This window comes from Xiphophorus maculatus, chromosome 11, assembly GCF_002775205.1.
Source record: "Xiphophorus maculatus strain JP 163 A chromosome 11, X_maculatus-5.0-male, whole genome shotgun sequence".
Taxonomy (NCBI): Eukaryota; Metazoa; Chordata; class Actinopteri; order Cyprinodontiformes; family Poeciliidae; genus Xiphophorus; species Xiphophorus maculatus.
The window spans coordinates 9,028,312-9,172,490 of NC_036453.1; the positions used below are offsets into that span (position 1 = coordinate 9,028,312).

The following is a 144,179-nucleotide window of genomic DNA, read 5'->3' on the forward strand; positions in this document are numbered from 1 at the left end:
GAATGTAAACGTTAGATTGGGATGCATTGTCAGCAGCAGCTTATTTGAATTTAAAGTGACAAGAGGCCCTGAAACAACTCATTCTGAAAGGACTGACCAGATTGAAATATAATCTAAGAATGATTTTATGCAAAAAGTGTAATGAACATATTTTGTATAGCCCATAGGCCTATCCTAATCTTTCAAGGAAGCATAACGGGTCACCTTAAAAATATCTATTGTCAGATCAGAAATTCTGCATGAATGTATCACATGAAAACAGCTCCACTTTGCTGTAGTTTTACCATATATAAGGGTTTACACAACTTTTAAACAGATGTCAATTAATAAATAAAAACACAGAGAATATGCTGTAGTTTGATATGACTTTAATTCCCAAGTGTAACATTGCTCATTATGACTTATTCGTTTTAAGTGGGCAGCTGTCAAAAAGTGACAACAATGTCGCAGCTAAAAATACAACAAAGCTTTGCCAAAGAAAACATATTTTCAGGTGTGTTTGTGTTTACCATAATGCATCTCTCAACCATTTATGAGCCTGCGCAGTAAACAACTTTTCCGCTACTCCTTAATGTTTGATAGGTGGGGAGTGGCAGCAGCTGCCTCATGTATTTTTAAAGGAAAAGTTACCCAGGCGTGTTCTCCGTCCTTTGTTCTGCCTTTAAGCTGCCCTACTTTAAACTTTCCTACAACAGCAGCAGCACAAAATCACGTCTACTCGACCGGCTGTCAGCAACAATATTTTCACACCTCTGAAGCATCCCTGTTCATCAGGAAAAAAAATATATAAGTACAACTGCCACACTAATTAAATATTCTACTAACTTTAATTGGACTGCCATTTTTGAAAAGCAATTTTTGTCTGTTATTTTTCTAATGTCAGTCACTCTAGCTGCAGTTTACCTTAAATAGATAATGTTTGATTTGTTTCCAAGACTCAATGTGAGTATCAAGGGGTTTGATGTTTGCATAGTCATTTAAAACAAATAGTGTCTTGTGTCTCTTTACTGCATTTTAACAAGACATTTTCATGACAAGTGTTTTTCCTTTTGCTTCAGTAAAACTGTTGGATTTCCAGTCTCTTTTAGATCTGAACAAGCAATAATTTATAGTTTATAGTAATACTGGGCTACTTGTGACAGTCAGGTATTTAGCATTAAATAAATAGAGAGAACATAACAGAAACAAGACAGCTAAACATTTGGAATGGAACATTTCAGAACAGAACTACAGGGGATTATGCAAATCACAAATGTGAGACAGGGATCTCTTTCTTGAGCAGAGTTCCCCGTGTTTAATGTGGACACTACAACTAGACAGCAGTTTACTGTTTAAATGATAGACTAACTTCGGAACACCATAGCTGCACTGTGTCAAACAACAGGGTTTTCAATAGATTATTTTTATTATTATAAGCTCTTAATCGTTATTTATTTAATTAATTGGTAAAATGTCTGTATCCCATTTTTGTGGTTCTTTCTTGTTGAAAGTGATCCTAACCCAGTGGTCCTGCTCACTCTGCTTCTAGGCCTTTCAACTGCCACTTCTATGAGCTGAATAGCTCCTCTCGATCCTGGTTTTTGTTTTGGCTTAAGTAAATAACTTTTCGCCAACTGACATTTTATAATCTGTTTACTTTGACTATATGCTGAACTGTATGTGGTTGAAACTGTTTCTGACTATATTGAATGGACTGTATTTTAATAAACTGGACTTGCATTTATAAAATTGGATGTGAATTGTATTCTGTGTCAAATTAATTTTAATACAGTCTGAGGTGGTGCAATTATTGGTATCCCTGTTATGCACAGTTCAACCACATAAACTACTTTTATTTTTCTATAATATTTAAAATCTCAGGTGATCCAGAGTACTCAGTCATCTTATCTCCCCTCCTTCAGCTCACTCCACAGGCTTTCTAGGATTTAAATCTAGTGGCTATGATGGCAAACAAACTGAAAGAGAAGGTGGTGACCCATTTCCAGTTAAGTTGTGAGGTAAAATTAATTTCAAGAAGTAACTGGTGCCACATCAGGTATTGGGGTTTCTATTGCCTTTCAAAGAAAAACAAGCACTTGGTAAAACAGATAATTCACCATACATAACAGAGCATGTGAGGTGTTTTTGCATATATTCATTTGTTGTGTGTTAGCAAACAAAACTTAATATCAAGTATGAAAGCATACAATTCAAATTAAATACCCAAAGGTTGACAAACTTAACTAGTTTCATAAGTTAAGTTTGAATAGCACATACCATCACATTTGAGATGGTAGTGTTCTTCTCTGGTGTGCTTTTCAAACAATGAGTTGGTCTGTAACATCTTATGGTTGCCATTGAGACTTAGAGACTTTAAGATGCCACTTACAGCAGCATTTCTACTTTCCTCTCCTTTCTCCTGCTCAGAAGGTACAATTAATTGATTCCATGTCTATGGCAGGCTTATAATCAATATTAGGCAGGTGACTATTTTTTTATTGGCATCTACTGGTCTATGTGCACCATTGCACATCAGAAAGTCCTTTTGTGACCCACCAATTTGAAGAGTACCTAAAAATATCACAGGGAAATAGGAATCCATAGATTACTGAGTAAAAATTCATAGATTCTCAAATCAATCTAGAAATAAATTCGTAGGTCTGCCAGTATGTCTGCCAGGGGAATTTGTTACACACAAACAAACACCCATAGTATGAAAGTACCTAAATTATATATCTTGTTTTTAAATTACATTTTGGTGTGATCTTCTACTGTGATAAATTATCCAGACGTGATACATAACCAGTCCAAGAACACATTGATTCAAACTCATGACCTGTCATGTGAACCTTTAATCCCTATAGCATATTTTGTTCCTCTAATCCACAATTTCAGAAGCTCCCTCTCCGTAACGCAGAAGCCCCACTGAGATATGAGCCTGGAGTTGTGATCATGTTTCTCTTGACTCAGGGTGATCAGGAGAACAATAAACCATGCCTGAATGAAGCTGCATGCCAGCCTGTGGGGTGATGGAGGAGGAAATGTAAGAATCAGCAGGATTGCAAGCGCAGAGGTTCAGATATAAAAACAAGTGCTGTCAGTCGTCTATAATGTAGGAAAAATTCGCAAAGCAAACTATGCCGACATAGAGATTGTAGCAAGTGTGTTCATCAATGTGTGAGTCTGTTTCTGAAAACAGTAACACACGTGTAATAATATTAATTTATTTATGTGTTCCCACTTTTTGTGATTAATGTGGATATAAATCATTCAGCTACACAAATGTAAATGCATTAACTTGTATCTTTTGTGTATAGTCAGCAAGTTTGTAACTTTACTGTTAATAACTTTGAGCCAGTTTTTGTTCCCAAGCATAAATTATTTAAACATAAAAACACACCTTTACAGCTTTGGGATTTTGAGTAATTCTCTGTATTTATTAATATTCCCACAGGTTAGCTGTGAATAGAGACTGTTTGATCTATACAGAACAATTATTCTTTATAGATCAGGTTATAAATAAAACATATTGCATCCCGGGGTGCCCCATTATGATAACTATTAAACCACAATATGTTTTTTGTTGTTGTTTTGTAAGCATTTTTAAAGTTCTTTTTTAAATGCAGATATTTCTGCATTAAAAATGATGCACAAATTATTGCATTAATAATTTGCAATAATTATATTTCCCTCATTTATGTTTCACTTGAATTAAGTAATTGTAATTTTTTTCAGCTTTTTGAACCTTTTACTTTTTTCCATAATGTCAAAGCCCAATGCTACTTGAAGTGAGAAAACTCTGTTTAGTCACTTAAGTGTTAATTGTGAGAGACAAAATAAAAACAAAAAATAGGAAAGTTTAGATTTTAAAAAACTTTAATGCTCCCTCTCTTTGTTAGTTAGACTCTGCCTCGTGAAAAAGTTTGAGCACAATGGAGCATACAATGAAGAGACAGAACAGAAATTTATGTGCAGCAATGAAGATGTCATTCTTGCCTGCCATTTTAAAGAGGATCTAAGCTGAATAGCAGATTTAACATCTGCATAACATCCCCTTAATCTATGCCTGAAAGAAATAGATCACATAGATAGATATTCTGTTTACAGGAACTTTGTTCTGAAGGTATTTAGATTAAGGTTTCCAGGGAGATACTGTAGCTCACCAAGGAAAACCACAAAGTAGAGTCCCTGTTCCTTAAATCTAAAGTAAACTAAATTGGTACCGGCGTTTGACTAGGATGTGCCATGTTTTTCACGCTCCAAAAGACTGAGATCTAAATTTGAGCTGAGAACTCAGAGGAATAACTTTTACTTGTAAATACTTTTACTTGTAAAAGTATTATCTGTTGGAGATTTTCACTTCTGTACAAATGTCAGTGTATTTTATGGATTTTGGTTATCAGACCATACATACTAGCACAAATATATCATATGGGATAAAAAGATATGTGTTAGTTTTTTTTTTCTTTTTAGAATTGAAATTTGAATATGTGACCCTCTCGCCCCCAAGGTCAATGATTAGCAAAAAGTATCTGTCACTACCACTATACTGCTACTCTTTTGTTGTTTGTTTCTTCAAGCCTTCAACATCTAAGGAATGCAATTTTTATCAACTTCTCTCAACAAAATAATTTAAGCCATGAACACACATTTTCAGGTCTTTCTATGCATTCTCAATTCTCAGCATTATGGTGCCACTACAATGGAGTTCAGAATAATGTGTATTATTAGTTTTCCACCACCCAAACTACTGTTATATTATTGCTTTGCACCTCTTCTCTATGTCAGTTCCAAAAAGACTGCAAACACTTCATTTTAAATTAAACTAAGATAAATTTTTTATTCAGTCAATACAGCTGAATTGTAAGCAAGTAAGCTTTGCAGTTGTTTGACAAACAGGTTTTGGTAATATAAAAAGCCACTGATGGGTGTGTTAATAAAAGCCTACACAATAGGAGCTCCTGTGAGTCCAATAGTAATGTTCAATTTAAAAACGACCACTAGAGAGGACAGTTTCTTAATTATAATTTTAAAAAACATTTCTAAACATAAACTGCTTACTAGAGATAATTGTCCCATCTCATTGATTTACAGGTTTAATTATGCTCCTATTAAAACTGTCTGAAAGCAGTTGCAATTAGCCATAAAAGCCATCATCACCTCCCCAAAACTGGTTTGGGAGTACAGTTATCATAGTAGATGGAAAGTAATGAGAAAGAAATGACCAGAATATAATGTACTTTCTTTAAAGAAATTGTGTAAAGTGCCTCAAGATAACTGTTATGCTTTGAAAGCGATAATATAGAGACACAAATGGAGGATGGAAATGAATATTTAAATACACAAGTGATGATGAATTTCAGATTACTTTTATCCCGCAGCAGAAAAAAATAATTTTCCAGAATAAAATGTCCAACCTGAGGCATGTTTTTTCTGGGAAATGTAATTCTTTATCAGATATCTCCACAGCTTGAGGGAAAAAAGTTAATATCTTTAAAAGTTGTAAGAGGGGCTGAAAGCAATTAGTCTGGCCTCAACCCCAAACTGTGATCCTTAGCAATTCCTACACCAGAAACCAAAAACACTGACTCATGGGTGCTTTAGCAGAAATTATAACAGAAGACTCAAAGAACAAGATATTTGTTGCTCTAACCTATTTCAAATCCATGCTCAAAATTTAAAAAACAAAAACTCTGAACCTGGCAATTTATACAGCATTTATGATGCTGAGTTTGACTGTTATCAGTCACTGTTAATGTGACTGATAACATCACATTATGTTATCAGTCACATAACATAATGTGTTATGTGACTGATATAACACATTATGTGTTATATGTGTGTGAATTCCAAATACAATGCACTGCTTATCTCTGCTCAGTTCAGTTTGTTTGCATAAGTCTGAGTCTGTGTGAGGGCATGTGTGTTGGGCACTTTCTTTAAAGAAAAAAAAATGGATGAAAAGACAGACAGACAGACAGACAGACAGACAGACAGACAGACAGACAGACAGACAGACAGACAGACAGACAGACAGACAGACAGACAGACAGACAGACAGACAGACAGACAGACAGACAGACAGATAGATAGATAGATAGATAGATAGATAGATAGATAGATAGATAGATAGATAGATAGATAGATAGATAGATAGATAGATAGATAGATAGATAGATTATGTTGTCTTCTGTTGAGTGAACAAAATCCTGCCTAAGATCAGTAGCTCACTGCTGGCGGATGCTTAATGTAACATGGAGCAAAAAGCTAAAGTTGTTTTTTCTCCCTACATCCAGTGGGTGGCGCAGGTTGCTACAATCGAGAGTAGCCACACACGCACACCTTCTAGAATCTAGAAGGAAACAAACGCACCCAGTACAACGTTTTCATTCCATTGGCTGAGAGGTTGCTTGGCGACTGTGCCAACCTCAAAAGGCAGTTCCATGTTTAGTAAGCAAGCAGAGTCCAAGCAGAAAAACAATAAAAAAGTGTCAGTGCGAGGAGAAGTTTTGAGTACAAGCGTTACAAGTTTTGAGAAGAAAAATATGAAGTCCTGCTTTCAAAATGTAAATGTAAGTAAAAGTATTAAAAGTTTTGAGAGCAAAAGACATGAAATCCTGTTTCAGACTGAAAATGTGTGCTCTTTGATTATGGCAGGAAAATTCAATCAAGTGAGCAGAGTGTTTTGCAAGCGAAGATTTGCTCCGAGCAGAGAATAAGTGTGAGAACGAGGAGAAGTTTTGAGTACAAACATTCCAAGTTTTGAGAAGTCCTGCTTTTAGACTCAACATGTGTGCTCTTGGATTATGGCAGAAAAATTCCTCCATACAGTCCTAGTAATCGTGCTAGGACCCATGGTGCTGAGTCCTAGTATGATTTTTCAATAATTGTCAGTTAAAAAAATCCTAAGATAAAATGCTTAGCTTAGAGTTAAAAGTAAAAAAAAAGGTTTCTCCCTACAGGGAAACATTTTTCTTTGTAGGGAGAAATAGAGCAAAGATAACTTTGACCTATTTGTTGAAAGAGAGCAAAAATAAAACTTTTGAAATAAGTGGAATGAAAGTCATCCAAATTAGAAATCTGAGTAGAATTTAAATTCTGCGTGACTAGACCAACAGATTAATTCTTTAGTGTATTGCTTAAAACTCATAATGGATGTTGTGTACCACAGAAACACCTCCCTTAATCTGGTCAGAGTCAAAGTGCTGTGAATGTACTTAACAAGAAGTGAGACTGAATATTTCATCACCTATGCCCTCCAGTGTATTATTCCAACTCCAAGTGTTTGACTCTGCTGCTCAACGAGTCAGCTGACTGTTTAAGCAAGCTCCTCCCATAATCTTGACACTTTTGTTTACCTGTCACCAGAGTATTTGTGGGTCTCAGCAGGTGAGAGGAACCAATTAAAGCAGTCAGGCATCCCTCTTAGCTGTTAAAGTAGGAATGTGCAGTGAAAGCAGCCCTAAATGGGAGCAAAACTCTTCTGAGGCAGTTTTTTTTTCTTCTTTTTGCTGATTGCAGCATATTTGCTGTAAGCACAACAAATTGTGTATTCCCTCTCCTCCAAGTGATTTCCCTGACACACACACTTTCTGAGGGCTTCACTGCTGAAAGTGTGTGTTTGTGAAGTGAAGCTATATATTAAGAGGGACTCTGTATTGTGGTTTGGACAAAAGAAGTAAAAAGTGTCAGTGAAATAACTCCCTCTTTGCACTTGAAGCCATAACTAATGTAGAGGAATTGAGCAACCATCTGGTATCCTGGTATTCAATGTACGGAACCTGTACATTGAATACCATTGAATATGTAAAATGCTCAATATTTCTACACAGCTATGAATTTAAACAGCATGTTGTTGTTTGATGTGGGTCTTTAATGTAGGAAAAGAACAAGGCATACATATTTCATGCTGCCATTTCTTGACTGGGAATAGTCAACGATTACTCATCTTTAAGTGGGAAAAGTATGTGGACCTTTGGTTTTGATGCAGGAATAAGAGATTCTACACATTTCAAGAGAATACTGATAATATTTTAGCCTTTTCTTCCACACAGAACAGGTAAACTCCACATTTTCTTACCTGAAATGTATTACAACTTTTTAAAACTACACATGCAACTGAATATTATGTTTACTACCCTGATGCATCAAACCCATGAGACACCCAAAGAGCTGCGAAAAAGCCTTAAAGACATGTATGAAAAGTGGACGATTCCAGAGAAGACAAAAGAGCAAATAGGAGATGTCGTAGTGCTATAGCAGTTTCTTAGAGTTCCCACTGTACTGAAGAGACGCATATGCTTTCTAAGGCAGCTGTGTAGGGGCATGTGACCGCTTCTTACCACTGTGCCACGACCTTCGAACGACCTCAGTTGGTAGAGCGGAGGACTGTAGAGCAGTGGTCCCCAAACCCCGGGCTGTGGATCGGTACCGGTCCGTGGACCAATTGGTACCGGGAGTGCAAGAAATAATTAGAAATAATTAAATATTTCCGTTTTATGTAATATTTGATTCTGGAGGATCTTTTATTTTGAAAATCCTTTGAAAGGATTCTCTCGGTTACATCTTGCACATCAACATTGAGCCCACAAACAGCAAAATGAGTAAGAAACAGATCAGATTCTTTGGAAAGTTTCTTTGCAAAGGGGAAAAGGCCCAGAGAAGAGACAGGAGAATGGATTTATCCTGGTAGGTGATTCCCACATTCCAAGCTCTGCATGATATAGTGACCGGCTCGTTAATGAGGCAATGAAGCCTTCAAACTGCTTCGCCACGTAGAGACCCAGCACCCTGTGCATAAGCAACACTTCGGGTGTCATTGTCTCTCATCACTCCCGGATGCGACCGTCTTGTTGCAGAGAAACAAGCTTAGGGCTCCCGTTAGTCGTTATCGTGAGTTAAAATTTTCACAAAAGTAAAATGTTCGTTTTTGTGGCACATCTGTATCTTATTTTGAAGGTATATGTAAACGTTACCATAGCGACCAGAGTCAGAGAGCGTTAGGGCAGTGGTCGAGACGAGACAGTGGCACTTATGATTTTTAGGTCAGGTTCACACGGCATGATTTAAGGATTGTCAGACAATTTTCCAAACTTCTGTGACCACACACGACACGAGCTGATAAAAGTACAACAGGTTCGATCGGTTCCTGTGTCCAGCCACACGGCAGGAGCAACACACCACACACCAACTGATTCCACTCACGAACATCCCGAATCCAGAAGCAAATCCAGTAAAACTCCCATCATACCATATGTGAATTTAGAATAATCAAGCACAGATGACCATGTGGAAGCAGTAGTGATAGTCTGTGGACTCATTTTAAGCGATGAAAAACGTAACAAAAAGAAAAGGAGTTTGATAAAAGACGGCGGGAGCAGCTGCTCTATATGCTGCACTATGATTTGGAGGTGAGTTATGTTTTTTCGTAATTAACATTTTAAGCTGAATACTGTAAACATAACCACATATAATAAACATATATAAAATGACCTTTACATATAGCAATAAACATTCCCACATATCACCTCTGATGTCCACTGGACACTCAGTTGCGCCATGTCAACTGTTTGGGATTCCCCTCCGTGCTTACGTCACCGCTCTTTCTGATTGGCTACCTGTCACATTCAACAGGTTGCTTTCTCGCTCCCAGTCAGGAAAAACCCAACAGGCTGCGATAAAAGGGCCAAGACAATGTTGAATATGCCACATTTTAGATTGGGCATATTCAACACACCACTGCGTAACAGACCACACAATGCAGGACATTGTAAGATTGTCGTAAAGGGAAAATTGGGGCAAAAAAGGGCTTTAGCTGGAATGTTAACATGCAGAAGCATTATGTGGCTGCATTATCTGAAAGGTTTGTTAGAAGTAGCTGACGAAAGATATTCTAGTAGGAAGCCGTGATCGTATAGAGGTTAGTACTCTGCGTTGTGGCCGCAGCAACCCCAGTTCGAATCCGGGTCATGGCATTCGGGGTAAAAGCAGAGTGGCACAGCGGAAGGTTGATGGTCCCATAACCCAGAGGTTGATGGATAGAAACTATCCTCTGCTATGCTAATCTTTTTTACAATACATTCAATGTGTCTAATTGACCTGCCCATCTCATTCCTCCTCCTCGTCTCTTGCTCTTCTGTCAAAAAGTTCTGAGCTGCGTCAGAAAATTTATTACAAATTAATCCATCTAACATCTTTCTGAGCTGTTCCAAAGATCTGAGTCACATAAATGATGACTATTACTGAAACCTCTGCTCCTCCATTGTCTACTGTCTAGGAATAAAGAGGTCCCTCAAGCTGCCCTCCTCTCAAGGGTTTTGACGGATGTTACGCCCCCCAAGGTCTAGGGGTTCAGGGGCGGCAACATAAAAATGTGTCTAGAGAGAAAGTGGAATGAAAAAATTATTTATTACAAAAAGAAGGTTTTCACAGAACCAAAAGACAATACAACTTAACCCAATTAAACACAAGTAAAGGACCAACAAATGCAGAAATCACTGAGTGCAAATTAAATAAGATGTTCAAACACGTCAGTCTAAAGCAGGGGTCTCAAACTCCAGGCCTCGAGGGCCGCAGTCCTGCAGTTTTTAGATGTGCCACAGGTACAAAACACTGGAATGAAATGACTTAATTACCTCCTCTTTGTGTAGATCAGTTTTCCAGAGCCTTGCTAATGACCTAATTATTCTGTTCAGGTGTGGTGCAGCAGAGGCACATCTAAAAGTTGCAGGACTGCGGCCCTCGAGGACTGGAGTTTGAGACCCCTGGTCTAAAGTAACTCAAAACAACCAAAAAGAAAAGACAAAAGGGAGCACCAAAACCTCCCAAACACAAGCCTTGTTCAAGATTTATCTAAAGCTGATTCACCACTTAGCAAAAGAAGCAAGAACAAAATTGTTCAAACTGTCCGAAAACAGTCACCAAACACAGAAGGTGGGGTTCAGCTTTACACAACCTCTTCCTGCTAGCTGCCCCCTGGAGGAATGAATTCAGATGTCTTTTATATGGTGCAGGTGGGCCTCATCAACATCTGATTGGCATTGCTGATCCAATGGGGTGGCTGCTCTCCTGCAGCCTCTAGGCAGCCAATCAGAAAGGTGTGCCCGCACAGTTGATCCTGCATAATAGAAAAAAACAAAGAGCCTGCACAGCCTCAAGAGGCCAGGGGCCGTAACAACGGAGATGAACCCGAGGACTCTGCACGGGCAAGCGACGGGTGTGGACGACAGAATAAAAGTTACTCGACCAAGCAAAACTTAAACTCTTCTGATCCGTAGTCAGACGCGTTATCCGTTTGCCACTAACCCATCTCGCGGCAAGGATCTCCTTTTCATTGTGTCGGACCACAACTGACTGGTGGGAGCATGTGGAAATATAATTGGATTAATCAAAACACATGCCCCGTGTGAGAGTTGAACTCACAACCTTCAGATTATGAGACTGACGCGCTGCCTACTGCACCAACAAGACACTGTAAACACTCAACTGAAGAAATGCATGTGCTTGCGCACTTAGCTTTGTAACGTCATGTGACCGCTTCTACCACTGTGCCACGTGATCTTCGATAGCCCAGTCGGTAGAGCAGTGGATTGTTGACTACAAAGTTGGAAATCCTTAGGTTGCTGATTCAACTCTGGCTCGAAGGACTCCTTTTCTCTTTTCTCCAAATATTCAGAGGAAAGGTTTGTTAGGAGTGGCTGACGAAAGAGACATTCAGTAAGAAGCCGTGATCGTATAGTGGTTAGTACTCTGTGTTGTGACAGCAGCAACCCACGTTTGAATCCGGGTCACAGTATACAGGAGAAAAGCAGAGTGGCGCAGAGGCAGCATGCTGGGCCCACAACCCAGAGGTCGATGGATCGAAAGCATCCTCTGCTACGCTCCCATTTTTACAATGTGTTTGATTTAGCTGTCCCTTTCATTGTTCCTCTTCTTGTGTAAGGGCTTGTGGCTGCTGATTACAGTTTTGGAGTATGAACTTCGATAGCTCAGTTGGTAGAGCGGAGGACTGTAGAGATAAAATTTAGGCATCTTTAGGTTGCTTGTTCAACTCTGTCTCAAAGAACTACTTTTCTTTTCTCTCAAAATCTTCAGCAGAAAGCTTTGTGAGGAGTGGCTGATGAGAGAGCTGCACGAGTAAGAAGCCCTGTTTGTATGAAGGGTAGTACTCTGTATTGTGGTTGAATCAACCCTCGGTTTTTGAAAAGCGTCTTTCGGCAAATGCATTTTCAAGGTCTGCATAACATGTGTGTGACAACTACGTGTTGAAAACGTTCAGGCCCAGTGGCCTAATGGATAAGGCATTGGCCTCCTAAGCCAGGGATTGTGGGTTCGAGTCCCATCTGGGGTGCAAGCAGAGTGCCATAGAGGAAGCGTGCTGGGCCCATAACCCGGAGCTCGATGGATCAAAACTCTGCTATGCTGACATTTTGACAATGTGTTTGACTTAGCTTCAGATTACGAGACACATAAATGATGACTATTACTCCAACTTCTGCTCCTCCATTGTTTACTTGACCCTTGGGGAATAAAGAGGTCGCCTCAAACGGCCCTCCTCTCAAGGGTTTTGACGGAGATGAACCTGAGGACTGCGTGACAAGCTGCGTGTGTGGACAACAGAATAAAAGTTACTCGAGCTAGCCAGGAGTCGAGCTACCACTGTGCCACGTGACCTTCGATAGCTCAGTCGGTAGAGCAGTGGATTGTTAACTACAAAGTTGGAAATCCTTAGGTTGCTGGTTCAACTCTGGCTCGAAGGACTCCTTTTCTCTTTTCTCATAATCTTCAGAGGAAAGATTTGTTAGGAGTGGCTGACGAAAGAGACATTCAAGAAGGAAGCCGTGATCGTATAGTGGTTAGTACTCTGCGTTGTGGCCGCAGCAACCCCAGTTTGAATCCAGGTCACGGCATTGGGAATAAATGCAGAGTGGCGCAGCATAAGTGTGCAGGGCCGTTACCCAGATGTTGATGGGTTGAAACCATCCACTGTTATGCTAACCTTTCGACAATACACTCAGTGGCTCTGACTGACCTGCCCATCTCATTCCTCCTCTTCTTGTCTTTGTGCTACTTTGTCAAGAAGCAAATGAGTCTTTTCCAAAATATTTGTTCTGAGCTGCTTCAGAACATGTTTTACAAATGAATCCATCTAACAACTTTCTGAGCTGTTCCAAACATCTGAGTCACATAAATGATGACTATTACTGAAACCTCTGCTCCTCCATTGTTTATTTGACCCTTGGGGAATAAAGAAGTCCCCTCAAGCGGCCCTCCTCTCAAGGGTTGGGATGGTCCCGAGGACACTGGATGGGCAAGCGGCGGGTGTGAACAACAGAATAAAAGTTACTCGAGCTAGCCAGGAGTCGAACCTAGACTCTTCTGATCCGTAATCAGACGCGTCATCCATTGCGCCACTAGCCCATCTAACGGCAAAAATCTCCTTTTCATCGTGTCGGACCACGACTGAGTGGTGGGAGCATGTGGAAATGTAATTGGATTGATCAAAACACATGCCCCGTGTGGGGGTTGAATTCAACCTTCAGATTATGAGACTGAAGCGCTGCCTACTGCGCCAACAAGGCTCAGCAAACACTAGAACGTAGAGACGCATGTGCTTGCTAAGTTAGCTTTGTAGCGGCATGTGACCGTTTAGTACCACTGTTTTACATGACCTTCGATACCTCAGTTGGTAGAGCGGAGGACTGTAGAGTACAAAGGTGGACATCCTTAGGTCGCTGGTTCCTCTCTGGCTCGAAGGACTCTTTTTCTCTTTTTTCCAAATCTTCAGAGGAAAGGTTTGTTAGGAGTGACTGATGAAAGAGACATCCAAGTAAGAATCTGTGATTGTATAGAGGTTAGTACTTTTCGCTGTGGCCGCAGCAACCACGGTTCTAATCCGGGTCACGGCTTTGGCAATAAAAGCAGAGTGGCTCAGCGGAAGCGTGCTGGGCCCATAACCCAGAGCTTGATGGATCGAAACCATCCTCTGCTATGTTAACCTTTTGACAATACACTCAATGGCTCTGACTGACCTGCCCATCTCATTCCTCCTCCTCTTGTCTCTGTGCTATTTTGTCAAGAAGCAAATATTTTCCAAAATATTTGTTCTGAGCTGCTTCAGAACATGTTTTACAAATGAATCCTTCTAACACCTTTCTGAGCTGTTCCAAAGATCTGAGTCACATAAATGATGACTATTACTGAAACCTCTGCTCCTCCATTGTTTACTTGACCCTTAGGGAATAAAGAGGTCGCCTCAAGCGGCCCTCCTGTCAAGGGTTTGGGATGAACCCGAGGACTCTGCACGGGCCCGCGGCGGGTGTGGAAACAGAAAAAACGTTACTTGAGCAAGCCAGACCTAGACTCTTCTGATCTGTCATCAGACGCGTTATCCATTGGCCACTAACCCATCTCACGGCAAGAATCTCCTTTTCATCGTGTCGGACCACGACTGACTGGGCGGAGAGTGTGGAAAAGTAATTGGATTAATCAAAACCCATACCCCGTGTGAGGGTTGAATTCACGACCTTCAGATTATGAGACTGACAAGCTGCCTACTGCGCCAACGAGGCTCAGCAAACCCTAGACTGAAAAGACGCACGCATTCGTATGTGTCTTTCCTCATGCAGACCTTTTTGTATAAAACAGTGCAAATTAATAAATGCTCACATCCTACATAAAAATCTTATGAAAATATGTATTTACTATTTAAAAGTAAAGCACTTTTACTTTTCCTTGTAAAAGGATACTGCATGATTTTTTTTCTACTATGGATTTACATGTTCAAAAATTGCTAGGAAGTGAATAGTTATAAATCATTGGAAGGAATGCCTATGGCAACAATACCCATAAAACAGTACCAATAGCTAAATTATAAAAATTTAGAAAATAACATAGTTTATAATCTGCTACTTCTAGTCATCTACCATATAATTTTAAACAGTCTATATCTCACTTTAAGCCACTACTTACAGATAACAGAGAGCAGAACATTACAAGAGTGACTAGCCAAGATTAGACTGCAGTTAACCTGGGAAAACAGACTCCAACTGCTTTCTGAGTCTGCAGCAGCCAGCGAAAACTCTATTCTTAATGAACTGACTGCTAGACAAAGTTTTAAGGTATACTTTCTCACATCCAAACATCTTAAAACTACTTTTTGTGACAAATTAATCATTATGAAGGACCAATACATTTCTCTACTCACCTTCTCTATTTACTGATATGGTGGGGCAATGCATTGTGGGATAGCTTGCTGTCTCAAGTTTGCAGAAGGATGCAATGGTGCATCTTTGAGAAATCTGACAGAGCAAGAACACATCTGAAAACTTTGTACTTGCCTTGAATGGAATTACTTGCAATTGATAAGATCCCCATCAGCTGATGCAGCGGTGGCCTGAGGCGTCATCAGCTCTGACACAGAAAAACTCCAGACTAAACACCCGGACGTTGTTATTGTGTCTTGTCTCTTGTCTTGTCTTGTCTCTATGCTGTAACTGCGAAGTAATTTCCCTGCTGGGATGAATAAAGTACTTCTATTCTATTCTATTCTATTCTTGAGAATCAATGGCATTTGCTAGGCCTGTCACGATAACAAATTTTGCTGAATGATTAATTGTCTCCAAAATTATTGCAATAAACCATAATATTGTTTGAATACCTTTTTACACTGATTTAATGGAAATGACGTAATAATGCATGCAATTTCTTGCCAAAGATAGATACACTTTATTTTCAAAAGAACACTTAACACTGGAACTGATAAACAAAATAAACAAAACAACCAAATACAAAAATAAAATGGATTCTCAGTCTCCACTAACAAAAAATGCACTTGAAAAAAAAACTAAACAACATAAAGCCGAAGTGGAAATAAATACCGCATTCAACCAAGAGTGCAGATTATGAAGTCTGTATACTATATTGCCCTTCAGTAATAATTAGATTTAAATAGAGAAGATGGGCACATCGACTACCTGATGCAATAGTTCACACTACATGATTTTTTTTGCCCCTACTTTTACCTTACGATTTCGTAACCGATCATCCTGTAGTGTTTGGTGTGTTACGGAAGATCAGGGTGCTCAATAGGGTGCGGGAAGGTTTTGAGTTGATCTCGGCAGTAGGTGACAAACTGAACGCCACCAGGACGATGAGACCAGCACTTCCTCTTCTGACGCGCTTCTCAAAATATTTACTAAGATCCTAAACGTTTGTAGCTTCATTAAAGAATAATATATATTTTTTAAATCAACAAAACCTGTTAAAATTTATATTCTCAGTAATTATTGTTTCAACAAGGTGTTGCGCAATTCAGAGCGTTTCAGTTCCATTAACAAAAAAAGGCGACTCAAAGACCGACTGACTAGCAGAGCAGGAGTTTACATTAGTTACTCAACCAATAATCGAGAAATAAATATCAAGCCTGGAAACTTGACGTCGTAACGGACTGAATACGTAATCACTGCTCCGCTTGCGGGGCTCAGGCTGTTGCCACAGCAACGGGTGTGCTTAACAATAAAGAGAGAAAGAGTAAAACGGTAGGAGAATCTGAGGAAGAAATATACTGCATTAGGTTTTCTATCACTTTATTATTTCTGCTATAACTGATGTATATTTGCATATAAAATAAGTCAATAGAGTTTAATTTACAATTTTTATGACTTTGTGTCATGAGGTAGATCTCAGCCGGCTGGTGAGAGAAAAAGTATCTTGGTCTCAAAAAGTTTGAGCACCCCTCCGGTAGATCATCGTGGCCGCTCTGATCTAAATCAGGCTTTCCCACTGGGAGCGTTAACGCAGCCTGTTGAATGTGACAGGTAGCCAATCAGAAAGCGCGGATTCTCTTCTGTGCTTTCTGAGGGGAAATTACAGAGGGGAATCCCAAACAGCTGATACAGCGCAACCCAAAGTCCAGCAGACATTGGAGATGATATGTGGAAACAACATTAATGTTTATTCAACATTTTGTGCAAAGAATACAGAAATGACAAGGGGAGGAGTTGGAGCAAAATTGCTACCGCAGTTGATAAACCCAGTAACTTTTCAGCTGTTCTTCATTAAAGCGACATTAGGTTCTAATGATTTTCATTCAGGACTTTACACTGCACTGTTAGACCTTTTATTGTAATTTTACAGTAACTTACTGGCAACAGTGTTGCAACACTGTTGCCAGTAAGGGTACCTTAGAATGGTAATTACAGTAACTTGCTGGCAACAGTGTTGCCAGTAAGTTACTGTAAAATTACAATAAAAGGTCTAACAGTGTAGCCACATGCAAAGCAGGTTGTAGTAAAGCACTGAATAATGCCTGGTTTTAAAATTAGTTCACTGGACTTGTAGCCATTATTTTGTTCCCATGTTGGACACCACATGGCAGGACCGAACCGATCGAACCGTTATACCTAGGATTTCTGCCGGCTAATGTGTGATCTGTCAGGTTTTGAAAATGGGCCGACAATCGGCTGACAGCTCTAAGATCGTGTCGTGTGCGCTGGGCTTTACACTAAGGAAACAAGGAAGGGAGGGTCAGTGGAGAGCACCGGAGTTGAGCCTTTTTTCATTCAGTGTCATTAACAGAAAGAGAAAAAGGCCGGAAGAGACGATAATGCCGATAATTAAAATTAGGTCAATAGTTTTAATTTATCATAAGATTAATTGATTTATCGTTTATCGCGACAGGCCTAGTGTTTGCATAAATATGAGCACTAGGGGTTGCATCAACTAGTCAACTTTTAGATTTGTCAATCCTTTCCTCTGCAAAAACCTTTTACAATCAATATCGACTAAACTGACTTTTGGAAGAACATGGAAGATGAGGAAGTAAGTCTGTTTGTCATAGTTTGATCTGTTTTAAAATATTAAGCAATTTACCAAAGGTGTATGAACTCTTGCAAAAGCTACTGGAATAATGTGTGGCAGGTTACATGTTGTTGGTTGGACTCCTTTTATCATCCATCCAACTGATCAGTGTCACTATGTATGTTCTATTTTCTGAACTGGCAGCCTTATGCTTTTATAGAATGTTTTCTGACATCAGTTTTTTTTGTGCTGGAAAAAAAGCAGGCGTATAAAATTAAATTTAAAAAAAAATTAATTTATGGTTTCAAATTTGAAACAAATTCAGTTCAATTGAAAAATACATTAGTCATTAGTTTTTAGAATAGAATAAAATAGAATTTTTGTTTTGAACAGATGATAGATATAATTTCACAGAATGCTATCTTCAACAAATCAGTCAGACCCACTTTGCACCCCTCCACCCCACAGAGCCAGATAAACAGTCAGCCGACAGTCAGCTTGGATTTACTGATTAGCCTTCAGCTAACCTCTGGAAGACAGGATGCACTGGCTCATGTCTGTGTGGATTAAGGTTGCCTTTTAATTCAGCCTGTTGCTCCTGGCAAAATACCAACTGTAGAAGACGGTCAGAAAAAATGAGACAGCAAATGGTGCATCTGTATGTAAAATGAATTCCAGTAATGCTCATATCTATTTATAGAAAAGTGTTATTTTTGTGTCTCTTTTATTCAACATCATCTTCTCTTTAGGTGTGTTTCAGGGAGGTTAACTCACATGCATACTCAGTCTGTCACAGAGTATTCACATAAAAATTAGTTATTGGTTGGATATTTTTAGTAAAACTTCCACTGCAGCATGAGGTCTAGAGATAGGGGAAGTCTTTTGAATCAACACATAGCTACATACAATGTTATATAAAAAATTTTACGTGCCCCTAGGCCTGTCGCTATAAACGATAAATTAATTAATCTTACGATAAATTAAAACTACCTACGACATTTTTTGCATTATCGTCTCTTCTGGCCTTTTTCTCTTTCTGTTAATGACACTGAATGAAAAAAAGGCTCAACTCCGGTGCTCTCCACTGACCCCCCCCTTCCTCATTTCCCTAGTGTAAAGCCCAGCGCACACGACACGATCCGTTTTCAAAACCTGACTGATCACACATTAGCCGACAGAAATCCTAGGTATAACGGTTCGATCGGGTTCGGTCCTGTCGTGTGGTGTCCAACAATGGGCACAAAATAATGGCTACAAGTTCAGTTAACTAATTTTAAAACCAGACATTAATCAATGCTTTACTACAATCTACCTGCAATGCATGTGGCTAGTGTCAGCGTAATGTCCTGACTGAATGAAAATCATTATAACCTATTTATGTCACGTTAACGAAGAACAGCTGAAAAGTTACCGGGTTTATCAACTGCGGTAGCAATTTCGCTCCAACTCCTCCTCTTGTCATTTCTATATTCTTTTCATGTTGAATAAACATTAATGTTGTTTCCACATATCATCTCCAATGTCCGCTGGACTTCGGATTGCGCCGTGTCAGCTAATTTCCCTCAGAAAGCGAGGAAGAGAATCCACGCTTTCTGATTGGCTACCTGTCACATTCAACAGGTGTCGTTAAAGCTCCCAGTCGGGAAAACCTCTGGTTTAGATCGAAGCGGCAACGATGATCTGCCGTAACACACCACACAATCTTAGAAAGACCAACGTTCTAAGATTATCGTAAGGGGGAAAAAAGGAGCAAAAAATCATGTAGTGTGAACTATTGCATCAGGTAGTCGATGTGCCCATTTTCTCTATTTAAATCTAATTATTACTGAAGGGCAACATAATATACAGACTTCATAATCTGCAGTCTTTTGGTTGAATGCAGTATTTATTTCCACTTTGGCTTTATGTTGTTTAGTTTTTTTTTCAAGTGCGTTTTTTGTTAATGGAGACTGAGAATCCATTTTATTTTTGTTTATTTTGTTTATCAGTTCCAGTGTTAAGTTTTCTTTTGAAAATAAAGTGTATCTATCTTTGGCAAGAAATCGCATGCATTATTACGTCATTTCCAATAAATCATTGTAAAAAGGTCTTCAAACAATATTATCGTTTATCGCAATAATTTTTGAGACAATTAATCGTTATTAAAAAAGAGGATAATTTAACGTTAACTTTGGACAAATCGTTTGGCTCTTTCCTCTTTAATCTTCCCGGGATCCTCGGCGAGTGACGTTCTCCGCTCGTGACGCTCCCAGTGGGCGACGTGACAAAACTGCAGAGGAACAGAGATATGCATTTTTCTCATAAAAATAAAGACAGACAAGGGGAGACAAACAAACACAAAACAAAGACAAACAAAAAGCAAAGACGTCTTTGGAGAGAGAGCCGATGCAAAAAAGGCAAAATGGTGGCCGCTCTCTGCATTTTCTCTCCCGATGCGAAATCTTATACTAAAGAGGTGTTTCTCTATTTAATTTATGCACTCAAGGCGTTCCTCTTGTTGACCAACTGGAAACTCCCTTAAGCACTCAGAGAAACTTGGAAACTCCCCCTGATCTACGCAAAGATCAAAGGAACATCTGCCTTCTACCGAGACAAAGAAGCGGATAGCTGGCCCTGACCCCCGCCCCGTCTCCCACGGTCATTCTGAGTACAGAACGATCCTGAGATAAGACCTCACAGATACCTGAGAAATCTAAAGTCTCTGTCTCCCAAGGAAAATGCTAATTTTATGGCCTCCTATAGCCCGGCCTCACAGTGGGGAGGCTCCATTGAGTGATCTGCATGTTGGCCCCTGTTTGTCTGAATGCCTGCTCATCTGCTCAACAGAAAACTGTTCCAAATAAGAGTGCTGAATATACCTTTAACACATGTCGTAAGATTAACTGTATTAAGCACTAAAAATAATCATTTTTCCTTAACATCGTTCAGCAAAATTTGTTATGGTGACAGGCCTACATGCCCCTTTTCGGCAGTGTAGCACTCATCATTATTGTCTGAATGCCAAGGACAATCCCAACAGATTTACTTTCACAAGTGGAGCATTATGGCTTTCACTATAATGTGTCACTTGATATAAAGATAAAAATAAATCTTTGTTATAAATTGCTTTAAACCTGATTTGAACTTTAACACTGTGAAAGATGTAACAAGTGAATGCTGAAAATTTGATGTCAAACATGCAACTAAGGGGGTAAGAGTTTCCAGTACGTTTAACTAAATAGGACCATTTCATAATACAATCAAGTAACGATATTACCTTCAGTTATGAAAATGCTGTATATATAAAAAGTAACTTTAAAGACATCTGATTTAGCATCATAACTGTATCCGACCCTTACAAATTGACCTCTGTCTCCTAAAGAAGCTACTACCCTTTCTGACACTTTGCCTTCAGTGCCTCATCACAACAATGCTGCTTACAGTCATTCAAGCATCGGACTGAGAAGCTCAGAGCAGAGTCTGATGATAGGCTCAGCAGACTTAGTTCCAATTCTACCAGATGTTTGCTAACTGCTGCTACTGCTAGTCTGAAGAAGCCGTACAGCAGAGGCGGTGGGCAAAGGGAGCTCAGCTGGGCTGAAGATCCAAGGTGGAGCTTTGACTTCCCCAAATAGCTGCCATGGGATTCATTCAAAGATGCATGAATGAGTCAAAGCAACACTCTGGGTTTGCTTTGGATGAACACTATAGCATAATATAAAGCTAAAAAAAAATATTTTGACATATTATTCTTCCTTTATTCATGGTACTTGTGAAACAGTGAAGATCTAAGAAAATGGCTATATTTGAAACCATCTTTCAACTACTTTCTATCTATTTACAAGGAAAGTTTTAATATTTTATGACTATTTTTTAATCATTAATATCTGCACAGCAGGCAGCTCCATATATTACCCTTAGAAACACAAGTAGCTCTGTTCCAAGTGCTTTCATAATGCAAGAAGAACATGTAGGCATGGAAGATTTGAGCCACAAAGTACAGTTAAAACCGAATACTGAAAATAATTTAGTTTTATATTCCAGCTGCATATGAATGATAAACAACAAAAGTATAACTATTGCAGAAATCAGGTAAAAATAGTTAATAATTTCTCAGCAAATTCTAGTCTATTTAAGTTTGATTTGCTTTGAGTTAAATTGCTGAAAGTTAACCTGTAAAATGGTTGTAACTTGGAACAAAAGGATTGGTTTTTCCTTTATATTTATAACATCTAAGCTATTTTGCTCTTTCACTACTACAAACATCTGTAGTTTCAAAACAATAGGGGAAGTTTATAAACTCCAATTATTCCTGTGTAAAATCTCGGTGTATTTGTCACACGTTTTTTCTATGCTCACAGAATTGCATGATACAGGTCCAGATCTTAACTTTACAGTACAGTCTCTAGTCTCAATGTAGCTTTGAAAAGGATGAAAAATCCTTCAACAATTTACCTGACAGTCTGTAAATTACAACCGATAAATTCAGGTAATTGTCATTACTTTATATTGAGCTTGTCACCTTCAACAATGTGGTGGTTAGCACACCGGAAGTGAAACAATTTCAGCAGATGTTCACACTTTAATGATTTTTTTTCTGGAACATAAAAGGAGAATTAACAGAACAAACCTAACTGAATGTAAGATTACCCTTCCATGTAACTACACTAAGACCTTTTTTTCTGTGCATGTTCATGACAAACAAATGCGTGTGTGTTGGCATGTGGCAGCCAGTTATCAGGTCTGTCCAGCTGCTTCATGCACACTAAGCTCTTTACCAGCCAACACAACAGACTTGGAATATCTCGTAAACACACACATCTGTTAGCCTAAAATCCACATAATAGCAGCTTTCTGTTTCAGCTTTTTTCCTCAGTTCAACAGTTGTTTTTTTAACATGAGTTCAATGTGTTAACAAGTACAATCTTATGCTTTAAAAAATAAAAGTCATTAAAATTGTATCTTAGTAAGAGTTTGAATTAAAAAACAAGTGGAAAAAAAATAACCAGCTGGATTTTGATCTTAGATTCAAGGAGTCTTGTTTCTCTGTTTGAATTAGGAAGTGGCCAGTAAAAAAAGAGGTTAGGAGAAGATGCCATTTGTTGTCCTCTCCTAACCTCTGGTCATTGATGTCATTGGAAATGTTCCACAGTTACGTGTTTGTACTTCGGGAGGAAACCAGAGGATGTACATTTACACTTACATCCTTGACTGACCTCAGTTGTGAACTAATATCTGTCATCTATATTCACTTATACTTGCAGTGTTACAATTTAAAGAAACCAATTAACCCAATAGTCATGTTTTTGGACTGTGAGAAGAACTCTAAAGAACCCAAGCATGCACAGGCAGAAGAAAGACTGTTGGTTTTGTAATTTGAACCAAGTAAATGTGTAAGAAAACATTTATGAAATATTTTCTTAAATGTTGAAAATATTTAAGATACCAGGGTGGGCACTGGTAGTGGATCTTTTAAAATGAGGGGAAATAGAATGAGTAGAAAAAACCTAAAGAGAATTAATGCAAAGCATTGTGGGATTAATAGTTCTTATACCAGCCTTATGTAGTTCAGTCCCTCATGGCTGGGGGCCGAACATGTGTTATTTGATCATATTTAAATGAAAAAATAACACTTTTGGCCACTTTCTCTTTGGTTTTGTAGTTTATACTTCCTCATTACAAGCAATAATACAACTGTTGGGCAGCAGAAGCACCCATTGAAAAGGCAATCTATAACTGAATCTGATATGGACAACATAATCTCTATGATATGGCTATAAAACATCATCAATATTATTGGTCTTTTTTTCTTTACAAACATGTTTCTACTATTTGCATTGTGTTGAATATAAACAACTTCAGTAGGAGCTGGCAAGAGATGGTTTTGCAACCAAAATATAAAATACATCAAGAAAGGTTTTTTAAAAAAGAAGTAAATTGCAAAGTCCTAAAGTGTTAGAGAAGTTTCTTCAGCCTCCATGTTGAAACACATCTCATCATTTCACAACTGCTTTATGTAATGCCTTTTTCCTCAGGCAAAAAAATAAAAAATAAAAATGTATGTTTAGAAAATTCAATCAAGAAAATAAATAATAAAATATTTAAATTGATTTTATATTTGAATCAACTATTTAGTTTTTTTTTTTACAGTAATACAGTTTATGTGTGTGAGAGGGTTTGGTTGTGTTTTTGTAAGAGTATATGTAGGCATGTAAACTCTATTATAAATTTTGGCTTATGTTGCTTCTCATAGTAAACTGTAGAATAGACAAGGCATGAATCCATTAGAAGAAAGAAATTATGAAAAAGGCAAAATTGTGAAAGTTCAGAAACAAAAAAGCAAGTTACCACCTATCTACGGCATGTTTAACTTGTTCTATTTTATTCATCTTCAGTCAAAAAAAGATGTTTGACAAAAATAATGACTTTTGGGTTCCAATGTTGATGGGTGGGGGATCTAAAAGTTGAAGCTGTGGTGGCAGGAAAATAAGTCAAGGGATAGAAAAGTGTAGAAGGAGAGCAATGTGATAAATCCTCCTCAGATTTGAGTGACCATGAGGTGTGACATAATCCCAAGGGCTAATGGTTGAAATATTCCCATATGAAATAGGACTCTTGTGGACTCTTTCCCATAAAATAGAAACTTTATCAGTCATTCTTAACTCCTTATACTTAAGTTTTATGTTTTTGTTACAGAGAAAAAGAATAAATTACATTTACTGTTATATAGATATGACATCTTTTTCAGTGTAGGGTTAGGGTTAGAGTTGCAAACTTTTAAACAAAATGTTTCATTGGAGTTTAATGCCATAGAGTCAAAACAAACAGCTGATATGATGAGGAGAAAATGAGCTCTTTCCTTTTTTTTAACTCAGGGTCATCTTCTGAACTCAAAGTCCATCTCATCTGGGTGTAAGACACAAAATCTCACTGGTTTGAGCATCCCACATCAAAGATCTTGTTTCTTTAGTTTTGTTTTGCCTGCAGTTCAGCTTCAATGATCGCAAAAAGGCCAATGAGCTAAGATCACAGCATGAAAAACATCATCCATCTACCCATAACCACAGTAACTAGTAGCCCAGGGACAGAGAAGAACATTTAATGAGCTGTACCTTCAGATGGAAAACATGTTTTTTTTGCATGTATTTTTTCCTCTGTGAAATCTTCTGATTGTCTGCTGATACTGACCTCCTGACAAGCCACTCACCACACTGTTGATCAAGAAACTCCTGTCATATTATTGTAGATATCAGAGCTGCGGCCTCTGAGGCAATCTCATTTCAAAGTGCTTTACGTCATAGAAACACAGAAATACAAAGCCGGGGCCATGCTGTGGTGGCGTAGGGGATAGCTCAACCCATGTTTGGAGGCCTTGAGTCCTCGACGTGGCCGTCTCGGGTTCGATTCCCAGACCCGGCGATATTTGCCGCATGTCTTCCCCCCTCTCCTTTCCTGTTAGCCTACTTTCATATAAGGGACACTAGAGCCCACAAAAGACCCCCTGGAGGGGAAGAAAAAAATATAAAGCCATACAACACACAGTCAACAATGTTACATTTTTAAATCATTACATATCAAATTAATGTTTAATGTTTCATTGATTAAGTTTCAAAAGCAACTCTAAACAGCTGGGTTTTAGTATAGATTTAAAGAAACTCAGTGTTTTGACTATTTTGCAATTTTCTTGAAGTTTATTCCAGATTTGTGGTGCATAGAAGCAGAATGCTTCTTCATACATTACATAGAGCTGTTGTTCTGCTAAACAGAGCATATTAATTGCTTTTTATAATGTTTTCAAATACTGCACTGCAAAAACATCTTACTAAACATTTTGTCTAGTTCATCCATCCATTGATTTTCAAACACCCTTGTCCCTAGTGGTGCCTATCTCCAGCTAACGTTTCGGGCGAGAGGCGGGGTCACCCTGGACAGGTCGCCAGTCTGTCTCACATTTTGTCTAGTTTCTAGTGCAAATATCTTAGTACTCTTCAAATAAGACAAAAATAACTTACAAGTAGCTTTTAAATGAGATATATTGTGAGAAACACCAAATTTATTAGTTTATTTGTTTATTTTACTGTTCATGTATATTATAGTTCACAGGTACCCCACCCAATTTGTTTTGCTTATTATAATAAGTTAATTCATTCTTAACTGTAGCTTGTTCATTCCTTCAGAACTTGGTTTTGTGTCCGTCTTGTGCCTTGATCTTTGGTACTGATTTTTCCTATATGTCATTGAATGCGACTGTTTTACGTGTGTTATTTGAACGTGCCGTTTACTAGGCAGTGCACAGTTTCTGTTCTGCTGAGGACCATTAGGCACCTGGTGTGACAAGCTGAGTTTTTGTATTAAAGTAAATAAAACCTTTTTTTATTCGGAAAGACAGCTCCGGATGTCATCTGTGCCTGAGCCCAACAACATATACCAGCATGTTTAAAGTAAATAATTCTTTAATATTGATGGAAAAAGTTCTACAATTTAAATGATAACATGGGAAAATGTCTTGCTATAAGTGAAATTATCTGCTAGTGGAACTATTACTTTATTAATTTTAAGAAATTATTTATTTAAAACAAGCTTCTAGGAAATTTGTGAAAAAGGTTTTAAGATCACCAACAGGTTGGAATGAATTTGACTGAAAATTAAGAATAAGATTCTTCAAAACACATTTCAGTATTTCAAAATATGACAGAAATGCTATAAATTTGTGCTGGAGGAATTGTAATCAGATTGAGGATCACGTTCACATTTTCTGGGACTGCCCGGTACTGATTCCATTCTGGCAGGGGGTTCAGGCAGAAATTTAAAAAAATATTTAAGTTCATGTTACCACTCTACCCACTGCATTATATATTGGGTTTGACCTCAGGAGAAAATATTGGGAAAGGGAAGTCCAGTTACTACAGATTCTGCTACTGGTTGCAAGGAAAATGATAACTCTGTCCTGGCTCAAGCTTTTGTCTCCCACCCTTCAACAATGACGAGAAAGATTGAAGAATGTGTATATAATGGAAAAGATAACAGCAAAACTTCATGTAAAAATTGACGTTTTTCTGAGTGTATGAACCCCAGCTATTTCCCACTTTGGATGGCCACACAGATAAAGATGCTATGGGTTATAAAAAGCTGTGTTAGTCCCCTTTGTATGTCTCTCTCTTTTAATGGAAGACACCATGGACCCGGTGTCTGAACAACAAGGAGGCAGAGAAACTGAGAGACATTATTACACTTAGGGCAGCAAGACTAGTTTATTTTGGTAAATTATTATATTTAGCTAAATATTATTGCTGAGGGGCACAAGCAGGCCTCCTGATCCACAGATTAAAAAAATAAAAATAAAATATTGAAAAAACATTTTAAAAAACTCAAAAAGGGCACTAGAGACATCAAGGATAAAAGGGGCAGGGGCTCAAGCCCCTCTTGTTCCCCCCACCTGCATGTGCCTGGATGTAAAAGTTTGCTAAGCCCTTTTTTTCCCTCTCTTTTCTGTTGTACTATGTAAGTGCATGTATAAATATACATATGCATATACTGTATGTTGGATTCATAATATTCTTAAATAAAGAATGTTAAAAAAAACCAAGCTTCTATATCTTGCTGAAATGTTACTTGTAAGTTAGTTTTGTCTTATTTCAGGTGTACTAAGATATTTGACCTAGAAACTAGACAAACATACTTGGTAAGATTTTTTTATGTTATTGCAGTGTAGCAGGTGTTGATGCTCTCATGACGTGAAAAAAATAGTACAAGTAATACTGTAATCCCCATCAAGCGCTTAATTTTTGCGGCTTGCAAACAGAGCATCAAAATTTGTAATTGATAGGATAAATAAACAAATTTATTATGGTTTACCAAATAATGATTAGCATTATAACTGCTCACCCTTACTGACAAAATGTCCTGTACCACAATGTACTTATAGTACAAATTGGAAAACTGTGCAGTGAGCTTAGCCAGAGGTAATAATGGGAGATTACATTCGTTTCACTAGAGAAAAACTGTTGTTAAAGCAAAAAAACTAAGGCTGACCAGAATAGCATTTCTTGTGCTTTTCTACAGCAGTCATCAAGTGAGAAGCACCCTGACCAGATCAAATCACAGGACAACTCAGAGAAACACAGGACAAAACCACTATGCATATCCTCAAATTAACACAGAAAAACGATTCAGAAAGACCAGTTAAAGTGACAGGCATATTTTTGGACTGTGAGAGAAAGCTGGAGTACTCCTGTCGTAACCATGGAATCAGTCTTTCAATCTCAGGATGGTAGCTCAAAGCACTACAAAATCAAAATAGGCTGAAATTCTTCTGGTTAATGTGTCTAAAACTGAAATCTTCCTTTAATTCAATAAGTTGAGAATTTCATTGAATACTTTCTACTATTTTTCTAACTTTTTTTTGTTTTTATCTTTCTAAATGCAGGGTTTTCTCATTTTTCCAAACAGTTTTTGTCGTGTTCTGTGTTTTCTGTGTGTTAATTTCGAGTTTTCTGTGTCGTTGAGTCTCTTTGTTGTCCTGTCCTCCCCTTGATTGTTCCCAGGTGTGTCTCGTTCTGTGATTACCCGCTGTGTATTTAAATCCACCTGTGTTCCTTGTTCGGTCCTCGTCATTGTCTAGTCCGTTCGTTATCAGTGTGTCCATGTCCCTGCTGCTCGTTGTTTTAGACTGTGAGTTTCTTCATTAAATCATTATTCATCTTACCTGGGTCCGCTGCGTCTGCCTCACCACCCCTCACCACCGCATTTCATGACAGTTTTATCATTGAGCTGATCTACATTTGAGAGTTGAACACCAGAACAGCCAAATAATTTTCAAGGAAAACACAAAAAAGCCTTAGAAAATCAACAGATCATTCAGTGTTTATGTGAAATTTAGTGCACATTTATCTAATTCTCTATCTAAAAAATATTTTGTTTTGTTTTGAAAAGTGGTTAAAATGTTTCATGTGAGATTTAAAAAATGGATTAAAACATAGGTGCTTAATAATTAAATCAGTCATTAGTTATTCAAATATGCTGAAATCGCATGCTGTACTCTCACCTTGCCTTAATGTCAGCAGATGGTATTTTGACACAATGAGAGTTCCTGCCAGAAAAACTTACCTGGATTTCAGAAACCAGGCCTGAAGCATTAATGACTAAAACAAACAACTTTATTGAAGAGCTACATTTCATCTACATTCTTCATTGGAGCTGCACAATATGAAGAAAACATTTAATTGCCAAAGTAATACTGAATAACCCTATGACAATACAGTGAACCCTCGTTTTTCGTGGGGGTTGCGTTCCAAAAAGAACCTGCGATAGGCGAAATCTGTGAAGTAGTTACCTTTTTTTTTTTTTACAATTATTATACAGCATAATTAAATACTCTACATTAAAACCAAAGAACAAAACCTGTTTTCAGGCCCAAGCATTTTTTTACAAATATAACGCTTGATAGGTTTATTTTTGTCCTAACCTGCAAAGAATCAGCCAGAGACAGAGGTTACTTTTCTGCAGAACAGGAGAATTGAAAACAGACGCGAAGAATCGCTGTCAAACACTGTCTGGAATCAATTCTGCCAGATCTTTCTTTGCATTACTCTTTATTGTATAGAAAAAGGAGGTTGGGCTTCTTCACACAGTCACACAGAGAATTGACCAACGATCTTTACGTTCTGGAACCTTCTGTGGACATGCCCTTACAAGGGCATGTGGCTGACCACAACTAATCAGTTACACATGGAGCTAACATGAATTAAAACATGAATTAAAACATGAATGTTTTAACGTTTTTAGCTTCCAGGCAAACTTCCTAAACAAAGTTAATAATGTACTACAGAAGATTAATAAAGTACTACAAAAGAGAGAAGTTAAGTAAACATAAAACAGAATAATAATATGAGAATAATAATATAAAAAGAATAATATGAAAACATAACTTGTAAAATAAACTCATAAGTAAATGAACAGGAGGATAATTTTTCTAACGCTTTCTTACAAATAACTACAGTAAAATAATCATTTTAATCAATATGAAGTACAGTAGGACAAATTGTGACTCGCGTATTTCACTATTCCTCTGACTGTGACACTGCGACCTCACTCTGCTCTCAAGTGTCTTTCTTCTGAAGTCTGTGGTGCAGGTATTTTTTCGAGAGAAGAACATAGTTATTGGTAGTTGTCACTCTTTTTTTCTTCTGGGCAAAAACATTTACCAAAATTTGCTGTATTACGTATATTTAAGTACCGTAACGTTATTGGCACACAGGTAGAGAAGAAGCGCGGAGACTGTTTAGCCAATCAGGACGCAGAATACAATGCACTGTGAAAAAAAACTGCACAAAAAAATCCGCGAAGCAGCGAGGCCGTGAAAGGTGAGCCGCGTTATAGAGAGGGTTCACTGTATTGATAATCTTTAACTTCACAGAGGTAGACAGCTTTTTTTGTTCTTATGCAAACAGATTTGCTGAATTTACTCCTATCTAAAGTAAGTAATTGGATTAGTTACTTCTTCTCCTATTGACAGAACATTTTAATAGAAATTGCAGGAGCAGGTATTGTTTGGCTTTACTGTTATGTGTTGTCAAAATTTAATCTAATAAACCACCCCTAGCAGAACATAACTGCATTTTACTCCACATAAATTAGTAAAATAAAAAGCTACTGTTGTGTTGTACCTTCCAAGTCTCACATGTTTTTGTGTTTTTTCCAAAGGGACAAACAGGATTCAATGCCACACTGCTGCAATATGATTGTTTGAGCCATTGCAGTGATAAGCAGGTGAGTGTGTTCTCTAGTGGAAAAAACAGAGGTGTGATTGACCCAGATTTAACCTGCAGACATGACATGGCCTCACCTTCATGACAACACACTGCTACATGTGTGTGAGTTACAGTACAAATTGCCACAGCCAAGAATCAGCTCCCTCGGCGGAGGCACACTTCAACCCCCCCCCGCCCAAGTGTCTCATCTGCACTGACATATGGACACACACACTCATCACCTCTCCAGCTGCTCTCCCACACACACACAAGCATACATATATACATAATTCCCACTGATTTTCCCCCTGAATCATAATCTGTTCAGAGACTCACAGCGGTGCTGTGACATAATCCGGTGGACCAATGTCTGTCACTGCAGCCCATTCATGTTGTTAAAAAGCCTGCAGGCTCCAAAGCATTGTTCTGCTCTATCTTTACCTGCATTTGAAACTCATGGGAATTCAGATTTCAGCCCTGAGATGTCAAATGAATTTGCAGACAAAATCTTGATGATTACTTCAATACATGAACTACAACCTCTGATCCCACTACTGTTTTAACTTTTTCCTTTACCTTTCCTGTAAAGATGGATGTTAGTGTAGCCGCTCTCATCCGACTCATCTGTTGTACATGTACTCTGCGTTGTGTGTATAGGCAAAGGGAACCAGCAGACGAGGACACCAGGGTGTATTGCAGCAGTAGGGCAGGTTTATTCTGTTTAAAACAAAAATGTATCAGCACTCCAGTTCTTGGGCTCTGGCTTTCCCACACACACCTCTCCCCAGCGCAGCTTGGCACGAACTGAAGGACTGTGGTAAAACCAACCAAAATTCTCTGACATTCACAAATAATAAAGTAAAATGTCAAGACAATTAAAATAAGACCCAAACAAAAATAATCTGCCCACTAGTTACAATATTTTATAATTCAAACTGAAAATACACAAAATACATTAATCTAACATTCAGATAACATTTTGAAGCAACTCACATACCTGTTTAAAACAAAAATGTATCAGCACTCCAGTTCTTGGGCTCTGGCTTTCCCACACACACCTTAACAAATCAAAAGAACAAAAATGACCACATTGGCACGTTAAACTCAATAAATGTCCTTAACGTGGGAATCAAGTACCCAGTACAGTGCTGCGCTAAACATAAAACAGTTGGGGAACAACATATAGCAACTTGCGAGTTTGGCAAAAATACTTTTAGGACATTTTGAATACTTTAACAGACAAACAGAAGACAGCTTTGTACGCTTACCTCTCCCCAGCGCAGCTTGGCGCGAACTGAGGAGGAGGGCAGCGCGAACATACAGGATATGAGGAGAGACAGGAAACAAGAAAATAAAAGCTTCTCCGCCAAAATAAAATACAATTCAAAAACTAAGAAAAACAAATATACACAGGTAATGAGGATGGATTTGAGGTGGAATATAAACAGTTTTACACACTTGCTACATTAGTAATTCTTTAAGTAGTTCAATGTCTCATATCTATGCTTTTATTTTGAAGTGCTTTATTTTATCTTGAAGGAGGTTTGTTCCGTTTACTTTCTTCTTCTTGACATTCGTCAGCTGATTTGTTTCCGTTTACTGTTGAGACCACAGTCATTGATTATGTGAGTAGTAGTATTAGTCATGTGACTTGAATAGGTAGATGCTAATTATCACTACTGAGAAGAGTTGTTTAGCTGCTGGTATAGTTATATATTTTGTTAATGTCTGTTTTATTCTTAATGTATTTGATTTTTATTAAAACTATCTAGCATTTAACCGTTAGTTTTGAGCTTTGACCAGTTAGAGCTAGATTGATTCTGAGTTTTGCATCATTTAAATTTCAACAGCCCTTATCACAGAGGGAATTAATGCTGATGTTTTTTTACTTGACCAGCGTGCTTTCTGACCGAAGCCCTGTAGTGGTCAGTTAAAATCCTCAACAATGGAGCTGTTTGTTTTCTCTTCATATTGAGCATCAGTCATCAAACAGGTGTTCCCTATTAAATATTTGACCAGCTTATCAAGCTCGAATGAAAAACAAAGAGGAGTACTAAGTTAAAAAGTAGCAGTTTCTATGGTACTTTGCTGGTAATGGCTTTGTACTTGTATAGCGCCTTATCAAGTCCAGAGAACCCCACAGGGCTTCACACTACAGTCATTCACCCATTCACTCACACACTCAAGCTACTAGATACGCTGATGGTGGCAAGCTACTAGATAGTAGCCACAGCTGCCCTGGGGCAGTCTGACAGAAGCTATGAATGTTTTCCTTCTGAGTACTTTCTAAGAATACACATTATTGCTGTTAATCGATTAAAAACTCATCATATCAATCACACTCTAGTGTTGTGATTAATCACGATTAATTGCTATTGTAACACAGTAGAGAAGGGTAGTATATATATATATTAGATAAATGGGCAAATAGGTTCGGCTATCGGAGCACAGTGGAGTGTTTAAATGACACACAAAGGCAGTTGGATGTATCTAAAGAACTGACTTTAGTGACATAAAACATACAATTGACAGTTGCACAAAACACACAATTATGAAAATAAAATTACACACAATAAAATACATAAAATAATGACAATATAACTTGGCCAAGTGCTATCTCTTAGATTCAAATATTTTGGGTGCACCCTAGTAATCTGCACTCTAAATTATATTAGTCAACAGATTAATTAAATTCATTTTCAAATTGAGTTAACTCGACATCGTTCACAGAGGAGAATTTCCACCACAGCAGTTTATTATAATGTATGAAATAAAATTGGTCCAAAATGTATTGTCCAAAATAAAAAAACAATAAGAATGGAGAATGTCAGTCGGTGGTCTCACACATAACCAACTGTGTGTGAAGATGTGTGTTACACGCCTACCACACCGCAGGGTGCAGCAGGACTCCAAATGGGACAGATGAAATCTGGTTCTTTCTTTAGGTCCAGGTGGGAAGGCTCGCCATCAAGGTCAAAGGAGGATCCACTTCAGGAACAATCCAGCATAAATAAAAAAACCTGACCTGTCAACAGACAGGACCAGCAGAAATATAGGATTTTTACTAAGCTGTTCTAGCTTTAATCCTTTTTTCCAATACAATAATAAAACATTTCTTAATTACTCAAATAAAGGATATTTTTAACAACAATGTGACAAACAACAAAAACCCAAATGAAAGGCTCAGAATATGCTCACCGATCTCAATGCGACACGCCTCAGACAACTGTATAGCGTCTCTCAGTCCGGCTGCGTGGGGCACTAGACGGTGTAACAAGGCATATTTGACCTAAATAATATAAACTTAATAAAGTAAAAATAGGTTATAGCCTAAATTTTACCTTTAACTGAACGGAGAACAAGATGAACCAACTGCCAGAAAGAGCTAACGGTTCCTAACGGCTCTAACAGCAGAAAACTGAAGTTTAGTCTTTATACTTAATAAATCATTTCCAGCCCAGAAGCTGGACGATCAACAGAAAATCTATTTACAAAAGAGTTAGTTTATAATACAGTTTGTAAATAATACAGTTCGTACGAAATACTTTAACTGTCACAATACATACGCTGGCGCTGCACAGCTCAGCTGTCTCATTACGTCGGAACTCTAGGGCAAACCAACAGTACTGCAGACCCGGGGGAGAAGAGTGGGACCCACAACGGCAGTCTGCATTCTGATTGGTTCAGACGCTCTGGAAACTAAACTTCCTATTGGCCAGGTAGACCACCCAGCCTCCTTAACCTCTGTCTCTTAAAGAGGCATACCCACTTTATGTGGGTTACACTATGCTTAACTTGTAAGTTTGGAATGTAAAAATCCATGCTTTCAAAAAATGTTTCAGAAAATGTTTTATTGTCTCAAACCAGACACCTCAGTTTTTCAGGTTTTCATATACAGGAATGTTGAAAAGGAGTCATTTTGTTTTAGATTTAATTTAGAAATGTTAAGCTGAGTCTGCGTTGATGGATTTGGAATAAGTCTAGCTTGGTTTTTATCCAAATGTAATGGAACCAAGGTTTGCAACAATAGTTGCATGTTATTTAGATGGAGTTGCATTCTAAATCATCAAATCAATATAAAGTTACTGACTTGACTTACAATATCAACAAGTTATTGTCTTTCCATTGGGGAGTATCCCATACAACAATGGAAAAACAGATTTTCCTGCCTCCAAAGAAGAGGGATTTTGTTGTTCCTTTAAGCAATAAATGGATGGACTTGGACAACTGCTAAATGATAGAGTTAAAAAAATAGAACAATCCTGTATTATCCTACTGTGAGAAAATTCTGGTGTAACTTCAACAAAGTGACATGTGCAGGTGTAAGTAGCATACAACAATCCAAAGGAATGTGCAATTGAGTGGCATCATTTTAAAAAATATAGTATGTTCTTTTTTACTGGCTTTTTTGCGGCTGAAAACCTTTTGTTATCACGAAAATTTCTCAAATTCTAGTTTTACCAACTCTGCAAATCAAAATTTTTTTTAGGATAAATCTTACAAAGAGAACACAAGATTAACCATAGAAAATCTTGCCATATCTAGCAAAATGTTAAGACATTTGGATCGTTGCTTAACACTGTCTTGTCAATGGTGTAAAAGATGGGAATTTGGCGCCATCTAGTGGACACTCTGCATCTATTGATATTGACTAAAACAAATGTAATGAGGCTGCAACAGAGAACTGCTTTTAAATCATCCTAAAACTAATCCTTCAATCACTTAAACTTCAACCTGGATCATACAGGCTAATTTTGGTATATATAAATCTTAAATTTTGCCACTTATTGTCATTTTGGCAAATATTACAATGACAAGTGTAAATATGACAGTTAACCCTACGGGAACTGTCACTATAACATAAGGAGTTGTCACGAGAAAAGAAACATATCTGGTTGTCTATTTTCTGAAGGAAAAAGTACATATATATACATATATATATATATGCTGTTCCATAGTTACGTATATATAATACTCTACAAATCTCGGATAAGCCATTACAGTTAAATAAAACTAGTATGTTTGAAGGCTTGACTGTAATCAATCAAACCAATTTGCTGAGGAATAAATTAAATACTTTAGTAAACTAAACATTTTACAACTAGATATTACCTGTCTGAATAATATAGGTGTTTAACTTCTACTCATTGGGGAAAGCTAGCAGGAGTTTTTAAAACAATGTGCCAGGAGTCAGGCGTTCTCCTCCGGTATATCGAACCTGAAGCGCCTTTGCAGCTGGCGGGGCCCCTGGCTGTTAACGCAGCAGGAGCAGACATGTCTGAAAATGTCAGAGCAGGTTATGTTTTGGTGAACCGAGCAGATATTTGAGACTTACACACTTACATTCTCGCTTAAAAAACATTGTACAAAATTACATTGTGTCATTTAAAGTATAATATAACAAAATAATTTGCTGCTCTTCACCGCTATTGTGGCTCTGTCTGAACACCCAGTTTGGACCCGCAATGAATTATGGGATATGGAGGGCCATGAAGGATAAACCGGATCCATCCTTCAAATCTGGGTAAAAGGAGAACGTATTTCGAGGCCGCATCTGAAGGAGTCTTCGAATTCAGACAGGCCTTGTCGCCACACTATGATATAATCAGCCTACAAATCCGTCCTTTAAAGGATGCAGACCCTGAATTCAGGCACAGCTTATGTCTGAGCGCAAGAAGTCTTGAGTACAAGTTTTGAGAAGAAAAACATGAAGTCCTGCTTTAAAAATAAAAATGTATGCAAAGGCATTGAGAACATTGTTGGCAACCTCTCAGCCAATAGAATAAAAGTGTTGTACTGCATCTCTTTATTTCCTTCCAATGGGGGTGCCTGTGTATGGGTGTCAAGCACACAAATTTCCTTTCAAAATGTCAACCAAATGCCATTGCACTCTAGCATTCAAAGTTTTTCAAAATGTAAATAAAAATGTGGGGAAAAACTTACAGCCAAGAATACTCTGGACACCAGAGTATTTGACTGACTGACTTCATCTTCACCAGTTAGTGGCAACCTAGACTCCACCAATAAGTGTAGGTTAATGACAAGTTGTCATGAAGAAGACATTTTGAATAATATCAACTTTGCATTAAAAGTGTCATTATTTACCGGATGACAGTTTATGACAACATTCATTGTTCTGGCAAACTGCCAGTAGCCACTCCCCTCTGCTTCACCTTTCTGCGGCTTCTCTGCTGGAGTGATGAGAACCAGGTGGACTCAATCGCCTAGCAATCAGAGTGCAGGTACGTTTGGTGTGGCTGACCTGTCACTCCTTTTTGAAGAAGTGCCACAGCATGAGAAGCAAACAGTGCTGGTAGCACTTGTAAATTCAGTAGTGTGCAAAAGTTTTCTACAAACTGTAACGGACAGCCGGTTTTTCACCTATGTGGTTGGAAGGCTAAAAACTATGATGACCATCATATAAAAATAAAGATGGATCAGCTAAAGTGAAGGCTCTTTGAGTGAAATCCAGTTAAGATTCATAGTAGAGACTATCCCTTTCATGTGGGGAATCGCACAGTAAACCAAACTTGACAAAACATGGCAGTCATACAGTAAATATTCATGAAGACTTATTCATGTTCATGACAGGTGTTATGTTTATGACAGTGTTATGTCAGTTTCATGCACATCCCATGAAATAAAGTGTTTCCAAGAAAGGTCGATAACTTACATTTGAGTCGTCACCTTTCAGAAATGAAAATAAGGAATGCCCACCTCTATGGTGTGCCCGCAGATGTGGTACATTTTATTTAAAAACAAAATAAAGTCAACAGTGCAATCATTCATACACAGAGGTGGGTTAGAGCAGTGGTCCCCAACCACTGGGCCGCGGATCGGTTATGTCTTGCGGGTCAAAATTGAGCCAACTTGCAGCAGAATGAGTAACAAAACAACATCGGAGTACTGCCCCCCCCCCCCCCCCCCCCTCGAACAACAGCATCAGACTCGATACTTACGACGCACCCCCACCCCCTCTCTCCGGTCCGCAGCAAAATTGCGAAGGGCTGACCGGTCCACGCGACTAAAAAGGTTGGGGGCCACTGGGTTAGAGGACCCAAAAATTGTATTCCAGTGTAACTTCAACATGTCAAGTAAAAGTACATTAAGTTTTAATTTAGCAAGTGTAAGAAGTATTTGTTAAAAGGTCTACTTAAGTACTGAGTAGCTTATCATAACATATGATTTAATATTTTAAATGTATGTCATCAGACAGCCAAAAGTAAGTTCTGTGAAAATTGTGTTGTTTTTTTTAAAGATTAATACCATAATACTTATACAAATAGTAGGTTCAGAGACTGGTTCTAGACCAAATTTACCATGGGAGCCAGTGGTGTAGTCAGTATTTTTTTCATGGGGGTAACTTAAAAAGAATGAAACAAAAACAGGCCAATATTTCATCATTTAATGTCTGAGTGAGCCAAAGAGCCACTTGAGTCAGCTCCTGTCTTAGGACAGCCCATGGACTGCAAGTCTGTGTCTGGTGCTTAATACATTTTTTTTTAAAGTCCAATGTTTTCCAATGTGTAAGAGAAAATATCAATGACACAATGTAATGGCCTCGTGACTGTCACAGTTATGACTAATAACAAAATAACCATAGGGTAATGTAATAAAACACAAAGATTCATAACTAAGTTTGATAATTAAAGCTTGTAATAACCTATTTACGACAGATGATGATCCTTGGTTAATGACAAGCTATCATAACAAAGATATTTTAAACAATGTCAATTTTACATGAAAAGTGTCATTATTTACCGAATGATGACAACAGTCTTCTTCATGTTCATGACAGGTCCTATGTCATGTTTATGAGAGTTCCATGTAAGTCTTATGCACACCTCTTCAAATAAAGTATTACCAAACTTGTGGCTGTAACAAGAAAAAAGAATTAATGGATCTGTATAAATTTTAGGAAATCCAGTCCAGATTTTAATGTTTGCAGTCTACTGCATATTGTTCCTAAAAGTGCAAATTTGTTGTGCAAATACAACAAATAAGGAGCTTAATATGAGGTTATTCATACATTGGTAGATTAACATGATCCCAACTGGTTTTAATATATAAAATTCACTTTTTTTACTTGTGATGTTGTTGAACATTTGACCTCGCAGCTGAGAAGTAAGAAATGTTAGTCAGAATAGAGTAGCAAAAATACCCCAAACTGTATTTCTAGCATTGTGGGACAAGAAAGAGATTGTTTCTAAAGATTGTCAGCTGACAATTTCCCCAAAACTGGAGTTTGCAGTATTGTAGTACTCATATTTGTGTTGTGTGAAAGAGACAATGAAACATGGACACAAAACATGTTCATTTGAACTAGAGTTTAAGAAAAAAGCTAATAAGGCCAAAATAACTTCATACAAATGATTCATATTTTCCCATTTTCAGTCAGTCTTTGATCAGATCATCAATGTTTGGTTTTCCTGATGTCTTGAGTCATATTTCTACTGTTTACCATCAAATATTTCTCCTGATGGTAATGTGATTACAGATGTGTCACAAACCTTGGAGGGAAACTGCAAGTGACGCTATCTATTTTTGATCTAGTAACGCAACTTAATTTTACAGTACCGGGCCTTTTTCACATACAGCTATCTAGAGTGCAATTCAGGGTGTAGCATTTATTTTTTATACATACAGTATATATATATATATATATATATATATATATATATATATATATATATATATATATATATATATATATATATATATATATATATATATATATATATATATATACACTGCTCAAAAAGATAAAGGGAACATTTAAACAGGTGGGTGTGTATATGATATATAATCTTACATGTGTATTATGGTGCAGAAAAACAAAATTGAAAGCAAGATTGAACGTGTGGGTTTGTTTTTGGTATGTTTTGTTCCTGTTTCTGTTGCAAAAATTGTGGAAAACACAAATGTAGTTCAAAGCCCACACAAGTGGCACACACAACCAGATGATGCTGTGAAAAATGTGTTAAAGGGCTCCTGACAAATGACAACTTTTGTTGGAAAATCACCCACTTGCAGCATTCTTTGCATTATTGCTAAAAATAATAAAACCAGAAAGAAAAGCTACTCCAACACCAAATGGGTGTCCTTAATGTTTATTGAGGAAAAACATTTATGTTGTGAGGCATTTCTGATTGTTTTTGAGCTTTTTCTTTTTGTTTGAAGATCTTTAATCTGAAAGGAGTGGTGAGAAGTACCAGTTAGTGAAAATTTTACTTAATTTTGAAAAGATTACATTTGGTTCAGGAGTGGATTAATGTTACAAATGTGACAGCTGTAGCCCATTTTCTGTAAAGATCTGTGTTTGCTGAACCTTGTAACATTACTTCAAACGCCAGTCGATGCCTTGAAAACCTCCCTTTAATTTTTGATAGGCTGTGGCTGTGGCCTTATTCTGACATATTTAGGTGATTCCTTAAGCACATAAATGGTCACTGATTGGGAAAACGAAGAAAAAAGACACGAAGTCTAGACAGCAATGATTAGCCAGGATCATAATCATCCAGGCCCGTAGGAGTTAACTTACTGAATAGACTTAATGTTAGTCATCATGCTAGGTTAAGTCATCATGATAAAGTTAGCATTTTCATCAGCCTTTTTTTTTTTTACTTGAGAAAGCAAAATGAACTTAGTTGGTAACATTGTTGCCTTACAAGAAAAAGGTCCTACCTTTAAATCTCAGCCTGGAGTCTTTGTATTGGGTTTGGGTCTTCTGTCTGTGATCTGTATAGATTTTTTAGTTTTATTTTTTGGTACATTCTCTGGCTGCCTTTTACAGTCCAAAACAACTATTAGTTTGAGATGTTATGCTTAATTTCCCCTAGGAATGTGTCTTGGCCATTTATGCTAAGGTTTTGTAGTTTATAATTTCCACCAATTTTGTTTTGTTCTTTGGGTAGTTGGAATATATTTAAGTTAATTTAGAATCAAAATTTGTAATTAATTTTTATATTTGGAATTGTTTAATTTACGTTGTTAATTGTTAGACCCTCCTACCAATTTGAGTAATTAAGAACACACCGGGTGCTGGGTGGATTGTTTGGTAAATGTCTGGTGTGGACGGGAGGTTTTGGTAGAATGATTTTTTGACTTAAATGTCGCAGCCTTTCGTTCCAAAAAAGCGAAAAATAAAACTCCAGGAAACGCTGTGGGTGGTAACAGGTGGCTTGGGATTTGTACGCACTTTGACTTGATTCATTTATTGCAAAAGTAGAAATAAAGGTCTTGTAACTTAGTTGAAATGAAAAATAATCTCAATTTAATGTTTGAAGGTGTAAACAAAACAAGTGTAAATAAGTGTAAATAAGTGTTCAAGTGTTCAAAAACTCATTCTACCAAAACTGGCTCTCCAAGTCTCTCTTGGTTTGGCAGAGTTTGTTTTGGAGTTCCTCCTTCTCCGTCTCTTGGTTCTTTTTCTCCAAAGCAGCAGCACCGACTTCAGACGACAACTCGGCTTTCTCATTTGTCAGGTTTCTACCAGAGTCTGGAGCTGCACATTCTTCATCTTAAATTCAATGACTTCACTTTTTCCTGCAGCTCAGAATTTTTAGCGTCAAGAGACTTCCGAGCATTTTTGGCAGAATCACGTTCTAATATCAGATCGTCTCTTTCACTGGTGAATTTTGACTCAGTTTCCTTGAGGTCCTCCTCCATCCGGCTCGCTTTTTTGGAACGAAAGGCTGCGACAGAATGAATGTGTGCATGCATGGTTGCTCTTTAACTAACCAGTAGATGGATTTTTTTTTTTCTGAGGGATATTAAGTTATGCCACGCCCAAACACAGACAAAGAGGAAATGATTTCTTGTGGTGTGTTGACGACACAGATTATTTAAGCAAAGTTCCTGCAACTCTTTTGACTTCAGTTTTCAGCCCTTCAGCATGGAGGAGATCTACGTCAGGCATGTGGAGCTACTCGGCTTCGAGAAACGCTTCTTTCCAAGTCAGCACTACGTGAGTCAATCTAAAACACAAAATGTGCCAAAAAAGACTTTTTTAAATCTTGAAGTCAGGGTTTAAGGAAAAAATGTTTATTGGTCTTTAGCAAACATTTTTCTAAGGGATTCCTTGTTCATGTGATTAAAATGTCATGCAGGTATACAGACTGATGGTGAAATGGAGCGATGAGTCAGAGAAGCTGATCTACAGGACGTATCCTGAGATCCACACTTTTCATGTTAGTTCCCCTGACGTTTGTTGCTAAAGCTCTGCCAAATTTAAAACATGCACAGCTTCTGAAATGTTCCCTTTGGTTTTCCCTTGCAGAAATCTCTGAAGGAAATGTTTCCCATTGAAGCTGGACAAATAGACAAGAGGGACAGAGTAATTCCATCACTGCCAGGTAAAAAACAAACAAAACATAGTTTAAGCATTTAAAGTTGTTAATTATACCCTTATTATAAATTATATATGTCCTGGTGTAGCCACCATTAGAGAATATCAAAATAAGTTCACTGTATGTAAAACCCCCTTGTATTCTGCAATCCTCCTCCAGGAAGCACCTGTGATTAACAAACATGTGGCTGAATTCACTTCCCTTTTTCTTTCATGTACAACTGAGATGAACCAGATGAGCTGCAACTAATGTTTAAATTCACCCAGAGTTGAGAGAAAATAATGCAGAATTTAGCTCAAGGGAGTTTTAGTTCCTACATAAGTTGTTCATGTATAAAGCTTAACTTTTCTGAGATCAGGGTGTTACGATACATTGAATTCTTCATATATCTTCAATATGTTCTGGACAGTTTGGTTTCAGTCTTGATTTTGTTTTAGGGGCCAGTAGATGTGGACTTTTTCTTCTGAAGGAATGTGAAATATTTTAGTTTCACCATCTGCAGCTGGCTATATCTAACAACTGAGCAAAGTCACCATACAAATAAAAAATAATATTTAGTATCATTTAAAGAGCCTGTTTATCTTAGAAATAAACAGCAGGTAATTTTTATTTGTTTTATTCAGAGAATTGAAATTTTAGAGTTTTTCTTCCCTTTTTTTTTTGCTACAATAACCGTGTTTGTTAACCTCCTACAGATCAGTCCTTCATGAGTACCTCTGTCTCTCTAATCAACAGTCGTTCTATTTAAGATGACTTATAGAGACTCAGATAATCTTCTCAGAACAAGGCCATTGTATTAAAAAATGTCTACTTTGATTAATGACTAATTTAGAATAGAATAGAATAGAATAGAATAGAATAGAATAGAATAGAATAGAATAGAATAAACCTTTATATCCTCTGAGGGAAAATTCTTACATACCAGCAACAAAGTAATGTAAGTGAGCTGAAGCATGTAAATTTACACAAAACTTACAATATAAAAATGAAAGCAGAACATAATCCATAAAGATGGCAAAAGGACAGCATATGAAAAAACTCTGTCAATATTTAAAAAATATCCGACAATATTGTTCATTTTGGGGTTCAAACGTGAATTGGAATTTACCATTGCTTGAGATACGACATTTTTCCCGATAATGATAAATGCCTATCCCTCTGTTTTGCTGTAGTTATTCTAATTAATAATCCTCACCTTTGATGAAAATGCTGAACTAAAAGAGTTTCAAATGTGTTGTTCAAAATGTATTCGGCATTAGAACTAAACTAGAATAGTGTCGTGATGCGTTATGAGGTGGTGAGACAGACTCAGAGGACCCAGGTTAGTGTGAGGAAAATGATGATTTAATGATGTCTGAAATATTCATCCATCCATTTTCTTACACCCTTGTAACTAGAGAGGTCAGGAAGGGTACAGGTGCCTATCTCCAGCTAACGTTCCAGGTGAGAGGAGGGGTACATTTTGGACAGGTCGCCAGTCTGTCGCAGGGCAATGTCCGAAATACAAAAATCCAAAATCCAGGCAGCATAGATTGAGCAAGAAGACTAAGGCTCAAAAACTGGTAGCAACTGGTCACACTAGACCAGGGGTGTCAAACTCCAGTCCTCAAGGGCCAGTGTCCTGCAACTTTTAGATGTGCCTCTGCTGCACCACACCTGAATAGAATAATTAGGTCATTAGCCAGGCTCTGGAGAACTGATCTACACAAGGAGGAGGTAATTAAGCCATTTCACTCCAGTGTTTTGTACCTCTGGCACATCTAAAAACTGCAGGACAGCGGCCCTCGAGGACTGGAGTTTGACACCTGTGCACTAGACATCTGACTGCAGGCAAGACAACAGACTTGACTTAACAACTAGACAGCGAGACAGATTAGACAAGAGCCTGACAGAGAACAAGAAAGAGATAAGAGATAAATCTTTATTGTCATTGTCACAAGGACAACGAAATTTAAAAGGTGCCATCAGTCAGTGCATATGCTTAAAAACAAAAAATAACTGTCTCACAATTCACACACAATGTAAGAATTAACAAATAACTGGTAAAAAAAACAAAAAAAAACAACTAATAAATAAGAACAGCCACATTCTTACATACATCACTTATAATGATTAATGGTTGTTTTTGATTGCATTTAGTTTTGTTATTGCTGTCGGGTAAAAACTGTCTCTGAGACAGTTGGTTCTTGTTCTGATTGCTCTGTATCTTCTGCCTGAAGGCAGCAGTGTGAACAGAGAATGTCCAGGGTGAGAAGTGTCCTTTGTGATGTGTTGTGCTTTTCTTAGACAGCGGTCGCTGTGCAGGTCCTCCAGTGAGGGGAGAGGGCAGCCAATGATTTTTTGGGCTGTATTCACAACCCTTTGGAGAGCTTTCCTTTGAGCCGTAGTGCTGCTGTTATACCAGACGCAGATACAGTAGGTCAGTATGCTCTCTATGGAGCACTTGTAGAAGGACACCAGCAGCTTCTCCTTGATGCTGTTCCTCCTGAGAACCCTCAGGAAGTACAGTCTTTGCTGGGCCTTTTTTATCAGCTCCAAGGTGTTCATGTTCCATGTGAGGCCCTGCTCAATGTGGACCCCCAGGAAACGGAAATCAGCTACCCTCTCCACACATTTTCCCCCAATGGTTAGTGGGGTAATGTCCGTTTTATTCCTCCTGTAATCTATTATGAGTTCTTTTGTCTTTGAGTTGTTGAGGAGCAGATTGTTCTCCCTGCACCACTGCAACAGCTGTTCCACCTCACCCCTGTAGGCGGACTCGTCGCCTCCTGAGATGAGCCCCAACGCTGTGGTGTCATCAGCAAACTTGATGATGGTGTTGCTGTGGTGGGCAGAGGTGCAGTCGTATGTGTACAGACAATCTTGTGAAACCAGACCTCTTTCTTATGATTTCCAAAAAGGATACAAGTTAAATGAACATCTAGGTGTATTTTTAGTAATATTTATTATATTTGATTCAGACTGAACATTGATGCCTCTGATGTTTGGTGAATTGATCTATATCATACAGGAAGCTCTTTATGGCTGCAGGCAACTATAATGGCATAGCTCAGTACTTCTGCTTTCCATTTGCATCTGAACTGTCCTTAAAAATCATTTGGGACATAGTGAAAACAGATTTATGTAATTATTTACTCAGAAATGCATATCTTTGGTTCCTTTCTTCCTCCATCTTGTTGTGTTTCTTTCCAATAAAGACAGCAAAGCTGTCATTTTCCTCAAAATATCAAATTTGCTGTTTATGTATTCCATATTTATCAAGAGCTCTGACCATATTTGCAGTTATGAGCAAAAATGCATGATTGCTGCATCTAATCTTCTTAAATGACAAGAAAAGCGAATAGGTTACTCAGTTATATAAGCTATTAAGATTTAGAGTAGGTCAAAATGTCTCGTCAACATGTTTTAATGCATTTTACTGAAGCAGTTTAACGTCATTCTGAGTCTATTGCAAAGGCTCAGAACCAAAGAGTCAGAATTAGATTGATAATCAATATTAAAGGCAACATTTGTATATATTAGAAAGAAAATTAGAATTGAAATGTTACATGTACAAAATATATTGCACTGTTAAAATAGGGTAAAAGTAAAGTATAGTGAGTCTTGACAAACATATGGAGAAAACTGCTCCTGTATTGCTGCTCTCGTTTGAAAACATATTTCTTCTTTGGATACATTTTAATTTAAAGACATAAAAGAAATGAGAAAGAATTAAATGCAGGGATGATGCTGGATTTGATAGAAAAGAGATATCATGCTGTCACAGTTAAATTGTAACCTTCCCCCCATCTCCTATCGTTTTTACTGCAGACAGAACAAAAAATAAATATATAAGAGAAGTGAAATTAACTGCTGAGCATAACCGAAAATATGCAGACTGTGTTATTTCTATAGTATTTGTGGGCATTTCCCATGTTTCAGGTGTTGCAGTTTCAGTGTTTGGCCACTCTAGGAACGTGCAGGTTATCACTGTTGTCTTGGTTTTGAGTTCCTGTTTAAACATTCAGGACGTTTTCTGGTTTAAAAAACAGAACTAAAGCTTTACACATTCCCCTTGTGAAATGTTACCAAACTGGTGGTTGCAGAATGGAAAAGAAGAAGCAGAAAGAAAATTTAGTCCTGGTGCAAACTGCAGCTTGCTGCTAACCTTTCATCACTCAGAGCCTAAAACAGCTGGAGAGCAATGTTTCAAATAACTCTTTGTTTCTTTTGTTGCAACAGCCCATTTTTTTAGAATTAAATAGGATTTTTTTGCTAATAGAAAATGCTGTTCAGACTTTTGCAAGGTTCTGGTCATGAAAAGCATAGTTTCAGGTCTTATTTTATCTCATTTTTCCAGCAAATGTGTGTTCACTTATAGCAATTTCTGAAGTTTCCTCATTAAAGTGGCCATCACAGAAGTGGAAAGGTGCTATGTCACTGAAAAAGCTCCATACCCTCCTATCCCAACCCAAATCGCTTTGGGACTCTGCTTCAAATTTTTCAAGAAATATCTGCAACATTGATTCATCTGAACACATGCCACATTTTAACTGTGTAACGTTCTAACTCGGATGCCCCTGAACTTCTTGCAAAGCTTATAAGGAGGCAAATATGACAAATCTTAATGCAGGTCTGTCTTATGAATCTAGCTTGCCCGAAATTCCCCCAGATTCCTTGTTTGGCTTAAAGTGCAACTCCATTCCAGTATTTCTTTGAGGAATATTGTTAATATGTTCAACTACAACATGGACAACTCTGATCATCTTTAAACCTCACCAGAGAGTGGTCTGTCTCCTCAGCCCCACGGTGGGTGGAAAGCCAGAAGTCCAGAGAAATCAGGAAGATCACCTTAGCCGAGTACTGTGAGTCTCTCATCAACTTGCCGGCTCACATCTCCCGCTGCAAACATTTGTCCTCCTTCTTCAAGGTCCGACCTGAGGACGAAAACCCACCTGCACCAAACACGTTAGTATACATCACTCACAGACACAAATCAGCACCATAGAATGTTTTTTTGTTGTTGTTGTTTTTTAATTTTGGAAAAAAACACATAAAAACAGAGTACTCTTCCTACAGAATGAAAAGAAATGACACGTTTGTGGAGTCCAGGGAGCTCACCAGAGCCACTGCTTCAGGTAGGTTTTAATTCAACTGCTTTAACAGAAAATCTTTAGAAAGTTCCTGAACTACAACTTTTATTCACTTTTATTACTGACAGAGGAATCTCAGTTATTTTTAAAGGGTGAATTTGAGCATCTTTGCACGTATGAAGTCAAAACACATAAAAACAAACTGACTGATTTATGACCAATCTCTTGATGACAACAGTCTTTTGGTTTTATGATAATTTAATTTAGTTTGAAAGACAATAAAAAATACATGGGACTAGATGTTTTTTGGTCTCTCAAGTCAGTCAGATTTTGCAAGTGTTAGCTAATAGGAACCACAAACTTTCACCCTGCAGAAATTTCTGGACCCATCATCCTGGACACCTACAGAGTCATTGCAGACTTTGAGAAGACGTCGAAACATGAGCTCAACCTCTACACCGGAGACTTTGTGGAAATCGTGGAGAAAAATCAGAATGGTAAGAGAAGCATCAAAGTGTTGGAGTATGAACACGCCTAAAAGTTACAGAATATTAGCAATTGAGGACTGGAGTATGACATTCCTGACAGAAAATGTGAAAAGGGGAATGGTCAAATATCCTCCTCTTTGTTTGCTCTAGCTCTATTTTGTGGTCAATGTTATTTCACTATTATTTTATTAATGTGGGTTGTCAGTTTGGATAACCTGACTTCCCATCAAGCTATAAGAATGGAGGAAAACATGCTAACAAAATGCCTCAGACCTGCAGCCTATAGGTGGTTCTAGAGGTTGGTGAAAGTGGCTCTTTGGCTCACTTATATATTAAATGATAAAATATTGCCCTATTTTTTGTTTCATTCTTTTTTAATTGTTTTATAGGCTGCAATTTATTCACACATCAGGAAGGAATAATAACATTAGGGAGGCAACAAAAACCTAAATGCCATGATGATTTTAATTTAATTACTGTATTTTATAAGCGCATGTATGGACATATTAAACCTGGAGGGTCGGGGGGTGGTGGGGGGGGGGCGGGGCGCCGATGACATGTTCGCATAAACCTCAAAAAGTATGCAGTTGCGCCCCTGGTGCCGCGTAATTGTGGCACAGCTACTTATGTACATGTGATTATATACACACCTTGATCACCTTAAAATAATCAAACCTGTTTGGAGTTAATCTGCTTATCCAACCCTGTTTTCTTTATTTTTTATTGAGAATGAAATTACCCCACAGATACATTTCATGCGCTCCGATGAACAGACCAATGCGTTACATCTTTATGAGACAAAAACTGAAGAAAATAACTATTTATATTCGAGTGAAGTTTTCACGTCTTTTTACTTTTATTTTCTTTATTTTGTCTGCGTGTTATGTTATTGTCTGAGGATACATGCGGTTCAGGTTCATCGTTTATGTTTAAACAGTAAAACATTAAAATCATGAAAAAAACATCGGGTTTGATGCTTCTTGGTCTAATTAACTGAATGTCATCAGATTTCAGTATTTAGGTGAAGTGTATTTATGGGAATTTTGACGCTTTGTAGTTTGATATTGTCCACAGAAAACGTTTGCGTGGCTGTCGCACATTTTCACGCCAGCGAAAAAGTGTGCGTATATTTACACAAACTTTGACGCAAAGTTGATTTTTGTACATGCCGACTTGTGCAATATGGCGCCGCACATGTTTTGTGCGCACACATGCTTTATGCATGAGGCCCCTGGTCTTTTCTTGTGTATTATAACAATACAAATATGTATTGTTATAAATACAATACATATTTTGTATTTATAAAATACAAAATATATTTGTATTTTATAAATACAAAACACTGTATTTATAAAAGATATCAACATTTTTCCTACACAGAAAGCCCTAACAAATTAATGTAGAAAAAAATAAACAGTTTCTCTTCACAATATTTATTTATTTACCAATAAATCAGTATTATTTGTTCTTTAAATTGCCATTTATATTTTTCGGTCTCAGGAGATGATTGAGGGATGAAGAGACGCTGATGCCTGGTTCTTCTAGGTTCTCACGGTCCGCAGTGTTCCTCTCCTGACCCATTCTGTCTGATATCACACAGACAGAATGGGTCTGTCGGTGTGTCGTCACTGAATATCGCCGACACATTTTCTGTTTAAATCGCTCTTATTTAACTTCACTGAAATTGTTCAGCCTGGAATGTGTGTCTTCCTACTTACGTCTATATTTTTGACAGAGGTTTTGCTTCTAAGGACAGTGGAGAATCAGTGGACATTTTAAAAAGACGCGGGTTGATAGCAGCTCACCGCGGCAGCGTAGTGTCCGTTTCTAGGCAACCGTGACAACAGCGTCAGTTCGTGGAGGTTGGGGGGCGGGGGTCCTATTTAGCTCCCGCTACGACAATTTAGTTGACCTTAATATTTCCTGTGTTATGTTTTGGTAATTATTGTTGAGATCTGTGTGACAGGTGTGTCTATCAGACATGCATAGAAATACGGAACAAATTGCTCCCGGTATCGGTTCAATACGGGACACAACAATTAAGAGTCAAATACCAGACAAACCCGTAGTTTATGGGACGGGTGGCAACCCTAACAAAACAACAGCCACCTGTCATTTTATGCTAGCTTAAGCTAACCTGAATATTTACAGCCCTCCTGTTGATACACTAACATTACTTACCTATTGTCTTTCAACCACTTTGAAAAGCTTTTCTTCATCCCTCCACCATCTTTATCCCCCCCCCCCCTTCTTCCTTATTCTGTTTTCTGCCCCGGAGTTTTGTTTTGTTTTTTTCTGCCGTCCCATCTTTAGCTCTATGTTATCGAGTGCACTAGTACCACTCAAATTTAAAAGACAAAAAAAAAAAAGCGCCTCGGCGCGTTCTCGAAGGGGCGCCTGTCCAAGCTACCTGTATGTGTGTATGGGGGCGACGAGAGGGGTAGTGAAAGAACAGGAGATAGGGGTTTCCTCTGATCATTTCATGCATGCTCAAACAGTTGTTAAATACAGAAAATGCCTACGAGAAAAATTTTCCCCACAGTTATGGCGCCCCCTCTAGTGCAGCGCCCCTATGAGTTGCGTGAATACCCACTTTTTGCGCCACTGCGAGGCACAACGTAATTGTGGCACAGCGCTTTGGCTCTGATGGAGAACATCGCCAATGCAGGATTCAGAGGGATCGATTGATCAGAGATCATATTGATCTGCTGGGAAATGTTGAAGATGGTTTATTAGCATTTAGATTTCCTGGACTAATCATCCTGGAGCTCCGAGCAGAACTTTTAGAAGGAGCAGTGTGGTACCGGTCCTGCAGTCATCCTTCAACTGAGCCGCCCGCTTAGTGAATGCGCCTTTATGGACAGAAATCATCTATATTCTGTAAATGTACAATTTCTGCACATTATTCTATTTAGAATACACGTCCACATTCCCACTCAAAGGGCTCTCTGACACGCTGTCATTCTTTAAATCCCTGCTGGAAGCGCTACTGTTCTAACGGGCATTTGCACGATCTCTTTATTTATTTATTTAATTTGGATTTTTTTTCTTTAAAATATATTATTTTTGTTTTCGTGAAGTGACCTTGTGACCTGAAAGCACGTTATACATAACATATAGGATTATTATTATTATTATTATTATTATTATTATTATTATTATTATTATTATTATTATTATTATTATTATTATTATTATTATAAATACTTCTACTTCTACAAACAAGGACGTTGTCAGGTGGCAGATTTCCGGGTATTCATACTAATTTACATATGTATTTAAGGGTGGCGACAGGGCGGACGAGCAGCTGCGCTCTATTTCCCGCTAATTATGATTTATAAAGGAAAGGTGGGCAGCCACGTGCGTACGCTCAGCTTTATGCATCCGGGTTTTTTTTGTGTGTGGCGCATTTTTCTAAATTTTTCCGTATGCCAAGTTTTAGTGTGAAAACTGCGCACTCTTTTAAGCATGAGGCCCCGGGTGAGGTAATATTGGCAAGAGACGGTTACACAAAGTATTAACAGCAAGTATACTGTATCAACTACTGCTTGCATTTTTGTGTTTACAGGATTTCATGGGGGACTTAAAAGTCGTGAAAAGTCTTAAATCTGAGGATTTTAATGTGGGGTTTTTTGTGATAAACCCGTGTATATTTATGAAGTTTTGCCATGAAAACAAAGTCAATTTGCCTTTTTCAGCCAAAACAAAAACACCAAGTTATTTTGTTAAATAAGTTATTTAACTTACTCAAATATTAAATAAGGTCATTATGGTAACTTAGTTTTTAATAGTTCCTGATCCGTAGATCTTAAATTTAAATTACAGTGGTCTTAAATATGACTTACCTAATCCCCTTTTAAAATACATATTTCTTATCAGTGGATTCTTCCCCTAATGAAAATGCTCAAAACATTGGCTTAAAACATACATTGGACATACCTAACATACATACATTGGCTTTAAAAAAAAAAATCAGTATGAGATTATTCTGCTGAATTAATAGATTACTGATTATTAAATAATGCTCTTTCTAAATGTAAAAGGACAAAATATTTTCTTATAGACTGAAAAAGATGAGATTGCACATAAACTTTAAGGGCAGTTTCAAAGAAACAGTTCAAGTTGCTTCTCAGAACTTTATTTCAGTTCCACTTTTCTTGAGTCAGTCATCTGAATGCTGTTCTCCTACCAACTTATTTTATTTCATTTTAAAAGAGTAGTACATTTTCTTTAGCTCTTCTGCCCTTATTTTCTTCTGTTACAATGTGCAAACATGACATTCACTGACACATTTTCATCCTCTTCAAAGAACAAAATGTTACAAAATATACTTTTTAACTCCTTAACCTTCACCATCATAATCTAATCCAAGGAATTTTTAATAATAATAACAGTAGTAAATGTGTTTAGTTTAACATGATGTTGTTGTTCTTTTACCACATTTACAGGTTGCAAAGAATATATTTGCAACTTTATTTCAATGGGGTGTTACTTGTAAGGTAGTTTCAATGTGTTTTTGGGTTGTTATGAAGTTGCTGCTGTTGGTTTCAGGTTGGTGGTTCTGTCAGTGTGAATCCAAACGAGGCTGGGTCCCTGCTTCCTACCTGGAACCACTCGATGGACCGGAGGAGGCAGAGGAACCTGAACCGGACTATGAAGGTAAGAGATGTGTTACTTACTGCCACGAACAGCATGGTGGACATTCAGAGTACCTGTTTTCTGACAGATGTTCGTCTCTGCAGGAGAACTGCATGTCATCATCCAAGCATACCAGGCAGAGCAGGAGGATGAGATTTCTCTGGAGGTGGGAGACACTGTGGAGGTCATTCACAAACTGCTGGATGGGTGGTGGGTCGTCAGGTAAAATCTGAGCAAACTGTTCTAGTTGTCTCTTTTAGTTTTTCCATTCAGCTTTTATCCAGACCTCACCATTTTCTATATTGGTGTGCTAAGAAACCTTTTGATATAGTTCTGAAGTTTTCCTTTCAACATTAGGCATGTTTTCTACAATAAACCAGTCAGGATGTCGCTGATTTGTATATCAAACATCTTTTAGCTTCATGTAATCAGCTGCAGATGCAGAAAAACTTTTTTACAACTGATTAAATACCATACGTCTACTCCTTAGGAACAGACAGTTAATGTATACCAGCATTTGTGTGGAGAGAGATTCTTGCATAAAATGTTTTTAGTTTGTTTAACCATTTTAAAATGATTTTTTTGTTATTTATTTGCCAGAAAAGGAGAAGAGACTGGTCATTACCCTTCCATGTTCCTGCAGAAGTCTGACAGTAAAAATGAAACTGACAGGACAAACCTGCGAGGACAGAGACCTCCACCTCGCAGGTATGCAGATGGTCATGTGTTTTTAAGCTGAACTTCATGGTGTAAGATTAGAATAATTTCTTTGAAATCCTTTCTGAGAAATAAATGAATGAAGCTGCAACTCATTAAAACAGAAAGAGGAAGGTTTGTTCATAATTCGTCTGTTGTCATCTGTGGCTTTTCTTGTGCCACTTCTGAATAAAGGGAAGTGGCGTTCCTTTTTCACTTCTCCACACACAACTTTTTCATCAATTGATCTTATAAAGACATTAGACTGGGCTCAGATTTGTACCTATTTGAGGGTATTGTGGTGACCTGTACTATTTGCATATTTTACACTGTAGTTTAACCGGTATTTTTGGTGTAGCAACCCAAGTACATCACTACCCCCCTTTTAGACCTCTTTAAAAACTTCCTGGATTCACCCCTGCTCAGTAGTTTAAACCTTACTTAAAGATTAAACACAGCAGGTTTGACAAACCATAATAAATATCGTTATTAATTTAATCTCTCATAGGAGTCCGTTGCTTTCTGATTTTTCTCACTTTTGTTCTGCAAAAATCACTAAATATCTCAAATCCAAGAATCTGCCACTCTGAGCATCACTGTGATGCACAGCATTGATTGTGTTCATGTGATCAGAATTTGCTTTTCCCCTCAACGGCACCAGAACCTGCTGCGCAAACTCGGATATGTTTGCTTCTATCTTATTACTTGTGCAACAGCAGCTTGCTTGCTTCACTCCCACCTTTGCGCCACAATTCTCTGAGCTTGGAAATGGCGCACCGACGTGAAATAATGTAGAAGACAGAAATACAGAGACCTGTTGAGGAAAGCTGTTATAATCAAAACAGATTTTATTCCTAAATGATTCAAATCCATCTATCACCTAAAGCACAGGTGTCAAATTCCAGTACCACTGTCCTGCAACTTTTAGATGTGCCTCTACTGCACCACACCTGAATAGAATAATTAGGTCATTGGCAAGGATCTGGAGAACTTATCTACACAAGGAGGAGGTAATTAAGCCATTTCATTCCTAGTGTTTTGTAGCTCTGGCACATCTAAAAACTGCAGGACAGTGACCTATCAGGACTGGAGTTTGCCTAAAGTCTCTCCGCCTCTTGCAGGGCTAGCTTAAAATTTGACATCCTGCACAGCACGTTACACTGCTTTTGTCAGCACTTACACTCACTGAAGGCAGCAACATCTCTTTTTCGAGGTTTGAAACGCTGGCCTGTTAGCATAGGCTTCTTTTGCCTTTGATTACTCATTAAAGACACTTGAAATTCCTTTTTGGATCAAAAACAGCCCGTCGAAAAAGTGGTACAACTGGACTGGGTCGAAGAGCTGCTTGTGGCTCGAGAGTCACAGGTTCACCACCCCTGATCTAGACTTACCTTCTATCTTCTGTATCTATCTTAGGTCCACCATCAGAAATGCCAAAAGCATCCACAGCAAATCCAGGCAGAAACTAAGTCAGGACGCCTATCGCAGGAACAGTAGGCGTTACTTGCAGCAGAAAGGTGTCACCCCTCCAAAACAGAACTCTGGGAAGGTGCCACTGAAGGAGAGGAAGAATGAGGGTAATAAAGAACAAGCTTTGATATTTGCAGCTGGTACAATCTGAATGGCGCCACATAATCTCTCTTCTGTATTCATTCAACAGACAACATTCCCGAAGTGTCTGAATCCAGTTCAGAAAGTGAACTGAAGAAAGAAGCTCCAGTCATCCCACCGCGGCCCAGCCCGGAGCTCATCCTGGAGCGCTGCACCGACGGCACTCGCAAGAAAATGAGCATTCATAAGTCGCGCTCCAGCTCTTCCAGTTAGCACCAGGATTATCAGGGAGACGTTTCTTTTCAGCGCTTAAAGTCAAGATGTGGTGATCTGTTTGCTTCTCATCACAGCATTTCTGATGTATTAGACTTTTAATTTTGTAGCTTCTAGCAAACACATTTTCAGAGGCAAACTTTTAGAGAAACTATAGCTTCACGCTGACTGCACTGTGCTGTTTTATTTTTTTTTCTCACCCAAAACTTGTATAGTATTTAGTTCTGCATCCCACAGACCTCATTCTAATTTTAAGTGGCCTAAATATATTTTTAGATTGCATGAGTTAATTCGGCCTACTCTCATTTTGACACAGAAACAAACTCAGCTTTTAACTCCATTTTTCTTTATTTGCCTTTATTCAAGACTAAACAAATATGCTAAGAAAATACATGGGCCATTAAATGTTACTTCATCTTGTGTTTTTGTAATCTCTGCTTTTATTTATTTGCTCAATAAATTTCTAAAACAATGAAACAAATTAACACTGTAGAGTGTAAAACAGGGGGGAAATTTTGTGTTCAGTTACTTCAGTTTTCTTTATTTTCCAAATGCCAAATGAATTTAGTCATTAAGAATGAGATAATTTATTGCAGAAACTTTATTATAAACAGAACAAAGGCATTTAAACTTTTGCTTAAAAACGTAAAAGAGCTTGTGGTTTTGGTTTCTTTTTTGTGGTTTATAACCTAAATTGGCAAAAGGATAGGGAAAATAATTCTAGAATTGCTGCTGCTCAAAAAAACACATGTCGGAGTAGCTCTGTTATGTTAGTTATTTTTTCCTGTGTCTAGACTTTTGTTCATTTGTCAATTTTTTGTCTATGGAATTTCATGCTTGGACCATTAGTCCCTCAGGTATTGAATGCTATCCAGCAGGAAGAATATTTGCTCTTACTGTTTTACTTTTGGATAGCTATGATAGTTAAACATGGCTGCAAGTGATTGTTTTTGGTACTAGGAGCAGCCGAGTTGCCATTCACATTCTCAAATAATACCTGAACTACGACCAGAAAACCCAGATGAAGTCAAAATAAGTCATCATGGATGTGAGGCATCTAAACATAGAGCCAGACAAAGATTTAAAGAGGACCAGCAAAAGCAAATGAAGTGGATTGGAAGTGCTTTCCAACAACTCGTGGTGTCAACCAGAACATGTTATTGAAGAATGTTGTCTCTGCAGTTTGGAAAGTGAGCTGTTAGCATGTCTTAAGACTCAAGACTGGACCCTCTGTTAGAGCAGAAACTCAAGATTCATTGCATTTACTAGAGCTCCAGAGCTCCTACCTGCTCAGAACATTATCATCAAATCTTTAACATACTTGAATGATATAAGTAACGGCAACATTTAATTTCCCTTGGAGATAAGGTATTTTTTAATTTAATGGAATTGCTAAGAAAGTTATAAGGTGTCTTATTCCTAATCTGTTGTGCTTGGTTTTCCAACATTTATCATAAAGTATACTAATGTAATATTTATCATTGTATTATAAATTTCTTAGTGTTTTTCAAAATATTAAAGGGACAAAAAAACAATGACCCCGACGTGATTTGAACACGCAACCTTCTGATCTGGAGTCAGACGCGCTACCGTTGCGCCACGAGGTCCTGTCCAAATGGTCTTCGTAAATCTATATATGAAGAAAGGGAGATCTTGTGATTCTCTGAGGTGTTAATATGATTGTAAACATTGCTCTGTGTCTATTTGAAATGCTGGAAGATAACATTCGACTTAACCGTGCGCTGGTTTTTGGCAGCTTAAAACTATCGGCATTGGCAAGTCAAAGAAACTAGTTATTTAAAAAAAAAAAAAGCTGAATTCTGTCTGACTATTATTGAATAAAGGTTTACAGACAAGTGACAACAAATGTCTACTAGCGTTACTTTTTCTTAAACGGAAAAAATACCAGGTACTTTCTGTCGTGAATACATGCACAGCCAATGAATGGTTAGCTTAACACGTAACCGTCCTACAGTGTACATTTTAGGACATCCTCGGATCTCAGAAAAACATCCTTACTCAGCAGAACAGACGGCCTCAGATAGCAGATCAATCGACAGAAACCCTTCAGATCTATACATCCAAAAGAACATATTCTCAGATAACAGGAAAAGCGACAGACACCCTTCACATCTATACATCCAGACGGTGAACGTCGTAAAGTCCCTGGTGGTCTAGTGGTTAGGATTCGGCGCTCTCACCGCCGCGGCCCGGGTTCGATTCCCGGTCAGGGAATTTCTTTTCACAACTCGATTGACCTGAAAAATGTTGACTAGAATGTAATCTACAGATATAACGTTTCGAACTCCATATCTGTATATTTGCATCAATTACTTTTTTGTATAACCGCATTATATGCTTAATTTCACTGACCGTCAAACAAAAGCTATGTAACTCCTGATGAATGGTCCACAGCTACATCAGAATCTGCTATGTAAATCTCGTTTTACGAATCCCAAAATATTAAAAGTTTTGAGGGAATTTATTCAAGCACCGATAACAGACATGCCAAATGTGAGAAGACCGATGTTTCTCGTGTGTATCTCCATCCTCACCCCTGTTCTGCAGATTGCTTGTCTTGATTTACAGCAATGGAAGACTGACAAGCCTAGGGATTTAGAATAAGCCGGACGTAAAGCTGGATGCCTTCAAAATAAAATAAAATAAAGTATATTGGTAAAAATGTATTTATGGTATAAATTTGCAAGACTGTCACCTCTAATTTCAGTCCAGTTTTTCCATTCATGTGCAGAAGCATAAATATTTTGTAACTTAACTCGAGTCAAGCAAATCTCAATCTCGTTGTAATCTGTTGATGACAATGACAATAAATCTTATCTTATCTTAAATTTAATTGGCTGAAACTAAGCTAAGCTACAAAAACATAGCCGATACATGACTTGAATTTATCCTTAATTAAACGCATTTCCCCTCACAGTGTGGTGTTCAGAATCAGAATCCTTAGTATTTCAAAGAAAATGATGTGGATAGTGGGAGAGACAAACTTCACAAAGACTCCAGCAGATGTTCAAAACCAGGTGCTTCCTGCTGCAAACATCTGCATCACTCCACTGCCAAGGACAAGATTAAGTTAGCTGAGTTTGATTTATAGAGTTGCTGGACTCAATCTTAAAAATCCTTTAATCTGGATGTCACCACTTATTGGAAGTCTACTGGGGACTTCTGTCATGTTGTCATGGATCTTCCTGATCCACATACAGAATCAGTGCAGGACACAGAAAGAAAGATTTAAAGGAGCTTATTTACAATAAAATAAGAAAACATGCACAGTGAAGGAAGGCTTCACAGTACATTCAGATATTCACCCATTCATGCAAACATTTATACGCTGTTCATGGCAAGCTACTGGAAAGATACTGGACAGCGAGGCACAGCTGCCTTGGGGTGGTCTGACGGAATCAATGCCATGCACCAGCAGCACTTGGCCTTCTGGCCACCACCAGCAAGAGAGGTGAGTGAAGTTTCTTGCCCAAAGACACAACGATGGAGGCAGATGGAGCAGGCGCTCTGTGATAACTGTCCCTGCTGTTACACAAAGATGTTGAATGGTAACTGTTTTTCTGTTCATCCTTAAAATTAATGAATAGTTTAGATTTTCATTTTTTATTAAAATTATTTTCATTAGCCTGACTCTTTAGGGGTGACGACTGAGAGTAATTCCGCAAAAATAATTTTATTCTGAAAATCCTCTGGGAAACACATTTACTCCTTGCTCCTGCTTGCCACTCTGTCCTGCAGTAGCAGCAGGCAGTGCGGTAATACAGAAGGCTTGGAGGATAAGGACCCGAAGTTCTCTCGGCCTCGTTCCTCCAAATGCCAACACCGGACTCCGAGGGAGAACTCGGATAGCACACCAGGACAGCGGGGCGGCAGGTCGGGACACTCAGCGAGAACATGGCGGCGGCGACAACAACAACGACCTGCTCTGTCCCGTGGCGTCAATAAATCAAAGAGACCGCGCGACATAACGGACGAGCATCTCTTAACCCGGGTCAGCGAAAAATAACACAACCTCTAATAGAATGATAGATTTAGTATTCATTATTTGTCTGTCTCCCTGTGCATTAGATTTAATATCTAAAGCTTATTTTACTGTATGGAAAAATTGTCCTAATTATTACCGTATCACTGTTACTGTCTAGAAATATATAATTTCTTATCCATCCTACTACATCAGTAAATCCTTTACTGTGTGTGTCCTCATCCGCAATTTAATTCACATCCTTGTGGATGAAATTGCGCGCAAGAACTCTTCAACCTTGAAGTATGTCGTATTTTGCATAGAAAAAAATAGATGAAAGGAAAGGACCTACTCCGTATTATTATTATGGGATTATGAATCCCAATAATAATCTGTCTTTTCCTTTACCTCCAGGTTTGTGAAACATAAACTGAACAGTGAGCAGTTATCTGATTTGCTCACTTTTCTAATTTAATCTGAATGTTGGTGAACCTTCCTTTTTTATGCATTAGCTGCATCATCAGTATTGTTGACAACTTATAATTATACATTGATGCCCAGTTTTCACTCTGGAGAAAATGGGCATTAAGACTTCACATGCATTCTTGTAGATACGTCAGCAATCATTCACATATTAAACTGAAATATTTTAGAGTAATCTTTATTGCATCATAGACGAGTGCTGGGTGTCAGGAATTTACTGTATATCTCCTACAGTATTTTGCATAAGTTTTTATTATTGTTGTTTTGAACCTTTTCTCCTTTTGTTTCAACCACAGACCTGAATATTTTTCATTCAGGCTGCTTCAGGATGCCACTTAAGAAGTGAGATTCATATCAGTAAACTGCACACAGTAACATTTAAATATGTTTTGGGATTTACTGAAATTTATTGACACTCTTGCGGAAAAAAATAGCAGAGAAAAGAATAAATATAACATTTCTGAAAATGCTGTCAGTTTTATTTTGTATTTAACATCAGTAAATGTTGTTGTCTCAAAATTCATCTAGACAACAATAAAGCAAAATTCTCATCATAGTAAGACATTTTTCACAATAAATGATGAACCATACGATAAACTCTACATTATAAACTTTCAAGTTTAGCTACAGACTCTCAATTAGACTTAGATTTAAACTAAGTCCTGGACTTTCTAGCAAATGAATAGTCTTTCATCTAAATCCTTCCATTGCAGTTCTGGCTGGATGTTTAAAAGTAAAGGTAATTTTATTTATATATCACATTTTCAGCAACAAGGCAATACAACTTGCTTTACATGAATTAAAAGGAAATACAAACAACAAATAACAAACCAAAGGAAAGAGCAAAAGAAGAAAAATAATATAACGTTGATCTAAACTAGGTGTACCTGTTCAGGGTTGCTAAGTATCCTCTGGTGTAATTCCATTTCTGGGTTGGAAGAACAGTAGTCTAAAAAGTAGTCTAATAATGTTGATCCAAAGTATATTAACTAGATTCTCCTATTCAGGATTGGTAGACAGGTATAAGTAAGTATCCTCTGGTCTAATTCCTTTTTTGGGTTGGAGGAATAAGAGTCTAACAAGTAGTTGCTAAGGTAGTTTTTCTGGGTTCTAAGTTTGTTCTAATCCTTGTTCTGGGTTGCTAAATAAGTGTAAGTAAATATCCTCTGGACTTGTGAGTTGCTAGATAAAAGTATAAGTAAGTATTCTCTGGACTTTCTAGGTATGCTCTTAATTTGTAAAAGTAAGGAGTACTCTAAGTAATAATAAAAACTAAATGTTTCTGTTCTGGAAGATGTTTTGGGGGGTATAAGTTCTAATTATGTTCTTTGTTCTAATTATTTTTTTCTGGGTTGCAGTAATAGGAGTCTCTGCATAATAATCTAAAAATTATTCTAAGAAGTATAATATAGGTCTAAATAGTGAGTACTCTACATTTTCTAAAAAATTAAATAAATAAGCTAGAGTGACTAATCAAATTCCTATTCTGGGTTAAAAGTGAATACTCCACAGATTTTAAATATTAAAAGGGGAATGAAATAAAAAGAGGAAAAGACACATTAGGGCACATGGCAACATTCAGACAAAACAAATACATGAGTGAAGGCGGTGACATCACAGGGCCATGAAACTACTTTGCTCAGCCTCCTGGCAGAAGTCCGATAAAGATGTTATCAAGGCATAGCTTTGGGAGTGCTCAGCTCCACAGTTGAATGGATAACAAAAGGGGGTGAGGTGGGAAGGAGCGTTATGTTTAGATATCTTCAAGTTCTTACAAAAACCCCTCTCAAAAAAACATGCAGTCTGTTTTTCCCAATAAATTTATATTTTTTGGTGTCTGGATAATGAGTAGTTTCAAAAGCCGCCCGAATGTAACGTCACAAATCAATAGGCAATGCCCCTCACCTAGCAACCCCAGCAAACTTCAGTTCATCACCTAGCAACTCGGAGCTCCAGCACATTTGGGCTGGTTTAACCACTACATCCGCTATACAATGGCTGCAGGAAAAGACGAGAATTTTATTGTTGACTTGCCATCCAGAAACTATTTGCTGCATTTTTGTTGGTTGTGCATGAGGCTCTAATGCTGCTTTTTGAAGATGTATGGTTGTGTAATTGCACATCTGTTTGCAGCCATTTCATGTGCAAGTGTAAACGTTGAGTGGGGGTGAGGGTGTCCAACAGCAGCTTATTTGGATTTAAAGTGACAAGAGCCCTAAAACAGGTCTTTCTGAAAGGAGATCAAAATAGGCAAAACTGAGCAGACTAAAATTACATTATATGAGAGCGATTTTGTGAAAAAAAAATGTAATGTGCATGTTTTGTACAAACCACAGACCCATCCTAACATGTTCAATTGAGCGTAATAGGTCATCTTTAAAAGCTGTAAAATAGACTACAAATTTATCACCATCACAATACCAGAGTGTGCAACATTTGTATCTCAGATGACTGTTTTGTTGTGCAGTAATTGTTGGCTAATATTGTTGGCTAATATGTATTTTATGTGCTGGTGTACTATTTAGCCGGACAGAGTCTCACAACAGCAAATGCTCACACTGGACACAAATGTCTTTGCCCAAAATGATAAAGGTCACAGAGTGACGGACACATGGAAGAGAAGAAAAACGTAAATAGGGATTTATTGCACCTGATATCACCATCACAAGATTTTCTTTAAATATCCTGCAATCTTAAGTAAAACTTTAATTTACCTTTTGGAGGTTTTGAGATAGAGATTCACCAATCCCATTTTCTCTGCATAAATAGCCTTGTTATTTACAGAACTCCCCCAAAACATTCGTATAACAAAACTGATGTTTTGTGCTTTTCTCCATCTGCAGAGAAGATGAGGCGAGACCTGAAGGCTGCAGTGTGTTTCTAAGCAACAACAATACAGCGTTTGCTCAAACACACCATGGGCTACAAGGTAAAAGGTTTGCCGCTTTGAACATTTAAAATAATCACACTAGTGTTTAAGATGAAGACGGTTTTCATTCATGGATTGTGTGAAAGCTTAGCTGGCTCAATGTGGATGAAGATCTGGCTGATTCACTGCAATAGCAGATGCTACAGATGCCACGCTTGTTTCTTTGTTCTGCATACTTGTGGTTGTATGAATCATTCAAGTTTAAATGGAAGAGTGCAGAACATAGAGGAATTATTTCATTTTGTGTACAGTATATTACAGAAGTCAAGAGGTGCTAAAGAATAGACCCTTTATTTTGTTTGTTTACTTTATTATCATGTCTAGGTCTGGATCAACAAGGCTTTTTATGTTTCTCTCTAAGGGAAAAGGTTTCAGGCTTTTGTTCCTGAGTAAAGTAAAGTTTAAATTTATTTTGGAAATCTAAGTTCCAGAGTCTGGAGGAAGAGTGGAGAGACACAGAATCTATTTTAGTAGAACTCTATTGGGAACTTTCCTCACACATTGATAATTTTTGCATCTCATTCCTCTGGGTTTTATCAGCTCGGGAACAAGGCAGCATCCAAACACTTGATGCTTCCGCCTGTTGATAAGTTTATGGAAATTAAAGTGATATTTTCCAGCGGGACTTGGTACCTGGCCATACTGTCGTGACAATAGTGTCAATGTGACTGAATGACCAGCAAATAGGTCTGACTTAAATCTAATAAAGACTCTATGGAGTATTGTTAATAGGAACATGAGCAACACTAGAGCCAACAATTCTGCAATGATCCAGCCATTTCATACATTTTATTGGTCTTAAGCAACATTGTCATTTTCTAAGAAACTGATTTCTAACTTTTTTCTTGCTGTAAGTCACAATCAACATTTTAAGTGGGGTTACACTGATAAATCAGTCTCAGTTTCCTTGACTTTGAGAACGCGATATTATCCACCAATCTAATCTACTTCTGCAAAGGTCTGAAAGTCAGCCGCAGTCTCCTTCTGCTCTGTTGTGAGGGAAGACTGACAGACCAGGTCATATCTGCACATATATGGTTAACAGTCACCCCACTGTTGCTAGCTTAACAAATAAATATCATATTGATTTAGTGGAAGACTGATTCTACTAAAATGTACCACAGAAAGCAATTTCTATCTGTGGCAGTTGAGTTGTACAGCTTCTCCCTTACTGTTTGGCAGCACTCATATGTTTTAAAATTTTCTCCATAAGTCACATATTTGAATTATGTTTTTACTTGTATGTATATCTTTATAATTTATGTCATGGTTGTCTTCTTATTATTTTTATATTCTATTCTTTTCACGATTTTATTATGGCTGCAGCTGTATTCTGAATGTGATATTTAGTGACTTTTCAGACAAAATAATTGGTATTGTTAAAACTCAGAATTGATTTTTAACAAATTAATCAGGCTTTTAAAAATTGGCCAAAAAACTCTTAGTTATATGAAAAAAGACAATTGAAACATATCATTGTAGCTAACCTATAGACATGAATATGTGTCTTACTACTTTATTTGCTGAAGCAAAAATCACACTTTCTGAATATTACAGTTTACTGTTTGAGTAATCAGCACATCCAGCAGAATAAGGTTAAATTTGCAGAGCAATTTTGTGTAGATAATAGTTAAACACAGCATTTAACTAGCATTTCAAGTAACAGTTGAAATATTTAACTTCATGAAAAACTGTGTTGGAAATGTTCACATATTATTAACCAGGCTCATTTAAATCATCTTCCTGTATTCTGCTGAACTCCAGTTGCACATCTTATATTAATGTGGTTTGAATCATTGCTTAAGTTTCTCCCCTGCAGCTGGATTGAGTTCATCATCAGGATTAGGTAGACATGTCATGTTGCTGGCGACCAATCAGGTTCTGTGTGATTTGATGCTTCGTTGATACCTGCAGACACAACAGTCTGACGCTGTGTCAGTCTGCTTGTCACGATTAAATTGCACGCTGCTGTAACAAACACTCAGACTGTTGCAATTCATAGCTTTTACTCTACTTCATACGATCATACACAGACATCTGCAGGAGTTTTTTAGGCCTTATGTTTCAGACGTGTTAAAAAAGGCTACATAAATGTAAGGCTGAAATTATTAATCATATTAATAATATTAATCATAATCAGTCATGATCAATCGATTATTGAAATAATCCTCAAGTAGTTGATTAATTGCTAATTGGAGTATACAGACTCAAAAGAATACAATTTGTGGAAAAACCCTTGACTAGGAGCAGTAATTAAGTTTTGCATTTAAGATAAAGACACCTTTGTCTGTAAATATAGTTGAGCCAAAACTCCTCAAGTGGCATAGTTTTAGCTTCAGATTTACTACTTATTTGGTTAAATGAGAATGTGCTATTTTAAATATCCAATTCATCAATTGTCAGAATAATCAATAAATTAATTGGTTGATAAAGTAATCATTAGTTGCAGCCCTACATAAATGTGTGCTTTAGTGATGTCCTTTGAGGGGACGTTCTGCATTTTCCCTCAGAATAAAAACAGATAATTCTTTCAGTCACTGCAAGACTCAAAATCCAGAATAACCTCTGGGAGATTAATGTGAATGTCCTCTGCAGAGAGAAAAATACAAATGTTAGTGAAGTCAGGGACTTGAAGTGAGATCTATTGACAGATACCAGTTAAAATCACCATCTGTCTCTGACATTGTTCCAAATCTTACACACAGTCTTTTGTTTCACAACAGCTGTGTTTGATGGTGATTTACACCTATAGTGAGTCCAATATGAAAAGTAGACTGAAAGCTGTGACAAAATACAGTCAGTTTCCTCTCTTCAGTGCTACTTAGGAAGTTACTTAAATTACAATTTAATTTCCTAGTTTAGATGTATTATAACCAAATAAAGAATGTATTACTTACAATTTCCCTGAGAGAAAATCCCAAAAGGATTAATAAAGAGCCTGTTTTGGGTCTCAGTGAGTAAATTGCTATTATTTCAAGAATAAAACAAACATCAGCACAACAACAATAGCATTTTACCTTGGGAGAGGGGATCTAGTATAATTGACCAACCAGTCAAATATAATTTTAGTTTACCAAGATGCATTAATGAACAGCTAAAACTCAAAGATTAAACTGAGAGCATCAGATTGTAGCTATGGTAACAAAACAATCTAACTATGAAGAATGTTCATTGAACTTTTACAAAGTAAACTTACCAGATCCTTAAAATCTTAAATTTAAATGTTAAACAATTTATAATCTTTTAATTAAGCTGTGCTGAAACCATTAAATCAAATTAAACACCATTGATATTCTCTTAGTTAATTTATGGCTTGGGCCGGTTCTAAATGTGATCAGCATTACATCATGTTTTTAGATCCACTAACTGATGACGATTTGGATTTAACAGAAATTCAAATAATTGATATTTATTTTGTGTTTTTTTATTTTATTTGTTCTTTTAAAACTATTATTGTGGGTGTAAATATTGTTGGTTATGTCTTCCAGTGACATAATTACTCAGTAGTATTTTACATTTCCTGTCAACTTAACATTGTTTAATACAAAAACATGGTGCTCCAACCACTGGGCTTAGCAAGTTTTCTGGGGGAAACCCTGCATTGTCCAACACTGTGGAGTGCCTTTCTGTCATAGCTGTTGGGCTCAGAGCAAAACTTCATAATTCTTTTCTTTCCTGAGTTGTATGGTAGGGCTGACTGCAGTTCACTGCCCTATTTGTTTGTTTCCCCCGTCTGTTTACATTTTGAACTCAGCCCATGCAACCGACCGCACCATTCCTTGACCCCGTTCAGTTCTATGCAATGGAATGGTACAGTTAGGGAGGAGCTACTGGCGTCATACAACGCAGTCCATTGATTGGACAATAGAAGAACGTCACTGCTTGCCACAAGCACAAGACATAAACACCAGAGGGCTTTTCTTTCACCTCATCTCCTTAGACGTGAAAGAAAAAAAAGATACAAGCAAGTAGTAGTAAGGTTTGGTAGACTGTAGAACTTCAAACATTCTTCACTATTGTTGACAAAAGCGCTATTCAGAGTGAGCTCAATGGATCTGTGATAAATTAAAAGGTTTTGTGTTAGTGAGTCAATACCGATTTGCCGGGAGCCCAAGTGTAACAGTGTTTAGGTTTAAGTTGTAGAATCCCACTTGCTTTATATGTATCAGTGCACTGGGGAAATAGCGCCACCCCTCTCTGTGTGGTTGGTTATATGTTGCTGGCTCCTGTACTCAGTGCCAGTCTGTGAAAGCTGCACGAGAGGTCAGTTGCATTCTTCAGCACACAGTATAAAAGTGTTAGCAACATAGTAAAAGATCATTTTTACTAACTTAGACAAATAGTATGTAATGACTATTTACTACATGTGTGCCTGTCACCAATTTTTGTACTTTTAGCTTTGTTAATATTGTAAAACACTTCATGTGCTACGTTAAAAGCTAACATCTCTGTTGTAGTGTCCTGAGTGAAGCTGAGCCGTTGCACTGATTTGAACCCCGATGTGTTTTCATTCAGGTACATCATTTATTATTGTATTCGTCATTGTACATTGAAAATATGAATGTTTTACTGTAATAACGGCCAGTCTGTGAAAGCTGCACGAGAGTGTGCTGAGTGAAGCTGAGCCATTGCACTGATTCAAACCCCGATATGTTCTCATTCAGGAAATAAACTGCCTGATCACCCAGAAACTCCTTGTCTTCATTAAAAAATCTACACAACGCAGAGTCGAGGGGTTACTTGGGCTGGCCTAGTACAGTGAAGTGAAGCAGAACCCGGTTACACAAGTTCCATGCATCCTGGCATTGACACTCTAATAAGATTCAACCTGGTTTACATTTTCCCAAAATTTGGTTTTGTGTTTTCCAGTCTCAAAAGGTAATCTGAAGACACCAACATGGATCATGGAAAATCACTGTTAGGATTACGTTGTACAAGCTGCTACACCACTAAAGCTTAGTTACAGACAATGTTTCCAAATAAAGGTGGGATTTGGGGGAATGTGGTGGATTCTTGGTTTTGTAATTTTTACCATGTTTTGCATAGTTTTTGTAGAAGAATCCATTTGATTTCATATGTCCTAGCTCAGTGGTTCTCAAACTTTTTTCAGTGATGTACCCCCTTAAAAATATATTTTTAGTCAAGTACCCCCTGACACGGGCAAAACATTTTTGGAATAAAAAAGAGGTACAGTGCTGTAAAATCACTACCTGATTTATTAAAGCCAAACAAATATAGCCAAACATGAACACACATTTATATTTTATCGAACTTTTTACAAACTAATTTTTCCCAAGACTTATTATGAGGAGCCTACTGATTTTTTAAAGATATTTTGAAAAGCTTCACGTACCCCCTGCAATCCAACCTTTGTCTTCACCTTCCTCATCTTCCTCATCTATATTACTTTCTGACTCTAGAACTTTTAACATTTTGCACATTTCATTTTGCAAATGATGAAAGAGACATTTCCAAGTCTCTTTCATCATTTTCAGTTTCAGAACCAATAATACCTTCAGAAATTTTTTCTTTTTTTAGAAAATGCAAAACCATCTTCCTCTGGTGTTTGACTGCATCCCTCCTCCTCTATTTCTTCAGAATCTGTTTTTCTCTGGTGAGTTTTTAGTAAACTCTGACGCTGTCCTTCCACACTGTCATCTTCCTGCCTTTCCTGTGAATCGTTCACTGTTTGGTTTTTCAGGATTTGCTCTCCGTCCTCTAGCACACATATTTCAAGCACTTCTTTATCACTGTGAGCATTTTTCTCAGACGTTTGCCATTCTGTTTCTTTTAACACTGCGCTCCCTGAGACTGGGGCCTCAGCTTGATTCGGCAATTTTTCGCTTTCCTTATCTGGAATTTGCGCCGAAATATCAGGAACAAGATTTTTTCCAGGACATGCTCGAACCAAGTGACCAACTTCCCCGCAACCAAAACACACCAAAGTGCCCGAGTTTACATAAATAGCATAATCAAACTCGTCCACTTTCACATTGAGCACCAAGTTAAGGTCTTCATTCTTTTTATTCAGAATCACAAGGACCTGTCTTCTGTGTGAAACAACGTGCCTTAATTGCGGTGACTTGCAACCCGAAGGCATTTTCCTTATCGCGAAAATAATTTTCCCATGCCACGACAGCTCTCTCACCAACAATTCATCACTGATGAACGGAGGTATATTCGCAATCGTGACTTTTTTAGATGGAGTACTCAAAGGGGAAACGGACAAAAAAACATCATTCACAACAATGCCTTTTTCAATCAATTTGTTTGCCTTCTCCACTCTGTCAACAAAAATGACCACAGCGCTGTTCATTCGAGCAGCAGATTTAATGCTGCTGCAACCTACAACTTCTCCCACCGCCAAACTACATTCCTACATTCCTACACCGTCATACTGGGATTATTGGGTATGATTTTCAAACCATGTTGTCTCCTAAGTTTGGTCAAATCCATTTCCGGTATTTTGCGCCAAAAGGCAAAATGTCGGTATTGCACACAAATATGTAACCAATAACACTTAATCCAACTTCACAACCACAATATTTAAAGAACAATACCCAGAAAAAAATCCAATAAAGATAGAGAAAACAAAGTTAGAAATTCTCAATCCCTCAGTCCACTCACCACATGCTCCTCCACCAAGCCCCAGCATGCAGTGCCAAAGAAAGAAAGGAAGAAAGAAACAGAGCAACGAACTAGATGTGACTCAGGATCAGAGAATCCGGCATTGAATAGTAAACAATCAATATGAGCGGCAAATCAGGTGAAACACATGATGATTAAGCGGCGCAGCAGGTGATTGACGTGATGAGTGAAGATTACTGGTGGTGAGCGTCAATACAAACGATCAAATAAAACTAGCAACTAGCAACAACTGAAGAGGACATAACAATAAACCAAGAGAGGATAATACTAATCACAGAAAACTAAATGGAAATTAATGAAGAACAAAATGCAAGAAACTAAATTAAATACAGAGGAATAAACTTGTATGGCAAGACCCATCCATCCATCCATCCATCTTCCGCTTATCCGGGGTCGGGTCGTGGGGGTAGCAGCTTCAGAAGGGAGGCCCAGACTTCCCTCTCCCTGGCCACTTCTTCTAGCTCCTCCGGGGGTATCCCGAGGCGTTCCCAGGCCAGCCGAGAGACATAGTCCCTCCAGCGTGTCCTGGGTCTTCCCCGGGGCCTCCTCCCAGTGGGACGTGCCCGGAACACCTCACCAGGGAGGCGTCCAGGAGGCATCCTGACCAGATGCCCGAGCCACCTCAACTGGCTCCTCTCGATGTGAAGGAGCAGCGGCTCTACTCTGAGTCCCTCCCGGATGACTGAGCTTCTCACCCTATCTCTAAGGAAGAGCGCAGCCACCCTACGGAGAAAACCCATTTCGGCCGCTTGTATCCGCGATCTCGTTCTTTTGGTCATGACCCAAAGCTCATGACCATAGATGAGGGTGGGAACGTAGATCGACCAGTAAATCAAGAGCTTTGCTTTATGGCTCACCTCTCTCTTCACCACGACGGACCGGTACAGAGCCCGCTTGACGGCAGACGCTGCGCCAATCCGCCTGTCGATCTCCCGCTCCCTTCTTCCCCCATTCGTGCACAAGATCCCGAGATACTTGAACTCCTCCACTTGGGGCAGGACACCCCCCCTGACCCGGAGAAGGGACTCTACCCTTTTCCGGCTCAAGACCATGGCCTCGGATTTGGAGGCACTGATCCCCATCCCGGCCGCTTCACACTCGGCTGCGAACCGCTCCAGCGAGAGCTGCAGATCATGACCTGATGAAGCCAGTAGGACCACATCGTCTGCAAAAAGCAGAGATGAGATCCTAAGGCCACCAAATCGGATCCCCTCAACACCTTGGCTGCACCTAGAAATTCTGTCCATGAAAGTGATGAACAGAATCGGTGACAAAGGGCAGCCCTGGCGGAGTCCAACTCTCACCGGAAAAGAGCCCGACTTACTGCCGGCAATGCGGACCAGACTCTGACACCGGTCATACAGGGACCTGACAGCCCGTATCAAAGGGCCCGGTACCCCATACTCCCGGAGAACCCCCCACAGGGCTCCCCGAGGGACACGGTCGAACGCCTTCTCCAAGTCCACAAAACACATGTAGACTGGTTGGGCGAACTCCCATGCACCCTCCAGGACCCTGCCGAGGGTGTAGAGCTGGTCCAGTGTTCCATGACCAGGACGAAAACCACACTGCTCTTCCTGAATCCGAGGTTCGACTATCCGACGGACCCTCCTCTCCAGGACCCCTGAATAGAGCTTGCCAGGGAGGCTTAAGAGTGTGACCCCTCTATGATTAGAGCACACCCTCCGGTCCCCCTTTTTGAACAGGGGGACCACCACCCCAGTCTGCCAATCCAGGGGAACTGCCCCTGATGTCCATGCAATATTGCAGAGTCGCGTCAGCCAACACAACCCTACAACATCCAGAGCCTTAAGGAACTCCGGGCGGATCTCATCCACCCCCGGAGCCTTGCCACCGAGGAGCTTTTTAACCACCTCGGCGACCTCGTCCCCAGAGATTGGAGAGCCCAACCCAGAGTCCCCAGGCTCAGCTTCCTCAATGGAAGGCATGTTGGTGGGATTGAGGAGGTCTTCGAAGTACTCTGCCCACCGACCCACAACGTCCCGAGTAGAGGTCAGCAGCACACCGTCTCCACTATAAACAGTGTTGGTGCCGTACTGCTTCCCCCCCCCCCCGAGACGCCGGATGGTGGACCAGAATTGCCTCGAAGCCATACGGAAGTCTTTCTCCATGGCCTTTTATTGGGCAAGACCTTTTGCCCTATAATTAACACAGAGGACTACAGTATATGGCAAGAATAAACAGTCATTGTTTTCAGATAAAATGTAAAATAATATTGTTAAAGTGCCATGAGTTTGTTGAGACCACATCTAGTGCCAAGAAGAAATATATTTTACAGGCGATTACAATAAGGAACTTATCACTTATTTATGTTTTTAATTAGATTTGATATATTTATTTCTTCAATATTATTTTTTATGACAGTGTCAATGTCATGAGGCTCGTCAGTGACTCCATAACACTTTCAATCTGACTCATTAGGATTTGATTAAGAGCCAGCTTTGGTCTTTGTAATTTCTGTTCAGTAAAACTATTAATCTATAAATCAATAGTCAGGTCTATATAAAGATATATTCTATGTTTATGTCCCATATTTGTATGGCATTGAAAGGATCTAGAACTTTTGTTTTTCCAATGAAAGCACTGGTTTGCACAGTAAATGCAGTGTGGGTGAAATTTTATGAATGATACTCTGATGTCCTATTCTCCTGAAGGCAGCACAGAGCTGCACCACCAGAAACTTACAGAAACACTGAAGCGAAGAATAGTTATGATTATATAGTTGCAGTTCTACCCATGTTTTAATGTTGCAGAGCACTGTCTTTTTGCAAATAGTTTAAACTTTAAACTGGCATTGTTGTACATCTTTTATCTGGTCATTTTGTGAAAGATTTAACAACTTAAATGGCACAGATCAAGAATATTTTTTTCCACTTGGCTGCTGTTAGGCCTACCGATTTTAAGTGGAATGTCCATTGAATTTTTCGTAGATGCCCGTAAAAATAATTTCTATTCACATGGCTTTTTTGCTCTCTGGGAAATAATTTTTTATGATAAACACAGAAACAACCATAAAAATCATAACATCAACAATACTGATAGTAATATTAATAATACAATACTATTCAGTCCAAAGTAGCCTACAAATTCTTCAATGGGGGCGATGAGGAACCTGGATAATGGATAGGGGGGCGCTGGCCCAAAAAAGTTTGAAAAACACACCTTCAGCATGTTGCTCCTGTGTCCCATGGTTCCCTCTCTAATGGGCATTACTGGAGAGTCTCTATGGGGAGGTGTTGCTATAATAGTAGCCTGATTGTGTTTTCAGTGAATAGTGTTCTGAATAGAAAACAATTAATCACGAGGCAGCTCACTCAAAGACGAGACTAAGAGTGGCTAACCAAATCTATGTAGTATAGCCAAGAACCAACAGTGTAACCACGGAAACGGAGAATAGAGTTGAACAGCCAAGAGTAACAAGTCGAGTCTTTCTTGTTTTTAAATGCTGTCCACAACCCAGCAAGATTCCCTGTGAGACTTTAGAGACTGTACAGCATATAAACCGTATTTTCCACATTCAAACAGACTGGAACAACATGCAAAAGAAACTTCTGAATAGGTTGGCATGGTGGTCTGTTAAAAAACTCTTTTTAAATCAGGTAGCTATAAGCAGACCAATAATGAGAGTTTTTACATGTTTATATGTATATAATATATACTATATATTATGAATATATTTATGGAGAATATATCAACATTGACATAATTTTAATCATAATTTTTTAATAGAGATCTACCAATCCGATATTAATATCTGTATTGGTCCTGATATTGAAAATTTTTTTACATCAGGTATCAGTGAATAGACATGCCATATTGGCAGAGCACTGTCTTTTTGCAAATAGTTTAAACACATGCCAGTGAAAATTCTGTTTCGTGCTCTGAGTGACGTCATGCTTTATTATTTATTTTACATTTTATTTCGAATTCTTAATTGCACTTTCTGAACTATTTAAAAAAAAATGTTACAGTTTATTTTTTACATATTTGACCAAGATAGTCATCCACTTGCTTTTGCCAGTTTCAGTTTCATTATTATTTAGATAGCATTTATTGTCATTGAACAGAATTCAACGAAATTTCCATTGCAGCTCCCATGCAAAAGGTCAAATATATACAGTAAAAATAAGCAAGCACACAATAATAATAATAACAATATATACAACTAAATTAACTAAAGGCACTCAACCACACCAAAGAAGTAGCAGCAGGTCCAATTATGGCAAAGTACAGATGATGTGACAGTGCAAAGTGCAGAACAATATGACTGTGTGGGGGTGGGGGATTATTTTTACATTGGCTATTATACTCCTGTTTGCACTGACTGAACAAATTAAAGTTGTTTTTACATGTTTGACCAAGCCTGTGAAGCTATTGGTGCATAAGTGTGCTGTACTGGTGCAGAGTTATCAAATACATTTGTAATTCACTACATTTTTATATGTGTTTAAATAAGAAAACATTTTCAGTCAGTTCAGCACTGTTTTACCTATCAAATTGGTACCAGCCAATACTGAACCTCAGATATCGGCGTTGAAAGTGAGAAAAAGCGGATCGGTGAATCCCTATGTTTTCGGCCTTGAAATGAAACTGGTCCGATATTATTATTCAGGTTTATTTGAATGTTGTGCTGCCTATGCTGGTGTTTTTTGGGGGAGACAGGGTTGGTTTTGTCGTATTTGTTTGGGCATGTGATAGTTAGGCCTGTCGCAATAAACAATAAATCAATTAATCAATTAATCGCATGATAAATAAAAATTATCGACCTCATTTTAATTTATCATTTCTTCTTGCCTTTTTCTCTTTTTATTGATGACACTGGATGAGAAAAGGCTTTTCATGACAGTCTGAACAACATTGGTCAGATTTTTTTCAAATGTTACCCAGGCCCCGTGGATATCTGATACGTATCCGATTCAAATGTGACTTAACGTCCAGGTTGCATTCATCAGACCTGAACATCATTGATAGTCAACAAATTTCTTTATTCTGCACCCTGATGCACGCAAGTGGGAAGAAAAACAACAACCATGGCGGACTATATTAAGGATTAAGTTGTTAATATGCTGGCTTCAGTCGGACAACAACTTCAAAATTGTAATATATGCTCCACCGTTAGCATCCACGTTTACTTCCGCAAACACTGAGCACTACTTCTTTTTTATGGCGGTTGGCAAAAGACTAAGCATTTTCTATATGACGTTATTGTGCCCTCTACTGTGCATGCAGGGCACTTTCAGGTCATTTGCAGTTTACACTGGAGAACACATACACGTCGCATATATTTGGAAGTGTGAACAGCCATGGCAAAAACATCGGAATTGGGTCACTTCAAGCTGCAGTGTGAATAGAGTCAGAATTCGGTCTGATTAATCATCATTCTGATGACTCACACATGACAGTTTTCAAATGAATTACCTAACAATGGAACACTGAGGAGGGCAGAAATGTAGAGAATTACAGAGATGGAGGAACACTCGGTTACAGAGGAGGGCTGAGTTGGTAGTTAGGACGGAACACTTTGTGTTGTCGGCTCTAAAATCTCTCTAGTGTGGTACATCACTTCCTGGTTCTACTCCAATTTATCCTTCCACATAAAATAGTTCCATTATGTTTCACCATATGCTGTAATCTGTTTAAAATAATTTGGTGATCCAGTTTACCAAAGGTGGCACTCAGACCCAATAGCACAAGGACTGAGAGCTTGTGTGAATCCAGATTACACGTAAAGTCATTTACAATTTTGAAAAAGGCAGTCTCTGTACTGTGGGTCATCCTAAAACCAGATTGATACTTTTCTAAAATGCCAGTGTCATTTAAAACATCCATCCATCCATGCATCCAACCATTTTCTAACACCCTTGTCCCTAGTGTGGTCGGGAGGGGTGCTGGTGTCTATCTCCAGCTAACGTTCCGGGCGAGAGGCGGGGTCACCCTGGACAGGTCGCCAGTCTGTCGCATGGCAACTGAATAAAAACAAGCTTTTCTAAAATTTTACTTAAAAATGCTAAGTTGGATACAGGTTTGTAATTATTAAAAACACTACGATCCAGATAACTCTTCTTCAGAAGGGGCTTTATCACTGACATTTTAAAGGGCGTGGGGAAGAAACCCATCTGAAAAGAGCAATTTATAATACTTAAAAATTTCATACTGAAAACATCTATAAAATGAATGACAAAGTAATGAAGAAATTGGGTCCAAGATGCAGGAAGTTGGTTTGATTTGAGAGAAAACTTTGCTGCGTATCTCTTGCATCAACAACAAAATTGTCCAGTGTTTCCTTTATTATTTTTGTTACTGTTAATTATTTTGGCAAAATATTCATTTCTTGAATTTCGGACAGCAGAGTTGTATATGTTAAGCTGTTCACGCTGTTTGTCAGTAAGTTGCTGAGTGTATTGTTTCTGTTTGCTTTGTACCTCGGAGCATTGAAATTTCATAATTCATAATAGATGATATCTAAAATGCCATTGCTGTTAATTTGTTTTCACGAGACTGCCAGGTGGGAAGCAGAATTAAGCAGACTGTTGTTGTGGTCAGCCATGTTGAAACTGTTGGTTAGCGTTCTGTCACTACAATACAACAGCAGCTGAAGGTTACTCAAATGTGAATAAACCACAAAGATCACATCAGGCGGGCCGCTGAATTGAAACTGAGCAGAAAGAAGGCAGTTTATCAGTGTCTGTATTTACTGTCCGATGATCATTCTACCAGTGATGGCTGTGTCTTGAGAGCAAGGTGGGTAAAATTAGCTTCTAGTGATAGTTAAATGTGCTGTTGGACATTCCTGCAGTGTTAAGGGTTTTCTCATTGAACAATAAATCATCAAGCAAAACAAATTGAAAAATTAATTGGAACTGCCAGGACTCTGTTTTTGTGTTTGGTTTTGCATCTTTTTCAGCACTATGTTTTAGTTCACTTTAGATGAGCCCTTCATGGTCATTTTAGTTTTATTATTTGAGGTTATTTATTGTGATTAGAATTGTCTTGTCTTGTTATTGCTTTCCTCATTTCCAGTCCTTCATAGTGTTTCGAGTTAGGTTTATTTTTTAGTTACTCTAGGTTCTGTTACTCTTATATGTCTCAGTCTATGTGTACCTTCCTTTAGTGGTTCCAGTTAAGTTATTTCTTAGTCAGACCTTCTAGCTTCCCCCATAGTGGTTCTAGTATTTCTTATCTGGTTACTTTAGGTTTAGTTCTGTTATGTCTGTTTCCATGCCCATTTTCCTTCAGCATCCCAGTTGGGTTATTTCTTAAGTCCTTCTAGCTCCCCAGATAGTGTTTCTAGTTTTCTTATTTTGTCACTTTAGGTTTAGTTAGTCATTTGACTGAATCTATGTCCATCTTTCTTTAGTGATTCTAGTTAGGTTATTTCTTTTGTATAGTCATTCTAGTTACTCTAGCTCTATGTTCCTTAGTTCTTATTGTTAGATCAGCCTTGTTTGGGATTGTTTATTTTTTCCCTCAGGTCTTTTTCTCTTGCAGTTTATCAGGTTTTCTTTAGTCTTAGTGTTTATTTAGTATTAGAAGTATTTTCAGCTCCCTGGTGTTTCCTCCCCCTTGGTTTCCCCAGGATATTTTTTTAGCTTCCCTGTTCCGCCTTCTCCCCGCAGCCTCAGCTAGCTCCTGTGCCACAATTTTACATTTTTAATGGCTATTCAAAACGGCAAGATTCATTTCATTTATGTAATGGTTCAATTTTGTTTTTTTAAGTCAATTGGAATTGGAAAAAAAATACCTGAAACAAGAGATGTTGTCAGTTGGTGATGATGTTATTCAAATGTGATGTAAAAGAGATTTCTTTGTTGTTTTTATGGGCATATCTTTTATGAAAAATTCTCTTACAAAAAAAATGTAGTTTCTCTTTATGCAATTTACTTTCTGTTAAGTGATATTTGTTGTTTAGATTCCCGGAGCAGCGATGGACAGGGTCAGCTTGCTGTGGCGTCTGAGGCGTCGCGCTCGCCGTGGAGCCATCTGCATGACCTTCTTCTGCATCTCCATGGCTCTTCTTTATGCCCTGTGTGCTGAAAATAGTGTGCCTGTCACAGATGCCATCTTTGGTGTGAGAGCACGTACCAGGGCTCAGCCTCGTACACACTCAGTTGTCAAGGTTTGTTGCCATTCTTCATTCTCGCTGATATTAAAGCTCCATGTCTCCATGTCAGTACAGCATGAATGCTGTACTGATTCAGGACAATCTAATAAAAACTCTGAGAAAAAACTTACAAATAATGGGATATTTTTGGATAAACTACCTTTATTTCCTCTGAACAATAAAGAAACATGCTTGAAGTATGTCCTCATCACTGTGACCTGCTCAGGTGCTGCGAGGCGGAGCAAAATCAATCTACGCAGACCCTCAGAAGCACCCGGGTATAATTGCAGGTGACCCTCACCGCCCAATCCCCGTCTTGTCTTCACCCAACCACACCAACGAGGACTGGGCGTCTCCACCAAAACGAGCAGCAAAAATGAAAGAGTCCTCAGGTTTTTTTTCTCACCTGCTGCCAGGCCCTTTCACACGAGCACTGGAGACTCTATTCGTAGGCCGCCGTAAAGGAGAGCTAAGCGGCAAATCGGGCGACTCTGAATTCTTCGGGTCTAAAGGGATTTTAGGAGATGTGTGGAATGATGAGATGTCCAGCAGCATGCTGGGAAACAGGCTGAAGAAGGTGGTGCAGAACTATCAGGTGAGTTAATGCTGCCTCTACACTCATCAGATGAACTTATTTCTTTGCGATTGCTTGCAATAATTCGTGGACGTTCTACCAGGCGATGAATAAATATGGCGTAAAGGTGTCTGGACCTGGTGGCAGCTCCAACCGGCCGAAACTGAGTGGCAGGGAGCTGCTCTGCCAGCTCAAGGAGAAGGTAGCGGTCACCACTTTGACTTCTGATCATGAGCCTTTCTCTGCGTTGGCCTGGGCTCCCCTGTTGCTACCCCCACAACAGCTGACCTCTGACTTAGGGCCATACAAAAGCTGTGCAGTGGTGTCGTCTGCAGGGTCGCTCCGCAACTCCGGACTAGGCAAGGAGATTGGTGAGCTGTCTCATTGTAACAACAAAATAAAAATTCTAACCTGAAATCAGGATTATCAACATGTCTTCCAGGCAGCAGCTGAACCGGGTGTTCCACTGGTGAAAGAAGAAAGAACCCAGTTCATTTAAAACAATTGAATCAAAAAATTACACAGAGTAGAGTTCTGGTCCATTTCCTAAGGCTTGAATATTCAGCCCTATAAGGCCTACTGAGAAAAATGTCTACATTATGTCCAGTATATACTGTACATTGACATGGTCTCCAGTTGGTCTCTGTTTTGGTTTTTGAAGCATGTTTTGAGTTTTTGTCTTGTTTGATGAACCGTTGTGTCAACGGTAAAACCACCCTGCCAAACAGTTCCGCTCGGATGAACAAAGTTTGTGTTGCCAAACAACTCAGAAACCACCAAGGGTCGATTCTGAAATAGAAACTATATGATCACCATTGTTGCAGTTTTCATTAAAGTGAATTTAGAACGGGACTGTTATGCTAAACCTACTTTAAGGTTTATATTATGTTATATTATTCTCTCATCAAAACATACCCAGAGTGTTGCTTTGATTCTTTCATGCATGTTTTAAGAATCCTTGAATTTCATCTGCAATAACTCTGAAGAATCTTTAATGAGTTACAACAACATTTAAATTCTATTAATTAAGTATTATTGAATTGAAAGGGTAAGAGACAGAGGAAAATTTCAAGGCGCCAGATACACCTTTGATGCAAAGTCAAATGTCTTTTAAGTTGTTTTTGATATATACAGCATTTTCATAACTGCGGGTAACAGTTGATTGTGCTATAAAACATCACTCTGTTTGGAAAATACCGCCCATTAAAATCAACTTCCCCAGAGAAAAAAATCCCTGTTCCAGAGCAGATATGTTCAACATCGACTGAAATTAGTTGATTCACATGATTCTGAAAACTTTATTAATCCATATGAGCAACTTGCTTAGATATATAAATTGTATAATATACATTTGGCTGCATTTTAAAATTTGGACATTGTGTTAAGATCAAATCCACAATAGGTTATGTTGTGTACCCAACCAAAAGCCGCTATACAGTAATTTCAACGTTGAAAAACAATTCAATTTTATCATTACTACCCCAAATTTAATGACCTTCACTCCAGTAAATATGGATGGGAAAACTTTTTGGTCCAAGCTAAAAGCTGCCTTTATAATTCTGTTAAAATATTAACAGAATTATAAATGTTATCTGCCTCCAAAATTAACAGGCTGCATGTATTTAATTTAAAAAATTGCTTGTGTATGAAATCATGAACCTGCAGCTGTGAAATCCAAACCAGCTGCATAAATATGTTTGCTCAGACAAAATGGCTACATGTTGACTCTTTCTGAAGAATCACATGACATTGTGTGACATGAAACCACATTGTGGTTTCTGTTTTTGCTATTTCTGAACACAAAATGAATGTGTTGCATCAGTAACTGCTGAAGTTTGCTTCCTCTGAAACTGTCTGTTTTGATTAAACCCCAGACACTCATGATGCGGTGCTACGGTTCAACTCTGCTCCCACCAGCGGCTTTGAGAAAGATGTTGGCTCCAAAACAACCATCCGTCTCATTAACTCACAGGTAAGCCTCCAAATGGTGGCTGGTACTTGGAAGATGTGCCCATGTTTACCACTTCATTACTTTCAATTAATGAAGTGGTAAACATCTGTGGCTGAACGTATTCACACTCAGTGCAAAAACTGGTCATAGCCAAAATATTTATCCAGACATGTTTCAACCTTGTGATAAATTTCTTAAAAGAATTTAGAGTTGTCGTTGTCATTGTCACGATAAATTCTAATTGATGTTTAAAACACCCCAAAACTGTCTGGATTGTTAATTTTACTATTTTATTGACTTCTTGTTTGATGAGTATCAATACATTTGAAAATATGTGCGCAATTTAGTTACACAGATCACATTTCTTTATATGCCCTAAAGAAGCAGAAATTGTATTACAAATGGTTGTTTTTCCAAGAGCAGTACTTGTTTGTGGAGATATTAATGCTCTGGCATAGTCACAGCCATACAATTACCTGAAAAAAGTCGTAATAAAATCCCTATTTTCCTAAAATTTTATCTGCAAAAACAAAAATATTGCCCCTTTGTTCCTCTTTCTGTATGTTGGTCACAGAAGACCTGAAATAATATCACAACTCACAAATCTGACTGCTTCCTAAAGGAGCCTTCAGATATTTTCTCAGTTTACTTGATCAGAAAAAAGATTCAACATTTTGTACATAAGAGCACAAAATGTGAACCTAATACAGCAGAAATGAGCTGCTGTTGTTTTTATCAAATGTTTGGACTTTTGGGTTTGAAGAGACTCATGTAGGTGTTTGCGTTGTGGGCGTTAAACTGCAGAGATGATCTCGCCTTGAGTATTTTTAGCTGACACAAGAAAAACCTTTGGCGCATGAATCCTCTCAAACAGTAAAGGTTTATGGATACAGTGAAACAGCTGCAAGTTTTACTTTACATATAATCACATATGTGTTATGGGCTTGTGCATGCATGTAAATATTTGCATCTCCTGTTTTGTTCACTAAAGCACAAAAACATTTTGTTTTCTCCAAGTCTTTAATATTTATTTTTTCATCACAGAAAATAAAATGTTTTCATAAAAAGAGATTATAGTAAACCAAAACAGATTTCTTTTGCATCTGATGATTTAAATAAACAGGAACTCGAAATGAAATTCAAATTTATTTTGGTCGCACAGCTTAAACATTTTGTCAAGTTACAACCAAACTTAAATGTGTTTTATGAGGAATTTATATGGCACAATGTTTGACAATCATGACCCACAATTTGTGCTGAGTGTTTGTTTTTTGCCAACTTTTTATTTGTGAAAGGACAGAAATGGTAATTGCACAACAAAAATAACCACAAGAACATTGTGATAATTACGCAAATAACTTTTCTTTAAAAACTGAGTAATCATAAAACAAACTTACATAAAGCAAAAAAAAGTTATTTGAGAGAGATTACAAGTTATATAAAAGAAAAGTGCATGTTGTACTCCTTACTGGGTAAAAAAGGAACAAAGAAAAAATATATATAAACAGCACGGACAAGACGTTGTCTAATCATCCAGTTCCTTTTTATAAAAATCAGTATTTAGAGGTAAAGAAGAAACTAATTTAGCTCTAAAAGGAGTCGGAAGAAGACTTACTGATTAGTATTTCTTTAAATCTGACATCGTCGCCCTTCAACATCAAAAATATTAATTGCTTTCTGTTGGTCTATGAAATATATCCCAATGAAATAATTTACCAATGCAGTTGCAACAAGAATCAATGTCAGCATTAAGGTTAACAATGTTAGGAAATCTTAAAAAAACAAAATAAGCCAGTTTCATAAAAATATTTAATTCCTGCTTCATCCCTCACTTTTTAATGTCTATTTGATTTCACAATTGTTTTCAGTGTAGCATGTGGACATCTTTATAATTTTACTTCATTTTTTTAACTGGAAAGAGGTGAATGTTTTCTTACTCTATTGGAGGTCTCCGTGTAGTTAGTAGTATCATATTGTAACATGCTGATATTACTCATTTAGATGAAGTTTGTTCTGCAAAGTGCAATCAAGTTGACTTATTTTGTGGTAGAAAAAGCATCTGCCCTCAGCAGGAAGAGAAGAGGATTTTAACAAAGTTTTTGTCTTCCAGGTGATGGCATCTGATGACCATCGCTTCCTGTCCAGTTCTCTGTACAGCTCAGGTGTTCTGGTTGCCTGGGACCCCGCCCCCTTTTCCTCCAACCTCAGTCAGGTGATTTTTTTTTTGTCAGTTTCCTTTTCATTCTCTTTTTCATTTAACCCTTATTGACAACCTGCCTGTGGTTGTTTCCTCTGACAGTTTTTCATTTTTTGTTATTTGTTTATTTCATGATTAACAGTTTAAATTAAACATGTCACATGCTGGCATAAACAAAGGAGTGGTTTGAATAAGAAAATCTGGCATAATCTATCTGAAACCTTTCTCCATGTGCTGTTCCTCCCTCCTGCAGTGGTACAACCACACAGATTATCCCATCTTCAATCAGTATCAGAGATATAGGAGGCTTCACCCGCAGCAGCCGTTCTACATCCTGCATCCTCGCTTCGAGTGGCAGCTGTGGCAGCGGATTCAGGACAACATGGCTGAACCCATACAGAAGAACCCGCCCTCTTCTGGTCTGCTGGGTATAGGAACCACCAGCTGTCTCACCACTTCCTGCTTATATTCTGTCCACTTTGATTCTGACATGTTAGATAAAAATAACTTCCTCACCCCAAATAAATGTGGTATGAAACCTCAACATGGGAACAGAATCTCCAGCTCTAAAAGTGACCAGTTTTGATGGTCTAAGTCTGGGCTTATGACCTTTTTGATATTTGTATCACTATTAAATTGGTTACTACAGAGCAAAGAATACTGGAGTCTAATTAGTTTCATTTCTTGCGGTTTGTGTAAGGGCAAAAACAAGGTCAGGAATCATAATAGTAACAATACAACCTTTTCAGTTCTAGTTCAGTTGTGATGGGTCAGTGGTTATGCTCATTGCCTCAGTCTTTTTTTTTTGCTGTAAGTGACTTTTTTGGATCTTTATCTTTTTCTTCTTTTTTTCAAAATCATTTTTGGCAAAAAAATTACTTGGGCCATTGTTTTAGGGAGGTGATGTTATTGTTCTTTGTTAAAACACTGTAATAAACTATGACCAAATTATTAGCTAAAAGTAATTTTTGCTGGTAGACACCTTAGGCTATTTTCACACAGCATGTCTTGATGCCCAAATCTGTGATATTTTGTGTGTTTGTATGGTTATATTTATAGTTTATTTCCAATGGGAGCCAACAGAATTGATGAGGGAAGCTAATAAATAGAACACAACTAATGGACTTGGTGTTTTGAGGAGCATTGCGTCCAACTTCTGTAAAGAGGTCTGTTGGGATGTGTAGTCAGAACCAAGAGTGGTGGCATTGTCATGTAATGCACCTCAGTTGAACAGACCTCATTAATAATTTTACAATCACCATTGTTTACATCTGGTCAGGCTACTTCTGGTGCAGAACTATGATCCATGTCTCATGGGGTGAAAAGATCGGAATTGAGTCTGAGTTACATTTGAGCAAAAATGAAAAATCTGATTTCGGTCACATTTGCTTGCATTATAAACATTTACCAATCAAGCATCACGTTAAGCTGTTATGGACTTCACTGGACCCCTGAAGCTGTGCTGTGTCTGGTACCGACATGATGGCAAGAGATTCTTTATGCCTGGAGATGTGAGGTGCATCTACTATGGATCAAATTTGTTGAAGCTCTATTGGCTTGAGATCTAGGAAAGTTGGAAGTCAAATTAGCATCACAGTGACCAGCATTTCATCCCTCACAAACACCTTGGTCACCTAAGCCCCTGTGACCCTTCCTTAGGCCACTTTTGATGTACATTTTCTCAAGTTCAAGAGAAATCTCCTTTTGTCTGTGCAGGTACCATCCTGATGATGTCAATGTGTGAGATGGTGCACGTCTACGAGTTTCTGCCATCTCGCCGGAAGACACCACTCTGCCACTACTATCAGCGTTTCTATGACGCCGCCTGCACATTTGGGGCTTACCACCCGCTGCTGTACGAGAAGAACCTGGTCAAGCGCATGAACCAGGGTTCCGATCGGGACATCTACAACCACGGGCGCGTCACACTGCCTGGGTTCAGTGCCATGAATTGCACAGCAGAAGCGGTGCAGGAGCACTGAGTGAAACATGCATGACAAGTGAGGATGGACTCATGTAAACCTCATATTTGCTGCTTTTCTTTAAAGAGTACCCTATGTTGATATTTAATGACGATCACACAGAAAACACTGGCGTGAAATGACAAAAACTGGCACTAGCACTTATATGTAGGTAAGCTGTTCCAAACTAAGAATTACATACAATCAAAACCTAAACCTCTGCACATTCCTTACTGATGTTTTAGAAAATTTGAGAATCCTTTACAGTACTAAGAAACATTAGCTAAACATATAGAGATATCAAATGATTTTAAAAAGTAACTGCAAATTCTTTCACTCCAAAAGCAGGATTTTTGTTTGTAAAAAAATTTTTACCCTGTGTCCTAAAAACTAAAATGATATACAGTGGGGCAAAAAAGTATTTAGTCAGCCACCAATTGTGCAAGTTCTCCCACTTAAAAAGATGAGAGAGGCCTGTAATTTTCATCATAGATATACGTACCTCAACTATGAGAGACAAAAGGAGAAAAAAATTCAGAAAATCACATTGTCTGATTTTTAAAGAATTTATTTGCAAAATATGGTGGAAAATAAATATTTGGTCAGCTACAAACAAGCAAGATTTCTGGCTCTCACAGACCTGTAACTTCTTCTGTAAGAGGCTCCTCTGTCCTCCACTCGTTACCTGTATTAATGGCACCTGTTTGAACCCGTTATCAGTATAAAAGACACCTGTCCACAACCTCAAACAGTCACACTCTAAACTCCACCATGGCCAAAACTAGAGAGCTGTCAAAGGACACCCGAAACAAAATTATAGACCTGCACCAGGCTGGGAAGACTGAATCTGCAATAGGTAAACAGCTTGGTGTGAAGAAATCAAGTGTGGGATCAATTATTAGAAAATGGAACACATACAAGACCACTTATAATCTCCCTCGATCTGGGGCTCCACGCAAGATCTCACCCCATGTGGTCAAAATGATCACAAGAACGGTGAGCAAAAATCCCAGAACCACACGGGGGAACCCAGTGAATGACCTGCAGAGAGCTGGGACCAAAGTAACAAAGGCTACCATCAGTAACACACTACGCCGCCAGGGACTCAAATCCTGCAGTGCCGGACGTGTCCCCCTGCTTAAGCCAGTACATGTCAAGGCCCGTCTCAAGTTTGCTAGAGAGCATTTGGATGATCCAGTAGATGACTGGGAGAATATCATATGGTCAGATGAAACCAAAATAGAACTTTTTGGTACAAACTCTACTCGTTGTGTTTGGAGGAGAGAGAATGCTGAGTTGCATCCAAAGAACACCATACCTACTGTGAAGCATGGGGGTGGAAACATCATGCTTTGGGGCTGTTTTTCTGCTAAGGGACCAGGACGACTGATCCGTGTAAAGGAAAGACTGAATGGGGCCATGTGTCGTCAAATTTTGAGTGAAAATCTCCTTCCATCAGCAAGGGCATTGAAGATAAAACGTGGCTGGGTCTTTCAGCATGACAATGATCCGAAACACACCGCCCGGGTAACGAAGGAGTGGCTTCGTAAGAAGCATTTCAAGGTCCTGGAGTGGCCTAGCCAGTCTCCAGATCTCAACCCCATAGAAAATCTTTGGAGGCAGTTGAAAGTCTGTGTTGCCCAGCGACAGCCCCAGAACATCACTGCTCTAGAGGAGATCTGCATGGAGGAATGGGCCAAAATACCAGCAACAGTGTGTGAAAACCTTGTGAAGACTTACAAAAAATGTTTGATCTCTGTCATTGCCAACAAAGGGTATATAACAAAGTATTGAGATGAACTTTGGTTATTGACCAAATCCTTATTTTCCACCATATTTTGCAAATAAAGTCTTTAAAAATCAGACAATGTGATTTTCTGGATTTGTTTCTCCTTTTGTCTCTCATAGTTGAGGTACGTATATCTATGATGAAAATTACAGGCCTCTCTCATCTTTTTAAGTGGGAGAACTTGCACAATTGGTGGCTGACTAAATACGTTTTTGCCCCACTGTACCTTGTAATGAGTCCATTTTTATGGAGAACATAAAACCTAACTCCAAAGCAAAGGGATGTGTATAACAAAAATCAAACTTGATCCTCTAAGCTCAACCTGGTTTAGTTTCTACTTTTTAAATGAAAACTATATTTGGTCCAGTTTTTGACTAACCTGGGTTAAAACATTCTCAGAAATTAGCAGGATAGTCTTCACTCGACTATTTGTCGTTTTAAGCCAGATGTTCATTTGAAAGCCATCACCATAGCCATCATTGAATCCTCTTTTCTTTGAAGTTGCTTATTTTCCACCAAACATGAACCTTAATGGAAAATAGATCAATTTAGGATAAAATTGAAATATGACTTGTCTCCTAAACAAAATGCTACACGTAAATATAAACTCCCAGGTTCTGTTCATACTTATAAAATTAATATTAGTTTTATCTGGCCTTTCAGATTGCTTCTGTTTCAGCGGCTTTTGTTTAAAACAAAAGGACTAATTTTTGTTTTCCGGTTAATTTGATCATTTCTGAGGTTAAAAAAGGCAAAGTTCTTCACTGCCAACATCTGACTGGGTGCCATCACTCGGCTCAGTTTACAGCTAATTTTACACATGTACAGGTAACTTTCTTGAGCTTTATTATTGTTTCATTGCTCCTTTATCTCTTGGGCATTATTGTTTGGGGAGTTTAGCTGCCCCTCTTGCCAAGGCTCAGGGAGCCCCACTGTCGAAGTGACAGAACATGTAGAATGTGGCCTGTTAACTGACTGCAAATAAGAGTACATTATCTCTGAAGTTCTGACACTGAAAAATTGTGTTGCCCTCAGAATAGAGGTTAGTGTTGCTTTGATTTATTAATTTTTTTCCATGCATGTTTGAGAAATCCTTGAATCTCCCTTGGCAACTATTCAGTTGTGCAAAATGCTTGGGTGGGCTGAGGAAGAGGTTCCTCTTCGGAGCTGCAGTTTTCCAGTTCCCGCCTCAGAGCAGCCCTCCCCTGCGACTCCTACATTATGCTCCTTCAGACCAGCCAGCAGCAACTTTAAAGCACCTGGTGGAACTGCGCATCAGCTGAACTCATTATACAAACTACTACTTAGTGCAATACCTGTAAAAATGCTGTTAAAGGCTTGATAGAGGAGCAGGGTTCCTTCTTCCTGAAGACGGCTTGTCAGAACAGGAGTTTGGAGAGACAGAGGCCTAATTTCAAGGCATTAAATTACAAAGTCAAATTAATTTTAAATCATATTTGATATATACAACATTGTTATAATGACTGAACTAAAGTCAACAATTACTCAAATGTGCTACAAAATAATCATGTGTGGCTAGGAAACACAATCCTGCCCCTTTAAGAGCATGTAGAAATCTTGCCACATGCCGTTTTGCAGATATATTCAGTAACATAAATCCGAATAGCCAATGTAAAGCAGAATAACCTATGTAAATTATACATTTTTAGGGGATGTGGTGAATCATTGTTCAATTGGAAAAGGTACAAATAACTAAGTATTAAAAATACTTAATTAAAAAAAAATCGGTAAACAATTTAAACTAATTTAACAAAAGCTAAGTTTGAGTCTAGTTGGATTCTTAATGGTTTTGGTCTTAAAGCTGTTTTAATACCTAAGTGATGTTGGCATACAGTCTCCAAAAAATCTATTTGGAAAATACCTGTTGAACTTGGCAAGATGCTTCTGTTCTTCAAATCCCAGACTGTTAATGGTACGATCTACATTATACCCCCTCCACTGTCGTATGAGTTAATATGATGCCATAGCATTTATATTGGACAGTGAGACAATTATGTTTTGCATTAAAACAAATGCATAAAAACTAACTTCAGACTTTCAATCAGCATAATCGACTTGGTGCACAACTCAGACGTGTGTGTTCCTGCCCAGCTAAGAGGACTAATTCAGGGGGAAGTGCAGAGCATACAGATCTCTGCTTTCTACAGTAAATGCACAGTATTCACACTGTGCTATCCAGTGCAACCATCTAATGATTGATAAAAGACCAAACTTAAGTTATACTAAAATAGCATCTTTATCTGCATCATGGTAGCATCCAGAACATATAGTAGCTACACCCAAAAATATCTTAATATTCAAATCTCTTGTGGCATCCATCTCTTTGTTTCTTGGGATACATTTGTTGTCTAACATGGAGTATGAGATTGTGAGACTGGTCAGGAAGGAAGACTTCAGCACCATGCATGTTTATATACATTTAAAACGTACCAGTTCTACAGTATATACAAGAATAAGGGCAAACAAACTGCTTGCCCTTATTCTTTTTAAGTAATCTTGCAGCTTATGGAGTTAGAACACCAGGGAGGAAAGTGTCTAGTTCTTGGCTATGCAAAGAAAAAGGGAGTTTAAGTTTCAAAAAGGGTTGTTTTACAGAAAATTCCTGAATTTCATTTATGCATGATTATTTTAGGCCTTAGTGTGTACAAAGTGTATTACATTGATGGTATAAAACAATTAAGTTAAAAGCCAAACAATGGTTCTAAATAACACAAGATTTTGTTTAATGCTGAATAGACTTTTGGATGTCTGCAGATGTACAGGCTTCCTGCATACTTTCTTTAAGCTTACTACAACCATAGTAAGTTTAGCTTTTCATAAAAATTTAATTAGTATCTTATACATTCTTTAAGATCATTTTAGCCAGTAAGCCAGCACTGATTGGTGCAACAAATTGTGTGTTTAAGGTCACAGTTTCCTAATTTGTACGCTTATTAGACTACCTAGAGATGAAGCTGCAGTAAAGATAAATGTGTGTAAATGTGAAAGTTTCCACTCCTGTAGTGAAAAGAACAGTGAAGTGTCACATTTACAGCACAGGAACTAAGGTCTAAAAACGTCTGACCCTTAACTTCAGACCAGTTTAAACTGGTCGCATTATATTCTTATAATATAATAATATTATAAGAATTATAATATTCTTATACTCAGACTGCACTCTGAGATGCAGTCCTAAGTATTTAGCAAATCTGCTGTTTATATTTTTTTTTGTGCACGTGTGAGCATTCACAGCATACCTCTGCTTTTGTTTGTAGAAATCACAATAACTGTTGCAGCTTTTCACTGGGAACTAAAACTTCTGACTATTTTTTACTGTGAAGAGCCACCCAGTTGTACTTTCACCTACTGTGTATGCATGTGGAATGTGTAAAACTTTTCTCAAAGGTTACTTTTTTACAAGAGAAAGAAAAAAACCCTTTATGTAACAGCATGGCAGGTAATGCAGCTCATTGTTTTCTTGTTGCCATGCAAACTGACAGTAAGAACCTGAGCAGAGCTCCTTAAACTTTAAACAGCATGTCTACTTAACTGCAAAGTGAGGCTCAAGCTCAAGGCAAGCACACAATTGTTCTGAGAAAGTAGCCATTTTCTTGTGTAACTGCCATATTAGCCTAAAACTACATCTTTACATATCTGGTACAGATTCGTTTTACACTGAAATACAAAATGACTGAGTTTTTCACTAGAGTCCTTGAAACCCACCCCCCAAAACTTTCACCAGTATCTGACTGGTAAATTTTTTGAAGCATCTCATAGTGTGCACCACTGATGATTCTTTTGTTACTTAGTAGAAACAAGATGGTGGGTCGACCACCATTTTGTGAATGGAAACCAATAAAAGTACGGCTGGAAATGGTCTTCCTTTAATAAAGAGTTCATTATTATTATTGGACTAAGGAGATTAAAAGTAGTAATGGTAAAGATCTATTAAGTCTGGCTGATATTTCATTTCTTTCCTGTATGATATTAAACAGACTAACTTTGTGCTGCTAATTCACAGTATCATAGACCACGCAGCTGGTCCTAACCTTATTTAGAACTTTTCATGCTGTTGTGCAAACATGAACGTAGGACCCCCATTGCTGATGTGCCATCTTTTACAGTATATTCAGACCTTGTAGCATAGTGGTTCCTAAGAGGTTAGGTTAAGAATCTGCATTTCATTTAATGCTACATCTGTTAAAGTGAAAATATAAGTTAAATTAGACAGAAATTCTATCTATCATTGATCACATTTGCATTGTGGTTCCTTTGTTTATTCTACCTACTACGTGTTGATTGAATCAACAGTCTTGGTCTCTCCCATAAAATTGGGTATCACCAGTGTAGTATGTATAAGTTTAATAAATGACATTACTTAAATGCTTGGTCTATAAATAGTTTCCCAAATGCAAAAGAACAGCATGCAAATAGAGAGCATACCATTAACGTCAGAAGTTTATAATTGGACCTGGGAATTATAACTTACCTTCAGTTACATATGAAAGACCTGGGAAATTTTGCTAACTATTATACAATATATTTTCTTGTATTTTTCCCATTTAACCTATGTAGAAACATGTTTACCTGCAGATCATCAAAAGTGTAAATACTACTATGTTGAATATAAGCAGTCAACTGTGCTGGTGATTAACCTCCAACTGTCCAAGACAGTAGTTGACTTTAGAGAGCACTCCTGTTGATCCTTTTACTGTATTTATAACTTGGAACTTGGAAATACCAACCTTTGAGTCGAACTGGAATGCACTATTAATCGTAGCAAAGGCTGCCTCCCCAGTGAACTCTGCCTAGCCATGTAGCTGCTATTGCAGTTTGATTGACATGCTGCATTGGTGTTGGTTTACAAAACTACTGATTTCTGCAGCAAAATGTTACGTTTAAAAAATCTATGTCATTTTTTTTTTTTTATGGACCATCAGAGCATATGTAAGCTAAGAGAATGCTGGCTTATCTTTTTGTTTTATTTTTGTTTTTACCCAATACATCGATCATTTTTGTTGTTTAAAATTAAAAACATTTCCTATGCATTGCACTAATGTCTTTAATTAATGTGAAGATTTTGTTGTCTCAACTAACCGATGTACATTCAACTCTACTCTGACTTCATACTTTGAGTTTCTGAGAGGCTTGGTTGGACATATTTAAGTATTTTTTATGTGTTTTTCGTCCTCTGTGTCCTCTTGCTACCCAGTTGCAAGGTAAAATGTAAAATATGATTGATTTGTGGTTAGCATTGAAGAAAATTGTCAAACATTTTTTAACCTCATTTTGCTGTTTTTGATGACAGATCTGCAAAAAGTAGTTTCCTGCACCTGATTCTGTTCTTTTTTCTCTGAAGTGTAAATATAGACTGCTTGAAATCAAAGCCTGAGTTCAGTTGTACATTTTTACTAGCTTGTTATTATTACCTCATTTATCATTAAACCAGTCGAGGAAAAAATTCAACTCACCTGCAGACGGATATAGATCAAAAATTTCTGTGAGAATCTTGCTGCTTCAAGCTTTGTGTGCAAACAAGAAGCCAAATGCTGACCACTGTTCAATTCTTTAGGCTCTGAGGCATGACAGATGGACATGGATGTGGTCAAATGGATGAGTATCCAGCATCTTTCAACAAAACTGAAGCTGGAAGGGAAAGAGGCAACAAGGTCATCAATGACTATTGATGGTGTTAGCAGTGTCTTCTGCAAAGTCAAGTTTCACTTCTGTGATGGTCCAGCAGACATTTTTGAGCAAGATATGCAGTCTGAATATCTTAATGACAACCTAAAAATAATATTTTGGAGTTTTTTGGATGTTTTTTAATTAGATTTTCATATTTACCATTTTATGCACTCATGCCACAAGAGGGAGTAAGTGATTCCATCACTGGTTCACATTGAGACCAAATGGGGCTGTTTCTTGGAGCTGGGTTTTTTATTTTATTTTTTTAGCATGAAGCTATTTTTTGTATAAACAGTGTTGGTAACAGAACTTACACCTGCCTGAAAAGGTTTGCTTTTAAACTCAAGAACACTCTCAACTGCTTTCAGGTCTAAATATGGGTTTTCCCCCCAACACCTGAAGGATTTAGCCAACAAAAGCCAAACTAAAGGTGCTGCAAAGAGAGGGAAGCAAGCAAAAGATAAATTTAGCTGAAATAGAAAAGTGTGCTAAACATTCATGAAGCACACAACCAGAATTTAGAAAAGAGGGGAGTGAAAATACAGGTGCACAGGGGCTAAATCAGATTTAGTTTTAATGTTGAAAAACTGAACATTTAACAAGAAAAAATATTTCACATTTTCTTTTTTTCAGGATAGGGAGCAATAACTGCTGCCAAATAAAAGACTTGAATAGCAAAATAAAGCAAGTGTAATTCAGTTGCAACAATAGGGTCATTACGTATTTTCTAGGAATGTAGTGCCATTTTAGAGCACAATCGAGTAACTGTTTCCACCAATTGTTATAAAAATATGTATCAGAAATGACTTTTAAAAAATTTGACTTTGTAAATTAATGCTTTGAAATTGGACTTCTATCTGTTTAAAATCTCCTGCTCTTTCTGGAACTCTCCCCTAATGAGTCATTATGAGGGCTCTATTAACCCTTTAACAAAGTTTTTACCAGCATTGCACTGAGAAGCATATATAATGACCACAAAAGTAAGCACAAAAAAACAACACCTCACTATACAATTCACAGGACAGAACACAGAACACTTCCGTTAAAAGAAGCAAAAACAAACAAACAAAAAAAACAGGTGTGCAGGCCCATAGAGGACTCATGGACAGTGCATTATTGCCTCAGATATGATGTCCATATTTTTTTATTGGCTTTCAGCCAAACTCCTACAGATGAGCAACAGGACGACTCTGACCCGAGGAGGTGACATGTATTATTTACTCATCAGCAGAGTAACACAATCCCTGTGTCATCAACCAGCAGCAGGCAGGTGAAGAAAGAATGAAAGCACAACCCACCTGGACTGGTGTGGCCATGAATGAATTTTATTTGCATTACTGATGTTGTCTTTGTTCACACCCACTGAGTTTCCAGCAGGTGAAGTGCTCAGGTGATGTGCTCCGAGGCGACTGCTGGCCACATTTTACAGGAAATGCTGCAAAGAAAACAGAACAGAAAGCAAACTGATGTGAGTCTGATATAAAGCTGCTGCATGCAGGACTCTGCTTGGATCAGGTGTGACTCACAGAAGAAACCCAAACTATCTGGGTTCAAGGATAAACCTCTCTCTCTTTGGACATAGCTGGTAAGTTCTAGTCTCTGTCTGCTTTATAACATGGCTTTAGACTTTTAGATTGATGCAGAAGAAGCAACAAGAAATCTAGTTTGAATTATGTTTTTAATTTTGTAGAACATTCTGAAATTCCAACACACCAGAAAATCATGTGACATAAAAAAATTACTTCCCAAAAATGTTAATTTCTGTAACTTTATAGTTTTGTCTCACTGGGCATCTCTTGTCGGAATAAAGCGGGTTTTCTGTCTGTATCTGTGTGACCTCTAGCCTAGAAATCTGGCCTCAGGCTGAATAACCAGATCAGCAAGTCAAACCATTTGATTATTTGCAAATTTGATTCCACAGAGATCAGTTCCCCCAAACTCACATAACTTATGTATGATGTAGTCACTAAGTTGGAGTAAAAAACAAATAATATAAACACATAGATTTTACTCTGTTCAATGAGATGAGGAAGTTTTCAATGGAGTTAAGGGAGGGCCCCAATTTATTTATATTTATGTTCAAAACTAGCACTTTGAGACTGGAAGCAAAGTTCTAAACAGTATACCGTGTTTTGCTTCTTCTAATGTCAGGTTGCTTTCATTTGCCTTTTTTTTATTTTAAAATTCTTTTACTTGTGTTTTTCAGCCTGATGGGAAGAGCACAAAGTTACCTTTTACCCTTTGAAAAGGCAACAGCAAAATAAAGAGACTGAAAGAGCTGCTTTCATTGGATGGTGTTTGGGAATTGAAATGCTCTGGTTCCCAGAAAACCTACATAATTTCCTTTAAAACAGTGCTGCACACATGACAAGAACAGCGGATTCTACTGCTCAGCTTACCTATAATTTGAAAGCCACCAGTTTGGTTGTCAATTCCTGATTATTTTTTTCAAGACTCAGACTTTGGATGTTTCAGGACTCAACGTCTCAGCAGGTGGTCCACACCAAACTGTTAGTTAAAAGATACATTGATAATTTTCTGTGTGGCACAGAAGACCAAGAGTCCAGCAAAAGGGATGTCTAGGCGTGGAGATTTTAATCACCTGGAGCTTACAGTTGATATGCTTCTTTTTACCTCTTTTTGATGAGGTAAAAACAATGTATACCCTCATCCAGCAAGATAAAACTAAATTGATCTCTCTAATCTGCTTCAATTTCTAAAGATTTGCATTTATAAAAATCTGCATACATTTGCACCCAGAAAGACAAGCTCCTCCTCTTCTTCTGGCCATTTGTGAATCACAATCAGCTGTTTCCAGTTTTAAAAGCACCTTATTGTCATGGTTGTGCATAATAACAACTGTGCAAAAGTAACAAAGTGAGGCAAAAAAATATTTTTGACTGGACAGCATCCAAAACAGATGAAATATCCAAAAAATGTTATTGCAAGCTACCCCAAGATGCTGCCACTATTCTGGAATATGTAATTAATTGATCATTGAATGTGACCAGCAGTACAGATTTATTTTTAGGTTATTCTTTTTTTAAAAAGTCCTGATTCATGAAACCCCAAAATTGAAAAGGGTGTACTTATTTTATCATAATTGCATTTGTGGTTCAACAATAATAATACTTTATGGCTGCTTTGTGTTATTTAGACTCTAACTGGTTGTTTATGTCCTGACAGGAGACAAGTGGACAATGAACTGGGGATTTTTGGAGAAGATTCTGAGTGGAGTGAACAAGTACTCCACTTCAATTGGCCGGATCTGGCTCTCTGTGGTCTTCCTGTTCAGGATCCTGGTATATGTGGCTGCGGCTGAGCAGGTCTGGAAGGACGAGCAAAATGACTTTGTGTGCAACACACTGCAGCCTGGCTGCAAGAATGCCTGCTTCGACCATTTCTTCCCCATATCTCAGATTCGTCTTTGGGCTCTGCAGCTCATCATGGTGTCCACACCATCCCTAATGGTGGCCCTTCATGTGGGCTACAGGGAGCACCGGGAGGCCAAGCACAAGAGAAAGTTCTACAAGGACAAAAGGAGCATTGATGGTGGTCTTTTCTGTACCTATGTCATCAGCTTGCTCTTTAAGATGGGCTTTGAAGTGGGGTTCTTGCTGGCTTTTTACTACCTGTACAGTGGTTTTGGGGTGCCCATCCTGATGCAGTGCACACAGAAACCCTGCCCCAACACTGTGGACTGCTACATAGCCCGAGCCACGGAGAAGAAGATCTTCCTCTACATCATGGGCTGCACCTCCATTTTGTGTATAGCTCTCAACTTCTCAGAGCTCCTTTACATTGTGTGGAAGCAACTGTGGAGACACTTCAACAGGCGATATGTTCCTGTGGAGCAGCAAATTTTGAAAAACAGCCAGCTTCATGTTTCAGCTGACAAAAGATTCACATCGTCTGAGCAGCTTGAAAACACAAAGGTCTGCACACCAGAACCCGCAGCTGATGCAGTTGAAAAACCTGCCAGTCCAGTTCAGCAGAGCTGAGAGCATCCGATCCCCCTGGTCACAAAGACAAATGCAGCTTCTTTATGGCCTGAAACATAACTGACAATAAACGTTTTTTTAAACATATCATTGGATATATATAAATTTATAAAAATTCTCTTCTGAGAATCATTGAAACTTGTTAAAGTACCTGTTGAATTGTTGACGTGTTGAATGGAAGTATGTTACACAGCAACATAACTGCCTCTTACAGATAACATTTTTTTTGTTTCAGCTTGCTTGTATGATAGTACACTGCTCAGTAACTTTGTGCTTTTGTACTTTCAGATTTCTTTCTCTCTATTTCAGTAATATGTTTTGTGTCTAGTGAATTTGTTTTAAAACTCTTGGTTCTTCCAGCACCACCAAACAAACAGCCCAGAAACAGGTAACTTTAGAGCTTAATGTTTTCATTGCTTAGGGCCTCAGGGCAGCTTTTTGTTTATTTCTTTTTCAGTGTTTTAGTATTATTTAGATTTAAAAGTAACTTCTATTAACTGTGTGTCTTTGTGTCTATGAAGTAGAACCCAAAGAATGTGATTGGAAATGTTATGTAATTTCCAATCACATAAAATCTCTCTCTCTCCCTATATATACTGTATATATATGTATAGTTAACATGTCACTCTCACTCTCTGTTCATATATATATATATATATATATATATATATATATATATATATATATATATATATATATATATATATATATATATATATACACACACACACACCGCCTCCGGCATTCCATCTAACTTACATTTGTTGTTTGATCTGGAAAGTGTTACATAGAGTTGATTTCTAAGATTGCATCATGTATCGTAATTTTAGGTGTGATGGAATTAGGATTATAACTTTGAGATTGAGTTATTTAAACAGCTTTACTGTATGCATAAATTGCACTGTTATATTTTGTCATTGTATTACTGTAGAGCTATTCAAACCTCATGTTAAATTGTTGTCTGGAAAAGAGGAAGCAGAACATGAGAGCTGATATGTCTTAGTGCATGAAGAAAAAAAAAAATTACAGAAACTGATTTTTTTTTCTCTCTGAGTTTCTGCTACATTTAGAGGCCAAAGGGTCAGCAGCATGTTCCAATAAGAGTGTGTCTCTAACATTGAGACTTAAAGCTGTGAGATTCTATAAACAGAAAAACAATGACTTTAAAAAGGATAATAAATGATTTGAGAAATATTCGTTTAAGTGGAGTCTACGGTGTCACGTCATACACTGCCACCTACTGCCCAACCAATGTAAGTACAGAAAAATGTGCTGAAATTGGCATGACCAACAGCCATAAATGCAGAGCCCTTGGAAATAAGGAAATATTGGCAACATCAAATAAAAACTAAGGACTATTATAACTTTGAACCATTGATTTGATGCTTGGAGGATTTCGTAATTAACCATCTGCTTATTAAAGTCGGCATCATGCTTCACTTTTAAGAGACAGTTTCAGCCATACTGATACAATGCTTGAACAGTATGTAGCTTTTTTTGTTTGAAAAGTTGAACACACCAGACATAAGGTAGACAAAGATGGAAGCATAGCTATTATCCAAGCCAAATGGCTATAAAACTAGTGATAAAAAAGAAGGATTGGATTCAAGATGTAGTACGAGTGGAGCAGAAATAGCTGAAGATAGAATAGAATAGAACAGAATAAAATAGAATATGCATAATTAATCTATCAGGGGAAATTATTTATCTGCTGTCAAGCTACTCCAGCTAAAATGCTGAGCAAGCTGAGAATTTGCCATCAGACAAAGTTACCGTCATTGGTGGTTCTTGAGGGTGAGCCTCTTATTTTGAATTGGATCCATTTTTTTGTTCTCAAAATAATTCCCAAACATTTTGAGAATCTGTGTTCAGAATGATCATCTTCAGCCCTGGTCAATCTAAGTGTTAACACGTTACCAAAATAAAACTCAAAAGGGGCACAACGTGCATCCATGTTTTTATTTTTATTTTTTCCAAATTTGTTCCGCCCTTGATAAAATTGTGCTCTGGGCATTGAGCCACATAGTCTGAATCAAAAACCACCACTGGCCTAGGAAGAAAATTAACAAAAAAAAACAAAAAAACAACAACAACCCCCCCCCCCCCCCCCCCCGGAATATCTGAAGCTCAAAAACAATACCATTCAGTGTTTAATGTATTGTGTTCTTTAGTACTATAACATGACTGTAATTAGATTTATAAATCACTAAGGTAATGTAGGACTCGAAATCGAGTTTATTTATAAATCTTATTACTTTACTGCAAAAAGGAATTCCCTTTTAGGGTAAAGTCATAAACGCTCTTTTAGGAAAGGATTTTTAAAATACTCTTTTGGCCAACGATGAGTCAAAAGATGACTAAAAACATAAAAGGAAAAAGTCGTCAGAAAGGTATTCATACATAAAATTCTTTAATGCAATTCTAAAGAAGTGCGTCAAAGAACTGTATTGTCTTTCGCTACGTATAGTAGTGACTTGACTAAGTGGGACTTTGGATTGGAGCGTGACATACGTCTTACGTAGACATCACGTGGTAGCGTGAACAGAAACAAACATGGCGCCGCGAAAGTGAGAAAAAAACCCTGCGGTGAGTGTTTTAAAACTGAAATTGTCGTACTTTGCTGTTGTCTTTGGTAGATTTTAGATTAAAATAAAAACACACACATAAACAAATTAAAAGTTAATTCGTGCTGTAACTTGATAGTTATCTGATCAGGAAACTGAGCGAACGAACTTTATTTGAGGCTTTTTTGGTGTGTCGTGTGTTCAGTTTGTTTCCATACCAACCGCCGTCCTCGCGCGCAGTCATTTAACATTCAGCTGCCTTATTCTGCTTAACGGGACTGTGCTTTTTAAACATTAATTTATTATTAAGTTTGTTTGGTTACTTTAGGCCTTTCCTGCCAGTCAGCGCTCAGGGTTGGATGATCCCACACGCAGATGAGAGAAAGAGGAAGACACTCTTCATCACCGTCGTCAGGTAACAGCTGCTGTAACTTCCGTGACAATATAACATAAAAAATCGAGAGAAAGAAGCGGTTGGTCTTGAGTCACCTACAGTTTCAACATACCTGTGCACTGCAACAAATCTAAACATTAGGGAAAAGGTAAATCCAGTAATTCAGTTGAAAATATGAAAACCAATATGTAGATTCGTTGTACAGAAAGTGATTCAATTTAATTCAAAATACTTTAGAAAGGGAAATAAAATGCAACTAGTATCATCCGAGTACCTTCAAAGATGGTGTGAGAAAGAAAGTTATCCAGTAGCAGTCAGTCTTGTAGGAAATCTGAATAGGCTGCTGACTGAAGACTGCATGACAATCTTATGACTTTCATGACATGCTAACAACTCACTTTCTGGACAATAAGAGATGAAACTTCACAGGAACATGTCCTGGATGATGCAAGCACTGCTAATCCGCCTCATTTGCTTTTGCTTTTCTGAAGTCTGTCATCTTACTTTTGACCAGTCTTTTCAATCCTGGTCCGAACCAAGCACAACTGATTTAAATGACCATTTCAGCACTGGCTGTATTTCAAGTGTTGCAGATGCTTTTTAAATCAGCCACTCATTTAAATCAGGTGTTTTGGCAGCATGGGGTCACCTGAACAAGTTTTTCCCCTTCTTATGAGTCAATAATGAAAATATTTCTGAATTACAATGATTTTTATTTGTCTTATTTAGTACCGAGAAACAAAATTAATTGAAAAAAAATAATAATTTAATTGGCTGAAAGCCTTAATTATAAAAATTAATGACAAAACATTTAAAAGATATCACGGTATGTGTGAGTGTGATGAATCTATACAAAATGAGTTGCAGTTGTTGAAGCAAATTGCTTGAGTTAATTAATTTTCAATGATTTTCCAAGTATGAAAATAAAATAAATCTAACATCACCCTGCTTTAGTACAAGCATCTCCTGAACTCATTTGATTGCAGTTTAACTGATCTATCTATCCTTACACATAGTTATGGATTACGACCCAAATACAGAGATACTGGATACATAAAGCTTTTTTGTGATCAAGTAGTTTTTAGTACCTTTGACAAAAAATGAGCAAAGATTCTATATATTAAGTCAGTAGGAAATATTTTTTTAGCATCTCTAAACATTTGCTTAGAAGTTCAACAACAAAGCATCACTGATGGTACATAATAGATGTTTGCTTTTTAGTACTTTGATGTCATTAAACTGCTACAATATGTGATTTGTCACCTTGTCTAAATATAGAAGAACCTCAGTTGGCCTATTTCTACTGAGAGACTTGTACTTTTAAACTTGTAAAGACTTGATGTGTTTTCTTTGTCCTGAATCCTAAGAAATAAAATAAATCTAGTTATTTTCAAAACAATGCAGATGAACAATATACTAAAAACATCTTTAATTTCAGGCAAAACAAAAGGGCTTTCTGAATTGAAGAAGTTGCTGCTCTAGATTGTGGTTGTCTCTTGCCTGAAAGAAAATTAAGAGCAGTTATCCAGTAGAGATGTTGCTCCTTTAGATTGAGTCAGCCAGCATGCTACATCTGCCTCTTTTTAGAGGTTTTATAGGCACTCTAAAATATTATTCATCAGAATGGAAATTATTGAGTTAATTTTAATTAATCATCTGATCAATAGCTTATTTCAACAGGCTTAAACGAAAGACTTGTTTTCTTAATTTTGACTAGAAAAGGAGTTGCACTTTTTATTTTTTTTAATGATCACTTGTTTTATGTAATTTATTTTTTAAAGTTTTTATTAGCTCCAGTGGCCTTTATTTGAGAGTGGTTAAACAGGAACGTGGGTAATGAGAGGGGGGCAGGCAGCAAAGGTCATCAGGCTGGAGACTAAAGCCTCCATTTGTGGGTTGTGCCTTCCCCCTGTGCAGCACCCATGTTAAATATATTTAATAGTCATTATTTAGTTGAAAACAATTTTCATATTTAAGAGTTGTTTTTGTCTATTTTCTTTGTCAAAAGGCCACATTTTTGGTTCTGATTGATTTGTAAAAGCAAGAATAGGGTAAAACCTCCAAGATGGTGAATACTTTTTATATTCAGTTTGTAGAAACTCTCAAGTGTCATTTTTCTTCCTGTCATAGCGACTCAGCAGCAGAGCAGGATGGCTCTGAGGAAGAAGCTGGCTCAGAACGTTTCCTCTGATAGCCAACAGGATGCAAACACCCAGGAGGACATAGCTTCTACCGACACAGAAAGCAGGGTAAAGATGTTTAAAATCAAAACTTATAGTTTTAATGTATGTATTAAAAACTGAACCTAAAACATATTCACTGATTAAGCTATAGAAGAGTAAATTCCATCTGTGGTTTGGAATCTGTTTTTCAGGATGAGTTCTCGTCTTCGCTTCGGTCAACATCATTAGCACGAGAGAAACGCCGAAGGGAGAGGAAGAACCACTCCAGACGAAAAGGTGGATAAACGAATAGTCACCGTTTCCTGTCGCAGGCTGTTATTCACTGGAGAAAGTTTCAAAACGTTGGAACTTATTCTTTCAAAAACTTGCTCTTTCCGTGCATTCTTGCTTCTGTATTTTATAGCCCATAGGAAACGTTTTTATGTACTCTTGGTACTCAAACACTCTTGGCCCAGTGCTTTGGATTTGTTTAGGTAAATTCTGTTGGTTTTGTCTGTTTGCTGCTCAGAGATGACTGAGGATGAGGAGATGGACCTGGCGCTACAACTCAGCAAACAGGAAGCCAGCAACACAGCACTGAGACAGCAGCAGGAGGATGAGAATGTGATGAAGGCCATTCAGGAAAGCGTGAGTTCAGATTTGACATTACTTTCTGCAGAAATCCTGTTGAAACAGGGATATGGGTTTTCTGGGCTGTAATTCAGGTAAGATAAGAGAAGAATAAAGTTAGCACATCCAGGGTATCCACACTTCCTTAAAAAGCCTTAAATTAATTTAGCTAAAATAATGTTTTGAAATGTCTTAACTTCATTTAAAAAAAGTAAGTTGGCCTTTAATTTAGTCTTGACAGGACTATTTCATCTTCTATATTCAATGTATTTTTTTTTCTCGCGGGATTTTTCTATCAAAGGAAAGTGAATTGCACTCAGACATCTTCATTGTGGTCTGTGAGGCAGGTGGGTTAGTATACTGTTGCTTGCTAGCTAATGTTTTTGCATATATCATGGGTAAGTGCAAATTTATCATCAGTTAGCTGGGCAAAGTTCATAAATTGCTGTGACCATTCATAGTGGTCTTTAAAAGTCTTAAATTTGAGTTGGTGAAACCAGCAGAAACTCTGATACCTGAACAAATAGTGGAAATAATCCATGATTTTTACTAACCCACCTTTTCTCTGTTTAAATCTCAGTGTTTTCATATTTAAATACAGGGAGAAATCTGTTCTCTCTTGTTGAAATAGTTTCATCACATTAGATCTCACATGTTCCAGCTCACATTTAGATATCTTCCTGTTCAGAGGTGAAGCTGGAAAAGTCATGAACTTAGACCAAAACCTGCACAGAAAACCAAAAATGATCCCAATGAGAGGAATCATCGGGAGAGTAGACCTTAACATTTGCAGTTTTAATCAAAGAAGCTTTTCTCCCTCATAGATGGTCAACCAGACACAACCTGGTCTGAAGTCTCCAAATAAACATCTGCTTGATGACGTCCCCCAGAGCACCGGCTCTCGACGAAAACTCTCATACTCTAACGGGGAGATGATGCCAGAGGAGGGTGGCATGAACTCAGGTGAGTCTGAGGATTTCTTCCTCCTGTAGTTATTCCTTCTGTATGAAGAAAGCTGCTGATTGGTCGATTGTGTTGTTTTTTTTCCAGGAGCTTTTGGACCAGGAGATGAAATTATTACCAGGAGAAAGAAGCGGAGAAAACAAGCTGGCAGTCCTCTAATGGGAATACCAGAATTGTCACAGACTCAGAAAGTTTCCTCTGAGAATTCTCCCAGTATCACAGAACCGGTCTCCGCTCATCTGGACTCTCCGCAGGTCCATTACAGTTTCACCTTTTTTTTCCTTTCCATTCATACTTTACAATCAGTAAAGAATCCAAAGAAAAGTGATCATTTACATGCTTTCTCCTGTTCGGGAAGCAGAGCTCCGACTCAACAGATATTGAAGACTCCCAGCTCCAGATGTCTCCAGTCTTCCCGCTGACCGGCTGCAGAGCGGATGTTCATGTCAGTCGCCTCAACCTGGATGTAGTGGAAGCCTGCAAGAGCTCTGGGTTTGTCTTGTATTCTCAGGACAGTTTGATTTCCACTCAAAAATCTGCTCAGCCCAGAAGCCCCGTGTTCCCCCAGAGTAACCCCATATTCTGTCCCAAAAGTCCTGTGTTCCCAGGAGATGACATGGGCCGTGAAGGACACCTGGAGCAGAGCCCCACATTTGTTAAGAGTCCAGTTTTTGGCAGGACTGCTGACTGCTCTAATCATCCTGCCTGTGAAAATATAGAGCTCAGCTTCTCCTCTCAGGAGAGTTCAAATCCCACTGTGAGGTCTGGCTCCCCCCAGAGCCCTGTGTTCCATAAAAGCCCCTCAGGACAGTCTTCATTCTGTAAAGATCCCCGCCGAGGGCAGGTGGAGCGGAGAGATGAGCGGTCAACAAGCCCCGCTGAACTGCAAAGGACCGACCAGCAGCTCCGAGCTTCTGGCCGTGACCAGAGTCCTTCTGGCTGCAGGAAGGTCAGCTGGTTTTACAATGATTCCAGGTTAAAGAAAAACTGCTAAAAGTTGCATGATGTATGTAGCTTTTACAAAAATGTGTTTTTTACATGTTTATTTAAACTACCATCATGCAGTGACATTGTAACATAAGAGATGTTCATCTTTTCCCTATTAAGTCTTCAGTCAGAAGCCTCTTCAGAGTCTTTGCTAACTGACTGCTACTGGAAATCCTTCTCTTTGAAGATATTTGAGTTACAGCAACATTTTATTTCCCTTTGGGATCAATAAAGTATTTTTGAATTGAATTTGAATCCTAATCTTCCTGTGTGGGGTGAACCTTTTCTTGAAGGGCCAGAGGTCAGATTCCTGATTGTCTGATTACTCTCTCCCTCTCCTTTTTTAAAGAAATTGTGATTATTACTATGATCTCCATAGAAAATTTAACATGTTTGTCAATGGAACAGCTGCAGGAGTTAAATCAGATGAATTTGATGTGTGGTGTAAAGAGACCAACACAATGCCCCATGTGATAGTTTCTGTAAGTTTAGAGCAGCTGCTTTGGGATGCTTCACAATATTTAGGCAAATATTGTGAAACTCTTTTCAACTAGACTGCAAGAACCAGCTGCTTATTGTTTTTTGTTATTACTCCACATCAGTCACAACCTAACCCACTTAAACTGCTTCTGGTTTCCTTCTATTTTTATCTAAAGGACATAAAGTCTGGCGGCTGTCCAACTGCCGAGTGCAACAGACATTCGCCGAAGTCAGGTACGACGTAAGATTGCACATTTCATTTTTTAAATGTGCGATCAGCAATTGACTTTCTGTGTTTCCGTAACTATTAACCATTAGAAGAGGTGAATGAAAACTGCGAAGGCTGGACTTCTGCAGAGACGGAGCTGACAAGCGACATGACGCTGATCTGGTCAGAACAGGAGGAAGATGATATTACGGTGCGGAAACATTCAGATTAAAGCTGTTTTTGATGATTATGTTGTGTTTTCAGTGTTGAACCTTTGTCCTCATCCTTGTGTGTGTGTGGACGTGTGTGTTCTGCTGCAGCCCGTTGGTTCTCTCAGCCCAGTCTTCCCTGAGGAGAAAGCTGCTGTTCCAGCAGACAATCAGTTGGGATCATCCCCGAATCATGTATTGACGGCTTCCCAAGAATCGTTCGGGCCAGACTGCAGGTACATCAACCTTACATATAAATTTAAGTTTTCTCATAACTGTAAGAAACACTTTTATTTTTAATTTTTTTGCATTCAGGTGATCAGAAAATAAATGAAAATGTTCTCCATATTTTTAATAGTAAACATTAAATAATTTTGCATAAATAATTTATGACTAATAAACTTGAAACATAATCTGTGACAGCAGACGGTGTATAAAAATATGCAAAGTACAGATTGTGATTCAGTTTTAAACCCACAGTAATCCTGGATTACTCCCCTGCTGTCCAGCAGAGGGCGTCTTGACCTAGTGCTGACTCAGAAACGATTATGCAACTTCACTTTTTTACAAAATCTATTCCAAATTTAAGATTGCCAAGACCCCCCCCCGTCCCCCACAGAATAATTCACATTCAGCGTTCACTGTTGAAAATGTTTAAACTAAATTAGTGTCTTTATGGCGTTTCCTCAATCTTCTAAAGTAACGTAGCTTTTTGCTATGTAATTTTTAATCATCTTCTCAAGTTTTTTTTCTGATAATCTAGAGAAAATTGTTTACAATGTTAACAATGTTCTAGAGATGGTTCACAGCATGGAGTTAGTATAGATGAGGGCTTATACTGACATGCTAATGCTTGAGCATTCAAGTCACTTGAAAGAAAATAAACAAGCAGCTTCATTTAAATATCCCTATAAATAAACCAGCAGCTTTTAGGTTTACGATTAATGCCCATTTTAGATCATATTTTCCTTTGTAACTTCATAACTAATTGATTCTCCCTGTAAACCTCCAAAATCTGGAGCCGTTTGGCTTATAATTGAAACACAAGCATCTTTGGTCTTTCTGTTTCCAGCCTGAAACCCCAGAAATGTTCGTCACAGCCACCCACCTCGGCCTTGCATCCTGTGAGCAGACAGGAGGAGGTCCGCAGGGCGTCGCCCCAGCGTGGGGAGCCTTCAGACAGACAGACCATCCACTACTACTGGGGGGTTCCCTTCTGTCCAAGAGGCCTGGACCCAGACACGTACACCAAGGTGAATCTGATTGTCAGTTGGACAAACACAGTATTTAAATTTTAGACAAACTTGAATTACTTGATTATTCCTCATTTTTTATATCCAGATAATAAGCTCATTAATTATCAAAATGAATAATATTTAAAGTTCTAATATTAGCATAAGTGTTAAATGTCAGAGATGCTGAACGGCTCATGTTTTCCTAAGGTGATCATGGCTCAGATGGAGGTTTATGAGAAGAGTCTGAAAGAGGCTCAAAGGGGTCTGCTGAGGAAGGCTGAGTGGGGGGAGGCCATCCAGTCGGAGCCACAGGTCAGCCAACTTTGATTTAATTATTATTATTTTTGTTTATTTAAACATGTACAAAATCATTACTAAAAGATGTTGCACGGGATTTAGCTTAAGCTCGTTCTCGTCTAGTCCCTGAACAGGTGAGTTAAAATAGCCTAACATCATAAAATATACATTAAACATCCCTGTATGCCCTCTTCCTCCAAACAGTGTCTAAGTTGGTTATTTATTTTCATATACACTGTACAAAATAACTCAATCGTTTTTTAAGAAATTAGAAACACCGCGGCTCTATTCCTTTTTTTTTTTTTTAAAGATTTTATTGGCTCTAGTGACCTTTATTTGACAGTGAATTGACAGGAAAGAGGGTAATGAGAGAAGGGGGAAGACATGCGGCAAAGGTCGCCAGGCCGGGAATCAAACCCGCGACAGCCACGTCAAGGACCAAGGCCTCCACATGTGGGCTGTGCTCAACCCCTGCGCCACCACAGCACACCCGCAGCTCTATTCCAAATCAAAAGTTGATTAAAGTTGTTTTCACTCCACAGGGGTTGAGGAACATTAATTATTCGGCTACATCTGGGAATTGTTGAACCGTTTATTTCCTGTCGACCAACTTCTGATGCCTGTAAACAGCCATTCCAGCTCAAAACTATATTCACACATCCTCTGAGTCTCTTAGTGTTGCCACAGAAACAGCATTTTTTCTCTTTGACCATCTTGTTGCTCTGATGATACCGCTCACTTCGTGGTGTGTTCAGTGTCGTCGTCTCGTTGGAAATAAAACATTTTAAGGGTATTTCATCTTCAGCATATGGCAACTACAACCTTCAAATTATTCCAATCATTCTGAGCCATGATTCCTTGAATATGAAACAAATTCCCAACATCATCATAAGAATTTAACTGAAACTTTTATTTTTCTGAACCTTATCTGTTTTGACATAGTGACAGTAACAAATATATATAAAAAATATTTTTTAGAAAAGTTCCATACTGCAGCTCATCAAATAAATGATGCTGACTAAACTCCTTAGTGCTGCTGTTTAGATCATTTCCCTTGACTCAGTTAAACAGAATCGGTCATCTGCACTTTATGACTGTTTTCTGTTACTCTGCTACATCTACAATGAATGATTTGCCATGTAGAAACAAAAGTCAAAACAGTTATTAATGTACCGTATTTTCCGCACTAAAGGCGCACCTAAAAACCTTCAATTTTCCCAAAAGCCGACAGTGCGCCTTATACATGGACCAATATTGAGCCACAACTGGTCTCGCAACTACGGTAAGCAGCCGCCGACTTCATTTTCCCCGTAGAAGAAGAAACGGGGGAAAGCAGACGCCGATGTAGCCAGCGGTGCACGCTGGGTTTTGTGTAAAGACCCCAAAATGGCTCCTATTAAGAGACACTATTAAGCTATGGGCTTGTTGTTCCTCAGGTTTCAGAAGCAAAAAGCCTGAACCGTAAAACCCCCGTTACTTGGTCTCTGACACTAACGACAATAAACGCACGTAATATACTTGAACATAAGGTAAAAACATTGTCCGTTAGAATATATGAAAAATGTTTAGATACTTAAATAGCACATTTTTACAAGAAAAATGTCTAGCATAAGCTAAAGCTAATGTTAACCACAAAGTTTAAAGAAAGTAAAACTCACCTTCGTATCTGTGTATAACGAGGCGAACATCTTAAAACCTTTCTCCAGCTTATTGTCGGGGCTTCGGATCGATGTAGATCATTAATTGTTACCTTGGACAAGCCCTGCAAGGTAAGAAAGGAAAGAGCCTTTTTCAATAGATCGGAAAAGATTGAGCCGCTTTTCCCCGAACGCGGAAGCTGAGGTGCAAAGAGCCCATAGAGCAGCAGCGAGAGAATTTAACATGAACAATCAATGGTGCGGAAGTGGAGGAAGCAACAGCTGTTCATTTTGGGAATGAATGGAGTTTTCAGAACGCTGGTTTGTAATCTATTAATAAAGTTTGACTGACCTATCTGACTATTTTGTCGACATTCCCTTTATCGCAGTTCCATCTAATGGATGCATAACGTAACCCCAGCCTCTACTGTAGCGTCTATTCTATGCGCCTTATAATGTGGTGCGCCTTATATATGAAAAAAGTTTTAAAATAGGCCATTCATTGAAGGTGCGCCTTATAATGTGGTGTGCCTTATAGTGCGGAGAATACGGTAGTTGGGGATGTTGGTCTGCTCTTATTTTGATGTTGTTTTTTTCTCCCCAGAATTCCATACCCCCTGAAGCATCAGCTGGATCACCTCAGCCTTGTGTTTCTCGAAGGTAAAACTAAATCTCAAAACTCTTAAAGAAAAAATGTGGTTGGACTCCTAGCGACGAAATATATTCAACCCAAGCCCATGTGAATTTCACACTCCAAAATTCTTACCTGACAAAAAAAACAAAACTTCAAAAAATATTTTTTATTTTTTCATTGTTCACTGTCATCTGAGAATATGGATCTTTGTCACTCTGATTTGTTGTTTCCTATTTATCAGGAGAGGTCTAAGACTGAGAGGCAGCAAAAGGAGCGAAGTTGCTGATTTTCTTCCAGAAGAGGAAGAGGAGAGAAAAGATGAAGGAGAAGAGGAGCAGCAAGAGGAAGAGGGGAACAAGGAGAGTGATGAAGGGCAGATGGACACTGATGACTGTGAGGTTTGTCCAGGTGAAGTAGTTTACTGTTATGACTTTAGCTCTCAGGTTTCCACTCATATCTGAGCTGCTGACTTGAACAAATTTCTCCTGTTTGAAACAAACAGAAACTCAACTGAGTGACAACAACAGCACAAAAGACCTGAGCTTGGGTGCTGATGCTGAAACACAGGTCAGCCCTCTGCTAGAAGTAAATAATATTACTCTATTTCAAAATTCTGTTCAGGAATCCTTTTATGGCTTAGTGCATAATGATGAAAAGAAATCCTGCGATGTATTTATTTTATCTCTTCACAGCCTTCACAGAAAGATCCTGAGCTGCCTGAGATCAAGATGATCCTCAGAGATGATTCTCCGATCAGAGACGAGTCTCAGGAGCCAGAGCCAAATATGAAAAGTAAAAAAGAACAGAAAAGCAAACATACTTAACCTTCTGAGTTTCATTGTCATTCGGTAAATTAACTGCCATAGGTGAGTTTATGTGTGATGCGTTTTATCCACAACAGACTCAAAAATAGAGGAAAACATCTCAGGTCACGGCGAAGATGCCGGAGGACAGACTGCACGAAGGGTAAAGAAAGTCAAGAGCAGAAAGAATCCAGAGGTGGAGAAGATGGAGGACCGAAGTCTTCAGAGATCAGAATGTCTTGAACTGGAAGCATCCATCATCCCTCACAGCCCTGAAGCCTCTGTCGACTGTCCCATCTGTCAGGGATCGTTTCTCGTGAGTGAGATTGAGATGCATGCGGCGTACTGTGATGGAGAGGTGGCCATGGTCGACCAGAGGAGGCCTGAAAGTCAAGGTTTTCAAGGTAATGCAGAGATTAGTCCTTGGTAACATTAACTAATTTTACAATTAGTTTGCTTGATTAAAAGTCAATTGGAAATTATCACTGTTTTCCTGGTTTGTTGTGCTGATGTTTTTTCCTTGTTGACAGATTTACTGAAACCTCGTAGGAAGAGAATGAAGAGAACAGAGGTGGTATGGGAGGAAACCACCCAACCCTCTGATATTTGCAGGTCTGTAGAAACCACAATCAGATTAGCAGAGTTTTTTCCAAACTACATTATCTGACACCTTGTCATTTTTTTCTCCATGTTGTGATTGTATGATCCAAGCCTTATGAAGTGGGTCTCATTAGCATCACTTTGCCTTTTAAAATCTCAGTAAATCTTATTCTTTGCTCCACAGAAACCAGGAGAAATGCTACATCTGTCAGAAATCTGTTCCTCTAAGAGATTACAGCCGACATACAGAGCTCTGCCTTCAGCGTGGGACAGTGAGCAGGGTAGGAGTAACCGGAAAAAATCTGCTTTATTTACATATTTAAATACTGTGATGAAAACAACTGTTTAATTTGCTCCTTTGTCTGTACACATCAGAGGGGAAGTCTGTTGTCGGCTCTGGAGAAAACAGAAAGCAAGGACTCAGGTAAGTGGTCAACAAAACTACATTTGAATCCTGTTTGGTAACACCTTGCTCTGGTTTTGGTCTTAAGTAAGCTGCAGGGAAACCAAAAATCAATATTCAGAACTCCCTGTCAGACGAGTTGAAGTATCTCTGATTATCTCTGATTTTGGGTCTTCTTGCAATCTGCACCGTTATGATGGATGTTTTTCCTCAGAAACAAACTCAGGTTTGATGTTTAACTGTTTTCTCAGGTGCTGGAACATCAGGAGCCAAACCCCAACCTGAGTAAGATTTATTTCACAGAACTACTAAACTTTCTTCTGCATATTACATGTGTTTGGGTTCTTAATTTCTCAAGTTTTGATGGGGTTTTTTTTCATTAACTTTTTTGTCTCATGCTTTTTAGCTGAGCTCAGAGAAGTTTTTTTTGTTTGTTTGTTTTAACACAAGGCCTCTGTAGGGTCTTGAAGTTCTTGCAGAGCACATACAGATTTTCTATTTTATAATATTTTTACACTTAGACCTGTGTCAGTATTGTAGGGTTGAAATGATTAATCTGATTAATCGTGATGAAAAAGTTGTTGATCAACTAATCAACTAATTTAGTAACCGATTAATCTTTTCTTTTTCTCTAAACATGTTCTACCCAGACCTCAGCAAGTGGCAGATTTAGTTTCTCCTGGTTCAAATGATGAAAAATAAAGCCTACTAAACTCCTTTTATTCCAATTATTCCAATTGGAATCCAATTATTAATTGGTATAATATTGTATACAAAAGATTGAAGTAGTGAAATGAAAAATCTGCAGAATGCAGCAATTTTTTAAATCTGATTAATAGTCAGAATAATCCATTGCTAAAATAATCATTAGTTTCAGCCCTGCAATATTGTACATTAATTCATTCATGTTGACATTTTTAATTGTCTGTCATATCTTGACATAACTGCTGGTCATCCCTGGTTTTGAATCTGTCTTTCTGCCTGAATGATCTGGAGTCCAACAGCTCTGTGTGTGTGCCTGACTTTCAGAGCAGTTATCGATCTGCGGGACGATGATGAGGAGGATGAGGAGGTTTCAGCGTACAGAATCAGTAACTCTCCCATCAGATCCTTCACTCCCATCTCTGAGGCCACAGGATGCCTTATTGACTTCAGGAAACAGCAGCGACCCAAGAAGCCGAGTCAAAAACGAAGATGACGTCATGAAGAAAGAGCCAGAACCCTTAACCGTCACCAGGCTGCCAGGATTGTGATGGAGCCTTCTTCAAGATGTTTAATTTAAAAAACAAACTGAGCACTCGAGAGGAAGCTGTCTTTGACTCTGTTGAAACCACTATTGTCAAACTACCTCCTCCTTTGTATAAACATTCCCGTTATGTTACTGTAGTTCTGCTTTTTATTTACATTTAATGTCTTTTAATCAAGCAAACTCATCTGCTTCAAAATAAAGATTTTCTCCGAATAACAGTTGAACTGAACTGTAGTGCCTTCTACTGTCAGAATAAAATATTACGCACCTGAATTCAACAGATCTAACTCCAACAATTTAAACTACATAAAGTAAAAACTGAGGGATCACTTTGAAAAATGTAAATGTTTGTTTAGGTCAACAAATGTCCATCAGGGTAGATTTGTATTTTATTTCAGTAATCATAAGTTGGAGAACATAAACTCACCCAAGTAGGTGGGGCCAAAAAGAGCAGTCAAGTTTCTAGACCAAATTTATGAGAGGAGCAAACATTCTGTTGAAATAATTATGTGTGACATCTTAATTTTTCTGTTACCGCCTACTCACTAATGGATCAACTACAATGAAGTAACAAAACCTGTCTTCACTTTGTCAAAAAATAAAACAAATACCACCTCCTCATCCAGTTATGGGAATTGAAGCACCATCAACTGTATCCATGGGTGCTTCCCAACACAGGGGAAATAAATTCTGACAGGTGTTCCGAAGAAAAATTAAAACAAAATACAGAGCAATATTTCATCGTTTAATGTATTTGGTGACCTACAGAGAAAAGGAACCTCTTGCAGCTCCAGAGCTGATGAAAACTGTGATCCCATTTCAATATGGATGAAGCTAAAAGTGCATGACTTTAATTTTTAATTCATTGTTAAAGTAAAACATAAAATTGGTTGAAGGGACCAATTAGTTATGGTTTTTGTGCCACAGCATATAATCACAAGATATGACTTAGTATTATCTCTTCAGTAGGCTAAAGGGGCACTGGCTCCCACTGGCCCTGACTAGAATCATCTATGTCAAACCACATCTTGTGAGTTCAGAATACTTCCCTTCAGTTACAGAAGCAGGAGCGGTCCTAGCCTGTTTGGGGCCCTGGGCAAACAACATTCAGAAACACATTTTATTTTATTTTTTTAAAATAGACTATAAATCCGTTGCTGAGAAGCCTAATAAAAAGAACAACAGATATAGCCATTAGAACAGGGGTCCCCAAGGTCGGTCCTTGAGGGCCGGCATCCTGCATGTTTTAGTTCTCTCCTTGGTGGCACCAACAACCTTTTCAGAATGTCAGTGTTCTTCTTAGGCCTTCTAACGAGCCATCATTAGAACTAAAACATGCAGGAGGCCGGCCCTTGAGGACCGACTTTGGGGACCCCTGCATTAGAAGAATCGTCTACATGTCCGCCTGTGGCCAGTGGAATATATGAAATTAGTTTTAGACTTCAAATTAATGAGATTAACTACTGTACAAGCCCTGACAACAGATATGCATGTCTGCTGATATTGTTTTAATATTAAAATACATAATCACATCATATCAAACTTTTTACACACAAAAATAGAAATCTCCACTGTGCAGAAATGTCAGTTCGTACCACATGCTGCACTGGATTATTATGTCATTATAGTTTGTCAGACTTATCACTTCAATTTCAACAGCAGAGCTGTCCAGGTTGAATATGGTTGGTATTTCAGAGACAGTCTCCTCACCATGGGCGCCTGTGGACAGTAACTCAGCAGCAGCTGCACAAACTGTTCAAAGCATTAACAGCTCCTGCACGACTTCTATTGAAAATTGCTTTGTAAAATGTAAATGGCAAGAGACATGCGCTTAGTCTTCTATCTTGACAGAACTGACAGAAACCAAACTGTTTATAGATTTATATCCAGATAGAATACATATTTTACATATCCAAACATCTTCTCAGCTTTAACTTAAGCTGAGAAGATGTTGGACCATTTAAATGATGAAACTGACAGGACACCAAGTCTGCCTTGAGGATTGGAGCTGGACAGTTCTAGAAACCTTTAGAAACTGTCAACTATCACATACTAACACCTAAATTCTCATTTAAATGAACGTTTTATTCAAAAAATTATCCATCCATCCGTTTTCTAACACCCTTGTTCCTAGGGGGGTGAGGAGGGGTGCTGGTGCCTATCTCCAGCTATCAAAGGGTGAGAGGCGGGGTCACCCTGGACAGGTTGGGAGTGTATTCAAAAATCCTCCCAATGATTCTGAATGGAGGTCAGGAGGTTATCCAGAAATATGACAATTTTTTCTGCTTTGTCACTCACTGGAGTTGGTTTCTTCAGGCCATAAAATGGCCCAAAACTTGCAATAGTGAAAAACTAGGCAAAGGTTCTGCGTATATTTATTCATTTTGGGCCAGTGTGCGTGGAGCATAGGCCACTGGTTTGCCATCTCACAGACAGGCTGTTCCCAGGCCATGTTGAGATGAATCACAGGTTTACCGATATAGTAGTGAAGAACAACTGTCTTCACTAGTAGTGAAGACATGCTTGCAAGTCCACACATGCAAGCATGTAAATGAGACATTCAAGCATATGTGAACTTGCAAGAAACAGTCTTTATGCTGTAGCTGACATAGTGGTGCTGAACTGAACTTTCAAAAATGTATGATTTGAATCCTAAATATTATTCTGATTTTTTTTAGTTATTTTTTGACAGATGAGACAAAACTGAAGCTTTTTGGCATCAACTCTATGTTCACAGTCAAAGAAGTAAAAACGACCCAACTGTCCCAACTAACATGTTCTGGAGAGAAATGTGCTGCCTAGTGTCAGAATGTCTCAGTTGCAGGCCATGTGTCTTCTAACTGGTTAGTGACCCAAAACAAACAGCTAAAAACATCAAAAAATGGCTAAGAGCATGTACAGTATATTTAACTGTTCTATACATTAACCATCATATTACTTTACTTGTTGCATTAAAAACACAGAATGATCCTCAAAGCAAACTGCCCTGCTTGTACAAGCTTGTTTTCCTTGAGAACCATTTCTGTGGTGTTTATTTTATATATATATATATTGTTGCACTACCTTTTGAGGCGATCATTGGAATCTAACCATTTCCTGTACCTGTATTTCCTGTACCTGTAAATGAGACTTCTGCAGCTTTTCACGTGTATTTTGTCCCGCTCCTTGTGGGCAGACTGCTCCAGTTGTCTTAGGTATGAAGGGTGTGTTCTTCAGATCAAACATTTCAGACACTTCCACAGATGTTTAATGACATTTAAAATAAGCCAGTTCAGAATAGTCCAAAGGTCTTTTCAAAGCTATTACCGTGTGTTTATCAGTCTATTTTGGGTCACTGTTCTCCTTGAAGACCAATGGTCATAAGTGAGACTAAGCGTTCTGACACTAGGCAGCATATTTCTATATAGAATGTGTTAATATTCTTGAGATTTCATCCTGCCAGATTAAGCAAGGTAAGTCCAGAACATAACTGAACATCCTCTATGTTTCATAGTAGGGACAGTGTTGGTATTCTTCCGTTTTATGTTTGTGAACTGTTGTGACTTGTCAAAAAGCTCCAGTTTTGTCCTTCAAAAGGCAAACTAACTGATTACAAGCTTGAAAACACTTGTAATGCTTATTAAAGGACAGACCTTGGTTCATTATTGTCATGTTGCGTATTTTGAAAGTGGATCCGAATGCAGAGATGATGAGACAGCAGGTGATTTTGGAGATCTAATGAAAAGCTGATGAAAAAAGCAAACTTACAAAAATGCGAAAAGCCAGAGTCAAACAAGAGTAATCCATAATCAAAGCCAGCAAGGAGACAAACTGTGATATTTTTTTGTCTTTCACATTTACAGGCCAGCAATTATACCTCTTCAAATTCTGACACAAACTGTATTCTTGAGTCACACTTTTAGCAAATCTTACACTTACAGAGTGGCACCAGATGATCCAAGATCCAAGGTGAAAACAAATCAACACCAATGTGAGAAAAAAAACAAGTTGAATATTTTTTATCATTCACAGACACATAACTCCTGTTACACTCCACAGATTCTGCAGCACTGTGTACAAGCCCTACTTTCATATTTGTGATTCATTCAGTCCAGTGCTATTGTATATTGTATAAACTTGTATGAACTTCTTCACATAGATTCATTTTTAATAAAAATATTCTTTCTTTAACACAGAGACGTCAGTGAATGCAAGAACAAGAAACTACTAATGTGATTCACAAATCCTGTTTTACAAGCCACACTGTGCGCTTGACATTTGCACCATTTGTCACAACACCCACTTTGGGAATTTAGTGTGACATGTACCGTGAAGCTGGTGCTGTACTGGTCTGTCATAAACAGAGAGCTGGGTCAAAAGCCAAAGCTTTTGAGATAACTCATGAGATTTGGGTCGTGAACTAAAGAACGAGATATTTATTTTTAAATCATTGTGATAAAGTGAAAGACAGGTTTTGTCACCTTCACATTCAGTAAGTGAGTGATTGCTAACAGAAATGATGTTCTCAACTTTCTATCACGCATGATTATTTCGGGAATGTTTGAACCTCTGGTGTGTCGACATTCTCTAACTGAAGATAATCGAAACAAAGATCTGTACTTTGTTTCGATGGATATCTGCTGGCCTTCCTAAGGCTTACAACCAGCTCCTACTGACTTGACTTTGTTGTTTTCAGGTGTTTAATACTTTACACAGAAAGCGTAAGATGAGTCCTTTATTATTAAAGGAAATAATCTTATAATCTAACTATAATCTTAAATCCCAATTTCAAGATTATAGTGGACAGAACAGCAAAAACTTTTACTGAATTTCAGAAAGTCTGTTATTATGTCATACATTCAGAATAATTTTTTCCCCTTTACTTTACTGCGCAAGTACTGGGAAGTTGAATGTTGGAACAAAGGAATTGGGCTGATTGCCAATGGGTTCCAAGTGTGAATGAAGGGAGGAGGAGGCAGACTGAGGAGAGGGAAAGGGAAGTGGAACAGGCCGGCAAGGGAGAATACACGGGACTAGGAAATAAATCAAACATAAAAAAACAACTAAACTACAGAAACATAAGCAAACTACAGAGACAAAGAATAATTAGAAACAAGAAATAAACTAGACTCACTAAGGAAGAACTGAAGTGGAAATGGAAACATGCATGACTAATAGAAAAAACTAAGGAACACAAAAAGATGACAAAACCCAAAACCAAACTGAAACAACCTAAGATCCTAACAGAAGCAAGTTAAATTTCCATACAACAGACACATTATTAAAGATCAATACTTGTCATAAACAACTGTATGTTGCTTGTGTTGTTTATGACAACACACAGTTAACAATGCCCTTTTAAGGACAAAAAATGAGATAAGATTTTCATACAAGTAGTAAGAAGATGCACACACAAATTATGTTTGAAGTCTTCCTTGCAGAAGACTTTTGGTGAAGACCAGAGACCTGAAGAAACACTGTAAACAGAAAAAGATCAGCGGCCATAGATAGTTTGAAAACTCTGCCTTTCAAATAGTATCAATCAGCATGCCTTAAACATTGGGGCTCCTGATTGGGCATCTCTCATCAGCTGCTGTTTGAACCCCAAAGACAATAAAGAACTTGGTCAGTGAAGTTCGATCAACCTACTCAAAGAAGGAGATTGTGGATTGCAGTTTGCCCTTTAGCCAAGAAATCTACAAGTCTGTGTTAGAAAATTCAATCAGAGGGATATGAATGTCATTCCGTCTGACATACCCTCCACTTAAAATCCTTCAGTATCAGCATTAGGGAAAGCTAGGTTAGGTTCAATTGACTGTTTTTATTTTCTGAATATTTTGTGCTGCTGAATAATTCTGTTACTGACTCTTGCAAAACATTGCTAACTAAAGAAGTTCATACAATTGTAGAGAAGTTGTGGGCATTCAATTATTTGAGTCATTTTTGGTTTTAAGTTCTTCAATTAAGTTTTTGAAAGTTGCTTTTTTACTTTCTGGTCCAAAAAAACTAACTTATAAGTAACTTTTTTCAGCAAAATATATGAGCTTTTTTAAGTCAATAATTCTTAACATTGATTAAAAAAAAGGATGAGTTCTACTGGCAGGTTATTGTACTTAAAACATGGGAAAATGTCTTGTTATAAGTGAAATAATCTGCCAGTGGAGCTAGTATAATTTAATCAATATTAAGAAATTATTGATTTAAAATAAACTCCTATATCTTGATGAAAAGTTACTTCTAAGTTAGTTGTAGGTTAGTTTTGTGTTATTTCAAATGTAGCAAGACTAGCACTAGAAACTAAACCAAACTAAGACTTTGCATTTTTACACTGTGGTAAAATATCACCCTGGGGTTCCATACGAGCCACCATACAATCCTCTCAGTGGATTGTATGGTAGAGGAATGTTCTAAGGAATGTTCCTTCCTTTAACATTTGTACCTCCCTTAGAGGAAGAAACAAATGTTAACAGGTGTGGTAAATTGACTTTCTAGGAGGCCTTGCTGCTCTCCATGAATCTGCCAAGAGCTAAAGATGTTCTGTCTGAATCTTTAGTGTTTTATTCAGTCAGATCTTAACACACTGAAGTGAACATCAATAGCTGCACCTGCTTCCTAACAGATTACTTTTCAAAATGTTGGAACTTATTTTCTCTGAGGCTTGTAGAAAAACCTGGTGAACTCTTTATTCTATTTTTGATCTAGTGCTTCCGTGTTTGTTTGTTTTTTCTGTAGAAAGTACCCCCCTTTCAGTTCTTTAGTTTTTCTTTCTCATAGAAAGTACTCCTGGTAATGTACTTCTGTGTCTCCCCCCCCCCCATTCCCCAATTTAAACTACTCTTGGTGATTATTTGTTTCCATCCCATTAAAAAAATAGCTTGGCTTCTTGTTTCTGTATAATGGAGTACTTCTCCTAGGAAGCACTCTCACTATCTTCAGCTTTAACATCAGTATATTTCTTTTTTTCTTTTGCATATAAAGAAATTCTGATCCAGTTCTGCTGTGTTTTTGTTTAGGACCAGTGGTTCTTTTTTATTCTACCCAACACTGGTGATTCAGTGGATGTTGGTCTCCTGTAGTTAGTCCTTTTGTATGAACAAAAATATGAACTGGATAAACACAGGCTGCTGATTGGTTGATTGTGTTGTTAATGGAGACAAAACTATTACTTTGGGTATAAAGCAGGAAAAAGTACATAAATAAATAAATAAATAAATAAATAAATAAATAAATAAATAAATAAATAAATAAATAAATAAATAAAACGATACGTGCTCATATAATCCTGAGGTTAGACAACACTGCCACCGTGAGGCCAAATGAAATTGTGGCAGTTACAACATAAAACGTTCTGACCAGTAGAGCATAATTTAAAGGATTTAGAGATTTACTGTTTCCAGGCATGTTGTGCTGTTACTTTTCTTTTTGCTGTTACGGTTTCTATCCCCAGCTGTCAAAACGTGATGAAGATTCATTATTTTTCGTTTTCCCTCAACAGGTGGTGGTTGAAAAAACGGGTGCAGTTCCTTAATTGGATCACTAGAGGGCTGAAGCCGAGCAGTTTCCTCTTCCTCTTCAACACCTAAATAATTGGGGTCAAACATCAAGTAAAACATTTTCTTGTAAGTCATTCGTATATAAGTGGCACAAACAAATAACGTATTTTGAATATCCTTAAAGAAAAGGGAAATATTTCTAATTTATAAAGAAATAAAGCAAAAGGAAGAGCACAATTTTATTTTCCCTGAGATCCTCTGAACATTTAGGACAAATATGACTCATTAGTTTTATTAACATTTGTGAGATTTTCATGTCTCTACTTTAACTCCATTCTTAGAAACAAGCAAACAAACTTGCTGTGGCAGAAGTTAGCCTGGAAAACAAGTAAAGCACTTAAACTGGTCCTGTACTGTCTTCAGGCTGGTTGTTGCGTCTCCTTCATGGAATCTGTTATAGAGACCGCAGAGCAGGTACGACCTCGCCTTCAAAACAGAAATCTGCTCATTTCCAGGAAAACATCCAGAACGTTCTGCAGGTTAAACTTATCTGAGAAACTAAGACCCAAACATGTTGCTGATGTTGTCGCTGTTTATCTGTCTGATCTCTAAAGCACAACCCGGGTGCTTGATAAAAAAAATGAGAAGCTAAAAACCATTTGAAACTTGTCCCACTGACACATATTAAAGCACAAAACATCTGATTTGGTATCTTCTGACACAGGTGTTGACACTTCTCTGGAACTTGGAAATTAAATATGACTAAGATATTTGCAGGGAAACCAAGGAACAAAATTCATAACTTCCTCTAGAAGATGAGTTGAAACATCTCTGATTAGTTTCAACTCAATCAATTCTCTTTGATTTGGGGTCTTCTGACAATCTTCAACTTTAGGATGGATTTTCTCCTCAGAAGCAAACACAGGTTTGATATTTTCCTGTTTTCTTATGTGCTGGGCCACCAGGATCCAAAACCCTACCAGAGTAAGATTTACGTATTTCACAGAACTACTGGACCTTTTTCTGACCTCCTCTGAACTGACCTTTGAATTGCCCGTCTTGCATCTTTTTCTGCCAGAAAATTTTCAAGTCATGTGTGTCTGTGTCTGACTTTCAGATCTGTTATGATTCAGCGGGAAGATGATAATGATGAGGAGGATGATGACGACGATGATGATGGTGATGTTTCAGCGTACAAGATCAGTAACCTTCCCATCAGATACTTCACTCCCTTTTCTTACACAATGGATGCCTCATCAACTGCAGGAATCAGCAGTGACCCAAGAAGCTGAGTCAAAGATGGAGATGAAGAAGGAACCAAAACTGATGGTTCACTTTAAAAATGTACACTTATTTAAAATGTTTATTTTTCCACAGAATAACTGTACACAACTCCCGTTATCCTAAAGTATCACATGTATTGTATTTTCCAACAAAGGACCCAATGTTGGGAGAAAATATTTTATTTAATTTAACCTACAGTTTTGGCAACACTTCTTAAAGACCTTGCAAACACCAACCACATCCTGGCTGTTCTTATTTATAATAAAGTTCTGCATGTCCCTTCGACCAGATCTCAAGCACCTTCTGGATTATTCAGTTGACTGTTGGTCCGCTCCTCATCCGTCTTCCACTCCAGAACCCATCTGTCCGCCCTCTGCCGCAGCCTCCAATGATCCACCTGGACGCCACTCAAACTAACCCATCTTCTGGTAACTGGATCCACTGTTGATACTTTCTGAGAACCAATACCCCGAATCCACCAGTGTTCTTCCCAGGCAGATATCACCATTTCCTCAAGTAAGATCAGTTACTCACTCTCACACCTCCCGTTTCTAATGACCCTTGAACTTACCATCTCTTCTGCTACTTCTTAGTGTGCCCACCTCTCCAGAAGCCCTCTCCAGAAATTCGTTGTTCACATCCTCCATATCTGTGTTTCCTTAATAAATCATATTTTACTGATATGTGTTCTGCATGTGGGCAAGAAACCTAGACCCCACCATGACAGCGCTACTTTTGAAATACAGCAAAAGTACAGAACATTTATTTCCAAGTGCTTAGAAAAATTTGAAAACCATTTGTTGAAATCAAATACATAAACAATAATTAGTGTTTTAACTGACACATAAAACAAAACATAATAGCAGAAGTGATTAAAAACTGATTAAACTGATTAAGACTGATTAAAAACTGTTGCAATGAAACATGTTTTCATTGTTTGTACCAAGCTCTGTACAGCTTGGTACAACCAAGTTGTACAGAGCTGAGTTGATTTACATAGAAACTAGACACCAGCTCTATAGAAGGTGTTCCTGGGAACACTGGTTAAACAGGTTTCTGATTAACATACAGATCTGAATAATTCACACCTGAAAAGAAACTCAGGCCCAGAACCATTCAGTGCCTTATTGACTGTCAATACACACAGACAGACAGTGCTTGAGATGTAAAGGGATAATTTAGTAAGATACTAAATGTGTTTGAGTTTATTTCTGAGTCCATAATCACACCTGGGTCTTGTTTGTGCATTTTAGATACAATTAACTGAATTAAACTTGTATAAATTGTCACATCAGTTGAAAATGGTAGTATTTTCAGTTTATTTTCAGTACAGTATTAGTATTTGCGGGGGTTTAGGGAACATAGCTGCTAGTTACACAGCTAGCATATAAATACTTCAGATCCCCTCTAAAATACTTTAATACCTATTTCAATAGTTCAAACAACAAGAATACCTTAATATGTAATAATACACACAGTGAAACTGTATTAGCACTGCTGTAGAAGTCAGTCAGTTTGCAAATGTTAGCCAGTAGCATAAGAAAAGCTTCCCAGAATAATTCTGAAATAAATTTGTCAAAGATCCACAAATACTGAACGTTGAAAAGCAGAGGTCCACTGTGTCTCTTATTCAGGTTGTTGTGACTGATTTTAAAGAAACATGCTCAAATTTGAGGACTTACATCAACATCAACACGGTAAGGGCTGCTATTCAGGGTAAAAATCTAATTTATTCTGCAAAATATCCCAGGGTCTAAAAAAGTGAGGAGACTTCAAACAACCAGCGAAGATTACAGACACGATGCTCTTCTGAATATGACCTTAACCCAATCAGCTTATTAGAAACAGGAAGTGGAGGAAAATCATATTTACCTACACTTTTAGGTGCTAAACTTTAAAGTGAAGGTCAGCAGTTTAATTTCAGCCCTTATCATGGGAGTGCACTGCAAGAAAATTGTTGCATTAAGGATATTTTGTACAGATGAACCATAAGAATAGTTTGTTCTTTTTTTCAAACTCCTTAAAGGGAATATTGTGACTAGCACAAGGCAAACAGAATCTTTTGTGAATGATTTGTATTTTTAGTCCTTAGATGCAGCTTGTCCTTTGAATTTGTGCTCCTCCTTTTCATGTTTGTGTTTTTCATTCCCCTGAGATTTGTCTTTCTGCTAAGACACTTCATAAAGTTAAAATGTTGTTTTGTAAGACTAATGTCACAACAATCTGTTGCGCCAACCAGACCAGAGTAACTGTATCTTCATTCTGTTGAGGTGAGGAAATATTTGAAAGCTACTTTAGAGTTTTGCTCTGACTTAAATATCTCTGAGTTAATAAGCCTTTTGATGCCAGAGTGATTCACAGGCAGGACTTATGAAATGCTCTACAATTGTCAGGAAAGGAAGCAAAGATTAAAGAAAACACCTTCAGAAAACTTTGAGAATTTCAAAATCTAGATAAACTTTATTATGTCTAAGGGGGAATTTGTGGTTTAGAAAAATTGCAAAGAAAAGTACAAATGCAATAACTGAAATATAAAAAATATTGTATTTCTATAATTGAATTGGTTTATTCTGCAAACAAACCAGTTCAAAAAAATTAAACTATAATTAGAAAGTCAAATTATTTCAGGAACTTTACCATTAAGTAAAACACATTATATAGAGCAATTACATAAGAGACTGGCTTTTCCAGCCTTTATTTCTGTTAATTATGATGATTTTCCACTTACAGATAATGGAAATCTAACATTTAATATTGAAATATGATACCAGACCAATGGAAACATTTTATAGCAGAGAAATGTGGGTTTAATGAAAAGTATGCTTAATTTCCTCAACTGTTTCAGTTGAACATCAAGAAAATATGTTGTCCGCCTGGATGCTATTGTTTATTTATTTATAAATATATGAAAAAAATGTGCTGAATTCACTAATTTAAATTTAAAATACAACAATGAAGCCGTTGACGTTGCTCAAGAAGCCCGATTTGCTTTAATAGAGACTTTCAGCTCATGTACATGGATGGCGCCTCATCTTCCTATTGATACTTTATAAGTTTTCTATGGGGTTTATGTAACGTCACTGAAGGACTACTGCTGGTACAGTAACACCGGTCTTGTTAAAGCAGATTCTGGTTCCTCAGACAGTGTGGGCAGCTGCCAAGTCCTACTGGAAAATTAAACTTACATCTTCATAAACCTTGTCAGCAGAGAAACCATTAACTTTAAAATTGCTTTGACTTTGGACTTCATAAAAAACATAGGACCAACATCAGCAGATGGCATGGCTCTCCAAATCATCACTGATTGTGGAAAATAACTTGACACCAAGAAGATTGGGAGGGGATCATTGCTTAAAAATAAAATCAAATTAAGGGGATTTATGACGACACATCTGCATCTAGTATTACTCTGACTCACCAGAAGTGGCTCAATAACTGAAAATAATTGATTATTTCCTTAAATCCCTTGAATCTTGACGCGTTTTTACGCGCAAGTATACCAACTTCTGCAAATAAACTGTGGAGGTTGGTACAGACTCAATTTCACCCCCACAATAACCAGATCCCAGTGATTTTTTTTTCAGCTTTCAAAACTTTAGGTCAGTATTCTAGAATAAATCAGCAGTTTGGATCCCTGGCGCGGCGTCTCCATCGCCTCCCTGCCCTGCAGCGCGTGAGGGGGTGTAACACTATCCTGCACTCTGCGCTTACCTCAGCCTTTCATTCACTGAGGAAGTTAGATCGTCAGAGTTGGAGCGGCGCAGCACAAAACGCAAAGGTGAGTTTCTCTTTCTTCGCTGGTCTTTCTCCTTTAGAAAATTTGTTTGGCACATCAGATGAGCGGTGTAGATAGATGATGGGCTTAGTTTCATTTTCTTTTTTTTAAATCATTTATAAAAGGGGTTGGTTTAAAGTGTCAACTACAACACAAAGAGTGAGATATGATGAGAAGAAATCTGAAACACATTCAAAACTGCGTTTTCTGAGCGTTGGTTAATGTTTTGGATTATCTTATGTCAGCTGTTCACCCACTGCTTTCTTGATCCGGGTGACATTTATGTAAAAAGCTTGAGCTGGACCTTCACTTTTCACGCGAGATTGATGGTGTTTCCGGGTTAATGACTGGAGATAGAAATAGTTCAATTCATCAAGTAGAACTAGAAAACCTGTCGAACAAGATGTGCTTTGGCTGAATGAAAAATGGGCGGTTCAGGTGTTGGTGGGTGGAGCATGCATCTCCCCTCACGCATCAGTGAACGCACCATCAGCCGGAATTCAGGAATGTCCTAAAATAATTTGTTAAAGGATGTCAAATATCAGATTTTGCTGACACACACCCACCCACACACAGATACATAGATCTAATGCTCGCAAAGGTAAGGTTAAAGGAAATGACACGTTAGGTAACACTCTCTTTAGGGCGTTGCTTTGATAGAGACCAACAAAAGGAATTAGAAACTATTGTTAGGTGCCAATTTTCTATGTGAGCCCGTAAGGATAGCATGACAAATGGACGAATGGATTTGATCTTGATCTTTGTTCTTAATTTAAAAAGACTACATGAGTTGCTATTCTTTTGCACACCAAGAGTTCTTAACTTAACTTGAAATTTAACTTGACATTTTATACGACAACCAACATTTGATAGTTTTGAGGATAATGCAGTGACAGATGAAGACAAATATTAGCATAAACAGCCATTATTATACAACTGAGCACTATTCTGTTCTATGTGTACTTATCCCTGAATATTTTTTTTCTCATATTTTTTTCATTTCCAGTTTTTATCTCTATTTTATTATTTGCTTGTTTTATACCCTCTTAACTTTTGTTTTTGATTGCAATAAACCTAATTCCAATCTAGACCTTAACCCAAAACCTGTTTACACACAGTTTCTTGCAACCAAATTATGGTGGAGGTACCAACAGTCCAGATATTATGTTATGACAATCTTGTTTTTCAATTTTGCTAAACTCTTATGAAACAAATAAAAAAATAATAACAGGCGGTTATTTTTAATCATTGGGAACCTTGTCAACAGGTCATGTTTCCAGTGATCCGTGTAGGTTGAAATTTTCTGCCGACCAACTCCAATTGATCTGCAGATATGCAGATTATTTTTCAAAAAGAAAAAGTTTTACTGTCTGTAGCGGCCTTTTTTTGAGAGTGGTTAGACAGGAAAGTGGGTAACGAAGGGGAAGACATGTACAAAGGTCATTAGGCCGGGATTCAAACCTGTAACATCCACGGCGCGGACTAAGATCTCCATATGTGGATTGTGCATTGCCCCACAGCACGCCACAGATCACTGTCCTTAAATTCAGAATTTGTAGTAACTCTAGATCTTGCCAAATGACCTTCTCTACTGGCAGGATTCAGTAGAGAATAATGGTTTGAGTTGATATTTTCACAATCCCTTTTGGGTTTAACTGGTATCCATGCCCATGTTCCAGGAACTGTGAATGGGCATGGATTATTGCCCCTTAAATATTTTACTGTGCCTTAAAGCAATTAAATTACACCACATTTGTTTAATTTAGCTTTAACATTGCTACCAAATGTTGGATATGAACTGAGATTAAGACAAGAGAAATCATAGCTGAATTCAATAGTTAAAAAAAGAAGTGTTACATTCAATTGCTCCTTTACACTAGTATTCTTTTCTTTGCATGTCCAATCAATGGGAATGATTGGACCAGTATTTTAGGTATTGCTGTACACAACAGATGCTTTATGATGCTAAAATCGGTATTGACTCCGTAGCTAATTATCCACTAAATTAAACAACTTTCAATAAAACCTGCACTGCCTTTGTACTTCTATATTTCAAAATTGTATATATTCAGACTGGTCAGACTTCAACTAGATTATTCTTCAATAAAAAGTGAGGAAGAGTTCATTTAAAGCACAGTTTGGTATATAGGCAGCTTTCTAAAATACAAGGAGCCTTTAGTGTTTTCTTCTTAGCTTTGCAGATTGAGACAAGAGTGAAAACTATCTATATAAAACTGTTAATAGAAGAGTATTTAGTTCAGTTTTTTTCTAATAAGTTAGTTAAACTGTAAAACATTGTGTTGCAGTAAGGACTTTGTTAGGGAAGTGGTTGTATGTGAGGCAGCAGACGTTGGATTTTACCCAGGAAGTCATTGACAGTGGACCCGCGACTATTCACAGTATAGGAATTGTGGATTTTTTGTTGAATTCAACTGCAAGGTATTCAGTATTTTTTTCATAGAGCATATCTAAAACATTTAAAAGAAAATGCAGCTTAGGTACCTGAACTAACAAGACACAGCGCTACTTTATAAATTATTGGCTGGTGTTTGGATAGCAGCCAAGAACCTACTGAACAAGTTCAGCTATATCGTTTGTGTAGATATGTTTTGTGTAGAAACATATCTACACAAAAGTAACATTCTTTCTCAGAGACGGTTTTGAGTTATTGCATCCAGATAAAGTTAATAAATGTTTTTTGTGCTTATAATATAGTGATATCAAATGTGGGTCACTTTTGGTAACTTTGCCTGTCATTTTCTTTTTTGTATTTTCAATTGGTTGAAAAATAATAACTTTTTAATTAGTTGCCTGTCATGCAAAGTTCAGGTGAATAATGATAATTGGAGTTTATTAAAAATAAATTCAAAACAATTAACAAATCTGGAAGTACCACAGTTAAACCAAGTAACTTGGGGCAAGCTGAAGGAATAAGCAGGAAACTAATAAAAGGGAGCAGGTTAAATACTAGACAATGGGCTGGTGCTAATTAGAAATAGGATGCAGCTGTGGGGAGAGAGCATGAGGTAGGCTGAGAGAGAAACAGAGAGAGAGAGATGGCACAGTGGAGCAAGGAGAAGTAAACTGAGAAACAGGTACAACATTTTACCTGAGAAAAGAAACAGTAACTGAGGCCAAACAGTGATTACAAATGATCAAAAGTGCAAACAGAAAATCCCTGACCTGTTGCGTCATTTACGAAACACAACCTGTAAATGAAGGTGTCTACAGATTTATTGTTGATTCTCCTTTGGCCGATACTTTTTTTTCTAAGGTTCTGCACTGAGCCTCACAGCCTCCAGTGTTATTGAAATATGGCTCTGTTCTTTGTTTTCCAGTTTTCCTGTCTATTATTTTTCTAATGACTTTGTAATTCAGTCTGGTTCTGGGGGAAAAAAATTCTAAACATTAAGAAAGTTTGCTGCTTTGCCTCAGAATACAGGTGTTTTCTAAAAAAAATAATAAAAAAAAAGAGCTTAAAGCAAAAAGCACTAATAGAACATGTGAAAAGCTAATACGTTTTACTGATTGTTACCAATCTTCTTAATAAATTAGATGAAGGAAAGTCTCCAACACAAAGACACTACTCTCATCAAAGCTCCTTTAAATTATTACCTGAGATGTTCAGGTTATAACTTTCCGTACCTGAAAGGTGTGTTTTATTGACACACTTCATCCGGTAGCATTCAGCTTGTTTAAATTCACTCCATGTTGGTATGTTTGTGTTTCGACTGGTTTTATTAGTTTTTATTATAATGCTTCGACTGAAGGTCATGCTTGTTCCCTTTCTTATGTAAAGCTGCATCTTCCTTAATTTAGAAGTAGAATTTAACACCCAGAATCACGTTAGTAACAAAAAATTATGTTGTGTGATTTTTCACTTCAGCACTACTCATAGAATTCTCTTATTTTACATTTTTGTTTTAAATAGACCCCCATCTGTTTTATTGATCAGTTTAAGCTCTAAGAAGTGAACAAAAACCTTTTCTGCTAGTTTATTGTCATTACTCTTATAGAAACAAATATGATCACAGGCATTTAATCTTGTTCTTGTATATAAATAAAATATAATGCTAACAAAACCAGAATGCCTTAAAGCATTGTTAGATCTACACTTATTCATTCATTAGTTAATAATATACTAAAGGGTATTGTGGACAAGAGGTTTAAAGCACTTCTATGGCTATAAGACTGCAATAGTAAAGCAAATACTGGACCAGTTCCAGCGTCAACCTGAAGACAAACCATATTTTTAAGATGTAACTCAGAGTCAGACATGACTTTTTACAATTGGATCATCTAAACATTTTCTAGCTCCTTCAAAAAAATGGGATAACACTGTTGGAAATATAAAAATGTAAAAACAGAGTAGGTATTCATACCTCACACTTTAAAGTAATAATAAAAAGTAGAACTTTCATGAAAAACAAATTTCTGTGACAAATTGACAAATGAATGGACAACAATCCATTAATTAAGAGCTAAGACTTTGTGAATCTTTTACTGTTAGCTGCTGCCATTAGGTACTCTAGCTAACTTTAATAACAAAACACTGGAATAAATAACCACAATATAATTTTACATGTAACTAACTCCTCTCAAATAGATCTTAAATAAAGCTAATTTAGTGTTAACTTTATTCTTCTCTGTCCAGATGAACAACACTGAAATAAACATGAGTGGCATCAGCGGAAACACTGCTACTCTTCACCTGGATGGCATCCCTCCAGACAGGCTCAAAGAGGTATGTGTTGCTTGAAAAAGGAAATTATCATCAGTTAGAAACAAATAATTAATGTGATAGACACTTATTGCTAAAAATAACGCTGTTCACCATGAGCCCCTTCTATTAGCATGTCACTACGCTAACAGTCTGTATTTTTTGCGTAAACTGGAACAGCTTTATGGAGCTTTGTTAATCTTTGCAAACACCTTTGGAGTACCAACACCAAAGCTGGAGGATTCCTAAGCACCAAACCTCCTAATATGATAAAACTGTGTTTAGAATGTAATAGATAATTATTGTCATTCATGTACTTCACAAAAGTACATAAAACATATTTTTTATCGCATCAAATTATAGACTCAATATGATTCAATCTTTGGTTGTGAATGCTTTCCTGCAAAGTTTGAAAAGTTATTGCAGATACAAACAAATTAATTAGATTATTTTGCTAAGATTAGTTAGCTATGTTACAGAACACAACAATAAGTATGTACCCAAGGTTTGCCAACTTGTCTCTAGTTCATGAGAAAGTTGGTTGTAAAATCATTTTGACATTTATTAACTAAACAGAATACCTAATTTTTAAAGCGTTTTTTAATGACGTTGATGTAAAAAAAAATAAAATCTGAGAAATTACTGAAGTCCCTTTGCTTCAGTTTTTATTCCAAACCGGATGGAAGCCATTGTGTCGACATCAAATGATACGGCTTGTAGTTCACATTTTGTTTGCTAATGATAAATGTTACTGTTTTTCTTTCAGTTACAAACAAATGTCACAGCAAGTATTAGCATATGTACAAGTTTAAACTTAAGCTTGTACAGCCAGGGCCGTGCAGAGACCTATGGAAAGGCAGGGGCTCAAATTTAAAAAAGGGGCACATTGAACAAAAACTCCATACATAGCGACACCCCATATTAATAAAGAATCTAATTGGATCCTACTATATCATTGCCATCATGTGTGGAAATGCAAAGCAAATATAGTCTATATTTTCCCCAACAGGTAAAAAGTTTCTGTTTCTGCTGCTGACAGTCCTGGAGGGCTGAGCTGATCTGAGACTGTAGCTGTTAAACAGACCAGAGGAGAGAAGGTCAAAGGTTATAAAGTTATGAAATAAGCTAATTTGCTGCCATGTTACTAATTAAGCCCTAATAATATCCATTTAACCTCTAGAACAACCTGGCTGCAGACTGATTTATAGATCAAAAAGCTCAAAGGGGTTAACTCTATATAATAGTTTGATGTTAAACCTCTAGACCTAGAATTTTAAAACTGGAATATCAAGGCAAAGAAAACTCAGTAGCTGCTGGTAGGGCCCATTCAGGGGCCTCCAGACACTCAGGGGCCTCCAGACATTCAGGGACCCCTAGAAATGGTTTAATTGTAACACAGACCATAGATCTAAACCTGTAGCATCATTTATAGAGAATGACAATGTTATTACATTTTATTTAATGCATTCAGCTCAGAAAAAAATAAATAGTACATTTAGGATTTAAATGTACTATTTACAGCCCAGAACCTCCAGCCCAGATCCCGTCAGCAGCGGCTTTAACCTGCCTGGTAGAAACATTAAGGAGAAGCAGAGCGAACAAATCAGCAGGTGGTACTGTTAAGTTGCACAAAATTCGAGACCAAACTTCAGCTATAAAAGAGAACAAACACAGCTTTAATTAACATTTGCAAATGGAGAAAACATACAAAGCTCACATCTCAGTGAGAATTGGATGAGTTCTGACTTGGGGCTGAACGTCCCCTCATTTACATAGGATACATCACACATTACTTAGCCACACCCCCTGGCTCAAGTGTCAGGTAAAAATCTATACGTTACTTATCTGTAAGTTTCAGTCGAGCAGAGTTGCATACACATTCACAGCTCAACTTTAGGCATTTCTCCAAAAAGGCCTCTCTACTGATGGCTAAACAGATACTAGTAACTGAACTTCTACAAACTAGGCTTATAACCTTAGCCATGTCTCACATTTCTAACTGCTGAACACCCTGTTCTTCACTTATCTGAGGAGGGTCAGAAGAGCATATGTCCTGTTGAGCTGCAACTGAGTGCAAACCTTTAATAAAAACATCATAAAGTGTACATTAAAATTTATTTAAACATTGTTACTAAATTTTTCCTTCACAGTACCAGGTGGTACCAGGTGGTACCGGGGCTTTGATCTACGTTGCTACTCGCGGTGACAGTCGGTACCGTGTTTTATATTAGGATGTCTGATATAAAGACAGATATGCTTTATATCTGTCGGTGGACTGACTCAAGCTGCCTGTAGCGAACCGGGCTTTTAGCAGAATGATCAAGTTAAAGTCAGAAGTTTCTCTGCAGCCGAAGCATTTCTGTGTTTAGTGGCGAGGCGGGTTTTGTCCCGCTATTGCAAGGACGATTATAAAAATATAAATAGAAACAGTTTTTCTTATGTCAACATCAGACCTACGTTTTTATTCACAAACCAGTGTATGAAAAAATATTCTTGCCCATAATTTGATAGTTAGAGGAACAGATCCTCCTCCTCCTCACCATGGAGGCAGAAACTGAACAACATGGAGGCAGAAACTGAGAGTCATTATTAGACTGAGGGCAGCAAGACTAGTTTATTTTTACTAAATTATTATATTTAGCTAAATATTATTGCTGAGGGGCACAAACTGACATACAGATTAAAAATAAAAATAAAAAAACTCAAAAAGGGCACTAGGGACATCAAGGATAAAAAGGGCAGGGGCTCAAGCACCCACCCCCCTCCCCTCTGCACGTGCCTGTGTACAGCACATGTACTGCTGTAACAAAGTGAACTGAAAGAAGAAATAATGCAACTGTATTTTGACCTGGTCATATTTTCATTCTGCTCTCTGTGACTGAGGTCACGTTGTGGGAATAGAGACTATGACTGATTTGGGAACTCAGCGTTTCTGTTGTGGGAACCTTGGATTAAGAAACCTTAGAGTCTGATTCCTACAGAGGAAGATCAGCTGCTTCATTTCAATAATACCTTCATTTCCTTTATTTGAGAGGAGGTTACTTCCAGTTTTCTACCACATGAACTCAAGTTTATCAGGGTTAAATCTGATCAGAAGGGAGTTTCAGCAGCACTCCTCTTTATTCTCAGACACATCTAAGAGTCACAGACATCATGAGACATCCTAAATTAAGTCAAATTTATTAGTTGCATTGTAGATGTTAGTCTTTAACTTAAATCTCTTTTTTTATGTATTCATTTGTGTAAAAAATAAATTTAAAAAGTAGGTAAGAAGTCTCTATTTTATTTACTTAATTTTACTTGTTTATATAATTTATTTGTTTGAAAATACCTTGTCTAAATTAAAAATAAGAAATAAACAAATTGTAAAAACGTTCATGAAAGCTGAAGGTCATTGAAGGTCAAGTATGACTACAGATAGTCCAGAAAAATAGATAAGCCTAAGACATTAATTTATTAAACATTTAGTTTTATAGATTAGTTGATCTGTTTTTAGCATGCCAGTTCAATTTCTTTTCATAGATCCAGTTGCATATTCTGCAGAGCCACTAAAAAAGATTTTTTTGTATTAGCCAGACACATTTTTTCATATTTGTATAAATTCACTATAAACTACAAACAAAGTAAAACACGTGAGAATGTTTTATTTAAGCACAAATTAAATACTCAGAAGGAGATAACATAATCAAACAGAAACTTCTGTAGCACAATTCGTTTTTAATTGATTTAAACATACTCACATGGAAAATATTAAACTGAAAGTACTGAAGCATGTAAAACAAACTAATAATAAAGCTGAACAGTTTCTCTCTCCTTCCAAATGATTTTCTTGGTCACTTATGAAATTATCTTTTAATAATGGAAGCCAGTGGCTCTAGAGTTAACCTCGACTTGCCATGTGTCCTTTGGATTTAAATTTGAATCCAGCATGTAGAGACAAGTTCTGATAAAACACACCTTTGGATAATTACCAGAGCTCACACAGCTCAACGCAAAGACAGGAAAAGTTCAAAACCTCAGGCTCCTTAAAGTTGTATGCTGTTAGAATATCATCAATGTGTTGATTTCAGGGTTATTTTGTTTATAAGGCTCCAGTTTAGGCCTCCACAAATATTACACAACCTGACTTTAAACTTTATGTCGGCTGCCAGCTGTAGTTTCCTCCTTTTGTTGTCATGACAACACATTCTTTCTTCATGCATGTTATAATCTGCCCTCAGCTTTATTCTTGACAGTTTTTCGACCTGTGCAGCAGCGACAGAGCTGTTGAAACTTGCCTTATGGGGTAAAAGCATATGATGTCAAGGCTTCAGAAGTCAACTAAAACACTCACCTTTATACTTTCACATGAGCCGTGGTCTCTGTGTTGAAACCTGGAAGTTTGTTTCACAACATGATCCTCAGGTTGGATTTGGAGCTGTGCCTCACTGAGGATACAAAATCATTTCTGCTGTTCAAACTTCAAAGTTTGATGCTTTTAACAACAATAACTGAGACCTGGGGCATCTACATTTACACCTACATTTAAAATACAAACATATTGCCCAATTTCTCCTTAAAACTTGAAATATTTACCTGTAGTCACATTACACTTGTAAACTTCAGTGTGTTTTATTGAGATTTCAAGGAGAGCATCATTTTCAAATGGAGGAAAAAGGAGAACATTAAGGAACAAATAGCATCATGGAGACCAAGCACCAAGGAATAGCATCATGAGCTCTAGTGACATTTCAGGAGACTAAGGTTTTAAACCAATATCAAAGACCTCAGTTCAATTTGGACTGACAGGTCAGGAAAGAATAACATTACTGAGAAAAGCAACCAGAAGTTTCATGCTAACTCTGCAGAAGCTGCACAGATCTCAGTACACTTGAAAAAAGACAAAACTAACTTACAAGTAACTTCTAACCAAGATATAGGACCTTGATTTAGGTTAATAACTCCTTAGTATTAATTATAAAGTACTAGTTCCACTGTCAGATTATTTCACTTGAAATATGGGAAGAATATTTTAAGTGAATATATTATTTTATTATATATTATTTTAGTGAAATAATATAATTTGCCACTGTAAGTACCGGTAGTACCTTTTCATCAGTATTAATGTATTATTGACTTTATAACAGAGTAATATATCTTACTGAGTTATTGTTTTGTCTTATTTTAAATGTAAGATATTTGTGTTTTTCTGTTGCATGATTTGTCCTGATGCTGATATTTCTTCTTAAAATTACTTGACATCTGACAAGTATTTTTTTCTGCTTTTAAATGAATTCTAACTGACGTTGCTCTGACTTACAAATCATTAAAGTAGAAAAAGGTTCCATTATCTTTCCAATTCATCTATGGAGACACCTGTGGAGTCTGACAGCAGCAGAAGCAGATCATGATCATAAGTAAGCTTCTGCTATCTTGTTTTACCTTAGTCCCACCTTCATCAATGCTTTTACTGCTCATAAATGCAGTGTCTATCGTAAACAGAGTTTAATAGAATTGAGCCATATAATTTTCCAGCTCTGACAGATATGATTAAAACAGGGAGAGAAGACTGAATTGTTCTTCCATCTCCAGAGGATCATTACCTCACTGAACCAGTTAGGCTTTCTCCCTGCATATGCCACCTCTTAAATATTTCATAAAACACTCAGACAATTGAACTTCAAATGGACAAAGACAACAGGGAAACAAGCAAACTGTTCCAAATGGGCAGAAAACATAATACAAAATGTTCTCAAAAAAATTAGACTTAGACTTAGACTTAGACTGACTTTATTGTCATTTTGCATGCACAGGGTGTATACAGAACGAAATTTCGTTGCATACGGCTCAGGACAATGTTTTGAGCTTTCAATGTTATGAGGTTACTCCAGAATAAAAATAAAACACAATATAAAATATGAATATAAATATAAATATAAAGTGCAGGACTGACAGTAAAAAGGAAGTTACTTAGCTCTGTACATGTGCAAGGTATGAAGTGGAGACCAGATTTTAAGTGCAGTCCAGTTAAGAGTTCAGCAGTCTGATGGCAAGTGGGAAAAAGCTGTTTCGGAACCTGGTGGACCTGCACCGGATGCTGCAGAACCTCTTTCCAGAGGGCAGCAGGGAGAACAGTCCATGGTGGGGGTGTGAGGGGTCACTGACGATGTTTCGGCCTCGGGACACGCAGCGCTGGGATGAAATGTCCTGAATGGAGGGAAGGCGAGCCCCGATGATCCTCTCTGCTGTCTGCACCACTCTCCTCACGTTCTTCCAGTCGGAGGCGCTGCAGCCTCCACACCACACAGAGAGGCAGCTGGTCAGAATGCTTTCTATGGTGCTTCTGTAGAACGTCTTGAGGATGGGCGGGGGCAAGTGTGCTCTTCTCATCCTCCGCAGGAAATACAAACGTTTCTGTGCCCTCTTGACCAGAGACGTGGTGTTCCCAGTCCAGGTGAGGTCATTTGTGATGTGCACCCCCAGGAATTTGGTGCTGCTGACCACCTCCACAGCCGAGCTGTTGATGAGCAGTGGAGCGTGGCTGGGCCGGTTCTTCCTGAAGTCGACGATCATCTCCTTCATCTTGTCAACGTTCAGGATCAGGCTGTTGTCTCTGCACCAGTCCACCAGCTGCTCCACCTCCTCTCTGTAGTCCAGGTCGTTGTCGTCTCTGATGAGGCCCACCACCGTTGTGTCGTCCGCGAACTTCACGATGTGGTTGGTGGCGAACCTGGGGGCGCAGTCGTGTGTCATCAGAGTGAACAGCAGAGGGCTCAGGACGCAGCCCTGAGGGGAGCCTGTGCTGAGGGTGATGACATCGGAGGTGTGTTGTCCGATCCGGACTGACTGAGGTCTGTCAGTGAGGAAGTCTAGCAGCCAGTTGCGCAGGGGGGTGCTGAAGCCCAGGTGTCCCAGTTTTCCTGCCAGATGCTGTGGGATGATTGTGTTGAACGCTGAGCACAAGTTACACAAGTTACATAGCACATACTAATATAGCTAATACTAATATAGCTGCAAAAATAACAAATACAAATAAAAAAATTGTAAGAAAGTCATTTAATTTATAAAGAAAATAGTTCCTGCACCACATTCAAAGGTTCCCTAATGGCTTGAATTCTGGAGACTGAGGAGGCCACTGGAGGTGAGTTAAGCCTCTGTGACCTGGTGCATTATCCTGCAGGAAATAGCCATTAGAAAATGGTCCTTATTATGGGAATTACATGATCACCAGTTTGTGGCATTTAAAAGATAAAGGATTGGTACAGCGTTCAGTGACTTTACTTAACATAAAACTCATAAGTATTCATTGTTTTTTCTGGTCTTGTTCTTTTGCATCACTGTACTTTAAAACAGGCAAAAATCTCAAAGGATACAGTGTTTCCTAATCTGTGTAAAAATCTAAATATTTTATAGTTCATGTCATGATAACCTCTTCATGCATTCCTGTACAGCAGTGTGCCAGTTACTGCTCTCTGTTTTTAGAAGATAAAAGCTGTATGTCTGCATGTGAGGTTTGCAACATTCTGTTTTAAACACTCTGCTCAGAAAGGGCCACAACTGCAGCCTGGTAAATCCAGCCCCTTGAACGACACCTCGCTTTGTAGAGTCTGGGCTCTCAGCTATTGAGAAACAATTAATTCATGGAGGTGTGAACTGCATTAAGTTTTTAAATTTTACCCAATTGCTTATATTGCCCATGGTGTATAATGCACCAGTCCGATGCTAAGAAGCTTACCGGAAATTGCCTTCGCTGTGAACAACCGTCCTTCACTGTGAAGAGAGAACTGATACAAATGAGCCAGCTGTTAATGATAATTTAATATTTGAAAGCATTGGCAACACAGAACAGCTTCCTTCACTTCCTCTGCTGCTACTACTAAAACTACAGGCAGACTGCAATTCTAAAACACCTGGCACTTTGTACAAATACCTGAAAATTTGCATAAAAGCATGTGGTATTCAGTTCTTGAATACCACACTTGAATACTTAGTTTGAACATGTTTTTTTGCAAAATACCTCAAGCTTGGTCCGCAGAACATCTGTCAAGATCACTTTTCAGTGATCCTGACAGATATATGTATATATATTATCAATTTGATTTTGGTCTAGATTTGGATTTGAGTTTTAGACCAAAGCATTCTAACATATGAATGTGCTAGATTGAAACCAAGCATTGGATGCTCTGGATGTGTGTTTGAGGTTACTGTCCAGATTAAATTTTGACCCAAAAAGCCAAAAAGTTCAGATTTGCTGTCACCTGATCAGAGCATCGTGTTTCAGATGTTTACTGTTTCAGATATTTTGCAGGGGACACAGCCTTCTCCTCAGTTACCAATAGTGTCATGGCTGCCTCTCTGAATAATGCTGTATTTGGTGATGCTGTTTGCTCTCTTACATTCTTTTTCAAACATATGAAGCCTTCACAGACAAGCTGAGCTGAGATATGCGAATGACAAATCAGTTGGTCTGGATTTTCTTAAGGTGTATCAATTTACAGTGACTTCCCAAGAGAAGTCACTGTCTGAGCCCTTCTTTATTTGAAATGTTAAATTGCTGAAGAACATTTGTGTTTCTCCTTCTTTTTTGGTCTACTAGTTCATTTCAGCCTTAACATGAACATACTAAAAAACAATAGGCCTTCGCAGCGCTTTGCTGCTCGGGCCTAATTGTCGCCAACTCACCATGCTGGGCTAATCTCTAAAGCAGTGCTTTGCTGCCATCTGGTGGAGAAATGAACCACCAGATGATTTGAACGCTAACTTATTTTTGCGCCTGCGCTATATCCGTATTAATATTTCCTCACTGCTTGTGAAGTTATAGTACATTTATTAAAGTGTGTGAAACAGCATCTGATAGTTTGTTTGTATCTCTGTGCAGGTAGTGAAACACTTGGAGCCTTTCCGTCTTTCCCTGGAGAAGCTGAAGGAAGTTTCTACTCGACTCCGGAAAGACATGATCCGAGGTCTGGGGAAACACACGCATCACAGAGCGGCCGTCAAGATGCTGCCCACCTTCGTAAGAGCAACACCGGACGGGACTGGTACGAGTTTTACTTTCAGTCAGAGCCATTTGATTTCTCAGTTTATTGCTGTATACTGTTTATTATTGTTACTGTATTTAAGATAAGAACATTCGCTGTGACTTTATGGTAAATATCCTTACAGCGGGTCGACTTTATATGTAATGTCGGCAAAGGAAGGAAAGCAGGACGGAAGGAAGAAAGATGGTAGATAGGGTACAAGAAAGAAAGGATAGACATGACATAAGGATGTGGGGAAAGAAAGAAAATATATAGAATACAAGTAAGGAAGGAAGGAAGGGATGAAGGAAGAAAAATGGGTAGATAGAATACAAGGACGAAAAAAGAAAGAAAAATGGTGAGTAGATATGAAAGAATACAAGGAAAGAATTAAAGTAAGAAAGACCCAAGTAATGTTTAACATAAAGATGAATGGAGTAAAATTGGGAGTTGGGATACTGGGAAAGAAAGAAAAACACTAGAAAGGAAAGACAAAGTAATGAAAGCAAAGGAAGGAGACACTATGAAGGAAAAAAGAAAGAAGGAAGGGAAATTTGGAAGTTAGAACTGTCATGAGGTGCAGTAGTGAAGGTGGTGAGGCAGACGCTGTAGACCCAGGTTGAAGTAAATGAATGATTTTAATGAAGAATGTCCAGAACAACACAGTCCAACATGGTCCAAAACAAACGGGCAGCACGACCGAGCGGAAGCCAGGGCTCGACGCCAGTAGCAACCGTAACACAAACGGACGAGACGAAGGACTGGCTACACAGAGGACAAACTACCAGCCAAACGAGACAAGGACCCGACAAAGACACAGACACACAAGTGACACTAAATACACAGGAGGTAATTAGGGAAACTAGAAACACCTGGGAGTAATCGAGGGGAGAACAGGACAACACGGAGACACAGAGACACAGGAAACTCAAAATAAACACACAGAAAAACATGGAACATGACAAGAACACTAGGAAGAAAAGAAGGACGGAATGATAAAAAGAGGAAAGAACACAAGGAATGTGGAACATGGAAGGAAAATGGGGAGTTAGCACACTAGGAAGGAAAGATAGACAGAAGGACTCTAGGAAAGGCTGGAAGCAAGGCAACAGAAAACAACAAAGAGAGAAATAGGACACAAAAAAGTAAGGGTGACAGGATGAAGATAGAACAAAAGGAATGAAGGACCAAAGAAAAAAAAATACAACAATAAATGGAAGTCAGAGCACAAAGAAGATGGAAAAACATTGAGAAAGAAATTAAAGGAGGGAGGACACAAGGAACAAAGGAGGGCCGTGAAGGGCACAAAATTTTAACAATCAACAAGGGAACAAAACCTGGAATGCAGATTTCTTTCCATGCTTTTATTTTCTTTTTCCGCAGTTATCCAGACCTGGAAAACCCTGGAATCAAATTCCATAACATTTGAATCTACATAGATTTAAAGCCAAACCATCACCTGTACTTTGTTTCCTGCCTGCAGAGAAAGGAGACTTCCTGGCACTAGATTTGGGTGGAACAAACTTTCGGGTGCTTCACGTCAGAGTGATGGAGGAGGAGCAGAAAATGGTGAAGATGGACAGTCAGCTCTGTGCCATCCCTCAAGAAATCATGTTGGGAACTGGAGAACAGGTAATTTACATATCCAGCTTTATTAATATCTGACTTCTTGAATGCAATTGAAAGGGAAAGTGTGGAGTAAGGCAAAACCAAGACTTGTAAACAAACTAAAAGAAATTGCAATGGTAATATGGTTCATTTGGGACTCAAAATTCAACTACAGCCATAACAAAACTGCAAAGAGAGATGGTAATGAAAAACTAGTGGTCAGAGATAAATGTGCATCTTGACAGACATGCTTGTGAGACAGAGCTCAACCATTGAGTCTTTTTGCATGTCTTGAGAAAAAATTTGTACTGAAATATGAAATTTACAGGGGTACTCTGTGATGTAAGGTAATGTATCTGACAAGCCTGGCAGCAGTCAGAAACATTGGGTTTTATGGACAAATAAAACTGGGTGTTATCAGTAAAGCATTATAAAATGAAGCTTCCTATCATCTAATGCAGGGGTGTCAAACTACAGTCCTCAAGGATCACTGTTCTGCAGTTTTTAGATGTGCCACAGCTACAAAACACTGGAATGAAATGACTTAATTACCTCCTCCTAAGTGGCTGCAAGAACAGAATGTCGTCTTTTTCTGGCAGCACTGAAGAAAGAACACATTTCTCTGTTTTTGTGGGTAGGAATTGAATTTAAACAAAATGTTTGTGTGTGCTTATGTTCTTCCAGCTGTTTGATCACATCGCAGCCTGTCTTAGTGAGTTCCTTGACTCTCAGAACCTGAAAGGACAGACTCTTCCAATGGGTTTCACCTTCTCTTTTCCCTGTGAACAGAAAGAAATCGACAAGGTCTTTAATCTCACACTCCTGAAACTTGTTGGTTTGTCCCTTCTCACAGTTGAAGACTGGTTCCACTGACAATATATGATATTTTTGTGTTTATATGAGCAGAGCATCCTGATCCGCTGGACTAAAGGCTTCAACTGCTCTGGGGTGGAAGGAGAGGATGTGGTGAAGCTACTTAAAGAGGCCATCCACAGGAGAGGGGTCAGCGCATAATGCTTACTAATCTCTAAATATTCTAACTTTCTTCAAAATTATTTTGCTGCTTTTGTCCTCTTCTTGATGTGATTTAAAAACTTTTCCTCATGAGACAGATCCCAGTCTCACACAATGTATGTCATTTCCTATACAGGACTATGACATCAGTTCAGTTGCCATGGTGAACGACACAGTGGGTACAATGATGAGTTGCGGATACCGGGATCAGACCTGCGAGATTGGGATGATCATTGGTAAAGAAATCATCTGTCCTCAAATAAACACTGTGATTAGTGAAGAAAATAAAACTGAAACCAAAAGAAAATAAACATTAAATTAGAAAAACTATAATAATAGTAATGTGGTCCAGAAAAACAAGAAAGAAGTGCATAATTGTGAAATGGAGGGAGAACATTTCACGTTTTTAATTTTTTATAACTGAAAATCTGTGGCTTGTGTTTGTCTTTGTGGCTTTACTTTGTATAGCCAACATTTTCAAAGCGTTTCACTTGAAAAGTTACTCAAGTAAATGTAACTAAGTAAATGTTAATTACTACCCACCTCTTGGTATTGAAAACTCTTAACCTCAGGTAACAAAAGATTTAACAATTCTCAACACATTAAGGGAATTTACTGGTTTAATCTAAAATAACTTTAGATTAAACCAGTAATCTAAAACTGGCCTCTTCAGTTTTATAACCCTCAAAACAAATCATGCAAGACAAAAGCAAAGATGTATATACAGATACATCTTTCCAAAGATATATCTGTACATAGGGTTACAGATACACCTTTGCAAAAAGACCTAAAAATTACATATATTGTTCATATATTGAATGATAAAATAATGACTACAGGCAAAAATTAAAGAAGCCTAAATGAATCTATTAATTTTAGGTGCTGTGTCCTGTGCGTGACTTCTCTTCCTCAACAGGAACGGGAACCAACGCCTGCTACATGGAGGAGATGAAGAACGTGAAGCGTGTGGAGGGAGAGGACGGACAGATGTGCATCAACACAGAGTGGGGCGGCTTCGGAGACGACGGCTCCCTTGAAGACATCCTGACGGAGTTTGACAAGGTGGTGGACAGGACTTCAATCAACCCCGGAGTCCACACGTAGGTTTTAGCTATTATATTTCAGTCAAATAAAGATATTTACAATTTTCTTTTACCCCAGTGACAGTCTTTTTCTTCTTCACCTTCCTACAAAATATCTGTTAATATGTGGAACGCTTAAGGAATATTGTTGAACACTGAGATTTGAGTAGTCAAACAAGATTGTTTATGTTTTTCTCAAAAATGTCACGATGCATTTCTTATGTAACATCAAAGCAGCATGTTTAGTAGCTAGGAGGAGATTCTAAAGATGCACAGAAGCAGTTTTATTTTTCATTGTTCATTATCAACAACAGATAGACTTGGTCCTATCAACAACTGGACTGACAAACATCTGCTGCAGAATTTTTTCCCCGATTTAAAAGACAGATCTAGTGTATCCTTTGCAGCCCAGACTATCCCAAGATTCCTTGCATTTGCCAAGCAGGAGATGGCAGGCAAAGGAGGAGATAAATACTTTTAAATACAAGTACATTCATATCTGGTGGTTGAAAAATTAAAAGTTTATGGTATTGTGAAATCTGACTGAGACCATTTAATTGCACAACCACTTACTTCCGGACTTTGCAGTCAACAAATGGCCTGGACAGATCCTGTGAAGGATGCAGCCCCTAAACATGAACATAAGTTTCAAATTTTCCACATACCACAATTTATGCAAATAAAAGTAGCTGACTTGTACATCATGACAACAAATAAAAGATAAACTAACAAACAAACAAATTAACATTATTTTCTGTTGGTATGGAACACTGATTAACAGGCATTGTTGGTCATTCAATACACAGATATCAGAATTGTCAAGTTTTAAGTAGCAAGATTAATCTAAAATGACCAATAACAAAACAAAGCATCCAGCTTGGAACTGAAGTTAAGTTGAATTCAACGTAACTGAAGGACAATTAAGTTGAATTCAAAATCATTTCCAGATACAAATTTCAGCTTTGCTTAATGGAACACTACTATTTGTTCCTGGTTCAGTCATCCAGTATCACAACTGTTTGTATAAATCCTCAAAATAAAGTACTGTATTTTCCAGACTATAAGTAGTACTTTTTAGTAGCTTGACTGCTCCTCTGATTCATATTCAGGTGTGTCTTAAATATATGTTTAAGACACATATATTAAACATATATTTAATGTATATTTGAAGAAAAATGCATTCTTCATGATGCATTTTTTGACTGATGCCAGTCACTTCAGCAACTGAAGTGACTTTTAATCCCCAAAATATATTAATACTTCTGAGTATCACTAATGGCATCCCAACTCAGACCGCAGTTTGAGAATAATGTAAAACATGAAGTTTCAATATAAATTGCTTAACCATCAGAGGGCAGCAGATCCCAAAAACTGGGTAATCTGTTTCTGTTCCTGTCTTGATGATGTGTTGTCTTGCAGCTTTGAGAAGATGATCAGTGGAATGTATTTGGGGGAAATCGTTCGGCTGGTGCTGATGAAGCTGACTGAGAAGAAGCTGCTGTTTAAAGGGGAAGTGTCTGAGGCCCTGCGTACTAAAGAGACATTTGAGACAAAGTTCATCTCTATGATTGAGGAGTAAGTGTCAGTAAAATATATTCAGAGTCCTTATTAACCAGACAAATTGACTATTAACTTCTTTACGTTTTTTTTCTTTGTGTGTCGTTGGTTCAGGCCAGACAGTGGTCTGGAAAATGCCAAAAAGATTCTGACTGAATTGGGTCTGACATGGGATTTGGTTGACGCCCGTGTGGTGCGACTTGTCTGTGAGACCATCTCCTCACGTTCTGCTCGTCTCTGTGCCGCTGCCTTGGCAACCATCGTCGACCGTATTCGTGCCAACCGAGGGCTGCCTCATCTGAAGACTACAGTGGGAGTGGATGGGACCGTCTACAAAAAACACCCCAAGTAAGACACAAGATGAAGTGCTTGATCTATCATAAACTCTCAAAGTGATGATCAACAGCTCTCCTGGCCCTTTGAAAGTCTTTCAATTTCAGTTTTTAAAATTTCCTACCTGGTTACTTGGCATATCATAGAACAGAAGTCACCTTGTTGGTGTGTTGCTCATGGAGCTGTTCCAACAATAGGAATTCATTAATCATTAAATTATGTAATTAAAAGTCAACTTATGTTTCAAACTAGGATCCCTTCGTTTGTTTGATTTTCTGTCTTCCAACTGAGATATCGGTGTTAGCAGTGACAGTGTTTCTTTCTTTTAAGCAATGCTATGTTTCTGCTCAGAAAAAATATCAGAAACAGAAACGGTCAGAAAATTATTTTCATATTTCATAAATTTATTAGCAGTTATCATGTAACATCAGAAAACACCATAAAATACTCTGATATATTAGGACTCTTTGCTTATTTTATGTCCTAAATAGCCAAATAACTAATGGTTCCAGTGCTTAGACCAATCAAAATGCTTGTGAGAATGCCAGCCAATCAGTGACAATCTTTTATTCATCAACAATCTCTTATGCATCACTGAAAAAAAATCTTGTGCCAATTGTCAACAAACAAAAGTTTTGTGTTTTTAAGCATTGTTTTTTGTCCAAGTCAGTATATTTGCAAAGTTAGAGAAGGTTGGTCAAATGTTCTATTTTGAAGTTTGTGTCAGACAATTCTGAAATGTTTATAATCCTGAAGCTTCTCTACAAACACTGATTCTTATTGAGGTAAATAGGTCTTTCAGTGCACTAAATAAAAAGTAACAATTTTCTAATACAGTACATCAGCTTAAAATTATAACAGAAAACTCCATTAGTGTTGATTCTTTTAATTTTCCCAAACATACCTCACCTGACTTGTGTAAGGATAAGCCTGCTTTATGAGTTGAGGGATTGTTGTATCTGTTTGTGTGACCATCTGACCCAGTATTGTGACACATATGTCAAACATACCCACTTTTCAGATTAATATTTTTCCCTTTTTGCTATTTGAAATGTCCCTGGTTTGATCAGATAGTGAAGAATTATTGACAGGTGAAACCAGATGCTTACAAACATTGAATGAAGACTCCATCCATCCATTATCATACACGCTTATCCCTAGTGGGTTCACAAGGGGTGCTGGTGCTTATCTCCAGTAGTCGATGGGTGAGAGGCGGGGTCACCCAGGACAGGTGTGACTAACTACCTAAAATGTGTCTCAACATAGTGACTTTCTGCGTTTATAAAAAGTTATGTTCAGAAAAAAGGGGTTTATTTCATAAGTGACTTTCCTTTTATTGCTCTCTGTCAGCGTCTCTATAGGATGCAGCTATGTTGACTCTCTAAATATCTCAGTTACAGTGACGAGCTCCAGAAAGCAATGCACTTCCTTGCCCCCGATTGCAAAATCAAGTTTCTTGTCTCTGAGGACGGCAGTGGGAAAGGCGCTGCCATGGTTACCGCTGTGGCTCAGCGGCTAGCTCTCCAGTCACGGCTGTTGGAGGAGAGCGATGGCGAGGAAGATGAAGAGGAAAAAGTGAGAAGCTAACTGAGCACAATTTGGGACAATTTCATTGTTTAACACATATCTGAGAACTTGTAGAAAACCCTGCTGTACTTTGATCAACTTGTGTTATGCAAAAAGTGATACTTCAGTAAGAAATTGGCAGGTTGATTTATTATTTTTGCTTCAAATTTTATGCCAAAAATTTGGCATAAAAGATGCACATTAACTATACTAATAAATGTTGATCCAATAATGTGTTTGGAAGATGGAAATCTGTGTTTGAAATTGTTGGGCATCTTTTGCCCACCAGGGGGCATTGCAATTTCTACTCTAACCGTTAAAACCTGATGAGTTTAAGTCTTTGTTTCTGTTTTACTCTGGTTTCCTCCACTTCAAGGCTTTGGAGATCCTCCCAAAAAACCCTTCATAGAGAATCCACCA

General features: G+C 38.0%; 5 protein-coding genes and 4 non-coding genes across 14 annotated transcripts; 8 read left to right on the forward strand and 1 right to left on the reverse strand.

The window, feature by feature from the left end:
- The first annotated feature begins 12,255 nt into the window (after positions 1–12,255).
- Positions 12,256–12,328, forward strand: trnar-ccu. The gene has a single exon. It is a non-coding gene; the product is annotated as a tRNA-Arg (tRNA).
- A 321-nt stretch (positions 12,329–12,649) lies between these two features.
- On the forward strand, positions 12,650–12,737 carry trnan-guu. Its single transcript is given in 2 exon segments — positions 12,650–12,686; positions 12,702–12,737. It is a non-coding gene; the product is annotated as a tRNA-Asn (tRNA).
- A 28,635-nt stretch (positions 12,738–41,372) lies between these two features.
- Positions 41,373–54,992, forward strand: ncf1 (neutrophil cytosolic factor 1). The gene is made up of 11 exons (XM_014473471.2): positions 41,373–41,472; positions 41,615–41,695; positions 41,785–41,860; positions 46,636–46,801; positions 46,913–46,971; positions 47,301–47,423; positions 51,966–52,073; positions 52,157–52,274; positions 52,653–52,760; positions 54,165–54,325; positions 54,409–54,992. Exons 1-11 carry the CDS (start codon positions 41,401–41,403, stop codon positions 54,570–54,572), a joined length of 1,236 nt encoding a protein of 411 aa, XP_014328957.1. The 5' UTR covers positions 41,373–41,400; the 3' UTR covers positions 54,573–54,992.
- Positions 54,993–56,107: 1,115 nt separating this feature from the next.
- trnaw-cca lies at positions 56,108–56,179 on the reverse strand. The gene has a single exon. It is a non-coding gene; the product is annotated as a tRNA-Trp (tRNA).
- A 556-nt stretch (positions 56,180–56,735) lies between these two features.
- trnae-cuc lies at positions 56,736–56,807 on the forward strand. The gene has a single exon. It is a non-coding gene; the product is annotated as a tRNA-Glu (tRNA).
- Positions 56,808–58,317: 1,510 nt separating this feature from the next.
- Positions 58,318–83,816, forward strand: LOC102231535 (beta-galactoside alpha-2,6-sialyltransferase 1-like). Its single transcript, XM_005811444.2, has 9 exons — positions 58,318–58,584; positions 61,881–61,966; positions 76,545–76,751; positions 76,963–77,331; positions 77,414–77,681; positions 79,185–79,282; positions 81,372–81,473; positions 81,712–81,886; positions 83,175–83,816. Exons 2-9 carry the CDS (start codon positions 61,955–61,957, stop codon positions 83,438–83,440), a joined length of 1,497 nt encoding a protein of 498 aa, XP_005811501.1. The 5' UTR covers positions 58,318–58,584; positions 61,881–61,954; the 3' UTR covers positions 83,441–83,816.
- Positions 83,817–91,738: 7,922 nt separating this feature from the next.
- On the forward strand, positions 91,739–95,523 carry LOC102233439 (gap junction beta-7 protein-like). Of its 3 annotated transcripts, XM_023341930.1 has the most exons (4): positions 91,739–92,163; positions 92,268–92,478; positions 93,100–93,541; positions 94,080–95,523. In XM_023341930.1, the coding sequence occupies exon 4, from the start codon at positions 94,094–94,096 to the stop codon at positions 94,892–94,894; it is 801 nt and encodes a 266-aa protein (XP_023197698.1). In that variant the 5' UTR covers positions 91,739–92,163; positions 92,268–92,478; positions 93,100–93,541; positions 94,080–94,093; the 3' UTR covers positions 94,895–95,523. The 3 variants fall into 3 exon arrangements, with proteins under 3 accessions (XP_023197698.1, XP_023197697.1, XP_005811508.1); XM_023341929.1 differs by lacking the exon at positions 93,100–93,541; XM_005811451.2 differs by lacking the exons at positions 91,739–92,163; positions 92,268–92,478 and having other exon boundaries at positions 93,029–93,541.
- A 1,917-nt stretch (positions 95,524–97,440) lies between these two features.
- uimc1 (ubiquitin interaction motif containing 1) lies at positions 97,441–110,570 on the forward strand. 4 transcript variants are annotated; one of them, XM_023342901.1, is made up of 24 exons: positions 97,441–97,480; positions 97,787–97,873; positions 99,983–100,101; positions 100,227–100,311; positions 100,544–100,662; positions 101,469–101,607; positions 101,695–101,861; positions 101,969–102,099; positions 102,202–102,556; positions 103,251–103,308; positions 103,393–103,493; positions 103,603–103,727; positions 104,564–104,744; positions 104,934–105,038; positions 107,265–107,320; positions 107,536–107,702; positions 107,797–107,879; positions 107,987–108,086; positions 108,196–108,501; positions 108,628–108,709; positions 108,882–108,978; positions 109,073–109,121; positions 109,352–109,385; positions 110,130–110,570. In XM_023342901.1, exons 2-24 carry the CDS (start codon positions 97,834–97,836, stop codon positions 110,296–110,298), a joined length of 2,868 nt encoding a protein of 955 aa, XP_023198669.1. In that variant the 5' UTR covers positions 97,441–97,480; positions 97,787–97,833; the 3' UTR covers positions 110,299–110,570. The 4 variants fall into 4 exon arrangements, with proteins under 4 accessions (XP_023198669.1, XP_023198666.1, XP_023198668.1 ...); XM_023342898.1 differs by having other exon boundaries at positions 101,969–102,556; XM_023342900.1 differs by having other exon boundaries at positions 101,969–102,556; positions 107,797–107,861.
- Positions 110,571–122,780: 12,210 nt separating this feature from the next.
- LOC102232392 (hexokinase-2) lies at positions 122,781–143,991 on the forward strand. The gene is made up of 11 exons (XM_005811447.2): positions 122,781–122,883; positions 127,535–127,624; positions 136,458–136,620; positions 138,083–138,231; positions 138,892–139,011; positions 139,114–139,209; positions 139,358–139,457; positions 140,138–140,321; positions 141,723–141,878; positions 141,975–142,208; positions 143,588–143,991. Exons 2-11 carry the CDS (start codon positions 127,535–127,537, stop codon positions 143,778–143,780), a joined length of 1,485 nt encoding a protein of 494 aa, XP_005811504.2. The 5' UTR covers positions 122,781–122,883; the 3' UTR covers positions 143,781–143,991.
- Positions 143,992–144,179: the final 188 nt, after the last annotated feature.

Bases quoted from the DNA above. Each gene is read 5' to 3' on its own strand.
- ncf1 (XM_014473471.2), top strand. From the start codon at position 41,401: ATGGAGGAGATCTACGTCAGGCATGTGGAGCTACTCGGCTTCGAGAAA. The intron at 46,802-46,912 runs GTTAGTATACAT...CTCTTCCTACAG, and splicing joins AACCCACCTGCACCAAACAC to AATGAAAAGAAATGACACGT. The intron at 46,972-47,300 runs GTAGGTTTTAAT...TTCACCCTGCAG, and splicing joins CACCAGAGCCACTGCTTCAG to AAATTTCTGGACCCATCATC.
- LOC102231535 (XM_005811444.2), top strand. The intron at 76,752-76,962 runs GTTTGTTGCCAT...TGACCTGCTCAG, and splicing joins GTACACACTCAGTTGTCAAG to GTGCTGCGAGGCGGAGCAAA. The intron at 77,332-77,413 runs GTGAGTTAATGC...ACGTTCTACCAG, and splicing joins AGGTGGTGCAGAACTATCAG to GCGATGAATAAATATGGCGT.
- LOC102233439 (XM_023341930.1), top strand. From the start codon at position 94,094: ATGAACTGGGGATTTTTGGAGAAGATTCTGAGTGGAGTGAACAAGTAC.
- uimc1 (XM_023342898.1), top strand. From the start codon at position 97,834: ATGAGAGAAAGAGGAAGACACTCTTCATCACCGTCGTCAG. The intron at 101,608-101,694 runs GTGAGTCTGAGG...TTTTTTTTCCAG, and splicing joins GGAGGGTGGCATGAACTCAG to GAGCTTTTGGACCAGGAGAT. The intron at 102,557-103,250 runs GTCAGCTGGTTT...TTTTATCTAAAG, and splicing joins GTCCTTCTGGCTGCAGGAAG to GACATAAAGTCTGGCGGCTG.
- LOC102232392 (XM_005811447.2), top strand. From the start codon at position 127,535: ATGAACAACACTGAAATAAACATGAGTGGCATCAGCGGAAACACTGCT. The intron at 140,322-141,722 runs GTAGGTTTTAGC...GTTGTCTTGCAG, and splicing joins ATCAACCCCGGAGTCCACAC to CTTTGAGAAGATGATCAGTG. The intron at 142,209-143,587 runs GTAAGACACAAG...TAAATATCTCAG, and splicing joins GTCTACAAAAAACACCCCAA to TTACAGTGACGAGCTCCAGA.